The 144,179-nt window shown below is 42.0% G+C and overlaps 1 protein-coding gene across 2 annotated transcripts; it reads right to left on the bottom strand.

Annotated features, from left to right (window-relative positions):
- Positions 1 to 26,952: 26,952 nt before the first annotated feature.
- On the bottom strand, positions 26,953 to 109,942 carry PIK3R1 (phosphoinositide-3-kinase regulatory subunit 1). Of its 2 annotated transcripts, XM_028123842.2 has the most exons (16): positions 109,749 to 109,942; positions 99,131 to 99,853; positions 54,355 to 54,447; positions 53,857 to 53,931; positions 48,442 to 48,573; positions 47,422 to 47,623; positions 47,140 to 47,219; positions 35,774 to 35,876; positions 34,950 to 35,048; positions 34,647 to 34,827; positions 34,340 to 34,465; positions 33,501 to 33,643; positions 33,114 to 33,290; positions 32,953 to 33,021; positions 32,210 to 32,380; positions 26,953 to 31,170 (listed from the first exon to the last, which is right to left on the bottom strand). In XM_028123842.2, the coding sequence occupies exons 2-16, from the start codon at positions 99,465 to 99,467 to the stop codon at positions 30,981 to 30,983; spliced, it is 2,178 nt and encodes a 725-aa protein (XP_027979643.1). In that variant the 5' UTR covers positions 99,468 to 99,853; positions 109,749 to 109,942; the 3' UTR covers positions 26,953 to 30,980. The 2 variants fall into 2 exon arrangements, with proteins under 2 accessions (XP_027979643.1, XP_027979645.1); XM_028123844.2 differs by lacking the exons at positions 47,140 to 47,219; positions 47,422 to 47,623; positions 48,442 to 48,573; ... (2 more) ...; positions 99,131 to 99,853; positions 109,749 to 109,942 and adding an exon at positions 37,261 to 37,752.
- Between the last annotated feature and the right edge of the window lie 34,237 nt (positions 109,943 to 144,179).

Raw genomic sequence — 144,179 nt, 5'->3', positions numbered from 1 at the left:
CCACTTTTAGATGGCTTTTCTCTTGCTTGAAGATTATTCCTAACTGACATGGAAGATGGGTCATTAAGACCAAATAAGAGTATTAGAATGTACATATACTGAAAGATCAGTGAGAAATGAATTCATTGGGAGTGGAGAGGCAAGGGAGGGCTGGTTAGAGTCGGAGTCAATGGGGAGTGCTTGGATAGATGGAAATGTAGCACATGGGTGAAGAGTGGCGTTCTAGAGTGGATGCACCGAGAATCCGTTTATTGTTGCCACCAAATCTGCACCTCTAAAGACAAGGTTGTTGTGGGTCCCTGTTCCCTAAGACGTGACACATGGCTAAAGACATTTTATATAATCAGAGGTCGTATAGGCTTCTGTGTCTGAACAAAGGCTCTGGGTTTAGGTACTAGGTCTATCACAAACCAGCTGCATGGTTTTTGAACATTCCATGTAACCTTATTAAATCTTCAGCTTCCTCATTTGTAAACTCAGGGCAAAAAAAATAATGAAATAAGATAACATATATAAGGCACACAGAACTCAGTAGAAAGCATTCAATAAAGTGGGTGCTAATTATTATCACCATGACTATGATCAGATATTAATTATGTTGTCCCTCTTTACATGCCATCATAGGGATGCTTTCTTAACCCTCTAGAACCCAAATGTTCCATCTATCAAATAGGAATGTCCTCTCTCAAAGGTGTATTAAATATTAATGGAAGTCCCTGTGAAATTGTTTTTCTTTGAAGCAAATTTGCCTATAAAGAACATATGCACTTTTATTATTCTATTTTATTTTGAACCCCTTTAAATAGACTTGTGAGCTAAAAATCACTATGTGATTTTTCTTCCCTAGCAGAAGATATAAGAATTAGGCAAGAAGACAAAGATCAAAACTTTAAACAGTGACCTTTAGTTTCAGTGTAGGTTTCAGGGTTGCTATTGTCTGGAGTAAACTGTCTTAGATTTTAACAGTTTCTAAAGAGCACTGAGGCATGCTCTGGAAAATTCAGGGTCATGAAGCAGTCTCTTGTAGTAAGATTTTCTTGTACCATACATGGTCTTTACCATTAACAAAAGATGAAGGATATATAAGCAGGTTGAGAGTAGACAATGTTAAGAAGAAACTTGGAAGCTGCCATCTGAATACGCTTTTGAATTCTTGAGAACTCTCCTGTGGTTATCCAGACGGTGTTTCTTCAGGTAAGTGATTGAGCCCTCTGGGTATTAACATGAGCAAATGCATGCGCACATACTTTCTCTCACCTCCACACGTTTCTTCCTGCTTCAAACTGCATGCCTTTCAGAACTTTCCTCTCCTTGATTCACAGTATTTCTTATATGCCTTTATGACACTCCCAATTGAAATGTGCTACTTTTGCTCTCCCTTAGGTATTTGCTTTTTAACATTTCAAAATTCCACAGGTATTCCAAGCTCACTGAGGAAATATAGATTAAAAAAGACAAGAGACACAACACCAAAGGCAAGCTCTGTTTTCCTTTAATTATTGGAACTTTCCTTAGACAGGATTTGTTTTTATTTTTAATAACTTCTCCCTTTCCCTCTTCCTTCACTACTTGTTTTGTGTCTATTTTATGTTGGTCTTTTTTTTAAATTTTGTCATACTTATGTTTAATAAAACGTTATACAATATTTTTTTCAGAATAATTATGTTTCAAAATTTCACAGGCATTCCAAGCTTGCTGAGGAAAAATAGATTAAAAAAGACAAGAGACCCAACACCAAAGACAAGATCCCTCAATTTGACTTCATTAAAATTAAAATAAAAAGATAAGCCACAGACTGGGAGAAAATATTTACAAAAGACATATTTGATAAAAGATTATCCAAAATATACAAAGAACTCTTAAAGCCCCACAGTAAGAAAACAACCCAACTAAGAATTAAGCCAGACATCTCACCTTATTGACATCTCACCGAAGGAGATATACAGATGGCAAATAAGCACATGAAAAGATGTTCCACATTATATGTCATCTGGGAAATGCAAATTACAACAACAATGAGATGCGACTACGTATCTATTAGAAAGGCTCTTACCTACTGCAAGGGGTATGCTGGGTCTGACTCAAAAATCAACTGGCTGTATTTTCAGTTATTTTGCAAGCTGGTTGTTATATACAGCTATTCTTAAAAATTAAATGATACCAACTTAAAATCAAATAAATTTTTATCATATGTACCATTAAAAATTAAATTATATGAACTTATAATCAAATAAATAACCCTAACTCATCACTTCCCAAATGTTTTACTGTATATTATTGTATGTGCTCTTGAGGGTGTCTTTCATGTAGTGTATCTGGATGTGTGCTACTGTTCTGTCTTCCCTACTCCACATTTCATTGACATGCGGGAGAGCTGATGGTTGAACTTTCCATCATACTCCTGCTGGCCCTCCCTTACCTCTAGACTCAGTTTCTCTGAACTGGAGGGAGGAGGGGAATCTGTTGTGGAGTTCTACTGAGGTTTGATAGTCACTTATTTCCCAGAGACACCTTTCCGTCTAATGCCTTTAATCATAGGCTGGTCAGAACCTCCTTCCCTCCTATCCTGTCCTCACAAATTTTTGCAGAAATTTCTCAAAAGTTCTGTGTATTGATGGCAATTCTTCCTCCCTCCCCCGCTAGAGGGGCCAGAATCCTTGGCCTTCCAAAGATTCATGAGTGTTACTTAGCTAAAATGCATCATTGACATCTATCTTTGAGAGATGAAGTTAAAAAAAAAAAAGTGACATTAGAAATGAACTGGAACTGGGGGTGCCTGGGTGGCTCAGTCATTAAGCATCTGCCTTCAGCTCGGGTCATGATCCCAGGGTCCTGGGATTGAGCCCTGTATCGGGCTCCCTGCTTGGTGAGCCTGCTTCTCCCTCTCCCTCTCTGCTGCTCCCCCTGCTTGTAGTCTCTCTCTCTCTGTCAAATAAATAAATAAAATTAAAAAAAAAAAAAGAAATGAACTGAAACTAGGAAATCCCACAGAAGAATGATGAACAGAATGTAGTGGCATGTGAAGGTGGGCTCCAAACCAGACCAAGCTGATGTCTAGATAAGAGAATGCAGTGTCTGGTTCCCCGTAGCTTTGAGATTTGGCCCTGCCAGCGAGGTCACAAGGACCTCTTGAAAAGTTGCATTAACTTTTATTACCCACATGCCAAACGTAACGTTAAGTGGCAAAACAGATTTTCCACTAAGATTCTGGTCTGGAACAGTCTAGCATATGAGCTGCAATTTTGTTGGCTTTCTTCTTGAAGAACGTGCAGATCAGCTCTTTCAGGCATGTTGAAGTGATGCTGCTCAAAGAGTGCTAGAAAATGGACAAGTACCATGAGCAGAGTTTTAGAGCCAAGCCACAGAATCTCCTTTCTAGATCAGTACTCGGCTTCTGCCACAGTTTGAATGAGAAAGCACTATATGGAATATTCTCAGACATTTTAAAATCAAGAACACTGTGTAAGAGCTAGTATCGGTTAGAAAGACCCCTTAGGCAGATTCCTCTCAAGTATCTGGACAAAGGAAATGCTTAACTCACAATGAACTACAAGGTCCTCCTATTGCAGCATTAAGACTATGAAACCAACGTGTAGTGCTTTTTTATTTTTTATTTATTTATGTTTTTTCCTGGCTGATAGGAAGCTCTGTTTTCCTTTAATCATTGGAACTTTTCTTTAGACAGGATTTTTTATTTTTAATAACTTCTCCCTTCCCCTCCTCTTTCACTACTTGTTTCAATGTCTATTTTATGTTGGTCTTTTAATTGTTATACTTGTGTTTAATAAAATGTTATACACTATTTTTTTCAGAATAATTGCATAATAGAACAGTCAATAAATCGGTGATTTTGGTGTGTTGGACTGTGAGTAATCCAATGTTATGTACATAAAATCCAATAAAAGTAAAACAAAAACATATTTTTGGAAGTCAGTAAAGGTGTAAATAAATACTTTATAAGTTAAGTAAATGCATTTTGAGTGGTCTACCATATGTCCAGCCCTATGTGATAAGAATGACAGTAAATCAAAAGTTGAAGATACAGTTTATTGAGAACCTAATCTTACTGGATGGGGAAGATTTACCAACAACCATAATTAATAGCTTCCATTTTTTAGACACCAGCTATGTTCCAGGTGCATTTTAAACATTATTTTATTTAATCTCGCCCTGCCCCCCTCAACACTCTAATTCAGTGGGTTGGGTTTCCTATTAAATCGCTAACCAGGTGATTTTAACCTGAAGTCGGGGTTGAGAGTTTCTAATTCAGAATAAGAGAACAGGTGTAACTGCATGCAGCTCACATCCGATCCAAGCAGAGGCATGTGATGCGCTCACACTCTCTCCGTGCATGGGGGACAGCAGCCTGCCTGGAGCGAGGGTATGAGGTCAGATGATGGAACCACAGATGGGGACATTCAATTCTGGAGAAGAATGTGTAATGAAGATAATGCCTATGACAGTACTTAAAGAAAAAACAAAACCACTTCGCTTGAAAAGTGATTGTATTGAGACACAATGGCTTTGCCACAAAAATACTCTCATGAAGGCTGGGGAGGAGTGTTAAGGCCTAAATGTTTGTTTTCCCTCCAATTCATACGCCGAAACCCCAGCCCCCAATGTGATGTTTGGAGATGGGACCCTTGGGAGGTAATTAGGGTCAGATGAAGTAAGGAGACCCTCAGGTGTTCCTCATACAAAGAGACACCCGAGTGTTTGCTCCCTACAACCACGCAGACACAAACTCACCCACCTAAGCACGCATGCGCCCACCTAAGCACGTACCCAGACGCAAACAAGAGGTCACGTGAGCTCATAACAGCAGCTGCCTACAAGCCAAGAAAAGAGGCCTCAGAGGGAATCTGCCTTGCTAACACATTGATCTTGAATTTCCCGGCATCTGGAACGCTAAGAAATACTTATCTTTTTTCTCTTATTTACAAGCTGAGGGTGTTTTGTGTTGGCAGCCAGAACTAAGACGAGGAGCGACCAAGAGTAGAGTAGAGCCCATTTTTCTAAACTGGGTAACATTTTAAGGTATTTCCTCTCTCAACCTTTGCCCATCTCCTCTCACTGGCCTTTTCAAACTTACTTTTCATTCCTCTCGACTATATCTTCACCGCCGACTGAGAACTTTGAAGGCAGCCACTTGTCTTCTTTATGATTGGGCTTCCAGAGGGGAGCACAATGTCCTGCACATAATAGGTACTCCATACAGTTTGTCAAATGAATCCGTAAGCTACTGTTAGACCTCTCAGCCTCACTGGTCCAGGGAAACAGACCATCACAACTGTCAGCAAACCTATTGAAAGCCCCAGACCATGTGTTTTGGGGCCTCTCATAAGATGGCAGTAAATAGGAAGTAAAGTGACCGGCACATTTTCTCCATTGTGATGAAATTATCCATATTTTTTTTGGTTTGGAAAGGTATGGACTATAAATCATTGAACTCTGAAGAAAGCTCATAAATAAATTGATTCCAGTAGGTTAGTCATGGAATGTATGGTATATTTTCCAGTCAAAACCATAATTCTAATTAGCAGTCTTGGTGATGAATGGAACAGTCTTGTAAGTTTGCTCGTAAGGTGATGAGTGAAGGTAGCTGGAGGTTGACTGTCCTGTTCTTGTACTATTGGCCAAACCTTTACATGTGTCAAGCCAGGTATAACTTTAGAATTTTTTATTTAACAACAAGCTAAGCCTGAGGTCATGCTTCAGACAGTTGTAATTGAGTGCTACAGAAAGCAGAGAATTTCTAAATTTCCTTCTGGTAGCAAACGCAGATAAATATATTGGTGGTGACTCATTTCCCCACCACCCCAGCCCCCAAAGCATCTGAGCAGTTTTCATTTGAGCTGATTTAGGACATCAGTATCAAGCTGGACATAACAGAGTGCTGTCACTTTTGATCTTAAGTTTAAATGGTTAACAATCAATGTTAAATTTTAACAATCAACAATCACAACAGAATTCTTTTTTGGTTTTGTTTTATTGAGATATAATTGACATACGGCACTGGATAAGTTTAAGATATATAGCATAATGTTTTGACTTACGTATATTGTGAAATGATTGCCACAGTCAGTTTAGTTAACAAGCAGTATCACAAAAATACAAAAAAAAATTATTTTTCCTTGTGATTTACTCTTAGGATTTATTCTTAGGATTTACTCTTTTAACAACTTTGAAATATACCGTATAGTGTTAACTCTAGCCATCATGTTGTACATTACATTCCTAGTACTCCTTTGTCTTTTAGAAGTTTGTGACTTTTGACCATCTCATCCAATTATCCTTCCCCTTCTGTAATGACCATTCCAACAGGTGTGAGGTAATTTTGTGGTTTTGATTTACATTTCCCTGATGACTAGAAATGTTGAACATATTTGCATGTACCTGTTAGCCATTCGTATATTTTGGAAAAATGTCTATTTGGGTCTTTTGCACATTTTCAATTGGATTATTATTGTTTTGCTGTTGACTTGTGTGAGTTCTTTATATATTTGGATATTAGCTGCTTATCACATACATAGTCTGTGAATATTTTTTCCCATTTTGTACCTTATTTTTTCATTTGTTGACTTTCTTTTGCTCTGCCGAAGCTTTTTAGTTTGATGTAGTTCACTTGTTTACTTTTGATTTTGTTGCTTGTGCTTTAGGTGTCATATGCAAAAATTATGGCCAAGATCACATCAAGGAGTTTCCCCCCCCCCCCATTTTCTTCTAGGATTACGATGGTTTAAATGGATTAAATGGATTTAATAGTGATGGATTTAAATGGATTAAATCTTTAATCCATCTTGAGTTAATTTTTTGAGTGCTGTAAGATAGGGGTCTAGTTTCGTTCTTTCACATGTGAATAGCCAATTTTCCCAACACCATTTATTGAAGAGACTGTCTCTTCACCATTGAGTGTCCTTGGCTCCCTTGGGGTTATAGCTGGGCTTTCAGTTCTGTTCTATTGATCTATGTGTTTTTGTGCCGGTACCATACTATTTTGATTACTATAGCTTTATAGTATAACTTGAAATTAGGAAGTGCAACACCTCCCACTTTGTTCTTCTTTTTCAGGAGTACTTTGGCTATTCAAGGTCTTTTGTGGTTTCATGTAAATTTTAGGATTGTTTTTGTTTTTCCTATTCCTGTGAAAATACCTTTGGAATCTTGATGAGAATTGCATTGAATCTATATATGGCTTTTTGTAGCATTAATTCTTTCAACCCATGAACACTGATACCTTTGCATTTATTTTTGTCTTCTTTGATTCTTTCATCAGTGACTTGTAGTTTTCAGAGATTATTCACCTCCTTGGTTAAGTTTATTCCTAAGTAGTTTGTTGTTTTTTGATACTATTGTAAATAGAATTGGTTTCTTTAATTCTTTTAAAGACCATCTGTTGTCAGTATATGGAAAAGCTACTGACTTTTGTATGTTAATTTTGTTTCCTACTATTTTGTTGAATTCATTGAATAGATACAACAGTTTTTTTTTTTTTTGGTGAAGTCTTTAGGATTTTCTACATATAAAATCATGTCATCTGCAAATATAGACAATTGTACTTCTCTTCCAATTCGGATGGTTTTTATTTTTTACCTGTTTTCTCTGGCAAGAACTTCTAGTACTATATTGACTGGAAGTGGAGAGACTGGGCATCCTTGTTTTGTTCCTGATCTTAAAGGAAAAGCTTTCAACATTTCATCATTGAATATGCTGTTAGCTGTGGGTTTATCATTTATGGTCTTTATTTATGTTGAGGGCTATTCCTTCTATACCTGCTTTGTGAAGAGTTGTTGATCATGAATGGATGTTGAATTTGGTCCATTGCTTTATCTGTGTCTGTTGAGATGATAAGATTTTGTTTTCATTCTATTAATATGTGTTCACATTGATTGATATGTATGTTGAAATATCCTTGCATCCTAGTTATAAATCCCAAATGTTCATGGTGAATGATCCTTTTAATTGCTGCTGAATTTGGTTTACTAGGTGTTTTGTTTTGTTTTGTTTTGTTTGAGAATTTTTGTGTCTATATTTATCTGGGATATTGATCTGTAGTTTTCTTTCTTTGTAGTGCACTTTCTAGCTTTGCTGTAGGCTAATGGTGGCTTTATAAAATGACTTTGGGAGCTTCTGGTTTTTGGGAGAGTTTGAGGATTGGTGTTAATTCTTTAAATATTTGTAATATTCGCTGGTGGAATCATCTGAACCTGGGCTTTTCTTTATTGAGAGATACTGACTCAATCTCCTTATTAGTGATTTGGTTTATGCAGACTTCCTGTTTCTTCCTGATTCAATCTAGGTAGTTTGTATGTTTCTAAGAATGTTTCCATTTCTTCTAAGTTGTCCAGTTTGTTGGCATGTAATTGTTAATAGGAGCCTCTTAGGATCCTTTATATTTCTATGGTATCAGTTGTAATGTCTCCTTTTTTAATTATAATTTTGTTGATTTGAGTCCTCTTTTTTTTTTTTTTTTTCTTGGTTAGTGTAGCTATAGGTTTGTCAATGTGGTTTATCTTTTGAAAGAACCAATTATTAGTTTGGCTAATCTGTTCTATTGTTTTTCCAATCTCTGTTTTATTTATTTCTCCTCTCATCTTTTTAAATTTTTTTCTGTTTCTAACTTTGGGCTCATTTCTTTTTCTTGTTCCTTAGGGCATAGAGTTACTTTGTTTATTGGGCATCTTTCTTGCTTCTAAATATAGGGTTTTATTGCTAGGATTTCATTCTTAAACTGTTTTTGCTGGATCCTGTTAGTTCTAGCATGTTGTGTTTCTATTTTCTTTTTTAATTTTTAAAAATTTTATCCAATATTTTTATTTAAAGTATGGTTGACATACAGTATTATATTAGTTTCAGGTGTACAACATAGTGATCAGACACCCAAAAACATAACAAAATGATCACCATAAGTGTAGTTGTTACCTATTATTATACGAAGTTATTATAATTCCTGTGACTTATTTGTTTTATGAATGGAAGTTTGTACCTTTTAATCGCCTTCTCATATTTTTCCCATCTCTCCAGCTCCCTTCTGTCTGGCAGCCACGAGTTTCTCCTCTGTATTTATGAGCCAGTATCTTTTTTGTTTTGGTGGTTCATTTGTTTTTTAGATTCCACATATAAGTGAAATCATGTGGTATTTGTGTTTATGACTTACCTCAGTTAGCATAAACCCTCTAGGATTATCCATGTTGTTGCTAATGGTAAGATTTCAGTCTTTTTTATGACTGAGGAATATTCCTGTGTGTGTGTGTGTGTGTGTGTGTGTGTGTGTGTGTGTGTGTATCACTTGTTTATCCATTCATCTATTGATGGACACTTAGGTTGCTTCCATATCTTAGCTATTGTAAGTAGTGCTGCAGTGAACACAGGGATGCCCATGTCTTTTTGAATTAATCTTTTTGTTTTCTTCAGATCAGTACCCAGAAGTGGAATGGCTGGATCATATGGTTATTCTATTTTTAATTTTTGGGGAATCTTCATACGGTTTTCCATAGTGGCTGCATCAATTTACACTCCTCCCAACAATGCTTGAGGGTTTACTTCCTCCACATTCTCATCAGCACTTATTTCTTGTGTTTTTGAACTAGCCATTCTGACAAGTGTGAGGTGATATCTCATTGTGGTTTTAATTTGCATTCCCTGATGATAAATGATGTTGAGCATGTTTTCATGTGTCCTGGCCATCTGTATGTCTTCTTCGGAAAAATGTCTGTTGAGGTCCTCTGCACATTTTTTAATTAGTTGTTTGTGTTTTTTTGTGCTGGGTTGTATGAGTTCTTTAGATATTTTAGATACTAAATCCTTATCAATCATTTGCAGATATCTTCTCCCATTCAGTAGGTTGCCTTTCCATTTAGTAGATTATTTACTTTAATGTTCAGAAGCTTTTTAATTTGATGGAGTCCCAGTAGTTTATTTTCACTTTTGTTTCCCTTGCCTGAGCAGGCAGATGCAAAAAAAAAATATTGCTAAGACCAATGACCAAGAGTTTATTGCCTATGTTTTAGGAGTTCTAAGGTTTAAAGTCTTAAATTTTGGTCTTTAATCCATTTTAAACTTTTTTTTAATATATAGTATAAGAAGGTGGTCTAGTTTCATTCTTTGCATGTAGTTGTCCATTTTCCCCAACACCATTGCTTAAAGAGCCTGTCCTTTCCCCCTTGTGTATTCTTACCTCCTTTGTTGTAGATTGACCATATAAGTGTGGGTTTGTATCTCAGCTCTGGTTCCATTCATCTCTGTGTCTGTTTTGGTGCCAGTACCGTCCTATTTTTATGGCTATAGCTTTCTAGTATAGTTTGAAATCTATAAATGTAATGCCTCCAGCTTTGTTCTTTCTCAAGATTGCTTTGTATTTGGGAGTCTTTTGTGGTTCCATACAAATAACAGTATTGTTTGGTCTTGCTGTGTGAAAATACTATTGATATTTGATAAGGATTGTGCTGAATGTGTAGAAAGCATTGGGTAGTATGGAAACTTTAACAATATTAACTCTTCCGATTGATGAGCATGGTGTTTCTTTCCATTTATTTGTGTTCTGTTCAGTTGTTTTCATCAGTGTCTTACAGTTTTCCAAGTACAGGTCTTTTATCTCCTTGGTTAAATTTTTTCCTAAGTATTTTATTCTTTTTAATGTGATAATGGGATTGTTTTCTCAAATTTCTTTTTCTGCTACTTTGTTATCACTCTATAGAAATGGAACAGATTTGTGTGTTTTAGGTTTGTATCCTGCCACTTGACCAAATTCTTCAAATAGTTGTAATTTTTTGGTGGAGTATTTAGGATTTTCTCTTTATAGTATCATCTACATACAGTTATTTATTTGGGTCCTCTCTCTTTTGTTCTTAGTGAGTCTGGCAAAAAGGTTATCAATTTTGTTTATCTTTTCAATGAACCAGCTCTTGGTTTCATTGATTTTATTTTTTTTTTTAGTCTTTTTCATTTATTTCTGCTCTGATCTTTTTTCTCTCTTTGCTTCTATGAACTTTGGACTCTTTTTGTTCTTTTTATGGCTTTTAGAGGTGGTTTTTTGTTTGTTTCTGGTTACCATGAGGTTCATATATAACATCCTAAGTACATAGCGGTGTGTATTAAGTTGATCATTTAAGAAGATCAAATACATTTAAAAAAAACTTCATTTTTACTCAGCCTTTCTCCATGTTTTATATATATGTTGTCATACTTATTTTCTTTATTTTGTGAGTCCTCTTAACTAATTTTTAAGATACAGTTTATTTTACTACTTTGGTCTTTTAATTTTCATACTAGCTTTATAAGTGATTGCTATACTACTTTTCCTGTATGTTTGCTTTTACTCATGAAATTGTTTTCTTTCATAGGTTTCTTCTAATTATGACCTTTTCTTTTCCACTTTAAGTTTCTTTAGTATTTCTTGTAAGGCTGGTTTAGTGGTGATGAACTCCTTTAACTTTTGTTTGTTTGGAAACTCCATCTCATCTTCAAATCCGAGTGATAACCTTGCCAAGTAGAATATTACTGGTTGTCAGATATTTCCTTTCTGCACCTTGACTATATCATGCCACTCCCTTCTGGCCTGCACAGTTTCTGCTAAAAAATTAGCTGATAATCTTATGTGGTTTATAACTTTATGTGGTTTCCCTTGTGCATAACTAGTTGCTTCTCTCCTGCGGGTTTTAAAGTTCTCTATCTTTAAATGTTGACATTGTCGTGGTGTGGACCTCCTTGGGTCGTCGTGTTTGGAATGCTCTGTACTTTCTGAACCCAGATGTCTTTTTCCTTTCCCAACTTGGAGAAGTTTGTAGCTGTTATTTCTTCAAATAAGTTTTCTTTCCTTTTTAGTTCTCTTTTCCTTCTGGGACGCCTGTAATGCAAGTATTTGTTTGCTTGATATTATCCAAGAGATCCTATAAGCTATTCTCATTAACTTTTTTTTCTTTCTATTCAGCTTGGGTGCTTTCCTTTACTATCTTCGAGGTTGTTGATCCATTTTTCTGCATCTTCTAATCTATTGATTCCCTCTAGTGTAGTTTCCATTTCAGTTATTGTGGTCTTCAACTCTGATTCTTTTAAATATTTTCTGTGTCTTTCTTGAAGTTCTCAAAGAGTTCATTCACTCTTCTCTCCATGCCAGTGAGCATCTTTATGACCATTGCTTTGAACTCTTTGTCAGGTAGATTGGTTATCTCCATTTAGTTTAGTTCTTTTTCTGAGGGATGTGTGTGTGTGTGTGTGTGTGTGTGTGTGTGTGTGTGTGTTTCATTTGGAGTGTATTCCCCTTTCTCCTCATTTTGTTTGACTTTCTGTGTTACTTTCAATGAATTGGGTGAAATAGCTACTCCTTTTATACTTGAAGGAATAGTCTTGTGTATGATTATCCCTGTATAGGGTGTGTGTACCTTTTATACTTGAAGGAATAGTCTTGTGTATGATTATCCCTGTATAGACTGTGTGTACCTGTGTGTACCTTTGACTGGATGGCTGGAGCTGTGGTTGGCAGGGACTGGGGGTCCCAGTGCACTTTGTGCTGGTGCTGCCCTAATGATATGCTGGAGCATAAGTTAGCATGGGCCAAAGCAGTCCCAGGGCTCTCTGCTTGGAGGACACCCTGGCAAGACAGCTGAAGCTTACATGGGTACAAACTAGGGGTCCAAGGGCTCTCTGTGCAGAGGGTGCCCTGGCCAGGACAGCTGAAGCTTAAGTGGATGTAAGCTGGAGGGAGATCCTGGGGTTGTCACTGCAGAGGACACCTGGCAGGACAGGTGAAACTTAAGTGGGCACAGATGGGGGGTTCTGGGGCACTCTAGAGGAACCCTGGCAGAGCAGCTGGAGCCAAAGTGGGCACAGGCCAGAGGTTTCCAGGTGCTTTGTGAGGGTGATGCCCTGGTGGATCAGCTGAAGGTGAATTGGGCATGGGCTGTGGGATCCTGGGGTGCTGTATGCTGGGAGTGCCTTGGCAAGTTGGAGCTGAAGTGGTAGAGGCCTGGAGTGTTCCCGTATGCTTTGGGCCTGTGTTACCTTGGCAAGATGGCTGGAGCTGTAGTGAGCGCTGACTGTGGGTGTCCTGATGTGTACCATCCTGGGGCCACCTGGTGGGACAGTTGGGTCTGGTATGGGCTAGGAGCCCAGGACTCCTTGAGAAAGTAGGCTGGCTAGAGTGCCCGAACCTTGCATCTGTCTGTGCTGTTAAGGGGGAAAGTGAGCATAAACCAGCCCCACTGACCCAGAGAGAGTTTCAGCAGCTCCCCCACTGTCTGGCAGGGTTTTAAGGCTGGATCTTTTATATTGCTCTTTTAAACTACAGCTTTCTTCCTGTGTCCCCAGGCTTCTGGGGCTGGTGTAGGCTAGGGGTCCGGTGCTTGCTAGGGGGCGCAGACCCTCTATGACACCCAGATCTTGCTCCCATGAGCACTATTAAGTTGGAGGGGGAATATAAACCATGGAACTCACTAGTTCCTCCAAGCCAGAGGAAGTGCAAGCAGTTACCTCTCCTTTTGGTGCAGTTCTAGGCCTGGTTCCTTTATATTTTAGTTGCCACTTTTAAACAGTGGCTTTTATTCTATACCCTGGGGTAGACAAATCTGCTCACAGTCTCTTAGTACTGTCCCTCACCATTGCAGTTTGCAGTGTCAGGGGTGAAGGTCCCTTCATTACCGTGCCTCTGTCTCTCTTGCCATTCTTTTGATGGTCTTTCAGTGAGCAGACTGTTCAGTCATCCCTCAGTTCTTCAGGAGGAATTGCTCTATATAAATCAGTGTAGGTTTGGTGTGTCTGTGGAGGAGGTGAGTTCACGGTCTTCGTCCCTCACCGTCTTCGACTGGAACTCTCCCTTTACCGTTTCTTGTCAGGCTGGTTTAGGGTGATGAACTCCTTTAACTTTTGTTTGTCTGGAAATCTCTATCTCCCCCTCAATTCCGTATGATAATCTTGCCAAGTAGAGTATTCATGGTTGTAGTTTGTTTTCCTTTTAGCACTTTGTATATATCTTGCCACTCCCTCTGGCCTGCAAAGTTTCTGCTGATGAATCAGCTCATAGCTTTATGGGCATTTCCTTGTAAATAACTAATAGCTTTTCTCTGGCTACTTTTAAGATTCTCTCTTTATCTCTAATTTTTGGCTTGTTTTCATCTTGCTTGGGGCTCTCTGGGCTTCCTTGATCTGGATGTCTTTCTCCTTCCCCAGGTCAGGGATGTTTTCAGCTCTTTCTTCAAATAAGAATATGAGCTGAGAGTGAAGGGATAAAAATATCTATTTCAAGCGACCCTTGCTTTTTGTTGCTTACCATTTGCTTGAAATACCTATTTTTATCCTGTCATTGTCAGTTTATGTGTGTCTTAAGGCTAAAATGTGTCTCCTGTAGGCAGCATATTATTGGATCTTTTTTTTTTAATTTGTTCACCTGTTCCATGTGTTTTTATTGGTCAATTTAATCCTCTTATGTTTAGTTGTTGATAAGTAGGGACTTATTATTGGCATTTTGTTAATTGTTTTATAAATCCAATTTTTCTTGTTTCTTATCCAGCTGTCCTCTTTTGTGTTTTGATGTCATGTGTTACTCAACATAGTCCTTTTTAAAAAAAAATTGTTAATTTTTAAAAATTTTAGTGCCAGTATAGTTAATATACAATGTTATATTATTTCAGGTGTAGGATACAGTGATCCAGCGGTCAGTTCTATACAGTGCTCATCAGGATAAGTGTACTCTTAAACCCCTTCACCTATTTCACCCATCCTCCCTCCCACCTCCTTTCCTTTGGTAAACATCACTTTTTTCTGTGTAGTTAAGAGTCTGTTTTTTGGTTAGTCTTTTTTCCCCTTTGCTTGTTTTGTTTCTTAAATTCCACATATGAGTGAAACCATACAGTATTTATCTTTCTCTGACCAACTCATTCCACTTAGCATTGTGCTGTCTGGATCTATCCATGTTGTCACAAATGGTTAAGATTTCATTCTTTTTTATGGCTAATATTTCATTGTATCTATGTATATATATTATAAATAACACATTTTGTTTGTCCGTCTATCTAGCTATGGACACTTGGGCTACTCCCATAATTTGGCTGTTGTAAATAATGTGGCAATAAACAGAGGGTGCATATATGTTTTTGAATTAGTGTTTTTGCCTTCTTTGAGTACGTATCAGTTACTGGAATTGCTGAACATATAGTAATTCTATTTTTAATTTTTTGAGTAACCTCCATACCGTGTTCCACAGTGGTTGCACCAATTTGCATTCCCACCAACAGTGTAAGAGATGGTGCCTTTTTCTCCACATCCTTGCCAACACTTCTTGTTCTTGTATTTTTATTTTAGCCATTCTGACAGGTGTGAGGTAATATCTCATTATAGTTTTGATTTGCACTTCCCTGATGATGAGTGAGTTGAACATCTTTTCATGTATCTGTTGGCCATCTGTATGTGTTCTTTAGAGACATGGTCTTCTGATTTTTAATTGGATTATTTGTTTTTTTGGTGTTGTGTTGAATAAGTTCTTTATATATTTTGGATGCTAATCCCTTATTTAAATATTTCATTTGCAAATACCTTCCTTCCTTTCGGTAGGTTTTGTTGATTGTTTCCTTTGCTGTGCAGAAGGTTTTAATTTGATGTAGTCCCAATAGTTTATTTTTGCTTTTGTTTCCCTTGCCTCAGGAGACATACCTAGAAAAATGTTATGACCTATGCCAGAGAAATTACTGCCTGTGCTCTCTTCTAGGATTTTTATGGTTTCAGATCTCATATTTAGGTCTTTAATCCATTTTGAAATTGTATTTGTGTATGGTATTAGAAAGTAGTCCAGTTTCATTCTTTTGCATGTAGCTATCCCGTTCTCCCAACTCCATAGTTGAAGAAGCTGTCTTGTTCCTATTGCATATTCTTGACTTCTTTGTCAAAGATTAATTGATCTTATTATCGTGGGTTTATAGCTGGGCTCTCTATTCTGTTCGATTGATAGCTGTGTCTCTTTTTGGGCCAGTACCATACTGTTTTGACTACCACAGGTTTGTAGTATATCTTGAAATCTGAGATCGTGATATCTCCAGTTTGGTTCTTGTTTTTCAAGGTTGCTTTGTTATGTGGGGTCCTTTATGGTTCCGTAACAATGTTAGGATTGTTTGTTCTAGTTCTGTGGTAAACGCTGTTGGTATTTTGGTAGGGATTGCATTTAATCTGTAGAGTGCTTTGGTATGGACATTTTAACAATATTCAGTTTGTGTGCATGTAACATGTTTCTGTTTATGTTATCTTCAGTTCCTTTCATCGGTGTTTTACAGTTGTCATGTCTTTTACCCCCTCGGTTAAGCTAATTTATTGGTGTTTTATTCTTTCTTGTGCAGTTGTAAATGGGATGTCTTAATTTCTTTATCTGCTTTATTATTAGTTTATAGGAATGCAATGGATTTCCGTTATTGATTTTGTATCCTGTGATCTTACTGAATTCATTTATCAGTCCTAATAGTTTTTGGTGGAGTCTTTAGGGTTTTCTATGTATAAAGTATCATGTTAGCTGCAAAGAGTGAAAGTTGTACTTCTTCTTTGCCAATTTGGATGCCTTTTCTTTTTTTTGTCTGATTGCTGTGGCTAGCCCTTCCAGGACTATGTTGAATAAAAGTGATGAGAGTGGACATCCTTATCTTGTTCCTGACCTTGGGGGAAAAGCTTTTGGTTTTTCCACCATTGAGTATGATGTTAGCTGTGGGTTTTTCATATATGGCCTTTATTATGTTGAGATATGTTCCTTCTAAGCCTCTTTTGTTGAGGATTTTTATCATGAATGGATGTTGTACCTTGTCAAATGCTTTCTCTGCATCTATTGAAATGATTATATGGTTTTTATCCTTTCTCTTCTTGATGTGATGTATCACGTTGATTAATTTGTGAATATCCAACCACCCTTGAATCCTGGGAATAAATCCCACTTGATCATGGTGAATGATTTTTTTAATGTATTGTTGGATTTGGTTTGCTAATATTTTGTTGAGGATTTTTGCATCTATGTTCATCAGAGATATTGGCCTCTAATACTCTTTTTCTATGGTGTCTTTATCTCGTTTTGGTATCAGGGTAATACTGGCCTCATGGAATGAATTTGGAAACTTTCCTTCCTCTTCTCTATTTTTTAGAATAGTTTGAGAAGAATAGGTATTTACTCTTCTCTAAATATTTGGTAGAATTTACTTGTGAAGACTTTTGGTCCTGGACTTGTGTCTATTGGGAGTTTTTTGATGACTAATTCAATTTTGTTGCTGGTAAATCAGTCTGTTCAAATTTTCTCTTTCTTCCTGCTTCAGTTTTGGTAGGTTGTATGTTTCTAGGAATTTATCCATTTCTTCTAGGTTGTTGGCATATAATTTTTCTTAATCTCTTAGAATCCTTTGTATTTCTGTGGTGTCAGTTGTATTTCTCTTTCATTTCTGACTTTGAGTACTCTTTTCTTTTAATGAGTCTGGATAAAGGTTTATCAATTTTGTTTATCTTTTCAGAGAACCATTCCTGGTTTCATTCATCTATTTTTTTTTCCTTAGTTTCCATTTTGTTATCTCTTTCTTTTTTTTTCTTTTTAAAGATTTTATTTATTTATTTGACAGAGAGAGACACAGAGGGAACACTAGCAGGGGGAGTGGGAGAGGAGGGAGAAGCAGGCTTCCCGCGGAGCAGGGAGCCCAATGTGGGGCTCGATCCCGGGACCCTGGGATCGCGACCTGAGCCGGAGGCAGACGCTTAATGACTGAGCCACCCAGGTGCCCTACTATTTTGTTTATTTCAGCTCTAATTTTATTATTTCCTTCTACTGGTTTTGAGTTTTATTTGTTGTTCTCTTCTAGCTCTTTAGGTGTAAGGTTAGGTTGAGATTTTTCTTTTTGAGATAGGCCTGTATTGCTATAAATTGCCATCTTAGAACAGTTTTCAGTGCATCCCCAAAATTGTGAACCATTGTGTTTTCAGTTTCATTTGTCTCCATCTATTTTTTGAGGTCTTCTATGATTTCTTGATTGACCGATTTAGGGTTTGGTAGCATGTTATTTAAACCTCTATGTATTTGTGTTCTTTCCAGATTTCTTTTGGTGGTTGATTTCTAAATTCATGGCTTTGTAGTCAGAACAGATGCATGGTCTGACTTTCTTCTTCTTCTTCCTTCTTTTTTTTTTTTTTTTTTAAGTTTCAGAGGTAGAATTTAGTGATTTATCAGTTTCATATAACACCTAGAACTCATTACATCAAGTACCCTCCTTAAAGCCCATCACCCAGTTATCCTTTTGTCTCACCCCCCCCTCCTCCAGCAACCCTCAGTTTGTTTCCTATTTCAGAATCTCTTATGGTTTGACTCCTTCTCAATTTTCATCTTCTTTTATTTTACTTTTCCTTCCCTTCCCCTTTGTTCATCTGTTTTGTTTCTTAAATTCCAGCTATGACTTCATCCTTTTCGATTTTGTTGAGGTTTGAAATTTGTAATCTATTCTGGAGAATGTTCTGTGTGTACTTGAAAAGACTGTGTATTCTGTTTTAGGATGGAATGTTTTGAATATCTGTTAGGTCCATCTGGTCCAATGTGTCATTCAAAGTCACCGTTTCCTTGCTGATTTTCTGATTGGATAATCTATCCGTTGATATAAGTGAAGTGTTAATATCCCCTACTATTACTGTGTCACTGTCAATTACTTCCTTTATGTTTATTATTAGCTGCTTTATGTATTTGGATCCTCCCATGTTGGTTGCATAAATATTTATAATTGTTAAATCTTCTTGCTGACCTATTCCCTTTATGATACATAGTGTCCTCCTTTGTCTCTTCTGACCTGCAGAGTTTCTGCTGAAAAATCCATTGGCTAGCCTTATGGAATTTCCCTTCTATGTAACTGTTTTCTTTTCCCTTGCTCTTTAAAAATTCTCTTTTTGCCATTTTAATTACTATGCATTTTGGTGTGGACCTCTCTGGGTTGATTTTGGTATGGGTTCTCTAAGCTCCTAGATCCATATTTCTGTTTCCCTCTCCAAATTTGGAAAGTTTTCAGCTATTATTTCTTCAGATAATTTTTCTGCTCCCTTTTGTCTCTCTTCTTTGGGGATCACTATAATGAGAATGTTATTACACTTGATGGTGTTGCTGAGTTCCCTTAGTCTATTTTCATTTTTTATTGTTTTTTTTTTCTGCCCTGTTCAGGTTGATTGCTCTCCATTACTGTGTCCTCCAGGTCACTGATCCATTCTTCTGCTTTCTCTGGTCTACTACTTATTCCGCCTTGTGGATTTTTAATTCCAGTTGTTGCATTCTTCATCTCTGATTGGTTCTTTATGTTTTCTATGTCTTTGTTGAGGGTCTCACTGAGGTTCTCCATTCTATATTCTCAAGTCCAGTGAGTATCCTTATGACCACTATTATAAATTCTCCATCAGGCATATTACTTATATCTCTTTCATTTAGCTCTTTTGCTGTGATTTTGTCCTGTTCTTTCATGTGGGAGATACTCCTCTGTCTCCTCATTTTGTCTAACCTACTTTTGAAAGTAGTGGTCTTATTAAGAAGAGTTCCTATAGTGCCCGACAGTGCAGTGTCTCTGTTCACCAGAACCTGGTGCTTCAGGGATGTCTCCTGTGTGTGTTGCATGTGCCCTATCATTGTGGCCAAACCACTCTTTCCTTCATCTGCAGTGGCTCACTTTGTCTGTTGTGGGCAGGGTTTGGTTCCTGTGTTATTAGTGGGCTAGTCTGGGGCCACACTAGACTTGAGTTGTGTCAGATCAGACATTTTGCCAGAGATGGAATAGCATGGAACTGCAGGGCATTTTCCCTGTGTTCGCCCTTGAGATGCTTTCATTGGTGGGCAGGCCCTGTGATTAGATCAGATGCCTGCCGCCAGTCCAGTCTTGGGGCTGCATTTGGACTGGTGTGTGTGTGTGGATATCTTCCCCTCTCCCCAGGATAGGAGTCACTTTGTAGTGGTGCTCGCCCCTGTTGGGGCTGCTTGTGCTGCCAGGCTTATGGTATTGGTTTGAATGGGCTCCTGCTAAGGGCGCATTGGAGGGGGCAAGTTTGCAGGAAAACTCAGGAGCAGGGTGGCAGTGTTACCAAGGTATTCACAGGTCTGCTGTGGGAGGGGACCTGGACCAAAGGCCTGGCTGCAGGAGAATGCAGGGACAGGGCACTGTTACAGCAAGCTAGGTGGAAAGTGTTGGTGCTGCACTCGTCCCTCTAGGTGTCCATGTATCTAGTCTAGGAAGTGTGGGAGAAAAAGCTCTATTGTTCTTAGAGAAGTGTCCAAACAATCCCTGCCCCCCAACCCCAGCACACGCTCTGAGAGCTGTTGCTTCTATGTTGTATTTCGGCAGGGCTATTTGTTGTGCTGTCTCTTGAAGGGCAGGAACTCAGTTTCCTCTCACCCTTTGGGTCTCCAGGAGCCCAGACTGCAGATTTTTAAAGTTCTAGGTGTTAAGCTTGCTGATTGTAAGAACTCCTGAATTTTGGCCCCTCTAGTTTTCAAAGCTTCAAATGTCTCTGAGATTTGTCTTCCCTATGCACGTTCCCCGTGCCTAGGATGCCTGGTGTGAGGGTTGTTTCTTTCACCTTCCTGTGCCTGTCATGTCCTTCCCTCCTGTGGACAGTCCTGTAAGTCTCTTTAGCTCCTGATGGTGTCTCTGCCCTTCCTACCCACTTCAATGTGGCCTCTTCTCTACATTTAGCTGTGGAGAATCCGTTCTGCTAGTCTTTGCTGTTTTTTCTAGGTTATTTACAATGATATGGATGTTATCTAACTGAATCCTTGGGAAAAGGTGAGCATAGGATCTTCCTACTCCGCCATCTTCCCTGGGAGTTTCTTGTGAAATTACTTCAGGTTTTTCCCAAGTTACCATGAGTTTTACATAAAACATCTTAAAACTACAGTGCCTAATTTTAAACTAATAACTTCAACAGCATTCCTAAGCTTTACACTATTACTTCTTCTCCTCAGGTTTTAGATTACTGGTGTTACAGTTTATATATTTTTTTATTCTGTGTAACTAATAACAGATAGCTGTACTTGGATTATTTTATTGTATTTGCTTTTTAACTTTTTTAAACTAGATTTGTAAGTGAATTACAACCATTGCCATCTTATGGAATCCAACTTTGTGGTTGGTGGTACTAGTGTGGTGTGGTGGTACTAGTGAGTTTTACAGTGCCTTCTTAGCTTTTTATGATGTTAAATAGTGTCCTTTTGTTTTCACTCAAAAAACTCCCTTCAGCATTTCTTGTAAGGAAAATCTAGGGGTGATGAATTCCCCCAGACTTTGTTTGTTTAGGAAAGTCTTTATCCCTCCTCCATTTCTGAAGGGCAGCTTTGCTAGGTATAGTGTTCTTGGTTGACAGGTTTTTTTCTCTCAATATTTTGGATATATCATCATGTTATCTCCTGGCCTGGAAACTTTCTGTTTAGAAAACTGCTGATAAACTTACGGGGGTTCACTTGTAGTTAATTTCTTTTCTCTTGCTGCTTTTAAAATTCTTTGTCTTTGACTTTTATAATTTGATTATAATGTATCTTAATGTAGCCCTATTTGGCTTCAGCCTTTTTGTGGTCCTTTTGCCTCTTGGATCTGACTGTTTATTTCTCTCCCCATTTTGAGGAAGTTTTCAGCCATTATTCCTTTAAATATCCCTTTTGTCCTTTCCCTTGTCTTGTCCCTTTGGGATACCCATAAAGAGAGTAATGTTTCTTTGTGTTTTATAAATTTTGTAGGCTTTCTTCACTCGTCTTGGTTCTTCTTTCTCTTTGCTTCTCTGACTGAGCAATTTGAAATGTAAGACATTTGAAATTAATTATTCTTTCTTCATGGTTTAGTCTGCTTTTGAAACTCCTTATTGAATACTTCACTTAAGTTATTATATTTTTCTGCTGTAGGATTTCTGTTTGGGGTTTTTTTTTTTTTTTGATCGTTTCTCTTTCTTTGTTGAATTTCTCATTTTGTTCATGTGTTATTTTCCTAATTTCATTTAGTTGTGCATTCTTGTAATTCATTAAAATTCTTTAAGAGGATTATTTTGAATTTTTTTGTCTGACACTACATAGATCTCCATTTCTTTTTTTTTTTAGATTTTGTTTATTTATTTGATAGAAGGGGAGAGAGCACAAGCAGGGGAAGCAGCAGGCAGAGGGAGAAGCAGGCTCCCTGCTGAGCAAGGAGCCAGACATGGGGCTCGAACCCAGGACCCTGAGATCATGACCTGAGCCAAAGGCAGATGCTTAACTGACTGAGCCACCCAGGTGCCTCAAGGTTAAGTGTCAAGATCTCCAATTTTTTTAGGGTCAGTTAGTAGAGTTTTATTAGTTCCCTCTGGTGGGGTCATATTTACCTGATCTTTCATGATCTTTGATTTCTTACACTGGTATCTGCACGTTTGAGTGATTGGTTTCCTCTTCCAGACTTCAATGGTTAGCTTTGGCAGAGACCGGTTTTCATTAGTCAGTTCAGCTCGGGTTTTAGGACATGTCTGCTGGTAATGTTCTTGGGCAGATGGGGCCTGGTATTAGCGTCTATTTTGGGTTGAGGCAACTGTTCAAGCTCCGAGGTCATCAGGAGGAGTGGGAGGGATGGTATGACACTGACTGAGAACAGCTGGATAGGACTGCTGTTGTGGTTCCCTGGCCAAGTGAGGCTGTAGGATGGGCTCCTCAGTTGCCTGGATTTTCTGGTCAGGCTTACTAGACAGCTGGACTGGGTCCTATACTCAGCAGTACGTGGGGCTGTGAATTAGTTTCCCTGATCTGGCAGGGCAACTGGATGGGTCCCAGGGCCTGCTTGACTCATTGTTTGGGGACCCAAATTAGGCAAGGGTGTACACTGACTATCCTGGTCAGGCAAGGCCACTGGTTTTATTCTGCAGACAGGGAAAGCCATGACCTGTGCTCTTCTATGCAAGTCCATCTGTTAGCAAGGCTAGTGGATGGGCTCTGCCACTTCCTGTGTGTTTTGGTAAGGTTCCCTGGTCAGGCGCGCTGAAGATTGTATTCAGCAGTAAGATGGTATATGAATTAGTTTCTCTGCCTAGTGCAGTGAGGGAAGTAGCTCCAAGGCCACTAAGGCTTTTTGTGGTCTTGACTTAAGCAGACCTGTGTCCCGGGTTCCCTGGCCAGACAGGGCCACTGGCTTTGCTCTGAGGGTGATCATCTTGGCCTGCCTGTCCTCTGGCTTGAATGATGCAGTTTACACAGCCTCTAGGTGTTCGCAGCCCTTCCTGTCAGATGGGTTTGCAGCCCATGCTCTGCAGTGAATGGGACTATGACTCGGCCTTTCTGCATGGGCAGGGGCAGACCAGACTTCAGGGCTGGCGAAGCCTTTTGTTTGAGGGCCCTAATAATCAGGTATCCCTGCACCCTGCCAAGTACCCTGGTCAGACAACACCCCTGACATGGTACTGCAGATGAGCAAAACTGCTGGTTGGGAGCAACTGCTTGGGCTCTACAGGTAGGAGTTTGGTCTGCCAACATCCAAGTGTTGGTTGCCGGAAACCCCTCCTCCTTTCTGTGTTACAATTCCATTGCCAGTGGTTGAGTGCTATGGAATCCCCGGTGATCTCTGTTGAGACAAAACCAGAAGAGAGGCTCTCAGGAACGGACCCCCCCCCCCCCCCCCCGCCCTAGCCGCCTCCGTGCTGTGAGGGCTGGGTGTTACCCCTGGCCTCTCTTTTTCTGCTGGAGGAACTGTAGGCTCAGGGCAGATCTCCTGGCGTGGTGTTGCCCTGGCCTGGAGGAGGGGCAACGCGATCAGCCTGTAGCTGTTCCTCTCACCCCTGCAGGGCAGTCTGTCCTGTTCCTGTGGTGCACTGGGTACTTCAACCCCACTGCCTGTTCTAGGATTCTTTCAGTGGTGTTTTGCTCATGAATGGTTGTTAGGTCCTTCCTTCCCCTCACAAGAACAACCATGTCCCAGTCTTGGTTATGCCACTTGCTATTAATAACCATTCTAACAGGTGTGAAGTGCTATCTCATTGTGGTTTTGACTTGTGTTTCCCTAGTGATTATTAACATAGGCCACCTTTTCATGTACCTTCAGCCATTCGTTTGTTTTCCCAGGAACAATTTCTGTTCAGGTCCTCTGCCTATTTTTAACCTGGATTCTTTGGGTTCTTTTTGCCCTTGAGTGTAATGAGTTTTCTATGTATTTTGGACATTAACCCCTTATCTGATATATAGTCTGCAAATATTTTCTCCCATTCGTAGATTGCCTTTTCATTTTGTTGATAGCTTCCTTTGCTGTGAAGAAGGGCTCTTCAGTTTGATATAGTCTCACGTTTATTATTTACTTTGTTGCTTGTGCTTTAGGGGTCATAGCCAAAAAATGATCGCCAAGACCCATGTCCGAGAGCTTTTTTCCTATGTTTTCTTCTAGGAGTTTCATGGTTTCTAGTCTTACATTTAAGTCTTTACAAAATTCTTATTTTTAGTCAGACTTTTTAAGGGGAAAGTTGAGGAAAAAAGTTTTTAATGGGTTGATATAGTACCTGTTCTTAACATACCATACTTGCTTGCCCCTGACATGCCCCACAGGATTTTGTAGCCCGTGTCCTCTGACTCAGTGCCTCATGCTTTAGATAGATAGACAAAATGTCATTTCCAAGTATACTCTTCTTCACATTATCAAGAACTTGACTTCCCACTTTGATGCACCTCAAGTGTAGCCTTAAGACGTCAGCTAGCGGGCACCTGGGTGGCTCAGTTGGTTAAGCGACTGCCTTTGGCTCAGGTCATGATCCTGGAGTCCCAGGATCGAGTCCCACGTCGGACTCCCTGCTCAGCGGGGAGTCTGCTTCTCCCTCTGACCCTCTTCCCTCTTGTGCTATCTCTCTCTCTCAAATAAAAAAAAAAAAAAAAAAAGACGTCAGCTAGCGAAATGGGCCCTAATTCTGCTAAAGCATTCTTGGCCATGGTCGCTGACGACACAAGGGGCCAGTTCTTAATCAGTTGCAGTGATCTGCAGTCACCAGTTATGTTGTGGGTTATAACTGTGGCCAAATTGTAAACGGAAAACCAGGGGATTGAGTAGTCTCATTCATTCCACTAAATCATATCACAGTGTCTGCGACTATTTAGACTCACAACTGTATTTTTACAGATAGGCAGTTAGAGGCCTAGATAGGTGAATTGAGTTGGCCAGGTTCCCATAGTGGGTTAAAAACAGAGCTAAGACCAGCCTAGGCCTCCTAACCTGAAAATCAGTCTATTTTCTATATAGACTCAGTGCTGTGAATATAAATTGTATCATAAAGTAAAAGGTATTTCTATCACTCATTAATGGTGGTGGCTTTTAATTGAAATACTGGCAGGACTATTTCAATAATCAGGTGATCTTAAGTGTAGTGATCCTCAAACTATAGTATGCATTAAAATCAGAGAGCTTGCTGAAAGAGATTGCTGGGTCCTGCTGTCAGTGAGAGGACCTTGGATTTGCACTTCTGACAGGTTTCCAAATAAATAGTGCTGGTGCTAATGCTGTTAGTCAGGAACCCACTGGTCTAAAGCCAACCTATGCCATTTCCTGCCATTCGTTATTGGCCTCTTGTGTGGGGCCCGCCAGTGGGGAACCACTTAGTCAGATCCCCGTCAGGAAGTGTAACCCGTGAACTTTCCTCCGAACCTCCTAGCATTTCCCACTGGAAGGCTGTTACAGTGACAGGGTGAAGAGCTTTGGCTTGAGTCAGACCACTTAGGTGTTGGACTCTGTGCTCTAATTGTTCCATGATCTGAGGAAATCACTTAACGTCCAATGAGGATATTGTCTTTAAACTCAAAACTGTGTAAGGATTAAATGAGGTAAGGCACGGGAAATGTTGAATGGATACTTACATGGCTTATTGATCAGAGATCAACCAGGAAAAAAATTCTTGTTCATCCAGAAGGGATTGAATAAATCAAGAGAATTGGTTACTCGTGTGATGGAAGGGCTCAGAAACCAAACAGGTGCTGGTGAGGGAATGCAGAGGATTAGTAGCAGCAGAAAGCTGCTCCCACCCCTTGGGCTGGACTAAAAATGGGAGCAGGCACTGATGGTATAGCTCAGAAACCAGAGGCTTCTGCTGAGCGGCAGAGCATCAGAGGGCCGCTGAAACCTTGGAGAGAGGGTTTGTCTGGCAAGAGTTGGTGCCACAGCAAGACTCAGGACCTAGAAACCAGAGGGCAAAAGACCCTGGGGATAAGTATAGTTCTCTGCGATACAGAACTGAGCGGGGAGGGGCGGGAGGGAGCAGGAAGTGCATTTGTTATTGCCACACTCGGTATGTTAGTCCTTGCTGCCATGACTGTATTTCTGCACCCCTCTCATTTCCATTACCGGACCACGCCTTCCTGTCTGGGACCCTTGCTGTGCCTCCATGTTAAATGAGTGCCGTGTCCATGCAAAATAGCATCAATGTAAGTAAGTTTGCTCAGCAATAAAAACAAATGGCAAGTTATTTCACATTAAGAATGGTTTGTACATATTAACTAGATGCTACAATGAGAAACCTCGATGTGGAGTGTAATTTAGCTCCCTCTCTGAGCCGCATGTCACACCCGTGTCACACTTCGCCCTGTTGAACACTGCCTTATGCTGTCCACAGGGACAGCCGTGGGCGTTCAGTACGTGCCGACTAGAGACAAAAACCGCTCCTTAACAGAACATAGTTTGTCGAGAACAATTCTGAACATTTGGGGATGGATGGTGGACAAGGGAAAGTGGCCATATAGCAAGAACATGCTTTGAAATGACATCACCTAGAGGTATTTGTTTTCGTCATTAAGGATGTAGTGGAATTTTGCCAACAACACTAACCTGTCATTCTTGTGACTACTTAGTGTCTTTCTCACTTCACAAAAATGAGCTAATGTGATGACAGGATGAAAACAGGTAGGTGGGAGACTGCCGGGAAGAGCAGCAGCATTTGTTAACTGGAAGAGGAAGAGAGCAGGTTCAGGTTCAGTGTTTCTTATGTGATAATGGAAATTTCAAACGGTAACACTTAAGTTTCAAAACAACCTTTATTCTGTTTGAGGACCCAATACAATGCATCGAAGCAACTTAAATCAACAAGACATAGCTCCACTGAATCTATAGCTTGAACAAAATGTCAAGGAGGCACACTCCCCCCACCCCCCACCCCAGTTGCCTTGTAAAGGCAGAATTACAACTGACCATGACATCCTCCCTCTCGTCAAAAGACCAACTTTATTTTAACAATGTCATATAAACAGATTTGTAAAAACATTGAACAGATCGTAGCTTTAAAAAATACACACATATAAATGAGTTTTTTTGTTTTGCCTTTTTTTTTTTTTAAATAGCAGCATCCTGGGCAGCTAATGCTATCTCATGGTGACAAGTTTAATGTTAAGTTGGATAGTGTTTCCAATGAACCCAATTCTGTTCCCTTGCTACTCATAGTACTAGTATTTTATACAACTGGATTTTGTAAAAAATAAGAATTTGGCATTTTCGAACTTTGTCCCATGTGAGGCATTGTGCTTTAAACTGCCCCTTTCTTAAAAGAGCCTGAACTCATTTCAGGGTCTGCTTTCCAACTACTTGGATACCATGCATAGCAAAAGCACAGGTGTTAAAACCAGCAGAATTTTTCTCCCATTAAGGAACATCAGTAGGACTCCCAAACACGTTACTAGTTCATAACCAGCTATATGACAAAGCACTTGGTTCCCCACAGTGACAGCTCACACAAACACATTTTGACTTGACACACTGAAAATGAGGATTTCCAAGTTAAGCGAGTCATCCAGACCAGCTCACTGAAAGGAGAAACTTTACAAAGCAGAGAAAAGCCAAAGAATTATGAACTTCTCACTTCACTTGCCAACAATTTTCACCTTTAGAAGACAAAACAAAGCAACTTCAAAGGAAAAAAAAAACAACCCATACACATACACAAGAGTTGTACTAGACATGTGCTTGTTATGTACTTGAACTCAACGACTGTGGATCTGTTTTGGCTGAAAGGTGTACTGGAAACAGTCCATGCACATATACATATATACATCTATCAAGGGCCGTGAACTTGTCAGATGTTGCAAACACATGCTTTTTGCCTTCTCACAGGGTTAGGATTTTTCTCTTGCGGGTGGCATCGGGTCCCCGCGCTCCCAGTGCCCAGCCCCCTCACAGCCTCGCTGCAGCTAGCTTAGCCTCTGGATGCTGCAGCGCGTGGGGAGAAATCACTGCGTGCATGAAAGCATGTTCTCAGGAGTGCCTCTGCTGTATCCATTCGTACTCACGAGCCACTCAGTGTTATGAGATGACCAATCAAAGCCCAAGAGCTCTTCTGGTCAAGCATGTAGAAGGACGAATGTGGTGGGCTTGTGGTGGGCATGCTATGCGCAATCCAAAAGGCATTTGGCAGAGGCGTGACCTCATTGCTACAGTGTAACTCACTATAAACGGAATGAGGAAGCCTGCCTTGGCCGTTCAGAGAGAACCCTACTGCACTATGTCTGTGAGATGCAAAACTAAGGCAGGTGCCTAGAGACCAAGCCATCTTGGGAGAGTGGTGAACCAAAAACGTTAACAAAACTGTCTTTTAATGAAACATTCCATCTCAGATCTTGTATTTTAAATGTGAAATGAAAATTATACTTAACAGCATCCATGGTTGTGCTACCAAAAAGACCCCACCAGGACGCTAGCTTATAAACCACTCTTAAAGAAGCGGCGGGCTTGCGTGGGAAGTGGAAGGACAGTTTTCAAGGTGACACTTACAAGCAGGGCAGTCCTCAGTCGTGTGGCGATGGGAGGGAGACGGTCTGGTCAGTGCAGTCAGGTCTCAGGGCTGACAGTCGGGCCGTAAGACCGACATTCTACAGTTGATGAAGTCAGCTGCTGGACCGGTTACTTCAAAAGAGTTTTTAAAAGGAATTACATTGCAAACCACAACAAAAAGCCCTCCCCGGAGTAGCTAGCTGAAATAATAAAGCCGTGGCCGCTGAAGAGATCCTGGCAAAGGAAAAACTGCACTTGTGCGACTCCACTGGAAACTGCCAGGGTCAGGACTGTCACACTGATCCTTTGGCCCTCCCCACACACGGACGCTTGCTGCCACACAGAACGGACTGGGCATGTGTAAATCCGGGACAGACTCCCTCTGGCCCCAAGTTGGAAAGGATGCTCTAAGACCCCTGCCTTTCCCCCACGCTGAAGTGGAAACTGTACACTGACTTGGATGAACCAGAAGGACTGTTGGGAATCCCTGCAGTGGCCGTGACTTTACTGAGCTCTCCACAGCCTGGCGCAGGAGCGGCTCGGAGCATGGGTATTGGCCTTGTGGTCTCAGTTGAATGGGAAGGTGGGAAAATAACAAATGTGCAGATAAAAACCTTTCTTCAGGTCATGGCTTTTTCTGAAATGAATGTTTATTGGTTGTAACGGGTAATCATGTTAAAAAGAGACACATGTTCTAAATGCAGCGATTATACCGTGCAGTCTGGTGTTCCAAATAAAGGTGAACGCCGCCCCAGGAGGCTGACTTTCTTCCTACGAACTACATTATCTTACCCGCCGCCACACTGCCTTAGAGTCCCAGTCGGTCTGTACTTGTCATTAAGGTATAGTAAGTAAAGTAGCAAATTAGAGTGGGAAAAGACTGAAGTATAAGTTACTCACTTCTCCATAATCATGAGAAAGTGCATACCATCTTGCCACCCCTCCCACCACCCCACCTGTACATCCCTTTGCTACATCGCCCCGCTCCCAGATTCAAGAAGTTCACAATTCTTTACGAAACAAACATTACCAGGTACCGTATTTTAAGAGTCTCGAAACATTGTTGAACTCAGCGATACTTTGTCATATTTATATATCATCTTTCTTTTTTTTATTGAATAAAGCAGCTTTGAAGCTTATCAGGCACTGCCCAACAAAACATTTAGTCCAAAAAATCTGTTATGAACTTTTTAACCTTGGGCTAATAGCCAAGTACTCTGTACAAGAAAAACTGTAAAATATTTCATAGTTCTGAAGCCTTTTTTTTTTTTTACTGGCATCCTGTACATTTCTTTTTTTAAAAAAAGGAAAAGAATCACAAACGAATATTAACAAAAAAAAATCAGGGACAATATTTTCAAGCAACAGAAAATGGGGCGGGGGAAGCTTATTCTGAAGGTACATTTAAAACTGAGATAACAATGACAATTAAGAATTGCATAGCACTTTGTATTTAGCCTTCAGCAAAACAAAACAGAAGCTATTTGGTATTGATACAAATCTATTTGATAGTTAGTCATCCACTGTTATGTACATATTTTATATAATGAATGTCATTTAAAGTCCTGTTTTCCAAGCTCCGTTTTTTCCGTTGGTGGGGTCGTTTTTTTTGTTTTTCAAAGTCTAAACAAAACACTTTCTGGCACTCTGCTACAACGGAATTTCCTCCGAACATACGTGAGCCGATGTTCTCCCAGAGTGTCTCTTGTGAGCCGAAGTGCCTTTCTGCTACATATCGTTCATCTGTTAGAAAAGGAACTAATCCACAGTGCCACGTGTCTGGGTCCACCGTGCACAGCAAGGCCCAGGCCCAGCCAGCCTGGCGCGAGTGCTCGCAGGCCAGGGCTCTGGAGCCTGTCCACCCTCTGGTCTCCAAGGTCCCCACTTTGAGCTGGTAAAGCTTCAGAAAGCATGAACAAGCACCATGGTTAAAGGCCTCTTTGTCCCTGCACGCAGAGATTTTTGCATGTCTTTTTCTCCTTGTGTTGTGTGTTGTTGTGGCTTAAATTAAACCAAAAAAAAAAAAAAAAAAAACCCCAAAAATAAAACCAACAAACAAAAAAACCCCCCCAAAACAAAAGGAAGGACAAGCGCTCCAGACTAGAGACGTAGGGTCACCGCACGGTGCTAGGCTGCGTGTCTTCCCCTCTACTCGTTTGTCCCATCTGAAGGCAGATGGCTTCGTTTCCGCAGCTCAATGACAGGTCAGGCCGGAGAGGAGCCCTGTGCTTTGCAGAGGCCTCAGGGTGGCTGAAGGTCAGGAGCAGGATCCGAGGCCAAGCTTCATCGTCTCTGCTGTGCGTACACCGGGTAGGCCAGGGTGACGTTGAGCGAGTCATTGTGCTGCACGAGGGACGTGTGCTGGTAGTGGAGCACCAGTTCCTTCAGGGAACTGTACAGGTTATAGGGCTCGGCGAAGCCATAGCCAGTGGCCGTTTTGTTGATGACACAGTGCTTGACTTCGCCGTCCACCCTGCAGAGGAGAGAGAGAACACAGGCCTTTTGAGCCAGTCCTAGACAAGTCCCGACTCCACGAGGTGTTGCTCATAAAGTCGTCGTTGTCATGCAAAAGTGCACTCTGCGGGCCATTCTCCAGGAGGGGACGCCTCCCGGGCCAGCCGTCGACTCGTGGCTCTGTCACTCACAGGGAGAGTGCTGTGGGCTGGTAACAGCCTCACCGAGCCACTGTATTTGCAACTTTAAAGTGGTATATATTTAACATGGTGGCTTTGAGAAGTGAGATCACGCATACGATGGACTTGACAGAAGGGCCGGGGCGCGGGAAGTGCAGCAGCTTCCCGCCATTCCGAGCGGTGCTGGTGTGACGACAGGGGCTATCCCACTACCAGTATTCGTCGGAGTCTTGCAGGCTAGCCTTTCACTCCGCTTTCGCCCCGTATTCTCCTATTCTCCTGGCCTTAGCTCAAAGTTCTTCCTTCCTCTTTCTTGTAGGATTTTTTTCTCTGCTTAAATGGAAGGAGATCACGAATACGGTGTATTTTTAGAACTTTCCTTCCTAGAGGACACTCCCTTTTCTGAAATGATAGGAGGGGGGAATAGTATGAAAAGTAAAAGGAAAAGATGCCCTATGACGGAAATGTCTTCTCTTGGGTGCCCTTGCTCTCAAGGGCAGTGACATTTCTCTTGCTATTCTGACCCATTCCTGCTGTGGACCTGACCTGTGGGTGGAGCTCTCGCGGGAATTACCTCACATTCTAATGCTATTAGCCTTGGGAGGTTAAAGGGGGGGCGGGCAGGTACTGCTAGTTCCATCGTAAAGATGAAAAGATTTGGACTTGTGATTAAGTAGTTGGTGAAACAGGACCCAAACCGTCTTTGACCTCCACAGCAGGTTTCCACACTTCTGCCTAGACTTGAAAAATAGCCTGTCTTCTTTCCTGTTCTACACCATTGCACTGTGAGGTTCTTCCAGACGGGAACTTTTTCAAATCCCTGCCCCAAGCTCGGTGGCTGAAGGAACAGAAGCAAGCGACACGGCCGGGGCTACGTACACTACGGAGCAGGCATAGCAGCCCTGTTTGCTGCTCTCCCGGACCAGGAAGGTGCCGTCTCGTTTCCCTCGGAGTAGGTTCTCAGCTTTGTTTCTGTTGCTGCTGCCCACATTCCAGGTCTTCTCGTCGTGGTGTGGCAAATCCTCATCGTCTTCCACCAGCGAATATTGGCTAGAGAGGGAGGAGAGAAAGGCTGTCCGTGAAGCAGCGGGGACGGCCCAGCCGGCCTTTTCTCAGGCAGCCTAGCCTTCAGTGTGACCTCCCTGGACCAAGAGCACCGGTAAGGTAAACTCTGGCTCTTTTCGAGTCAGGCACTACATTGAGGTACCTGGGCAGAGAGGAAGGTATCAACCAATCCTGTTTGTCCAGTTCAGATCAGGAAATGTATTGACTAGGAGGACTGCCAGTTTTCAAATAATTCAAACAAAACATCTACTTAAGCTTTGTGTCTGTTTTTTTTCACCCTCCCGATTGTTTGAGAAACACATGGGGAGTTTTCAGGGGTCCAGGGCCTTCGCTCTGGACACAGGGTCATTTTACAGCAGGCGTCGGAGAAAAACTAGATCGCCATCCCCCACTCCCTGAACTTTCCTTTTTTAACATTCTGGATAAAGAGACACAGCTTATAGAGGATGTTCCAAATGCGGTAAAATTGCTCACTTTTCCGCAAACAAAGCAAGTCATGCGTTTCCCTAAAATGAAAAAACCTCCTTTGCTGCCTCCCACCTGCAGGCAGTACTTACTCTTCCGTATTTTCATTGCCCAACCACTCATTCAGCTTCTTCTGCCGAACACCTTTCTGAGTCAACCACCTGGAAAACAGAAAAGGAAAACGCATTAATAATGTATCCTTAATTTTTGCAACTATCAGTTGTTGGCTTTCAGGGTTCGGCTTTCTACTTACATCAAGTATTGGTCTCTTGTCTTTCTCAGCTGAATGAGGTCTGGTTTAATGCTGTTCATGCGTTTGTCAATCTCCCGGTACTCAGCTGCCTGCTTCTTCAAGTCTTCCTCCAGTCTTCTTCGACTGTCCACAATTTCACTGATTCGGGACTTTAACTTCTCATAATTATGCATAATCCTAGAGGCAGGAGAAAGGCATGGGTCACTACCTGCTTCATCATGACGGTTTCCCAGGACTTTTCCTCAGGTAAAGAATGCTTTCTAGGGCTGTCGTGGTGGTTCTTTTTTTTTTTTTTTTAATTATTCAAAGCACAGAAAGCAAGATCATCTTTCAGCAGTTCTGGAGGATTTTGGTTACCTTTAAGGACAACCCTCATGATTCACCCACCTTTGTATCTCTTTCTCATTGCCTTCACGTTTAAATTTTTCTATGTATTCTTTGCTGTACCGTTCCTGACTTTGGCACTGTTCTTCAAATATCTTTATGGTTTCATTAAAGGCTTCAATAGCTGTTCTTTTCATTTGGATTTCCTACAACACAATGTTTAATAAGACAATGTCATACCTTTCATAGAACAGGTAATGTGTTACTGTGAGACACTGTCAGGGCATTTGACGCTATTACTTACCGAGCATGTAAGTACTCGGTTAGCAAGCAAGGCCTCTCATTCATAAAACCCATTAAAATAATATCACAGAAGCACACATTTCCCTTGGGAATTTTCCCAGTCTGTGAAAGAATACTGTCTGACAACTGCCTATAGTTTTCATCGTTTTAAAAGTCCTTCCCCTTTATCAGCAATTTAAGGAATCCACGTTGCCTTCTACTCCCTCTGGTGGTCCTAGATACATCACGGCCTAGAGAAGATTAAGCCTCTAGGAAAATACTGCAGTAAATGGAGCCTCTACTTTCTTATGACAGGGTATGTAATAGTTAAATCCCCATTTTGGAGGTTACACCAGTTTGTGGGGGAGGGGGGACTTGTTCAATCAGGACTTATGTCAAATCCACTTAAAACTCACAGCAACCTCTTCAATTATCATGATTACTTATTATTCCAAAATCTGTAAGAGCTTCATTGAAAAGCTTATAGAGATACCATGGTCTAGAGATAACTATGAATAATAAAGAGTGTTTCCCCCTACCTGAGTAGAAGGTCTACACATCTTAGATTCTAGTAACTAAAAAGTTCTGAGACTATAATGTGACTTTCGCAGAAAACTCACCTGGGAAGTACGGGTATAATCTTCATATAATCTATCATATTCCCGACTTTTTTCTTGAAATTGAGCGTTATATTCATGTAACTTCTTTCCTACAGCTTCAATATTATCTTCTTTGACAACTTGATCCTGGAAGAATTAGAACTTCAGTTGATGGGGTATTTATAGTCAATGTTTTGGCCATTATCACACTGTACTAAAAAGTTGTTAAAACCTCACTACGTGCACTTCATCTGCTTCACCATGCTTTCTAAACATTTGTAAGTATCTTGTCTCAATACTGTAACGTGAGTATTTCAGTTTGGATTACCTGTTGGTATTTGGATACTGGATAAAGTAACTTCACGTCCAGTTTGGGATTATACTGAGCTAGGGACTCGTTCCGGTAGTGGTTTATTAGTTCAACCACGGAGTTGAAGGTCAGTGGGTCAGAGAAGCCATATTTCCCATCTCTGTGAAATATTTTGATTAATTTGTTATTTCCTCCTTTCCTGTAGATACAATAAAATAAATGGCATTATAATAAAAGTAATGGCATTCCAGTCTCCTCTAAGGAAATACGTTTTAATGTCTGCTTCCACCCCTCAATCTCGGCTATGTCCCTGGGGCTCACCTTAGTGTAAGAGTATAATCACCGTGCATTTTCGTAGATGCGTCTCGTACCAAGAAGGTCCCGTCAGCTGTGTCTCGAAGTTTTTCATTCACTTCTTCCCTGAAATGAAAACGACACCAGACAAAGCTCACTTTGAGGATTCAGTGTTTTCATTTCTAAAACCGCCTTTGTTTTTTAGAGTTTTAACTTCACAGCAACACTAAGTGCAAGGTAGGTAGAGAGTGCCTCTTCACCCCTCCCCCGCCCCCTATAGATTACATGTACTGTTTATGTAGAAATGTTATAAATCTCATCTCATTACAGACTGGGAGCTAAACAAAACAAATATACCCACTTTCAGTACTGGTATATCTGTGGTACAAAGTTTTAATTTGTTCTTTCACCAGACACACTGACAAACGAGCACAAAAAGACACGATCCCCCCAAAGGGACTCCTTACTCCCCCTTCAAAAAAAAAAAAAAGCGATGAATGAAGATGCCTTTGTAAAGTAGGTGTCCGATAGTAACACGAACCCTGACAGTTTTCCCTAATGGAAAGTGACTTTGAATCCTGCCTTTAAGCAGTGAACCTCCACCCTGGTGCTTTCCTGACATTTCTGTCCATAATGAAACTTGTTGAGTATTTAATTTCCCGTGGCATCCAGCACCCCCAATCCCCCGGCGCTCAGGGACTTCTTTGGTCTTCTTTGGAAGACAACCAACTATGCTTCATGCTTATGTTGGAGGATATCCTAAAAATGGAACTTAGCACGGTGGTGCGTTTCTTTCTCTAAAACTAGGACTCTCTTCTCTAGTGAAAACTCAAGAGTGCTTATCGCCTTACCTTGAGATATCTCCCCAGTACCATTCAGCATCTTGTAAGGACATATTGTTATTCATACCGTTGTTGGCTACAGTAGTGGGTTTTGGTGGTTTAGGAGGCAATGCTGCAGATGAAAGAGAAAGAGAAAGTTGCTGGCAGTGCCAACTACAGCTGAATGCTTAGGTCTAATTTAAGTCTCTTTAGAATACTGTGAAATACAGCAATAATTCACAATTCTATGAAACAGCATCATTTTGTTAAAAAGAAAAGAAAGTGGAAAAGAGAGAACAGCTTACAGGTTAACAAATAAACCGGGCTGGCCCTGTGAATGAATTTCAGAGTGAATCCAGAGTCCCGGCTTTTTCTACTTCTAGGCTCTAGTTATATGAAAGTTTCAGGCCTGATCAAATCCATCTAAAATAGGAAACCGTGAACATATGAGCAGGAAGAATCACATGGGTTGGCTTTAATTTCCTCTTCTTATTTAATTATAAAAGACAAATTTGGTTTCTGTCCTCCACAAATGCTGTTGCTGTAATAAAACTCATCCACAGCAATATGTTTTAAGAGGAGGAACTGGGTTTCTCTAATCTTAGTATTTCAGGCACTATTCTGCCAAAAACCACTTTAAGAAACTCATCTGTGACCTAAATCTCTTTAGTATTCACGTTAATATTCTTTTGGATAAATTGTGCTCTATATGCCAAGACTGAGGAAAAACCATACCCCTCCTCCTCAATGTCAAATCAGTATTCATATACCAATTGGTGACAAATAAAAGACTGCAGTGCTTCTGAATTTCTTAACTGGGAGCAGGGCTAATATTGGAATAGAATTTAGGAAGCAAAATAAGGCTAGCGTTTGTAACTGAATTCTAAGTCACAAGTTTTAAATTAAAGGACGATTAGTATTTTATGCAAAAATTTCAGGAGTCTATCAAGAATATTTTATAAAGGCTAGGACTAAATAAATATTCAGAAGCCAACTCCTTTTCTCAGTACAGTATCTTAATATAAGAACAGGCAAAGTCTCAGCGTTTGATGTAGAAGAGTTTCAGGTCACCTAGGACTGAGTTGCAATCACTGCTAGGTTTTACATGCTTTCTACAAGTACCAAGTGTTATCACTGCAAAGTACCACACTGTCCTCACCCACTGTCAAAAGAGAAAAGCAGCACAAAGGACGCATCCTTTTAATTAAAGGAACAGTATGAACGATATACAACAGTATAACCCAAATAGCAAAAGACCTCAATTAACAAAAGACACCAGTGAAAAACTGGAATTCAATTCCTATCTGTTCAAGTAAGAAAAAGCATTTACCACATACAGCCTGATCTGCTTGCTTCCACAGGCATACAATTTCATGTCCAAGCTATGATCAAGCAAATTTTTATTAAATTACAAGTTAATAAATAGAAATCTAAAGAGGATCAGTTACAGTAGTTGTCAAAAAAAAAAAAAAAGCCACAAAATTAACTAGCTTTCTAAAAGAATACTGCAGTATTACCTGGTGGATCCATTTCTATATAAAACATCAAGTCTGTGCCACAATTTCTATCTGTCTTAGCATATTCTAAATCCAGGTCTTCCATATTCCAAACAGTGTTGTACATTTGTGCGAGAGTTTCCCTTGGCTGAGCTCAGTTATAAGAAAAGAGTCCGGCTTTCTTTGTAATGGTGTCTTGGAATTCATTTTAAAACCTATAAGGGGCTGCACTGTAACCTATTACATCACACGCCCCAGCCAATCAAGTCAGAAAAATGTCACCAGACCACTCCTGCTTCATCATTTCTCTTCGACATCCAGCCCTAACACAATCCCAACCTCGCTGAGAACCTACACTTACTAGAGCGGCAACGTATACATGCTCATCGTTTCAAAAAGGTGTTTAATTTGACTGTTCTCCTCCACCAGTGAGTTTTCTAATTCCTTTTTTATTACTCCTTGCAGCATGGTACGCTCCGCTGTTGGCAGGTTGACAAAAGCTGATATGCTGCAGCACGTAGCTCCCCCCCCCCCCCCCCCCCGCGCATCTGGGTTTATGGAGAGCCTGATCATGCCTTGGTTTAAAAATCTTACAAATGCATCAAAATGGTATATTTAAGGTATATTTTACAGCCCTTAAATACCTCCTGTATATGTTAAAACCAGAAGGGATTAAGAACTGTGGATATTTCATTTCATTCCTACAGAATTCACTGACAACTCAGAACTTAAACACTGTTACAAATGTACCACATGAGAAAGCACAATTAAAAGAAAAATCTCCTTCTACCAAACATAGTAAAGTTAAAACTAGACCTTAGGGATTAACAATGAAAAATCTTGATAGGAATGAAGACGTGTGTATTACTAGCAGAAATTTAATGTTACTAACAAGACTAGTCAAGGTAAGTTTTATCTTCCAAAAAGAAAGAGGCCATATATCAGAATGCAGAGTAGAGGTAGCATGATGTTTGCAAACTATTTCTCACCAGTAGCACCAGAAGTCTGAAGGTGGGCTTAATACTGCTTGAGGGGGGAGAGTGATGTAATCACTTTGGGGATTTTTTTTCCCCTCTATCTCAAATGCCTCATACTCTGGGGACCATTAATCCTGGTTAGCAATATTTAATGTAAGGAAATCAATTCCCCTACAGATCTATTAATTTTAGTTCTTTAAAGCCATTCTGCATATAATCTGGCCACCCTTACTAGAGCCTAATGTACATTCCCACTGTAAACCATCTCTCTACGTTTACAATATAAATCATAGGAAATAGTGGAGCAAAGGCAAGGCGTTCTCTGAGGACTGTTCACTTGTACCTTGTCTACCTGAATTCATTTCCCCATTAATGAGGAAGGCAGACTCAACCCATACCCTGCAGCGGGCTCCCAGGGACATTTTTCTATTCCTCAACTCAAAATCACACACACACACACACACACACACACACACACACACACACACACACAAACACACACACACACATACACACGGTCAAAGTGGGGGTGGGATATGTCCTCAGATAAGGTTCAGAAAAAAATTTTTTTGTTTAATACAAATGTGTTTCCTCCCCCAAAAGGAGTCCCGCCAGCAGCTGTGGACAGGCTAACAGCCCAGAGGGCCACCCCATGCCATTGGGAGCACTTGGTGCAAACCAGTCCTGCTGCTGGATCCCCTGTGCCAAACCGACCCAGGGAGGAGGGGTGGGAGACAGGTGATTTTCCACCTCTCTCCAAGGCCCGGCACCAACTTCGAGCCAAGCACTTTGTAATTACCTCCTTCCCCATTTCTAACCTAAACCCCATCTTTTCCTCCCACTGTGTCCCTCGAGGAAAGGAAAGGGGGGAGTGTCTCCCTAATCTCTTATCTGCCCTCCCCAGACAGCACTTAATCAGTCTCACTCACACACTCACACACACACACACACACACACACACCCGCAAAGACAAACTACAGAAGGGAACCTTTCACAGAAGTACAAAAAGCAGAGCAGGGAAGCAGCGAGGGGGGGCACAAGTGAAAGGCAACTTACTTTGCAGGTTACGCATGTCTGCAGTTTCCCGCGGCAAGGCCAGGATCCGACAGTGCAAACAATGCCCCCGGCTAGTCCTGCGGCCCCTGCGGTCCCCGCTCCGTGGCGGTGCTCGCGCGGGCAGAGCGCAGGGACAGGGGCGGCGGTGGCGGTGGCGGCGTGAGACCCTTGGGCTCGCGCGGCGCGACACGGACGCCGGGTCGGGACCGCCGCAGCCGCGCCGCTCACCGCCCGCTCCCCATGGAGAGAGCCACTGGATGCTGGTGCTGTCCGCGGGAGGGAAAAAGCCCCGGTGCTCGCACGGCTCGCAGATAAAGATCACGGCTTCATGATTAACTTGGGCAGGTTCAAATATTTGCTGAGCTAGGGATTTCGGGTGGGGGAGGGGAGCCCAAGTCAAAGTCAAAGTTGTCATCGGCTAACAAGTGGCCACTGCCAGCCCGACTCGCTCATTTTCGCCGAGGAAATGAGAAGGCCATTGTGAAGGGACCTAAAATAGTCTTTCTAACTGGCTGCGGCAGCGCGCGGGGCTCAAGTGGCCACAGTGAAGCAAGGCACTATGCGCGGCCCAACACAGGAAGTGGCTGAGCTAGTTCAGCAAAAATAGAATCAAAGCCTTGCTTGTAAAGGCCTGAGCCTCTCGGAACGGCCCAGAACACCGTGCCTTGCTCGAGTCCACCTCGCCCTGCAGGTGTACCAGGAGAGCCCCACGGAGGGACTCGGCAGGGTACAGGTTTGAAAAAGGTCTGCTCCTGGGAGGAAGATCCCAGGGAAGACTACTGTAATTCTGCATGGATACTACACTCCACAACCATGTGAAGACTGGCAGAAAAAACCCACTATGCAGCTACTTTTATGGAGCCGACTTCAACCCAGGTTTAATTGGCCATATGGTTGCCTAATAATTAAAAGGTGTGTCTGCATGAAGTTCACGTGACTGCTAAATGGCGCAAAGGACAGGGCCTGGAGAATGGTATGCCTTCCCAGAGGATTTCTGTCCTCTGAGAAAGTTGCAATGAAACAGACTAAAATTTGACCTAAGAAAAATTTCACTGGCGTCCTTGTAAGATGGACGGCTTTACTGATATCCCCAGAATGGTAACAAGGTAAAGTCACAGAATCACTAACTCTAAAACCAGAAAGTAATTTTCAAGAGCACTTCAAGAAATCCCTCAGGCTACACACACATAACCCCGATCCAGAGGGCAGAGGGGTGAAGCGGTTTGCCATGGGATCAAGGCACGAGCACCACAACCTAGCCTTCAGACTTTTGGTCCTAAATTCCTTTTTCTCCACCCACTGGTCCTGGTCTTCACTTCCTTCTGCCAGAGAAAGTTAAAATTAACAAGTGAAACTGAAGTTAATTTCTTTTAGGCCACGTGTGAAAAATTTCACATGTATAACAAAACTGACTTTTCCTGTTTTCTATTTTTAGCTTATTTATTTAAAAAGACCTTCTAATTATCTGTGAAGAAGCACCATTCTGTCTATAGTATTTACCCTCAGACTCTGCATAGGAAGACGACCCCATGGTCCTGTGCAGAGCTAAAGGAAGATCTAGGTGCTGACATACAGTGCACGCAGGCAGGCCCCAGCTTGAGGATCACCGGTAATATCTGGGAAGTGTGCTAACCTCATGATACAAGTGACTTCACAAACTTTCCTTTGGTGCAACTGAGAGAGCACGAAAAACCCACTTTCCAATGGAAAGAAAAAAGTCTTTAAGAGAATCTTCCAGCTCCTGCCTGCTGATCACAGGGACATATGGTGAGTTCTGCGAACACCCTTGCATCCTCAGCTGCAGAATCTTGCCCTACTTTTAAAAATAGTCTTTCTAAAGCTAGAGAGCTTGGAAACATCAGTCTCCTCAGCATACCTGTCTGATTTTACATGATGTTCCATGTCAAAACCTTCCAAGATGATGATGTTTTCTAGTCCAACAGTATTATTTTCCATCTCAGAAGAAAACTGTCCACTGTCCAAGAAAGCAGTACACCCCCAACTTAGAGCAAGTCTTAGATTTGAGAACTTTGCATCAAGTTTCTCACAACATGTACAACCCTCTACCATAGAGGTTCTATTACATTACTGGAAGTGTGAGCTTAGTCTTTTCTCATTCAGTTTTCGGCTTTGGGAAAAGTGATGGGCAAGACGCTCGCTGCTCTTCATTAGCTTAAAAAGGGAGCCCTCTGCTGGTAGAACAGAATCAGTAACTTCTCCTTGGGAGAAGATGTTCAACTTTCTGCGTTGTTTCATTCATCTCCCACTATGTCCAAAATTTCACACGAATTAAACAGAGGATTCATTTGCAAATAACTCATAAATCAAATGTACAGATATCATATCAACTTAGGAAGTGTTGCTCATGTGGCTGCTAAGCTCTTTAAAAAAAAAAATTTTTGTATTTTAATTTCAGCATGTGTCCGAGACCCCAAAAGACCCAGCCAGACTAGAGAACTTACACACATATTTGAAAACTAACTTTACCTTCTGGATTCCTCAAAACAGTATGTCTTACTACTTTTCCTTTCCTCAAAGTTTTGTAAAACTCATTTCAGAGGCAAAAAAAAAAAAAAGGCCACATTTCCTTTCTCAGCAGGCATGATATAGTCAGTAAAATATCGTGAAAATAAGCTTGAAAGGTACAGACGGAACACTATCTCACACGTGCAAATCACCATCAGATAGCATTCCCCAACCAGCTTCCATCCTGCACAGCTTCTTTAAAAAAAAAAAAAAAAAGAAAGAAATGCAGTGAGAAGAAAAAAATAAGTGAACCAAAATTTTCAAGGGTTAAATGAATGCCTCCCTTCATAATTTTAACTTAAGACAAATGAGGACAGAAGGGGCCTTTCAGGATGTTGCAAATTCTTTACCCCACATCCAGTGCTCTTACTGACACTGCACTAAGGAGAATGTCCATTTGAATTTATAAATAAGCCCAGATTTACATAGGATACATTCTACAAAATATGTGAAAAGGTGTGACCATTGCTTGGCAGAATGAAGCACTCCTTCCCTCTTGAATGCTGTCCCGAGAGAGAAGGAGTCTGCGAGATGAAAACAAAAGTTGCCCGATACCCCACCGATACATGCACCGCTGAAATACGCTTCTTTTTCAGAGCACAAATAAAACTTCCTATTTTTCATTATAACCTAGTATGGCTTGCCTCTCTGTTTATTCCGACCCATCTAAATATATGCCTTTTTTTCAAGGTTTCATTTCTCACCTTTGAAACAACCCTCTAATGTCAGACCACATTTTAAACCCAATAAAAAATAAATCAGAGAAAAGTAAAACTCTTTGAAAGTCATTTCCCTCTACCTTAGTGCTTGCTTTAGTCTTGGTTGAAAACCAAGCCCAGAGCATTTAAAACAAGATTTATGAATCAGGCTCTTCAGGATGAATGTTTTGCAATGCGCCAGTGGTTAAACATTAACTCTGACAGGTGTAGAAGGGCAGGAGGGAGAAAGAGTCATTTATTTTCCACTCTGGGCTTGAGGGTGCAATATTAGACTTCAATTATGCTGCATTAATATTTCTGAATATATCCATGAAATCTGAAATATGTAAATACACTTATAATAGGTTTCATTCAGAGCTGCCCTGTGTTAAATGGTCCTGTTTGTACCTTAGTTGCCCTATAGAAATCTGCTTTAGCTATACCTAAGTATCAAGAGTAAACATAGCACCATAATGATTCAAGAAAACCTGCTGTTCAGCTTTAGGTACTCTGAAGACTTTTAGGAACAAAGGGAACAGCAGACTACCCAAGTTCTGAGAACTCAGTGACTCTGTGTTTAACCTTTCAAACCTTAGTTTCCCTCCAAAGAGGGGAGATGCTTGCTTCACAGGTTTGCTGGATGCACTAAATGAGTGGGTATGCCAAAGTTCTTTGAAAGTTGGTTAGTCTAAGAATTTTTAAAATTTATGCAGATTTTTATCCTTTGCTTAGCTCTATGCTAGGAGGAGCTCAACAGGAGAAGAAGGCTTTGTCCTTGAGGAATGTAACTGAGCAGAGGAAAGTAACAGGAAGAACTACGGAATAGTTAAGTTGAAGAGGACAAGGTCTTAAAGGCATAAGCCTATGGAATGGGTTGATCACTGCACATCCAAGAGGGAGAAGACCTTCCTGTGAAATGAAGTAGATGGCACTGTTTGGGGCTGCCATGTACAGGTGTGCATTTTGTACACCACACAGAGGCACGTGGCAGGGGGAGGTGCTACTGAAATCCAGGCCCCCTCCACTCACCAAGCTGCACACACGGGAAGGGGCATGATACTAAGTAAGGTACCTTCCTCCCTCCAAGCAATGCACCCATGGAGCAGGACCTGACCAGTGAATGTGTCGTCTGCAGATTAGCAGTGAAGCCCGAGCAGGCATCTAGAGGCCTGGCTCCGCAGGCTGGCAATGTGGGCTCGGGGGGGGCGGGGGAAGGGCCTGACAGGAATGAGGAGCTGGAGCTGCAGAAGAGGGCCCCCTCCAGTAGGTCCTTAAAAACCAGAGTTGAGCAATGGTAGAGACAGGCTATAGGGTCATGACTTTCAGTACTTGTCACCTCATTTATATCTCACAACAACCCCAGGAGAGAGGCATTGTTCCCATTTCGCAGACTAGAAAACAGTTTGGAAAGGTTGAATTACTTGATATGAACTCGGCAAATAAGCAGCCAAGAGCTGATTTAAACCCAGATCTATTTGAGACTCACTGTTCTTACCAGCGCACGATGGATGGAGTGACTGAGTTTTATCCCCCACAGCTATAAAAATTGCACTGGGGCTCTTTACTATAGGTGATCCATACTGGAAACTTCAGAGGACTTAAAAGCAGCCCTGTTCCTCATGAAGGTTCCCCAAACCCAGGAAGCAAGTGCAGTGCTGAGCCCCAGGCTGGAGTCCGGGACTGGGTCTCTCCCGCAGGTGACCTCCTCCACCAGGTGACCTGGTTCTGGCACACACAGTTTGGTTAGCACCACGTGACCTCTCAACCTCTGGGGGGCGCTTCAGTCTCCTTATGAGCAGAGAAGAGCTGGGCAATGCTTTCAACTCTACAATGATGCTTTTTATGATACTGTCATTTAAAACATTTACTACTTCTTAAAGTCTACTGTATCAAGCCATTCTTTTTGTATTTTGCAATTTATTTTGACTAAACCTTTGAAACTCGAATTCCTCTTCCCCTTTCCAAACTGTACCAATTCTTCAAAGCCCATTTCAGTCCCATTTTTTTTCTCTAAGCCTTTTCTGTCTTCTCAATCACCCTACAAAGTCACCCATCACCATCTCTAAAATTCTTTTCATATTTACAGTAAGCACCCTCCCACCTAGTACTCAGATACTGTGTGCTAATGGTCTTATTTGAATTGACACATTGCCTCTAACATCAGTTTTGCCTATCATTTCAAGCACTACCAGGTAAAAACTATGAAAGATACCTATCCCATAATAGCCTTGCTTCTCTGTCTCCCCCCCAAAGCATTCAAGTACTCATTTCTATTCACAACAATAAAGTCATTGCAAATGAATGATTTATGACTTCACCGGAGATGCACCGGTGTTGTGCTTCCAGAGCCCTCTGGTAATAGCACATGATGCGGCAATGATGAAGGAGTCTAGGAAGATGTCGGATCCCAACCAGGCCTAAGAAATCATTTCTCTAACCAAGAGTGCCCTGCCAATCATTTCACGAAGCCATTCCTGAATACAAAGGTGTTCAGGATGAGGACCTTCTTCCTGAGGTACTTAGTACGTTTCCACAAGTCAGACACACTAAAGCATTTATTTTATTCCAAAGGGCCTATACATTCTTCAGAGTAGCTAAGAGATACCACACAAAGGGAAAAATGGCTCAAACTAGCATTTAGAGATGACTCAGATTCAATGTTCTTGAGGAGGCTGCATGAATCTTGGGATGGTCTAGGAAACGGTCAATGCACTGTTTACCATTCAACATGGCTGACAGGACTAACCCACCTTTGAAACTGGCACACCAGTTTCTCAGAAGAATGCAGCAGGGTCTATGACCTAGCAGGCGGTCTTAAGTGCGCATAGTGAAAATGGATGAACGTCAGTTTTTTTTTTTTTTTGGATGGAATTAGGTTGAAACTGATAAGGACATTTAACCAGTTTATACCAGTCAGACAAATTAAACTCCAACACAGATTCTCCCTGGTGTGTAGCAGAAATTCTCAAAAACTCCATGATAAATTCGTTGGTTATCTATCAAACCCTGTCTGGTTTTTAAGCTTCCATGTCTCCCTGTCTCCAGAAGGGTGGGCACTGAGAAGACAGGGACCACCCTCAGCCCTTTACTGCAAGCAGGGCTCAGCTGTCCCTAGTCTCTGAGACAGACCTCCACACCACACACGCCACAAGGAAGTGGGAGGCAGGGCTCCGCCCTTTAGATCAGGGGCCTATTTTGTTGTTACTAGTCTTCCTTCCCCACCCGCGTGTTTAGTCTAGGGTGGGGGACAGTCAACAAAGGGCTCAAGTGTCATGTTTCACACCTGCCCCTGTCCCCTCATCACAGGGTACTTTTAACCTACCATTGGATCTTTTCTACTGAGCCCAAAGGCAGCCTCTGAACACCAACACAGAGTTCCCAAATCCATTAACAAATGCACCGAGCAGTCACATGAGATGAAACCTTTTGGCCGCCCCCTGGACTAAAGTCCTAGGCCACTGTTGACAGATTTCTCTGATGCCATTCTCCTACAATTCAGACTGTCCCCACTGAACATCCTGCCTACCGTGATTTGGAACATTTGGAACATACCCCTCTTGCTTTATGTACTTGTTTCTGCTGCCTCTCTTACCTTTGGATACCATATTCTGGGCCTGTCCATGTGAGCCCTTCCAAATACCTGCACCGTGAGTGGTTGGTTACCTATCCCATCCTGCAACCCACACAGGTAGGTTTTAAGCCTAAGCCCTGCCTCTCTCAGTCTGCCCCATCCAGCTGTACACCACCACGCCTGGCTGTGTAACACCTACAAAAGCATGACGTAATTCCCCATTGCTGAACACAGGGGGTCCCCATTATCTTATACAGAGATAAACAGGGTAGTCTGCATGAGTTACCGATAATAAAAAGTAAATTCATCCTGTTTTATTTTAATTCTAGACGAAATTAAGACTACAAGCAACATCTCTACTGGTCCTGAAACTTCACTGACTGGACCCTAATCTTTATTCTCAATGACCAGCTTCTATTAGCTAACTTTTAACAAGCATACAGGCAAAGTAGGGTTGTTTAGACTTTCCACAGTAGAAGAAAAATACATCAGTTTAAATTAAATCCACTACTAACATGGTTGACATTTCCTGCTTTGTTATTAAATGGCTAAGTGAATGCCAGCCTGCTTTCAAAGAAGTGTCTGGCTTGCTCTAACTTGCTGCAATGAACACCCTAGTTTCATACTGCTTGCATTCTTGAAAATGTTTATTTGGACAGACATTTCTCAGCAGACCTGCTTCCAAAACACACATTCCAAAATACTTCAAATTATATAGTGATTATAAATCCCCTACTTTATAAGTATTAGAAAGAAAAACAAGAATGCCAACTAAAATGAGCTCCATAATTTATGCAACAACCGGAAGCATCAAAGTTGAGAGGAAGGGAGAGCTCCCACAACCCTCATCTAAAACCAAGATCATCCAGAGATACTGAAAAATCCACATATACTGAAATCCAGATAATATTTACCATATACACTACCACTCAGCCATTCTTTCTGTAAGTCGCAAGGTAACACTTTATGGATCGCGATTCTACCAGAAACTGATGTTCCTTCAGAGAAGGTCTAAAGCCACCATTCTAAAAAATGAACCAGGAGAGAATTCTAAAAGTTCAAAAAGCATTACCTGGTGCAGGCTGTCGTTCATTCCACTCAGTTGAGATTAAAATTTCTATAACTTTTATGAGGTGTTCAGTATTCTCAGAGCTACAAAAAAAGAGAGTTTTATTAGAGATTTTTTTTTCAAAACAACAAACTCATGTTCACTTATACACATTCAAGCCAATGTGTCTGGTATAAAGGTACACATGCATCTGTGAGCGAGGATCTTCAGAAGAAGTTGAATGATCCATCAGCTTAGGACCACCAACATCACCCAAAAACACATGCTTCTCTCCTTTCACCTTACCTGGCTGCTGGGAATCTGAAAAGCAGAGGGCTGAAAAGTTCAGAGAGTACTCTTGCACTCAGAAGATTCTTGCTGGAGGTTTGAGAGAGCTTGAAGAAATGTTTTAGCAAATACTGAAGCGTAAGCCAATACTGATGAGGTATGTTAGGTGCCCTAATGAGCTTCTTCAACAGCTGGATATATTCTTCAGAGCTCTGTACTTCTACAGAGTTAAAAAAAAAAAAAAAAAGAAAGAAAGAAAGAAGAGTTGTTTCTAGATATCAGTGACTAAACACCTAGAACACTTCTGTTCTTCCAGCTGCAGAAGAACGAGTCCTTTTAAATGAAGTCATCAGAAGCAGCGACAGGACATTTGTTCTCCTCGTTAGAAAATACATTGTGAGAAAGTAGAAATCTCAAGTCAAATGGAAATGCAAGAAACTCTTGGTGTAAAAAACCACAAGAGGATCAGGGTGTGCTGGCAGAGATCTGCCCTCTACTGAGCAGCTTCGAGTGTGATTGGCTAATTTGGAGGAGCATCAGATAAGTATCACACGTTTTAACTTCGAAGGTTACGAACCACAATTTCCTGTCCCCAAAGCACTTTGAGCATTAGCTCCTAAGCCTGACTCAAGTCCTCTTCCCTCAACACATTTTGTAATGGCCACTCGAGGAAAATGATAAGAACATCCCCAGTCGGTGGGTCCTGGTCCCAGGTTCCCTGAATCCAAAGACGGCACTTGGAACACTGTGGCCTTCAGTGACATAGTGAACTTTGTTAATGCTGATAAAAGGTTAACAATTAGCCATTTCAGCATGTGGACAGTCTTCCTAAGCAAACGAGAATCTGGGTCTTCTATTGGATGCCCCGGTAAGGGAGGGAATTGGTGCTAATGGGGAGGGAGGGTGTTGGGGAGGGCGCAGATTCCGACTAATATTTTCTAAAACACCGCTCTTTATATGCAGCATTTAATAGAGTTTACATGCACCTGCACATCTCAATATATGTGGTCACTGAGGTTTTCAGAACAGAAAACAAACCTTGGGCTAAATAAATCATTTCATTGTAAACGGCTACTGGAATGACAGGATTCGGTAAGTCCACAAGATAGCGTTTGAAAGCGTCTCCTAAAACTTGCACTTCGATCATTTCCAAGTCCATGGAGGCGGCATCTGTGACAGAAACATTTTAAAAAGTATTTCAGACATTGTATATATTGGTTGGGCCCATTTTTCTGAATATTTGACTTAAATGTGACACAAGAAGGGAGGCAACAGGAGGGCAAATATAAAATTCTTGAGTATTTCTTAGCGGTGCTTCTCAAAGGGGTTGCCCCGGGCATTGCAGATAGAACACTTTTTCTTTGTGGAAGTCTGTCCCCTAAGTTCTAAGCATTTCCCATGATGGCTTCTGCCCATGATGCCAGGGGCACGTTCCCAGATGGTGGGGCAACAATAAAAAATCACACCCCCGTTATAAGCTGAATTGCATCCCCCACAAGTCATAGGTTGAAGCCCTAACTCCCACTGTCTCAGAAGGTGAACGTATTTCGAGAGAGGGCCTTTAAGGAGGTGGTTTAGCTAAAATGAGGCCATTAGGGTCGGGCCCTGATCCAACTTGGCTGGTATCCTTCTAAGAAGAGGAAATGTGGACACATAAAGAGACACCAGGAGCACAAGCATGGAGGGAATGCCTCGTGAGGACTCAGTGGGACGGTGGCCATCTGTAAGCCAAGGAGAGAGGCCTCACAGGAAACCAAACCTGCCTTGACCTGGGACTTCTAGTCTCAAGAACGGTGAGAAAATAGATTTGTGTTTGAAGCCACCCAGTCTGTGGAATTTTGTTATGTCAGCCCTAGCACACTAAAGTAGCCCCCTGAACATACCTTCTGGAGGGTGGTTCTGCTCTGAGAAAGGCTCTGTCTAGGGATGGCTAATCATTTAGTAAATGCTTCCTAAAACCTCAACAGGAAAACACGAAATGCAAATCCAGATATTGCCTAAATTTTGAGTTGCTGAATACTGCATCTCAGAATTCATACAAATTTAGCTCAAGAGAGTGAACAAACAGTAAGATATACAGAATTTTAACAGTCGGTCTCAAAAATAGCCATAAAAATATTTTTAACATTTTTAGAATGTTTCCCCCTGATTCTGACAGGGTATTCTAATTAGGATACAACTAGTCTAACCTGTGGGCACCGAACCAGCTCCCAAGAAAGAGGAGCACATCTGTCTAGTAAACCCTTCAGCCAGAAAAGAGGTCAGGCAATTCAATAACGGGGTGATACTAATCCAAACCACGCTCTGAGGACTCAGGGTAGAAAAAGGCACAGTGTCTGGCAAAAAGAGGGGCTGCTGGGGCAGGAAGGGCCACAGGCATCTACATACAGGAGCGGCATCTGGCCGCTGCTGAAGGACGTGCACCACTGACGTGAAGGCCAACCTGAAGATTATCTGGAGCCTTGTGTACTCAGGGCAGATGAGGTGAGCTGATGGATGAAACGCTCTAGTTTTCAACAGCTTTATTCTTTTTAGTGTTAACGATTAGCTGGAAAAGAGCGCTGCTGGCAATGAGGGGAACACTTCTGGTGGTTTGAACTGCAGTGGTAGAGACGTGTGAGGCATTATCAAGAGCTGACATAACGTGGTGACTGACTGGATCAGGCGGTGGCCTGGGAGAGGAGGAACCTGTGTCCCCCAAGGTGTGGGAGTCGGAGGAGGAAAAGGTGGCGTCCTCGATGGCCACAGAGCGAGTGTGATACTATCAATCACTCCGGGTTCAACGTGAAGTTACAGAAGTTCCTGGGACACATCGTTATCATAAACCAAACCTGCCCCGCTAACGAGGCAGACCTTTGAAAGAATCACACAACACCAATAAGCTCAGGAAAGTTCATCTGGTAGAGAATGTGCCTAGGTGAGCTGGAGGAGAAGAATTACTAAACTCAGTCAATGGAGGGGCACACGGCTGCGCCCCAGAGAGTGAACGGCACATGCCACACCTCCAACAGGGCTGGGAGAGGCAGTGCCCGGTCCGTGCACAAAGGACCCACGTGAGAAGTAAGGCAACTACCAGTGTGCCTGTCAATGAAACCTGTGTGTGCACCACGCGAGCAACATGCCACAGCCACTGACCGCCTGATAAGCTGCTCCTCCCCTCCCCTGCCCCCGGACCCTTCCTGCCCTGTATGCTTCATTTACTAGGTCTCTTTGCCCGGGGAATTAATATTACCTAATTTGTTCATCGTAAAGAAATTGATAAACCATTTGGTGATTGGTAAAAAAAAAAAAATTAAGATGCTCAATATTCCACAGGCCCCTCCCTCGGGCAGGGTTTCTACTGCCTTCCCTGTGCGAGAGCAGTGCTGATGGGCCACATCTCTACCACGACACTTCCCAGACAGTATGGTAATTAGTTGTCTCTCTACTAGACTGAGAGTACTTCAAGGGCACGGACTGTGGCTCTTCCCTGCTCTTCCTGCTTCCCTCAGTGCCCAGCATATAGGAAGTGCTTGCGAAATGTTTGTGGACTGAGCCATAGCATGTCCTCAGAGTAATGTCAATTCACCCAGGCCCTTCTCTTAACACATGAGGTGTGTTCCCAAGAGCCTTAAGCCTTTGAACAAAATCATCTTACTTCAAAGCCTTGGGATTAACCTTTGGATAAGCTCACTTTATGTCAAATCCATTAGTGCTGATGACATAGTATATTGTTTTTTTTAAAGTAGCTTCTAAAGCTCCTTGGAGCTCCTGACTTTTGTTCTCTAAGTCTCCTTTTCTGCATTCAAACTATCCTAATGAACTCTTCCAAGAGCTAAGGACATCTGTCGTGTGATGACTTCTGAGGTTAGCTAGGCAAGAACTCCACAATCTTTAGGTCTAGGATAGAGGAGTTTATACCCTCTATACCCCAACTTTTCACTGAGTCTTCTCAAGACAGGTAAACTAGTAAGCTCTCCAGCATGTCACCTTTCCTCCCAAAGGGATGGAGTCTCCTCCCCAGCTCATCTCTACCTAAGTTAATAGTTCTCAGTCAGGGTTTTCCATTTTACTGCCTCACTCCTACCCCAACCCCCACTCTCAGAAGACATCTGGCAATGTCTGGGGACTTTTTTTTTTTTTTTACAATTCGGGGACCATGCTACTGGCATCTACTGAGTAAAGAACAGGTGTGCTGAGGCTGCTAAAGCCTCAGTTTTTAAAGTGAGGTATAACTGACATATAACCCTATCTATCATTGTAACAACAGGATTTGATATCTGTTTATGTTACAAACGATCACCACCATCAGTCCAGTTAATCTATCACCAGAGTTACAGAATTTCTCTTTCTTGTAATGAGAACTTTTAAAGAAAAGGCCTGCTTTGGGTTAAGAGAAACCAAAAAAAATCAGGAGAAAATTCAAATGAGAACAACAAAGATTAATTCACTTTACGTCAATACAGCAGCAAAAAAAGGAGTAAGACAAATTTGGGTGTAAGTCCCAGCTTTGCCTTCAGCAGTGACGGATACTCCTATCCCAGGGGTACTATGGAGATGAAACAAACTAACTTAGGAGGGTGCTAATAAAAGTGTGATGCTGTCTTCCACATCCATCCTTCTCAGACATTGGTAATTCACAGGGTTGGTTAAAAGTTATGAATTCTTTTCTCTTTTTTTATTTTTTTAAGTGTAAGTGACTTTTCTCTGCGCTTCCTCCAAGGTATTACAATATTTTTATGGACTGAGAAATCCTCAAGCTATGAAAAGTCCTGGAGGACCCACTCCTAAATTTAGATGTTTACTTTTTTTCTTCTCACAAAATTCACTTTTATCACACAGAATCCACAAGAAACCAGTCTTCTACGTGTGTGTTTTGATAGCAAGTGGCGAAGAAAAGCTGTCTATCAAAATACATTGCTGACGTTATTTCTGGTTAGTTATTCCATCTCAGAGGTGATGTGAAGATTTTTTTTCTAAAGCTAAAGTGCATCATTTGTATTCAGTCACATTTAAAAGCTTAACCACTATTTCTCAAATAACTCTCATCTCATCAGTCTCTGATGTCTAAACATTTCCTGTGACTGTTGTTCAGTTTGACCAATTTTCTGACCAAAACATGTATCTGAATTTCAACTGGCCAAGGACAAAACTCAGTTTCCTTACCACTCTGGTCAGGCTGTGAGAAATAAAGGACAAGTGTTTCACTGTGAGTTTTCTGCCAGTCAGCTCCTACTGACCTACTCTGGGGGTAAGGCAGGAGACCCAGCTGCCAGGGCACATGCCCTGCACATGTGGGAGGCTGGCTTCCATGCACAAAATAAAAATGAAAGTTTGAAAAAAATTTTTTTTCAAACTTCAAACATTTGGGTGGTGCATTTCAGATGAAACTATTTACTGATATAGAATCTTTTTTTCCCAGAAACATCTTTTCTAGAAATTGTCATGGGCTGCCTCAACTTCACATTTTCATTTACTACCTTCTTTGCACAAGTAACCTGTCTAGAAGAGCTTCTTCCCAAACTAGGTTTCATTCTTTTGGTTTCAGATGTCCAAATTCAATTACAAGACTGTGAGGCAGAGAATTATTTTTCTAAAAGAAAAATTCTGAGAGGGAATGAAGAATCTGAGAGATTCTACAAGGGGCTACGGAAGATGACTTGCTGGAATGACGGCCGGTACATTTATTCACATTTGTAGTTTTATTCCATTTGGCAAACTAAGTTGAATTGATGTCATCTAACCAATGGTGTGCTGCAGCTGGTCTGCTCCAAAGGGCCACCTGTGCTCAATTCTTTCCAAGTTGGGAGTTTAGTGATAACACGTTGGCAGCCTGAAATTGACCACAGCGGGCATACTGACACCATGGAAATGGGCAAATGCTAAAAACCAGGCTTCCTCCGCCTCTGAGAGTTGGGTTTACCAGCACACCACTGAATATAACAGTATCATGATGTTACTTAATATAAACATGGCATGAAAAAGCACATAAGCATAAAAGGAAGGAAGGAAGACCAAGAAAAATAAAAAAAGGAAAGGAAAATGGAAAAGGTCAGAAGAGACATTTGTTAAATGACATAGACTTATAAATATTTTTTAAGCTGATCCAGATGAATCAGAGGTAGCCAACTGCACGGTCAGAGAAAGATGGTCGATAGGCAGAGCCAGAAAAATCCCGAGGGGGTGTTTCTCTCCTCTGCAACTCGTGCAGGACCCAGAGGCTCTTGGGTATGAGGACAGACCATATGCCTGCAGGCAGGCATGCACACACACCCCAACTCAGGAGACAAACATCAAAGGTCAGCGCGGGTTTGCACTGTTACCATAATAGGGCAGAGGGAACTGTGTGTGATTTCTGAGCTTCCTTCAAACTTAGAACACTGCACGGTTAAGTTCCAGTTTTTGGTGTTTTACCTGAGACCGAAAGGTACGAACCATGTTTCCCATTTGTCTTTCTAGCTCTATGACACTCACCACAATCAAGAAGCTGTCGTAATTCTGCTGGGTTGCTGGAGCTCTGTGTTCTGTATAGAGTTGAACATTCCAGACCTAAGACACAAAACAGACTGAGCATGCAAAACACAGCTCTCTGGAGAACCTGTGAGCTTGCTGCCAGAAAGACATTCCAGTTTCCATCCCGTATCTATTCTAGATGTGTACCAAATATTCTTGGAAGTGAACTCCTACTATTAATCTTAGCTGGCATGTCAGTAATTTTGGCAAAGTCATCTGGCCACTAAAGAGCAAGTTAATTATATTTATTAAATTATGGAGAATTTAATAGTTTCCATACAGTAAGTACATGTTAATAGAGTTAGAAATCAAACCAAGGTTATTTCCCCACTACACAGCAACAAAGAGCTTATGTGTCTAGCACAAGTAGCAAGAAACGTATTTAATGAATGCCCAACAGACAACACCCATGAAATAAGAATATAACAAGGTAACGGAGCCCCTCTACCAGTTGATTACCTTTCTTTTCAATGGCTTCCACTAGCTTCATGAGAAGAGGCGGAGCAATGTCGGGAGGGGCAAACTGCTCGGCGAGATCTGGAAGGGCCAAAGCTGCAAATAAACAAAATCCCACGATTATGCTTAATTGGGGTAATCAAATGCATGAGACAAGAGAATTTAAATATAAAACAATGTAGTTCTACTGGACACCAGCAAACTCGGGCCTGAGCAAGACCGAGCCGTGTGCGGGGCCCTGCCCTTCAGAAGACTGCTCTCTGGCCCTCTTACAGCTGTGCCCCCTCCTGCGCCTGAAGGTTTGGGAGCCCAGCGGACAGGCCTACTTCTCCCCTGGGACACATTCCAAGTACTTCACTAGAATCCAGGAATTCCCTGCCCAACCGGCCTCTCGGGGCCTCTCACCCAGGTCCACCCTTCCCAGAGCAGACATCCCTTGGGGGGTGCCCCTGGGCCTGGGGCTGGGTGGGCAGGGCTCGGGGGAGGAGGACAGGGCAGAGCCCCTGCAGGGCAAAGCCAGGATGGGTGAATGGTCCACCCCCACCCCGCCCCCACATCACCACACTCTGGGCCAGAACCTGGAACCCAAGAAACCTAAATTCAATTCATTACAAAGGAAAAACTGTCCAGGTAGGAGGATGGGACAGATTTTACTCAACAGTTCATTAACATGATTTATAACTTTAAAATATTTAGGCACAGGGCGCTTGCAAATGATCACTGGCCCCGTGACATTCACTTTAAGCCCCTGTGTACCTGCCACGCAAGTCTTCGTTTGCCGACATGCATTTTGGTCACTTAATATCTTAAGAAATGTGATGCTTTCGCCAACGTACTTTCGCCATGCTTTCTCTCCGTGTTTTACCAATTGCAGTGATACAAGAAGAGACTAACTGGCTGACACACAAATAATGGCCTTCCGTGGTACATTTATAACTGTTGTCTCACTCCAAAAATACACGAAACCATTTTAAGTAAAAATATCCATCTCATAATACACCAGAAGAGGGAGCTAAATATATTCACCTCACTTTTCTCAAACTGCAAAATACACCTAAAGGAGAGTCTATATGAAAATATCTACAGGTGCAACCTTTTCATTAGCCACCAACACGTAACTTTTTCCCATTTAAGGTTCATTACTGTGCACTCTTACCTAGGAATAGACAGTTTATAGAATTTAAGAAAGATTCAATATTTATACTTTAGTTTCAGTGAGATTTTAGTGGTATGATTCAAGGCATTTTATTATGTTAAGCAGATTTCTAATGAAGCCCACCTTCCTAATACTAAGAGTCATCACAAAAGAAGAAATTCATGATATAAAAGTCAACCTCAGAGAATGAAGTATGATTTATGTCACTTTACAAACCTTAAACCCCATGGTCTAAGAGCCTTTTAGACTGCAGTATGCCCTGGGAGAGACGGACACATGTGATCTTGCCACCTAACCCAACTGGCCATTTAGGTCCCCAGGATAAGAGAAGAGCTAGATGAGTAAAGAAAATCGCACAGCAGCACTGTCCACTAGAACTTTCTGTGATGATGGAAATGCTCTATCAGCTGTGCTATCCAAGAAAAGCAGTGACTGGCCAACTAGCCACATGTGGCTACGGAGCAGGAGAAAGGCAGCCACTGCAGCTGAGCAAAGGAATTGGTTTATTGATTTAAACTGAAATAGTGGTATGTGCTAGTGGCCACGGTACTGGAGCACACAGTCCCACAGCCTGGGTGAGGATGGATTTTGTCAAGAGCAAACGGAAGATTCCTGAGTTGGCTGTGTGCTACTAAGACCCCACCATAAAGCCATCCCTGGGGACAGACCTTCTGGACATCGGGTTCATCGACATTTGAGCTCAGGGCATGAAAAGTCTGTCACAGCTTCCCAGGTGACTCTGTCCAACTGCAACATCACTGGAACACGCTATGGACTTCATAAAGGAAGCACAGACATGCCACTGACTTTCTAGACAGTCACGATGCAGAGAGCTGAGTGGGAACTCCATCTCCCCTGTGTTCCCCGTACCTGCCTGAGCCTATGGAGCACCTGCACAACTTGCTAGGAAGACAGATCCCCAGGTACGACCACAAATCCCCGGAATCAGAAAATCCAGGAATGAAGCTGATCATCTATTTTGGGTTAGTACTAAGTTTTAGGACATGCTATGATGATAAGCAAAATCAGGTGGGTAACCCCCTGAAAAAAAAAAGAACACCAGCAACGACATCCCCCAATTCTCTAAATGTCAAAACATGAGTATATCTGAAAAGCACTGACAATAAAAATGTCTTGCAAGTTTCATGTAGTCTTTTTCATTAAAAGCATTGTAAAATAAAAAAGGATAAAGTGTAAAATGAAAGGGCATACCGTTTCATTTCCTCTGATAAACTATAAACTACTTCCTTTTGCCTCAGAAGATTATCAGCTCAGAAAAAATGTCCTCCCCTATAAATGCCTTCTACACTGAACAAGCTGATATGTATCATCCTATCAGCATATGTAACAGAGGAAAACAAGGGTAGAGAAACGGTGTAGAGAAATATTAATTAGAATTCACTGCAGTGTTTCTCCTTAGCCTTCTCAAACTTACAGGTCTTACTTGGCACATGCCAAGATACAAAAAGCTAAAGATTAACTAGTAAATACACAATCCCACATGGCAATGCTCATCCAACTAACATGCCCTGCTCCTCTGTGCCCGCCCTCAGAAATTACTCGGCCTTTTTTTTTTTTTTTTAAATTAAAATAATCTTTAAAGTTGGCAACTGAAAATGGAATTAGTTAATAAAGGTTTATCTCTTTCCAGAATCTGATCAACACCATCATTTCTGCAGGCAAATGTGAAAGTTAAATTAACTGATAATGAAAGATTTCACCTAATTGCAATTGAAATATGCACCCAGCAGTTGTTTTATGACTGGGTTGGCAAATACTACGTAGAAAGGGTTTCCATCTCTCCATTTGTTCGCTTTGGCTTGAAGAATAAAAAAGAAAAAAAGTAAAACCTTTCTTTAGTCCTTTCAATGTTTCTGTGGCAAAAAATGGTAGTTTACCTTCAGTATCCTGAGCTACAAAATATCATGTGTTTCACTAAAAAAACGGTTACGTCAAGGGGTACCTGGGTGGCTCAGTTGGTTAAGTGTCCAACTCTTGATCTCAGGGCTGTGAGATCGAGCCCCACCTCAGGCTCTGCACTGGGCATGGAGCCTACTTGGTCTCTCTCTCTCTCCCCCTCTGTGCACCTCCACTCTGTTCTAAAATAAACAAACAAACAAACAAACAAACAGTTACGCTGAGTGTTGGAAAAGCATTGTGATAGCCATCAGGTACCTAGAGCAACGCTGGAAATTTTCTCAGAGCACGCCACAATACAAAGAAGAAAGCTAGATGTACATCGGGAGGGTAAAGGTACTCTTCCTGTAACAGGTCTAGTGAATTTCCCACTGAGTTTTTAATACTGATAAAAGCTGTATTACTCAAATGTCTGAATCATGACAGCTGATTAAGGTTTTGCAATGGGAATTTTTTAAAAGAGAAATTTTATAAGGAGAAACCTTATTTTTTAAATAACAATTCAGTGAGTTCCTATTCTCTAGTACAAAATCTGTGATCCAATCCATTTCCCCTTTCAAATATTTAAACATAGGGAATATGAAGCCCTACCCAAGAAGTTTTTTTTTTTTTAAGATTTTATTTATTCATTTGACAGAGAGACAGCGAGAGAGGGAACACAAGCAGAGGGAGTGGGAGAGGGAGAAGCAGGCTTCTCGCGGAGCGGGGAGCCCGATGCGGGGCTCGATCCCAGGACCCTAGGATCATGACCTGAGCAGAAGGCAGAAGCTTAATGACTGAGCCCCCCAGGCGCCCTGCAAGAAGTCTTTAAAATTCACATTTTCTACTTCAGGCAACAGATCAGTCGACATCAAAAATCTAAAAAGTATTCTAAAGCAAAATATTAATTATTTCAACAATCCTAAAATCAACTATTCCTCTAATTTTATTAAGTACACAGGCCAATATTTCCTTTTCCACTACATCCCATTTCATGAAATTCCAACAGGAAATTGTGATTGCTAGGCGCTACCAAATTTGGCAAGTTGTTCTTTGAAAGGTCCATGATAAAGCACCCATCTCATATAATTCAATAAACTAGAACAGTGGAAGTAAAAAAAAAAATACAGGATATACAGATCATACATGATGGTTATCAAACAAAACACAAAATGATACAGCATGTTCCTCATGAAGTTTATATATAAATTCTTACTGGGGTTTCATCTTCCAGACAGATTTTTATACCTGAACGAGGAATCCTTTTTGGCTTTGAAACCTGCTGTAGCCAGTGTGTACGTCTGGAGAGCCAAGTCCACTCTTAAGAACTTGGATGAATACACAGATCTGCTGACTATAGTCCAACACCAGTTTTGTTATTTTTTAAAAAATTTATTTATTTTAAAGAGAGAGGGAGAGAGAGGAGGGACAGAGGGAGAGGGAGAAGGAGAGAAGCAGACTCCCCACTAAGCCCAGAGCTCCACCCAAGGCCTGGTCCCACGACCCTGAGATCGTGACCTGAGCTGAAATCAAGAGTTGGACACTTAACCGACTGAGCCACCCAGGTGCCCCTGTCCAACACCTGTTTCTGACTTAATGGGATCAGTTTTCCTCAAAAGAAATCAGTATTACTTAGGGAGAAAGAAGACAAGAAGGGTCTAGAAGTGGTGAAGCCAAGACATACATTGCTTCAGAAGAGGAACGAGTCTTCAACATTGATAGGAACATCAATGAATTCGGTGTCGCTGGTGGCAGAATTTCCGATGACACAACAGATGCTGCATTTTCCATGAGTTCTACTTTTCTACCTTAACCCTGGTGACCAGCAATCACAGGGAACGGGAGAGAGCCTTCTCTCCAAACTGAGACCCTTCCCAAACCACGAACACGGATAGGCCTGAACAGTCTTTGGGCACCAGTGGTGTGTGGGAGACGGTGGGATTGCTCACAGTAAACGGTGCCAACACCGCTACAAGGTGCAACATGAAACCAGCACACAGCTGCACCTTCTGGAGGCGGTCTCCATAAAAAAGGGTATTTCAGAGTCAGTGCCTGGCAGGGACGAGTGGAAAGTCTAAGCCGAAATTCTGGGGCTCCAGAGACGGCCCAAGCCAAGTATTTCATTACAGATGGAAGTAGCTTGGAAGTACATGAAAAACTGCCACTTACCTTTTAAAATGTCATACAAATACACAGAAAAGCAAGTGTATATGCCAGGTGTGGGGCAATATTAAATCAAGATGTTTGTTGATTAGCTGTTGCTGAATCAAAACTTTGATTTCTGTCTGAAACAACCTCTCTCATTATTTCAAATGAAAAGTGTACATTCTGGTGGGCAGAAGGCTAACAAATCCCAGTAACTGTCTGACATAAACTGTATAAGCAGATTCTTACCTCTGTCCATAATGGTTAATTATCCTGACATTTAAACATCTCGAGCTCTCCTGGCAAAACCCCAACAAATGCTGGCTGAGACGGTACAGCTAACAACTAAAACAGCCGAACACCAGGATGGCTTCCTTCACACTTTGGAACACACCTGTTCCATCAGCAGTAGTGCAATTACTAAAAGCACACATTTAAAGCCAAAGAGACCTGGGATTTAATCTTGGTTTTGCTACTTACTGAGTGTATTCTTGGACATGTTAATTAACTTGAGCCTCAGTTTCTTCATCTGTAAAATGGGAATAATTATGAATGCAATAAGGATTAAATGAATACTACAGATAAACATGGTAGGCATGGTGCCCAGTATGGAGAATGCACAAACTAATGGGTAGCTGTTATGAATTTACAATTATTTATGTAATCTTTTTCACTATTATAGATTTTTAATTGTAACGGCAAATTTTAAGACCAGAAAGTATTATAATGCAGACAGAAAGAATTCTCAGTACTTTTTTTTAGACATTATTTATTTATTTGAGAGAGAGCATGAGCCGGTGGGGGGGGGGTGGGGAGAAACAGAGGGAGAGGGAGAAGCAGACTCCCCGCTGAGCAGAGAACCCAATGCCGGGCTGTATCCCAGGACGCTGGGATCATGACCTGAGCCAAAGGCAGATGCTTAACCGACTGAGCCACCCAGGCGCCCCTCAATACATTTTTTAAGGTGGTACGCTAGAAGCATTTTGAGAGGGCACATATTTCCATCTTGCCTTTCATTGTAACATATAAACACAATTATCTTTTCAGAAGTCATACCTAAAATATAAAGGTATATTTATAAAGACTAATCTATTTGAGTTATACTTCAGTTTTCTGAACATGAAAGAAAAATGAAATTGGAATGATACTGAACTTGGTGGAAACGAGGACTTTTTTTTTGAGAGAGGAGGAGAAAAAAGTATGGGCAAAAAAAAAAAGAGTAGAGGCCATGTGGAAAAAAATCTTCAGCTGTAACTACATGATTTTCAGAGATAACTAGTCAGAGGGAATTAAAAGACCTGTCAACAGACGTGGCTAGGAAGTTTGCAAATCTCTTCAGACACCCTAAACTAATCAGTCTTTAATATCTTTGTCTTCCCCCACTGATCCCTTCTGCTCCACAGCTTAAAAACAACTGAAAGGGATCTGAGATCTCTGCCCATTTACTTTTATTTCTAGACCACAGCCTAGTATAGGAAACAAACAGCAGGCAAAGATCTTATTAAACATAAGCAGACATTACAGCTTTGCTTCGGATGGCCTTAGCTAGAACCTCAGAGTGGAAAGATAGCTGACGTGCGAGACTATACTTAATCTTTGACAGGCTAGCCTAATTAATTGTGATTGTTACCATCCAAACTGGAGTCTGATCTAAAGATTACAATTTACAGTGTACAGCAAAAAAATTTAAAATGCTGGGCAGGAGGTAAGTGAATAAGAAAGAGAGTCCCCTTCTGCACCCCCAGGAAATAATGTATAGGTGAGTCCCTGGGACCTCGGGGGGCTAACAATTTTTAAGGGAAGTGGGTCTTTGGCTCTGTTGGCTTAGAAAGATTTCATACGAAGTATGACCGAAAAGCCCCAAAAGGGAAGGAAAGAAGAGAAAAATCACGGGACACACCACAGTGTGTGCCTGACCATTTGTTGAATGAATACTGCTGAACATCCACTAGGAGCCACACCCCCACACGAAGACCTGCTTTCATTTTTTATTCCTAGCAGTCCAAAGACTTACCATCCTTATTATCCTGACTCAAAAGGCGAGAAAGTCGAGCCTTACAGAAATTAACTCATTTGGTCAAGGTCGCAAGGCTTATAAACAGTGCCCTGAAGTTGGGCTTGTACCTGTTTTTCTCCCCCTGAGCCGACAAGTTAAGTCCCAGTAAGGAAAGAAACCTGTGAGAAGTTTGCCAGAATTTCCTGCCACATCTCCCTAATTTAAAGGGGAATGATGACAATGGTGTTGCATAACACAGATATTTGAGGCTTGATCCCACCAGTGAACAGCCACAGTACTTTCTGGCGTGCTCACGTAAAGTTACCTTGATAACACTTGTTTCTGCATTTCCCCCAAATAAGCAAGGCAGCACCAAGTTCCTCATGATCAAACCTTTTCTCATGCAGATCATTAACACCATAAAGAGAAAGCAAGGGGAGCCCCTCCGTAGAAGAGGGAGGCAAGGGCTTCAGGTGAACCCCTGCAGAGGCACTCACTCTCTCCCATTGCTCTCTGGTAATAGATTTCACAAACATAAAAATATAACACATTAAAAATGTTTCAGAGTAATAAAGCAGGGCCTTCCCATGTAACCCGAGAAACCCCTGTCACTCAAGAATTAAAGATCCACTGATCAGGAGGGCAGAGAAGTGAGAGAGAAACTGGAAAGACATTACTGGTGCAACGAGAGAGACCTGCAAGAAACATCTTGATCTTGGCTGGACCCTCACTACCTGCGCGACAGCAGGATGCTGGAGGACCCAGAGCAAGTGCCAGAAGTGGGAGGAACTGCCAAAGAGGCAGATTCGCCCAGCTGGGCGGGCCCAGCTTCTTCACAAAGCCTGGATGGAAATCAGAGAACAGAACCCCCAGATTCCATTCTAATAAGTACAGAGAGAGCAGGGCTGTTTCGCTGACATTTTAACATACCCACAAGTTGAAGGAGTTGTACAGTGAATGCCCAAACATTCTCATCCTAGATTCTACAAGCAACGTTTATCTGTTTCTTTACCTATGGATCCATCAATCCATCTTACTTTTGGTGATGCATTTCAAAGTAGGCTGCAGAAATCGGCTGCTGCAGACCCAACTGCTTTGCACACCCTCTCCCCCCATCCCTATGATGAAGCTTAAACTACACCATTTTGACAGTATTTGGAGACAGGATTTTTGAGAGGTAACTAAGTTTAACTGAGGTCATGTGGGTGGGGCCATCACGATGGGATGAGTGTCCTTCTCAGACTCTAGAAACCTTCCCCTTTCTCTCTCTGCCACACGAGCGCAGGAAGAGAGGGTACCCTGTGTGTACGGCAGGAAAGAACCCTCACTAGAACCCAACCACACTGGCTCCCAGACCCCGGACGTCCAGCCACCTGAACTGAGATGAACAAATAAATGTCTGCTGTTTAAGCCACTCAGCCTATGGTATTGTGTCATAGCAGCCCAAGGTGACCAAAACATCATATACTCCACTCAAAGAAAGCAAAGGAACTGCAAGTCTAGAACAAAAATCAATATCAAATACAACTCTACAGGGATTTAGTAAACACCTCTGTGTGTCAGAATATTCACAAGGGCAGTGCTTTCTAAACTTTAATGTGCATATTAATAACCCGATTGGGATCTGGGGGTGGCTACAGGATTCTGCATTTCCAACAAGCTCCCAGGGGAAGCCCGTGCTGTTGGTCCTCAGAACACACTCTGAGTAGCACGGGCTGAGGACGAGCCCACCGGTCCCCGAAAGAAAATCTGGATCACTGTGGGGAAGAGAGAATCCCAATGGTTAACCAGCATGCTTCGTACTTGTTGCCGAAATGCCCTGAGCTCCAGGGGCTCGTCTTACGCCAGATCCCAGGAGCCCAGCAGCTAAACATGTGTCCTGCAGATGACAGGACTGACTTGGAGGGTCAGGCTATCAAACCTAATCAGCTCTGATATCATGCCTAGCTAGAAATCGAAAGACAGAGCTCAGGGGTAGAGGCTCTGCAGCCCCGTGCACCTGTGTACTGCTGCGTGTGGGGAGAGGGGTCCCCTGGGTCACAGCTCATTAACGTCCCACAGTTAAGTTGAGGCTGACGACTAGCACCCAGTCCCCCTGACATCCACAACAAAACTTTTCCCAACTGGCCACATTCAAGAGGACACAGCTGTTGACATTGTGCTAGGAGGAGAGGAACAGAAAATATTACTACTACCCTACTGCGAGGACCACCACCACTCCCACTGGCATGAAGACGCTACTTCTGCTGCAGTCCTCACATGTTAAACACTTAGCACTGGGAACCGTGCTCAGTGCTTCGTGTGCCTGATCTCCATTCATCTGGGCAGCCTTGTGACATATCCCAATTGTCCCCATTTTACAGATAAGGAAACTGAGGCTAAGAAGAGTTAAGCACATTAGCCAAAGTTGTGCCAGCAGTAAGTGGGAAAGGAATGATTTTATAGAACAGACCAACTTCAAAGCCAGCAGTAACTGCACTCCATGAACCTCGGGTGCCTCCTCAGACAGATGCACCGCAGGACTCCACACCGGGGCCGGGGGGGGGGGGCGGGGGCTTACAAAAGCCATGAGACAGGATAAAGATCGAAAAGCATTTGGCAAGAAGAGACCCCCCCTCCCAGTGACAACCCTTAGTGACAAGAGGTGCATTTGTTCAACGTGAGCTCGGGCTGGCGGGCCAGCTTCTCGCCATCACCTCTGCTTTATCAGGACTGAACCCCTTGCCAGTACGCTCAGCCAGGCTAAATATTTTGAGGACAGCATTTATTAAATATTTTCTCATAAGGCTAAACTAAGCACATTCTTCCCCAAGGATGTAATGGGTTTTATTCAGCTAAATATAGTTGGCTAGCTTATCACTTTCAGCAAGGTACAGATGGACTCGTCTAGTTAATCATCAGGTGGGGAAAGAGCCCAGCCAATAATTGACAAATGCATATATGTTGTGACTTCTATTACAAAGGATTCCAGAATGAAATCTTAATAAGATACACTTAATAGGTTTATGAAAGCAGTTAAAGCGCTCATGATCGGGGGGGGGGGAGAAAGGAAAAGGGTGACCTCTCCATGGGATTGGGAAGAAAAAGAAAAGAAAGCAAAAAAAGACAAGGGGCCAGAAAATAATGAACAGAAAATCCCCCATCAGCAACTGCAGAAAAATTACATTAAAAAATGGGTAGTCAGATTTTTTTCAAAAAACATTTTTTAAAAAAAATTACTGATATATGAAACTAAACTATCCATTTACAATAAAGCAATTGTTAGCAATTGCCAGCAATTTTAAGATAAAAGTACATACAACCCTTAGTAATTCTGTGAGGAATCAGAATTAAAAAAATAAAAATGAAGCAATATGCTTTCACTGCCTCAGACAGATGTGATTAATTCTGGGGGACTATTAAGTTTCCCTATCTCACAATATACTATGATCACTGGTGAAATGAGCAGGAGATTATTCACCTCTCAGCTACAGAAATTCATAGACTTAACACCGGTTGCAATTTTCCTTTTAAGGATACCAATTTTAGAAGGGTCAATTTGGGCAGCAGTTGGACCCTGTCATTAAATTCTCAAAAAAGCCAGGGTCATACATAGTACTATGCCATAGACACTTACTTTTGCCAGACCCATCTACCTTGTTTTAAATATACAGGAGGCCCTACAGATAGAAAAAGCAAAATATAAAACACGTATCAGTTACAGAAAGAAGCCTGACCGTGTTCCCACAAAGATTCTCAGAAATAAGCTTAAAAAAAAAAAAGCAACAAAAAAAACCATACAGTTGGGTGATATCTGAGGAGTGGGTGTATTTTCTAATTGCTTAAAAGTCAGCAGGGGAAATGTGGCTACATCAAATAAGCTAGAGCAAACTGGTCAAAGAAGAGGAGTGAAGTCAAAAATTAAGCTGGACCCAGAAAAAGAACTATTCAATCAGTAATTGCAACCAACATTTGGGATTCTTGATAGACAATACTCTACCAGTTTGCAGATTTCACACCGCTAAAACTTCCCCGGCGTAAGTGGGGATGGTCAGGACAGTGTGGGTTGCCTATCATGGAACTGACTGTGATGCTGTTCATGAGAAAGTGTCCCTGGGGGATGCCTCAGAGGGGGGAAGCCATTGCTGACGACTGCATGTGTGCCTCCCCGCATTCTGGTCTCAGAGCCACCTCGGTCCTAGCAACCGGGACAGCCTGTGCTCTGTCTCCCTCCTGCACTGCTTCGGCCTTAGGGTGAAAGGGAAGTGATAGGGCCTGAACCACGGGAGGGAGTTTTGTACATTTTGTTCTATCAGATTAGGCCTCAGTAACTTCATGAATTATGAGCTGTCAACTTCTTTTTCATCTGCTATAGAATATACTTCTTAGAAATTGGGGCTATAAATAAAACAACAGATGTTTTTTGCTGGCTTCAACAGGAGCTTGGGTCATTTTTTTTTAAAAGGGGCTTAGAAGTTAAGTGAATTAATCCAAGAAGATGTACCAGGTTTCCCCCTGTTGGTCACTTTTTGCATTATTCCACTGAAGTCACAGATTCGTTTTACTCCCTAAAATACCTTTTGAGGCAACTGTATGTAACCTACTGAAGAAACTAGAAAGGACTTTATAAACACACTGCATCCTTTCTGTGACTTCTCTTAAAAAAAAACAACAACAACAAAAAACTATTAAATGCCTTACATATGCTTGTTACTGGATGACACCAAAAACAATTGAAAAGCCACTGTAAGGGCGCCTGGGTGGCTCAGTCGTTAAGTGTCTGCCTTCGGCTCGGGTCATGGTCCCAGGGTCCTAGGATCGAGCCCCGCGTCGGGCTCCCTGGTCAGTGGGAAGCCTGCTTCTCCCTCTCTCCCTGCTTGTGCACATGCTCTCTCTTTCTCTGTCAAATAAATAAATAAAATCTTAAAAGAAAGAAAGAAAGGAAGAAAGAAAAGCCACTGTAGAGTGGCAGACAAGAGGTGAGGACATGAGTTCTAGATGGCTCTGTCAGTGACAGGTCGGGAGCTTTGAGGAAAATAATACCTCTGGGCCTTCACCTATCAGTGATATGATAAGGTTTAGCTAAGTAATTCTAAAATAACTTTTAGTTCCTAAAATCTGCAATTGGAAGATAAAAGTCAAGGAAATCACAGGGCCAACATAAAACCACTGAATTACATTTCAACATGAATTACTTTAAAAATAATTCTATTCTCTTTAGCCATTATTGGCTAAAGAGTCAGTAAGTACCAATGTTGTGGCACTGCATAGCTGACAAAAATGACAGGAAGGCACCCAGGAGAGGGCTGGCAAAAAAACTTACTTCAAATAAGAGAGGGGTGGGTGGGAAAAAAATCAATTAAATGAATCAAAAGAAAGCAAAAATGGCAAAATTTAATTATATTTCATTGGGCTTACCTTAACCTATAATTTCTGATGAGGGGTGGAGAAGCTTTTTTGAGGTCAGCTTTTCAAGTGAGGTATGAACTTTCACTTTGTCGGCAGGTGCACATTCAAAAGAACTAAAACATTTCTCCAATTTCTGTCTGTATGCGGATCTAACAGAAGACAACTTACTGTATGTTCTTAAATGTATTCCGAAGTCATGACTGCTACAAATCAGAGAATGTAATTTCTACTCAGTTTCTATAGATCACGATTTGGAGGAATGGGGGTGGAGACCAAGAAACTGAGAGCAACATAAAAGTCAGGCCAAGGGAAGGAAGGAGGGAGAGCGAAGGGTGAGCAGTCCCTGGCCTAGATACTGCTCGAGTCACTTGGCTTACTTCCATGAGTCACGCTAAGAGCCTTGTAAAGGACATCAGTCTTATTTTGTGTGTGGGAAAGACTGAGAGGTTAGGTGACTACAACAAGATCACTTGATCAGTGTCTGGCACAGCAGACACCAACAACCCACGTCCATCTGAGTCTAAGGGCCTGCTCTTTCCACTTCACCTTTGATCTCTCCTAGTAGTTATTTCTCCTGCTCTCCTCCTGAGTTTCCGAATTAAGTTGCTTGTAAATGCAGCCCCTTTTAACATTGATGTTTCTGACCAACACATGCTGGGCTCTAAGAGATAGGAGGGAGGGTCTGTGCAAAAGTGGCTCACGATCCACACAGTCAGTGAGTACAAATGTCTGTGATTAAACAGGTAAAGGGGTAAGAAGTAATGATACTCAGAGGAAAGGGCTCTGTTCCCCGCAAACCCAGATCTTTGTAAGTTTATCCATTTCTTTCTGAGGGGACTTGGCCTTCTGTCATTCGGAAGATGATACCATCTCAAACACAGAGTATGAAACAAGATCGAAAGTGATACACCAAGGGCTGCCCTTCACCTCTGAGGCTCTCGTTACCAAGATGCTAATAATAATGGCTAACACTCATGATGCATTTACTATGTGCCAGGTACTGTGCTAAGTTGCTTTACTGAAATTATCCCATTATGGGGCAGGTTCTATCATCATCTCCATTTTATGGAAGGGAACTGAGGGTCAGAGATGGTAAGTGATTTGTCCAGGCTCACACAGCTGTACCAGTCAGAGCCAGGACTTAATTGACAGAGGTGATCTAGTTTAGACATAAAGGCTGCTCCCCTCCAAGGGATCCTTATTTACTAATGGAGTGTTATCTCACTGAGTTCCTTTAGGGCACATAGTTTCCTTAAAGACTTCATCTGTTTTTGATACAGCCCAGTCCACTACCCTGGCAGTACCACCTAGAGCCAGACAACAAAATTAGAAAAAGAAGAGTTCTCTAGGGCAAGAACAGATGTGGAAAGTAGAGAGCTCAAGAATAGCCACTCTGCTCCTTGACTGGCCCATTTCTCTAGTTAATGTCTTTTTCCAATTCTATGACATTCTACAAGATGTTGAGCATATCTGATCTCTGCCTGCTAAGTGAGGGCAGAACTTGCCAGTCAGGGTGACAACCCACCCTCTCAAATCTTTGAAAACCACAGTGTGATACCAACCATTTCCACAGTCCTGTGTTCTACCAGATGATCATTCATTTTGGAAGAAATGACACAGATACACATGAATAAGAAACCCACCAGAATTGATGGAAACAGTCGCCAAGTAGAACGTCCAGAATTTCAGAGATAGAATGACTTTTAATACTCTGTAATGATGGGGTCCGAATATAAGCCATACATGTAATTTAAAATTTTCTAGTAGCCACATTATGGGTAAAAATAAACAGGAGAAAATTTAATCTTTCATTTAACTCTATTTATCCAAAATATGACCATTTCAACATATAATCAATACAAAAGTTATCAATGGGATAGTTTACATTCTTTATTTCCTCTTTTACCCTCCCAGCACATCTCCATTTGGACAAGCCACATTTCAACGGCGCAGTGTGACCGTGACATGTGACTGGGGGATCTGTACTGGGCAGCGCAGACCCAGGAGACACGGCCTTCAGCTCTGCTCAGCGTGCGCAGTCTGCTGACCACAGCTGACAAAGCGCCATTATCAGGGAAAGGCTGCTACAGTCCAGCTACTGAGTGAGACAATCTACGGTCTGCTTAGGTTCACATCTTGACAGTATGAGCCTCAATGTCATTTATACAATTAGTGATCATTAACATGTCCAATATTGGCTACAAGACAAATGACCATAAAAGGGGTGGAGGGGTAGTGATGTCTACTGAGTTTTCTAGAGACAGAAGGAGCTTGGAGCCTGAGGATGCTTTCTTTCTGCTAAGATGGTCCAAGGCTGTGTATTTTTAAAGCCCCACACCTTCAAATTCAAGGTCTTGAATATGCCCCTCTTTCCAACACATGCCATTAATGAATCCATTCTTATGAAAACTTGGACACTCTTTTTGCTCAACTGTGTTGGTAACAATATTAAGTGCATTTTGGGCTTCAAACTCCTGCTACAAAGGCAGCATGACAAAGGGCTGCAGACAAGGTTGGAGCAATGTCAGTGACATCTCGTTTGTTAAATACCATCTCTCTCCTAACAGGTGCCCGTGCTCCTGCTCCCAGTACTAAAACTTGACTCTTTCCAAGTACATGAAATGTGAAGCTTAAACCCAGCTCCTAACTGATGTTTCTATGGGGGGGGGGGAAAAAAAAAGTTTCACAGCTCAAATTTCTGCTTCCATTTTGGACCCAGAAGAAAAACTCTTTCCTTTAATAAGTCAAAGCTGATACCCCATTTTCCCCAAATGTAAAATGTTTTACAAGTGGTAGAAACTGGAAGTGGGAAGCAGTTCCCAGCTCAGATCATAGGATAGCATTATAAAAAGCTAAAAGGTACTGAATCAAATATTATTACTTCGGCAAGGCACCAAGAATGTAGACTTACAGCATGCTCCTCACATCTCTGGGCCCTTTCTGGGAGAAGGCCTGAGTCTGAAGGCAGTGGGGGTCACCGTGCCTGAATTTCAAAGGAGAGGTTTAAAAGAGCCCGCACTTATCAGACACTTGGCATCTTGAGAGAGTTTATCAAGTTAACACGGCTTTCAACGTATCGATTTTAATGGTTTTAGCACTTGACTATGCAGGTCAAACCCTGGTGTAAGGTGCTACTTGATGATGATACCCAGGAAATTGGCTCTAAGGAGGAACTGTATGGTCTGTAGAGTGTGTCCACACTGTCTGCACTGAACAGCTAAAGAAAGACTAATTTCAGACGTAAACCAGCGTTTCCAGAAGGGGGCTCAAAATCACCAAGAGAACGTAAGCTCTGGAAGGTCCCTCACAGAATGTGTCCCAAACCCATCTTACCAGGATGCAGAGGATGTGATCAATGAATATATGTTGACTGAATGCCCTGATAAAAGAGTCCATTTCTCCCAAATTGTTCAAGAATTCTTGGTCTAGGAGAACAACTTGAAGATGAGATTTATGACAGACTATGACCCATGTGAGATTCTTATTTAAGAAATCTTAATTAAGTTTAATGTAAATGAAAGAACAATCACTTTAGAAGTACTGTGACCTGGGTTCAAATGATACTTCCATTTCTTTTCCCCTCAGTGGTGAAGTGTCTCCAGAGCAGGCCTCTAGAGCAGGGATGTTCAAGCAACATTAATTGGGGATGTTCATTACTGCACCTTGTGCTTTGTGCAGGGAAGTTTTTTCATGAACAGTGATGGGATCTTTGTTTTCTTGGACATAAGCTACATGGACTGGGTTATCATTTCTAAGATCTCTTCAAGTGCTCTACGAATATTATGAATTGAACTTGCTGTCTGAAAATAATTGAGTAAAGGGGCACCTGGGTGGTTCATTCGGTTAGGCATTGGACTCTTGACTTGGCTGAGATCATAATCTCAGGGTCGTGAGTCAGGCTGAGTCAGGCTCTGCACCAGAGCCGTCAAAGGATTCTCTCTCTCTCCCTCTGTCCCTCCCCCTGCACCCCCCTCTGTCGCGCCTGTGCACTCTGAAATTCTGGTATATATTCTACTTGGCGACTGTTTCCATCAATTCTGGTGGGTTTCTTATTCATGTATATTTGTGTCATCTGTGTCAAATTAAAAAAAAAGAAACAAAACAAAATAATTGCACAACTGTGTTATGTATTTCTGCTAATAATACTGAATTATAAGCCCTGAGAAAATGTATCATCGAGATTTTAACACCCAAAAGGAGTAGCCCTTCCCTTGCCCAGCACTTGAATATATGAATACTTCAGAGATTACTGATCAACAAAAAAATAAAAAACCAAAACAGACAAAAACCCAAATAACAGACCATATACAGTCAATGTTTGGAAAGGTTAATTAATCTGTCCCACAAAGGAAGAAGAACGCTGTTTTGCAGGACCCACGAAAAAGCATCAGCAGAACAGAGTAACTTCAAATGTAGTAGGCACCTTTTTCCCCACCCTCACTGACTGTCATGACTATATTACTCCCTCCGGAGACGTTCAACAGACAATAAGTCGCAAGCACACAGGGACCCCTGTAGCATTGCTGAAGGTTTTAGCCCTGCATTGGCCTTTCACCAGGCTCTTCGGTAGACAGGAGGAGGTGAAATTTGTGGGTAGAGGGAACTTTGTGGCTCCTCTTAATGAAGAGGCAGCTTCTATCATCCATCTGTCTATATTTCATTGAGTTAGGAAATCTCTTTACCTGTTCATATAATTCAAAATGCTGAAGCAGTAAAGTAACAGGAAGTGGAGGTAAGCTAGGCCTGGCCGGGCAATGTAGCTTTAGTTCTTCTGGTTCTCCCTCCTCAGACTGTGGCCCATGTAGCACCCTACATCCATGGTGGTATGTCTCACATTAGTGGCCAAAGAGGCCCCCATCAAGCACGCTGCCACTCCCTCGTATGCCCAGGCCCTGAGGAGGAGGCTCTCAACCACAGGACACGTAGGAGGGGCACTGCTACCCTGGCTGGTGGGTCACCAACCTACAGCTGGCTGGGTGAATGCAATGACCTTCAAAAGAGCCAGGCCTAGGCTGAAGTGAGAAACACAACGCTTATCTTGAGCATCTCTATCTTCCTTTCCCAAACCTTTCCCTCAATTTGGCGATATTCTTCTTTCTCTTTCATCTCACTCTCTTGCTAATCCTCCTCCCTGATCCATGAGATAGTTCAGTGCCTCATGGTCTCTCTGGTCTCCCACAGGCTCAAAAACCAGCCTCTCACAGAAGGGTCTGATCAATGATCACAGTGAAATGGGAATGACTGGCGAAGTTGCATGTGTTATCATAGAGAAGTATAGGGTTGATTTTAAAAGGATCTCCAGCCACATTCTTCTAATTATAGAATTCCAGGCATAATCTTCTCTGAAGCACCCACATAGGTATGGCTCTTTAGTACTTTGCTATGAGTGAGTCATTACAATGCGTCTCATTAAGATCATTAAAATGCTCTGGTCAATAGTAGATTTTGCAAAGCCAAGACCAAATGACCGCTTAGGACACCAACCATGCTCCCTGTTTGTACTTCAACAACAATCAACTTCATACCACAACAGTAAAATTAACAAATATTACAATAAGACTTTAAATTTCTGTAGCACCTAGAAGATGACAAATGCTTTTATACTTTTTTTGAGCCGCAAACTAGAAAGAGAGAGAGAGAAAACTAAAGAGAAATGCAAGAAAAGGAGGTGGTCAAGGCAGAGAAAGACACAGGTTAATAAAAAAATTCAGGCTGTTTACATTAAAGAACAGGAAAACGTGGTTGGGGTCATCAACGTTGCTTTGAACGATGTGCTATTTTGAATAAACAGATACTTGGTTTTAAAGATTTCTGTGAATACGCCCTTATAAATTCTATGTCCCTCCCACTTGCAAGCAGGTGCTTCAGAAACAAAAGAATAAAACCACACCAGAAAGGCACTTGGTTATCAAGCCTGCAAAGCCCATGTCTTTGTGGTTTTTAAAGATGTTATCAGCAATTTTAAATGTGAAATGTCTTGCAGACTAAAGTTCCAAACAATCACCACTTTTTGGGAATTGTGCAAAGCATAAATAATGTTCCACATGACAAAGGAACATTTATGAATGTGCATATTATAATCTATTACAAGAGCAATTAAAGACAAGAGATACCAATTCTAGAGAGTGTCGCTGTTTCACACTGACAGCCAGTGGGTTTACTTCTACCCTCTGATTCCCTCCCAAGAAGAGCAGTGAGAGCTGGGATCTTAAAATGACACTATGAAAGCAGTGAAGCCGCCAATCAACATAAAGATGCAGCTCACTTCCAAGCAAGCTTAGGCGCTTTCCCCAAACCCTCCCCTCCCCCGTTCTTCATAAAATTACTAACACATTTCCCCCAAGGACTTTTCACAGAGCATGGCTTCAAACGAATGCTTGGTCCATGAGGCTCCTGAAGAAGTAGCTAACAAGTGACATTTGTTTACCACCCTCCTTGCTGAAGTAGATGATGTGGCGGAATCAGAGGCTAACCAGATAAAGATGCTATTCGCATATAGCTTGGTCAAGAATGAGTATTGGCCAAAGACCCCGGAGAAGCCCTGAATTCACCATTTGTTCCTGCACAACATAACTTTCCTTTATCAGCAAAAGTGGGTTATTTCTTCCACATCCGTAGCATGGAAACATCTTTATCTGACAAAAATCCCACAAGGACTGAAGAATGAGTTTTTTGCATATTAGGGGATGAACGATTCTCCTTAGGTTTTAAGAATGTCAGATGCTGCTAAATTTTATCACTCACTTAAAAATCTCAGAAGTTAAAGCTCTAAGAAGTTTCTGGAACAACCCAGTGACTAACGTTGCAGGTCATTCCAGAGTTATTTCCCTTGAAGGATTTCTCTCCCCAGCAAGTTTAGCCACAGAGTAGCATCAGATCCATTTGTGGCACGAACCGTGGCCTGATACATGTCAATTAGGGACAAAGGCAAGAGAAGGATTTCTAGGTTACCCAGTGGAAAATTTAGGAATAAGATTCCGGAACCTCAGGAAACCTTGATTTAATTTAAGACACTACTTAATTTGCCTCGTTGAAAAACAACAACAACAACAAAAAGCAAGACTTTGTTCATGCAATCTACTCCCCTGTATTATGTAAAGTTTTAAGACCTACAAGAAACATAATTATGGATACAAACCATAGCTAAGTACTTCCAAGGATGGCTTCTCTTAAATCACATTAAAGTTGTAAAAAATAAGTTACAATTGGCGACTAGCAAAAACACTTGGTCCATTCAGGCCAGCTCTAAGAGAAGGGACTTGACTGTATAAACCAATGAAACATCTACACAGTTCACTTTTAGATCTAGGATGCAGAATCGTTCTTTTTGCCAGCAACAACTCTCTCCTGGTCTAGCTTTCAATTTGCTGACAGCACCAGAAGAACAGGGAGCTCACAGAGCTATCTTCAGAAGTTTGCTCAAACACAGACTGGTCAACTGATTCGTATGATACTCAAGTGTGCAGGCTCACATTTACTTCCCACATTTATGACCAAAATGGCAAACATTTAAAAATCACTCAAGACTCTGGAAAGGTTGTAAAAATACAAAAACCAAAAAAAAGGGGGGGGGATTCATGGGAAGATACAATGTAGATATTTAATAGCGCCTGGAATGGATATCGATGGGTTTACAGTTCACTGTTTTCAGCAATCCCTCTGACTAAATCAACTTTCCACCTGCTTAGTCAAGTGCTGAGAGAACAGGACAACACTGAAGTATGTACGAAGCATGCATGTCATTTACCATAAAGAACTCTAATAAGGCAAATGCATGCAGCTGGAACTAACTTGTACCACATTTCGCCAATCTCCCATCTCATGGTAGATATTTGCAAACACCTCGCTAAGTCCCAGCTGTTTTCAGTTAATAGCTGATGTGGAGAGCATCTTGCCTAACTTTCCGGACTATCATTTTATTAAAAAGAGGATTCTGAATCCTTTTTTTTTTTTTTTTGATAAGGACTAGATCCATTTATTTTCAAGTCAAATATATGACCCCAAGATAAATTTAAGTTTAGCTCTTTTAAAAACAGTAATATTTCACATTGAATGTGCTCCTGAGGCCAGAGGAAATGTTCTTTCCTTTCCTAAAATTTCCAGCCAAGTCCTAACAAATCCAGTTTCTTCCCAAGAATGTTTGTTTTCTATTTCTCCGAGTCTAGTTTAAAAGGGCTGGAACCTTTCACAAGACAGAATTATTCCATTTGCTGGCTGGCTCTTTCTCTGAGTCCAGCTCCAAGCCTATGGGACACATAAATCCTCATCTGAAATGTAGGGTAAGTGTCAAGAAACACACTTGGAAACTGGGAAACCACAGTTCAAAGCATAAACACGAAGACAGAAGTGAAGACCCACTTTAAATTAAAGCTCTAACAAGCAGAAATACCACTAACCATGAATTCTTTAATCAAAAAAATAAAAAACATTCAAGGAAAAACCATACATATTATTACTAATTTAGGGAGAAACACAGTCCTGAAGATAATAATTCGTACTGCCAGGAAGGAGGGACAGGTCAATAAATTCACATTTACTCTGAATGACTTAAGCCAGACATATAGTTCATTTCTCTCATGAAACGCTGTGTCACAGCAGTATCTGGGAAAAAAACACCACCAGGAGCAGCAAAAAGGTGAAAGCTCAGGCACAGAAAGCAGGAGGCAGGTTTCAGAGGCACTGTGCTGCATAGACAACTGCCACTGGATGGCAGCCTGGTGTCATGCAGGTAAGCTGCTCAGTGCAAGGATGCTCACACCGCACTCACTGGGTATCCTGCCCCACCAACTCGGTGCTTGGTGGAAATAAAAAGTAGCTTCTCTCCACAAAAAAGGCCAGGCACCTCTGGCCTAGGAATGTGCAAACCCGCATTCTGATCATCACCCAGCGCCTTTATCAGAGGATGGAAATGGGGATTGAAACAAATTAAAACTTCTAGGATTCTGAAATTCAGAGAACACACACACACACACACACACACACACACACACACACACATACACACACTCCCTCCCTCCCTCCCTCCCCTTTACTATTGAAACATTATCATCCCAAGCCCAGTACAGCAAATTGAAACCACATTTTATTCTACTTTTTCTTGTTAACTTGATGGCTTCACCACACTTAAATGCTATACACTCTCCTCCCTCTCCCTTGGCATTTGATTTTTTTTTTTTTTTTTTGGTGAAATCAGTAATCTCACCAGTGACAAGCTTTTTTTCAGTAAGTGTATCTGCCAACTTAAACAGCATCTCCTCAGGCAACGGAATAATGAAAGACACATGTAGGTACTTGCCCATCATTAGACACAAACTCCTCAAGTCGGCCTGAAATTGGGCCCGTAATTCTGCTGATCCCTGGGTTTGAGACAATGGTCCAGAGTGGTCTAGGATGGTCTAGGTCTTAGTCTCAAGAGCAGATGAGAGACGCCAGCGCCCGACCTTTCTCATCCGCGCTGCACTCACCGTGAGACGAGACATAGCTCTTCAGTTCAATGGGGGAGATGTGAAGGATTGCTCAATACTTGGCAAATGGTAAGGTCTCAAGACATCAAATCGTGAATTCTGCCTCATTCCTGCTAGTGAACCTGAGGCAGTGCTTTCCAAGCCCAAATTCATGATCCAACCAGAACATCTCCAAGGTCAGCCATTCCTTCTGCACACAGCCAAAGCTCCACCAACTCCCAACCAAGGTGGGGCCTACAGAACTGACCTGAGTCCTTCCGTGGATGACACACAGTTCACTCCTTTCTCCCTCTCTCTCCACACTGTCAACCGGGTACTTTCTTCTGTGGACACAGACAGATTCTAAAACCTATAAAGTCTGAAGAATGGACTAATAAAAAGTCTGGAAGATTTGAAAGAAAGACAGGAGCTGTGGTTCCAGCTCACAAGAAAAGTTTCCTCCTTTCTTCAGCTGGGTCTACCAGCAGAAATCAGTGCCTGATTAATCCAGCCCTACAGGAACTCCCCCTTTCTGCACAACCCAACGCCAACTTGGAGACGGACTTCAACACGTTTTTTATGCACTTCCTGTGAGTGTGAGTCAGTGGCTCACAAAGGTCCAGCCCCCTTACTTCTGCCCAACAAGTGAAAACCTGGAGGACCATTAGGCCTCGTAAAGACTGCTCATTATTAAAATTATTACTTTTTTTTTAATATAACAGAGTAGATTGAAAAACCAACCCAGAAACAGTTGACACCTTTCATCTTCTGAACCAAGAATCTGAGTCATCTTATGCACACCATGGAATCAGATGTGTTGCAAAGGTTTTATCAAGAATACATTTCCACTGTACATTAAATAGCTATTTTAAAATCAAATCTAGAATCCAGGAATTCTAACTTCCTTAATGACAAAGGCAATGTTAGCCAACAGAACCACTGTCATTACCTACCACCTTAAAGAAGCACCCTGATGCTCCCCCCTCCAAAAAAAAATCCTGGGGTAGTTTAAATGGAATCCTTATCTGAAAGCAATAGCAGTAACCCATTGTATGCTGATAGGTTTTGAAGGTAAATCTTTAATAGCTAAGAGTTGATTATTGTGTCAGGAAATGAATCATTTCCCCGCACTTCCCTTCTCCCTTGGGGAGTCACAAGGCAACAAGCTGTTGGAGCACCAGGTTAATTTTAGTAATATGCATATAAGGCAAACACACACTCTTGATTTTAAAAAAGATGTTTTAGGATATGAATTAGGTTTCCTTTAGCTCAGTGGCTCTGGTAAGAAAATGAATGAGTAAACTTCAAGAACTCCAGGAGAGTCCATTCAAAATTCCCAAGCAGCACAAAAGTTTGGGGACATCTAAGAGCTAACAAAGCTTTCCTAGCAAGGCTACATATCAATGCAAGAAGTCTCAAACTTACATAGGGATGATGTTTTCAAAGCTCATTTCTAAGTTGGTTGTGCAAAACTCGGAACACATCTTCCCCCAGAGATGTTATAAAGGGTGGTCAGGTACCCAGATTTGATCACCAAAGTCTCTTTCACCCGAGTTATTTTGAATAACTACACAGGTGATGGCCGCACGTGGGCATATTTCAGTGACATTATGGATAATAAAAATTTTAGTATATAACTATGGAAACCTTACGCATTTGACGATAATTTCTATATCTAAGTATGTCAAGACCAATGGGAATAATCCAATCCACTTCCCTTTGCAAATGACGTCAGAGGCAAGGGTGCGGACAGAGCAGCAGGAATTACAAGGGGTGGGAGGAAGGAGACAGAGGAGGTCTGGCAATGCAGAGAGCAACACTGGCGGGGTAGGGTGGGGGGCCTGTCACGGAGATCTCAGACCCTGTTCCTGCTCTGACAATCTGAGGAGGGGGCAATGCAGCCCCAGCCACCCGAGAAAGGGCAGTGACACAAAAGTGAAGGAAGGTACCTCCCCTGTCTCCAGGTACACTATTGATCACACAGCTCATACACCCTGCTTCCCTCCACCAGGTTTTGAGCTTCACAGGAAGCAGTGAAGATACCTTATTGATGATGGTGACCCCAGCATCCAGTCCAGTGCTCGGCATACAGTAAGCACGTATTAAATGACTGTGAACAGGGGTGCCCAAGGAATCACCTCCGGATCTCCAGGGAAATAACTTAAGGTCACTGGCATGACATGGATATGCACCCATTTATTCACTTACTCAGCAGATAGTCCATCATCTGCCTTCTGTGTGGAATGCTCAAATAGTGGCCCGACTGAGAAAGTATCCGTGTTAACCCTTTTTCCCAGCAGTTCCCATTCAGAGAGGACTTGAAATGCCTGGTAAGTGCTGCCTATAAACACCTACTGAAATGCAGCTCTATGGGAGGTTCAGTCATGACGGTGGAGCGCAACCACAGAAGCGGTCTGGGCTGGCAGTGCCCTGCAGTGGCCTGCTGAGCTAACCAATGTCAACTGGAGAAAGAACCATGTCGTTACGAAGTCCAACTGCCCAACACAATATTCTAGAACATCACATTTGAACTTAAATCGTTGGATCACATGTGTTTAAGTACAGGATTTTGCGGCAAGACCACTTAAGTGCTAGAGTAGATAATCTGCGCAGCAGTGAAAAAGCCCAGTGTATCTGCGTTTATGGAAACACACTATAAAAAGACCAAGGAGAGATACCACTATACACACGTGAAGGTTGAAAGAGGAGAACTTAAAAGGGGATACAAGACGGATGGTTGAAAAAAAAAAAGCAGAACCTGGAAAGAGATCCAAGTTTCACATGTACCTAATTCTACTCTTCATTAATGTTAAGAATAAAACCAACCAGAACAGGAAAATGACTCTGGATTTTAAATAGTGAGTAAGCATATATTCCTTTTCCTAAAGGAAGGGACAAAAATAGCGGAGAAAGAAGGTATCATTACTGGTAAATGGGCAGGTCTTTACAGAAGGAAATTACACAGACTGATTATAACAATGCACTCTGACTTTCCTACATAAAATGCTCATGTCTTAAGTTCCCTGACAGTGTTCACAAAGCTATCTTTTCCCCTCTCCCTCAACTTTTCAAATTATGCAGCAACACCAGGTATGAGCCTACTGCTGACAGCCACAGGAAGCTGCTGAAAAATATAAATACATTTTACTTTCTTCAGGAAACATTTCTTGATTTATTATGGACTTCCTCCAACCACTCTTCAGTTTGGTTTTTGCTTTTATTGGGCCTACTCATTTAAATTCACCAATATGTTGCTTTATGACAGTTTAGATATATATTTTCACACACATATAGGTGTACTATATAAAAATTAAAGCAAATAACATATGGTTCTCCCAATCTCCCAGGACTAAGTTCCCAATGCAAAGTGGAGTGAGGGTTGGTGGGTAAATAAACTTTGCCAAAAAAATTTACTGAATATGCAATGCCACCAAAGGGTATCAAATTATTATTTGGGAAGTATCTAACATCAAAAGGCTTAAAATTACAAATATGAACAGACATGTGAGCAAAAAATAAGGACACAATATCGGAAGAGTGGTGGCTTTATTCCTAAGTTTCTTAGTATCTATACCAACACATAAATATACATACACATACCATCGCATATAAAACGGTAATTTATGTAGGTTTTAATTTTCTCAAGATTTCAAAGGTATTTAGATATTGGGGACATGGAGGAGAGGTGGATTTAAATGATCAGCATTAATAATAAAAAAATGGCTACACCACTGTTTTATATTTAAATCCAAGTATTCTTAATAATTGAATTTATGTAACCATCCTAACGTTGTGGAAAGAACATTTTCCAAGTTTGCAGCCACTTGAGACTTTTCGACAAAAACAATGCACTTTTTTTTTTGGATTATCAACGTACCTTGATGTTCAATGACTATGGGGAGATAATATCACTCAGGCCAGTGCTCTCTGTATGGTGCTCATGATCTGGAAAAACAGATTCTGGAACCAAGAGGCATGGAAGGCTAATGTGACCAAGCCCATCTCATTTTGGTTGGACAGGAAATGCTGGATTTCAAAGCTTGGAGTGAGGGAAAGCCCAAACTAACAATAAAGTTAGAAAAATGTTTTCAAAATCAAGCCTCCAACATTTGCCTAATTAAAAGTGCATGTATGCAACTTAATATTCCATTAAAACGGAATTCTGACAGTCTCAAAAATATGCTTTTAAAAGGAACGATGAGAGCAGCACACCTCCTCTCCTTCAATATTTACTATGAGTTCATGAGACTGGCTATGAAAACGGGAAAGCACAGAATGAGGGTTCCTCATCAAATCACACATTTTCAAATACCGCGGCTAAGAGCACCACCTAAATAATTCTGTTTTGATCACACCCACTACCTGTTTGGCAAACATCTTTCAGTTTTATTTCTTTTTTTAACCAATAGGTGGCAATCTTTATTGCTAAGACTGTTTAAGCCAAACAGTTTAGAAAGATTATTTTTCCTCCCTCCTGTCAAGACTCAGAATCTCTTTTACTAATGAGCTACTGGATAAATGATTATTAATCATAAAATCAAAATAGTTGTGATTACGCTACTGTAATTTTGGCTTTGTAAGAAAAAAAGACCTGACAATCTCAGTAAGAAACACACCCAAGGGACAAAGCAAAAGGTGTCTTTTTCCGCCCCGCCCCCAGCATGGCTTTGATGGTGTTCTTACTACAAAGGAAGGCAGAGAATAAATAAAGAATATACCCAAATGGCATATTAAAGACCGTAGAATGGCTCCCCACCAAATGGTATAGGGAATGAAGACATACAATGTAAAAAAAGAATACAGGAGTTGATGAGACTACCTCTTCCAGGGCACAGGACTTTTAAGTGCAAATGAAGACACTATCTTAAGCAACAAAGCACAATGCCAGTGGTCTTTTGTTGGAGAGCAACTCGCACACAGGTGTTTTGTGAGTTCACTGCCCCTTTGATCGGTAAAGACAAGATTCAAGATTGTGCCTCAGAAAACAGATCAATGTCACTGCCAGGGCTAACTTCAGTAATTTAATTAACCTCATTTCTTCTTGGGAGAGCCGCAAAGAAAATATAAAAGAATTCATTATTATTCTCCATAAAACACCACTGCATACAATTTTCAGATGTTTACATCGGCTCTAGGTCTTTATTTCCTGTGGCTAAACAATTTCAATCCCTTTCATTTCCTTCAGATCAAGAACTTCTTTGGTGTTTTTAAAACTTGTGTTTTTAAACGTGTTTTTAAAACTTTTGAATGGTATCAACGAGTTGTTGGTTTTCTCCAAACACCTGGTTTTTAGTACTCTAAGTATCTTTTTAGGGGCTTATGACCATGATGCCTCACCAAAATCCTTGGCTTGGGAGAGTTTCATTAAATTCTATTTTACAGATGAGAAAACCAAAGTGAAGTATGTTACCGTCTTTTAGGACACATGGCAAATTAGTCACAGTAATTAGGACTAACGGTTGGACAAGGGCATTGTTCAAAGCCCAGCCTGTTCATAAGTGTTCCAACATAAGTGAGAACAATGAAAAAGGACGTTGAACCAAAGTGCAATGGTTGCTTTGGTGACCCTATATCAGTAACAAACCCCATCTCCTATATAGCTTCCAAATGCCCTCAAACGCCCAAACTTAGCATATTCAAAACACAACCAGCTTGAAACCAACGAAGAAAGAAAGCGTATTTATCAGAATTCCTCAACTTTCCCACAGGTGCAATGATTGTTAAATAAATCCATTTACAGTGCAGTAAATAATTATGAAATATAGTAAGAATTTGCTCATGTCCGAAAGTATTTCAAGTCTTCCTCAAACCAGGAGGCTCTTTTGAAGAGGAAAAAAAAAAGAGAGTAAGACCCATCACATATTGTGCGCTACGTTCTTTTAGGATGCTGAAATGTATTTCTTTCTTTTGAAGACAGCCACTGAGTCTCAGAGAACCCACCCGAAGCAGAGTGACTTGGATGCCTGATTTAATCCGGCAATTAACTGTGAGTCACTTCACCCCTGGTTTGTCCCTTCAATAACAAAAATAATTCCTTGGGCCAAAGGGATGCAGGGAGGTTGATCAAACTGCACACTCCTTTGGACTTCTGTAGAAACTGTCTATTAAACCCATGGGATGTGTTATTCAATAAAATATTACAGAAGTTTAGGTGATGTTCAGTTGAAGCTATTATTTCTTACCTCTACTCCCACTGACTGCCACATGAGATCTGAGGTCAAAGAAGTGCATTTTTCGAAAGCCTACACTGTCTTACAATGATTATATGAAAACAAAAGAAGAAAACTTACAATTACCATGGATCTGAGCAGTCAACTATTCAGTCAACGGCAGCATTAATACATTCAGCATGAGCTACAATTATGGTTACAGCAAATACTCTTCATCGTACCATGAAATTTAACTTCTTGATATAAAATATGCAGTCAGAAGACAAGTTTTCACAAGGACCACTGAGTGAGCTTAATAATCTAATTAAAAGCAGTACATCCTAAAGTCTTTAATTAAGACCCATTTAGGTAAGAAACTTTGAACACATGCTGCTAAATCCCACTGAGTAAAAGAACAGAATTTTCCACCACTCAGTCCTGCACCCATGCAAATACACTTCTCACAACTGTGTTTCATGTTCAGATTCTTTTGTTTTTCTTGTACATAACTAGAAGAAAAAAAAAATCAAGTCAAATTATTTCAGTTTTAAAGGGTTTTTAAGTATAAATAAAAAATCACCACGGATCAGTGATTCACGGGACTTTGGCTTGCTCCTGATAAGCCATACTGTGGCTTATATGCCTCTGTCAAATCCACGGGCATGTAATCTTAGTCAAGATATAATTAATGCAGCCACAGAACACTCCAAATTAATGCTTTAATTTAAACTACAGCTGTTTAATTTTCTCATTGTAAGAGACCAGAATACCTAATGCTTGATTCTAGAAGAGCAGGAAGTAAACAAGAGGAAGAGAGGAAACCAAAGTTACTCAATTGTCCATGAAGCCTAAGGAACCATTTTATGTAGTCTCAATTAGATAGTCCCTTGTCACTCTGGTCCACGTGATTGTTTAATGGAAGATTATTCAGAATCCGAATCCCGAAGCTAACTCCCATTTCTGCCCCGAGCCACCAAAGTTAACTGAGCACTTGCTTTATGCTTCAAGCATTGGGCTGAGAGCCAGTCCCCATGCAGCTTCTTTCTAACAAATTGAACCACCTCTACAGCCAGAGAAAGGCTGCCACTGGATGCATGTGTCTGTCACAGTCGGTTTATACGGGTTTTCTTCAGTGAACATTCTGAGGAGGAAAGAAAGGTAGGAATGTTGATACAAACTCCCAGTGGGGTCCAGGTTACCCCTCTCCTCCACTGTGAAGGGACATGAGTGACTTCTGCAGAAAAGTCTGTGACCAACTACGGAACTGCCCAGGATCCAGGCTGAAATGGGTTTTTTCAGAGATAGCTGTGGTAGAACAGAACTCTGAGCTCCCTAACTCTGCCCTCTTTTAATTCACTGAAACTTCCCTTCAAAAATGTTCTAGGTTATGACCTTCACATAGATGGTTCTTCCCAGAGATGAATTTTCTCTGAGGAAAATCCTCTCATCTAGTCAGAGTTCGTAAGAGAGGACACTTTTTTTTAAAACAGGAAACTCAACATCAAAACCTTTCAAAGTTTTATGTGTCTCATCATAGCGGCCAACAAATCTTCTTAATCAAAATTATACTTTAACAGTTAGAGAGCCCAGGTCTTACATGCCTATGAGAGGTTCAAAAATAACAATTCTGCTGATAACCAAGAACAGAAACACAAGCATGTTTCACATAACACAGAGTTTGCAAAGGCCTCAAAATGGGCCTTCTTTCATCACGGCCTTTTGTAAAAATTGTGACAGTGGACCAGTGGGAATTCTGGCAGGAAAAAAGTCCCATCAGAGACTGGCTTTTTGTTTAAAAAAAAAAAAAAAAAAGCCATGCTTATGCGGAAAATTCTTGCTTTTTCCATCATGTGGCGTCTGGGGGAGGCTGGGAAGGGGACGGCTTCTTTCCCTCTCTGTAGAGCACTGTACTGTAAAATGAGTCATGTAAAACATAAATGAAAATGTTAACCTCTGAGATGGGGGTCAGCAAATTTTATTAGTGCTTAGATGCATTTTTCTCTGGCAAGCTTGACTAATCCCAAACCCGGGGCTTTCCCTATAGACACACTCCAACTTACCCAGAAACTGAGGGTTAAGTCTGAAAAATGGCCAGCTTGAGGAGGAGGCCTCAAGGCTTCAAGGGTTGAAAAATCCTTGGCCACAGCTCAGCCGCAGGCTAACCCTAGGCTATCCCATCGGCCCAGCAGACCTCCCATTTCACAGCAGTGAATTTTCCCAAACTCGAATACAGAGGACACCCCGACTCCAAAGAGGGGTGAAATTATTTGTCTTCGGGTCAACTACTGCAATATGGTTGACCTCCATCTCCCGGGTCAGGCCTGGGAAAGCATCTGCATGCTTGTCTACCCATGGAAGACCTCTCTTTCTGGGTGCCCCCTGCTGCCTTAAATCCACCTTGATGGTTTAACGGAATCTCCTAGCATCAAGGACTTTTCTTCTGCCTTCATCCGTCATGAGTGTGACAGGAACCGAAGTGTGACTGCTGTGCTCTCTGAGCAAGACTCACAACATGGGGTCACACGGAGACGTTCTGATGTCTGATCCATATCCAGCCTCACCGGCTCTCCATCGGGGCTCATCTCTAAGATTAAAGTCTTACTAAACCAAGACATTCTTCTAGATTGCTACAAACGGGTCCAACTCTAGGTTCAAACACTGATAATGTTCTAATACTTTCACCTGGATGGAATCAGGTCATTGCTTTAACTTAGATTATTTCATATAGTCTTCCCTCTTTATTTTTAAGAAAACTTTTAAAGACATTGATGATTTTCTACCAATTGTCTCATCTAAGTCTCTGGTTTGATGTATGGTTCAAGTACATGATCTTGACAGAAACAAGATACTGGCCAATCGAGCATTTTTAATACCTAGATCTTTAAGATTTTTATATTAGTACGAGGGTAACTGAATAAGGCCAAAGATTATAGAGATGTGAGACTCTATTTAAAACTCTATGACGTACAGGCCACTTCTTCCTAATATTTACTGAATATTTGCCTCCAGCACCAGTGATTGGTCTAACATGACATGACCTCTGAGGAAGTTCATACTGCTAGAGGTTCCTTTTCTTCTCCGTTTCATTTTGAGGGTGAGACACAGTGTGATGCTGGAAAGCACACACCCTGAAGTCAGAGTCTGTATGCAAATCCCAGGTCTCTACCCTTTATTAGTATTTGCTTCTGGGCAGGTTTCTCGCTGTGCCTCAACCTGAAAACTGCAATGTGTGAAATGATGCAAGCAGTGCACACAGCACAGTGCCTGGTACAAAGCAAATGCTCAATGCGTGCCAAGCAAACCTTAAGAATCATGAGGAAAACATTTCAAACTTTTCATCCCAGACGTAAAACACTTCATCGTACAGGTATTTAAGAAAAAGGTAGCAACCAGATGCAATGAACTAAAAAGGGTAATACAACCTTTTTAGCAAATAAAAAATTTATGTAATCATTCAGTGACATGCCTATAAGTGAAAGGTCCAGAGTAAGGTGACAAAATTAATCAGAGCCTACACCGCCTTTGCCTAAAACATCAAATATCAACTCTGCGAGATGGATTTCAGAGAAAAGGCTAAACCCATCAGTCATGGTCTCTTCTTTTCAACTCCTATAAGCAAAGTATTTTTGGCTTCATTTTAAGCTGTGATTACCAGAACTATTAATTCCCGGGCCTTCTTCATTTCCTTCTCTCGGCATATCATACACGAAATGTGAGATACCATAATTTGGAGATTACTAACTGCATTTGCTAGGATAGAGAATTTTAAACATTTCAGAATGTGAACTCCACATAGCACCTGATGCTGGCAAAAAATGGTCCTTTAGTGATTCACTGAATTAAGAGGTTCTTAGGCAAAAGCCTCAGTTGTATTTCAAATGTGTTTTAGAAAACGGATTGCGTGGGGGTTGACTGAGAGGTGGCAGGGACCGTGGGTTTGTATTCTGGGTAAAAAGATCACTGTAAAACTGTCCCCATTGTTCCCTTTCAGACTATACAAAAGGCAACTAGCCTCACAGCCAAACTATAACACTCCCCGCCCCCACCAAAAAAATTTTTTTTTCCACCCTTATAGCTAAATAATACTCAAAATACTAAATACTAAAAGGATGTAACAGCTAGGCTGGAATTCACCAACAGCAGTTAAGGGAATAAAATAGTTACGTGATTAGACAAATTCCCTTATTTGACCGCACTGCCATCAGGCAGGCAGAGGGCTCAGGGTCCACTGCACAGACTCCGGAAGCAGGCAAAGACAAGAGTAAACACTGGGTGCATCTTGTGAAACTTGTCCTGAGTGCAGGCCATAGCTAGACGATTCCAATCACATAGGCGCTGGATAGATGTGGTCTGACAGGAAACGGAGTTTCAACCTAAACAACTGTGAATTTTATGCGCCAATGTTTAAACTTCCTCTAAATGTTAAAAGCTGACCGGGTTTCTCAAGTTTCCCTTATGGGGAAGATTAGACCACAAATGACAGTTACAATATAACCGTACAAGTAACTACAAGCATCTGATGCCTAGTGGAGTAGCAAGTCACAACTGGCTTTCAATCGTTTAGAGCTGATTTTAGTGAACTTATTAGCAAACTCAATTACAAAGGTACATTTGCATCACTAAATCAACAAGGACTTGTCTATATTGCTTTATATACTGTGCTATCACACATGTTTATATACAACATATGTATGAATGCTATTTTATATATTCAGATGTTATGTCATCTTATAAAGATATAATGTCGCATCTATATGTACATAACATTTTGAGAAGCGGTAGTCCTGTGAGTGCTAACTTGAAGGTTGATATTTTCATCACTTATGCCCCAAAGATTCCAACATGACTTTAAATCACCTCTTCTCAGCCTATTCTGATGAGGTCCTTCTGCTGCAAAGGAGAGTAACTCACACAACTGCTTCATTCTCTTTAGTTTTTCTTGGGTCTACTTCCTGAAAGTGGAAAAGCCTTGTTGTTGAACTCACTGACTAGTATCAGGCCACGTCAGAGGTCACTGACAAGCCAGGGGATCAACTGCCTTTGGCTCAGGGCTGCCTTCCTGGCCCATGGGCTGTGTCCGGGAATATCGCATTGTCATAGGGCGAGGACACTCCCGCCCAAGGCCCATTCGCTGTACGGCACAGACGCTTAACCACACTGGGGGGACAGGCGGTCTGGGGTCAATCCCAACTCCTCCACTAGCTGTGTGAGCCTGGGCTATCATTTAACTAACAGGTTGACAACAGGTATAATAATAAGGCCAATGTCACAGAATTCTTACGAAAAGTAACAAGTTCATGTAGTACAATGTCAGCATAGCACCTGACAGAGAACTAGCATTTGTTGAACACACAAATATAGGCAGGTATAAAGCCACATGTCTGTATTTGTGTACAAAGACACACATACACGTGGATGTTTATATATGTATTTGCGTAAAATTTTCATACAAGGCAAGGATTTTCCTCATGTCCATAATACCGTCACGTTTCTCTAGTTTGTGTTTTGGAAGACGCATTGTATTTTTAGGTGTTTGGAAAATACACACCTTAGAGTTTTAGTCTTCAAGGTAATCAACCTCTGCCTTTCTCATTGCAAAGTTTCAATGGAAAGCAATGTTTAAAAGTTTTCCCATGTGACGTGGGAAGTTTAGTGTATCTTTCTGAGCTCCTGCTGATAGTATCAGAGTGTCTCTCGACTGCCTTTCCATGTGAAATATAAGGAAACCGGACCCTAAGTTCTCAAGTCACCATCTTTTCTCAAAACTCTACTACTATCGTTTGGCATTTACAGCTACAAAGGAGAAGGAAGTCTGAATTCTGTTCCTTGGTACTTACGTAGGTATGGTGACTAGATGCTTTAATGATATTTTTATACTTAAAACTTTTTTTTTTTGCCAACACGCATCTAGAGGTGGCTTTCCATTGATTTCCTATGAACGAGGTGGTGGAGGGCACATTCAAATGTGCACACATGCATGCAAGGTTATTTTTATTATGTTGCTCTCTTTCACTTGATATGATTTCCTGTTTATCAGCACTTCAAATTCTCATGTTAGATCTTCAGTCCATGTATCTATCATCTTTCTCCCTCACTTTTTTTTTTTTGCATTCTGGAAGAGCTTTATCTACATTTCTTGTTCACAACACTAATTTAATTTTCAGCTGCATCAATTCTACTCCTTACTGTCTCTCACATGGATTTTAAGGTGCTATTGCAATTTTAATTTCTTTACAATTTTATGGTTTCACTCCCATTTCATCCCATCCTATCATTTTTTTTCAACTCATAAACATTTAACTGCTTTCTGCCCCTCTTTCATTAGGGCCATGTTATTTTGAAGTAATAAATCATTGGTGGAAGTCTGTTCTTTCTTCAAATCTTCTATTTGATCTCCCCTTTCCCTTTATGGAGCAACACTGTTCAGCAGGCTCAGCTATACTTTTCCTGATCAGTGACCACTAAGCAAGGAGAAATCTACCCAAACCTGGCATTTGCTCTGAGCTACCCCTGATCCATTGGGTGCTGGCTTCAGACCTAGAGTTGGCTGGCCAGTTAGGATGCATAGTTCCCAGCCCAATTCTCACTGTGGTTTTCATTTCAATGTAGTTTCGCTAGCCTGAAAGAAAACCTTCTTCTGCCTTCACTGGCTGGTTTTCTGAGGCTCTGAATGATGGAGAACTCAATCAGTACCCAAACCCTCAGTCAACGGAGGTCTTTCTAATCCTTCCTCACCTCCAACACTTTCCTTTTATGGAGGAAGATTCTCAGGACGTAACAGTAATACCCCCAGTCCCTCCACCCCAGCCCTGCTTGGTTATTTTCTGAGTTATAATCTTCCATGGAATAAAAAAGCACCACTGGGGAAGATTAGAGGAAGGGAAGGGCATTTTGGGGACAGCTGCCTAGGCTCTTTCTGAATTACGGGCAGAGAGTCGGGGAGGACACGGCTCTGCCTCCCTATTTATAGGTAGTCAGAACTTACCCTGCCTATGTTTTTAAACCTGGCTCCGTTTAGTTTACAGTAGACATTTTCCCTGCTAGTTCTTGCTTTTGTAACTCTTGAGAATGCAAGTGTTTTTCTCCACGTTCTTAGGGACTCTAGTGAGTAGTCTCAAGAGGCTGTGTCAGGACCACCAGGCAGAGACCTTTTTAAATGAGGAAACTTTCAGATGTTTCAAGGGAAAAAAAATAAGCAAAAATAAAAGCATCCAAGAGGTTTTGCTGGCACTCAACGCCTTTGAGAGACTATCTCTGTGCAATGTCACATTGTCCTTTTAAACACCCAGAAATAAAATTCACCTGTGCCTTTCACGTGCCCTCATCCACCCTCCTGTCCTTGGAATTCTGGAAACAGAAACACAATGTTTATGTTATAAACTTGGCAGTGACTGACTTTCCTGAGAAATAAAGTTTGACATTCAAAGGAATTTAGCCATTTAGCCAGTCTTTAAAATGGCATTTACTGCTAACTCTGACAGAACTCAGGCTTAGGTTTAAGACTTCAGATTCATCTGAGTCAGCTTGGGATTTCTTGTATTTATGGATTTCAAGCAGCCACTATCTAACACGCCAAAACACATAATTCTTATGCTGGACATACTCAGCTTTCTGGCTTTTAAACAGGTAATAACCAGCCTGTGCTCCATTTCAATCAAAATGATATAATTATAAGACAGAAAGAAGAAAATTTGAAATTCAGGGAAACATTTGAAACAGACAGTAACGTCTTCCAAAATAACAGACATGGAGGGAAAATCACTTATCAATGGTACGTAACTTCTGAGCATCTGATCAAGGTTTATTTCTTCTCAAGAAAAACCACATACACACACATACCCAAAACTTTGTCTTAGTTTCATGGCCTCGTCAGTTTCTTTGTAACTCAAACCTTTAATATATTTAACAGACATGAGAAAATGCTGTGAGTCGTATGTAAAACAAAGGTAATTTGTTGTGTGGTTGTATGAATGTAACAGCCAATGAAACCTAAAAGATAAAACAAACATAATTAAAGACCACCCAAAAAGCTGAAACTATCTGGTTTCTTCAGTTACCGATAACTTCACAAAGGACTGCTTAACAAGATCCACACAGCTGCATGCTGAATGTCCCTTCTATGAAGTCCCTTCTTTTTAAATATTTACAAAATCATTTGAGCTTTAGCTTCTTAATCTGGAAAATGATTTAACAATGCAATATTTGCAGGGTGGACAGAACAATCGAATGAAAAATGTCTATGAAATGCCTATCAGAATGCTTGGCAAACAGTAAGTCTGCCAATTTTATGGTCTTTTTTTTTTTAATTTTAAAGCCTTGGTGACATTTATTTTGTTAGTTTAAGGTACATTTTGAAAAAGGCATTTTCAACATTTAAATAAATCCATGGGCAAGTGTGGTATAGTGACTACACTATATACTTCTGATGTATCTTAGCCAAATTCATTAAATCTCATTCCTTGGTACTCAGTAGATGATCAATATTATTTAGCAATTAAGTCATCTTGGTCTAACCTTTCTGAATCAATCTTTCTCCTTCAACAATGGGAAATTTACTTTTTCGCCACCTAAAAAAGCAAATTTGCAATGTTGTGAAATACTTCCAAATTATAAAGTCATGATACAAACATTCAACTATGTTTCTACAATTAGGACATGGATAGAAAGATATATTTCAAACCAACCACTCACTGATAAAGAAGCAACATTCTTAAAGATTAAGAATTATTTTTTAAAATGGGATAAAAATAAACCCAGCAGTGTTTAATGCGGGTTCACAGATTATCTTATTTACAACCTGAAGTAATTCTGAAAACTGAATTTTTCAAGACCCAGCAACAAGCTGGAGCCGACTTTCTCTAACAGTGTCAATGATAGTATGTGCCAAGTCTGAGGGCCCTGCGGCAGGTTCCTTCCTCGGGGTAAAGCTTGGAGGATGAGGATGACCACCCCAACTATCTCGCTGACTTTACTACAAAGCAGCCTTGCCCAATGCCTATGCTAACACTTTACTTCTTGGGCACAATACTCTAATACCTCTATCACATAAATTTGAAGAGCTCTGAATAAGTAAATCTTTATAACCTGAATAGACAAATGTTATAACCATCACCCTGTCTACCTGCCTTGGAGAATTTAACAAAAAACCCACACCACCAATCCTCAGGCACTCTGAGCTCCTATCGCGTCAACAAATTTAGTTACACCACAGAGACACAGTATAAGGAAGGCATTCCATGAATACCTAATACACTCATGAACTGCAATGTGTCAAACTGTAAGTCACAAACCCATTTAAACGTCAGCAATTCTTGAGAGTCCACCAACACAGGGAGAGCGTAAGTTCTCATAACTTAAGATCATACAGTATGCAGTTTTGCAAAACTTGCTACCACTGTGGCACCTTCATTAGCAACAATCCCATCTGATCTCACAGCCCAAGCTCCACATCAGATCTGGCAATGAGGTCATGCAAGCACATCTGCCCAACCATCCTAGCTTGTTTTTCTATCTAAGTCCCTTCACCTTCTGGGCTTACCCTTCTTCTGCCTTCTGGGCTGAAGGACTGGGGAAACACTACTAGTGACAACTTCAAGTTTTCTGGATTATGTTTCTCAACAATTCTTTGAGTAGGAATAGATTAATGTTTACTGGCCAAGTGTCAGCAAGGTTAAAACAAAAATACAGTCAAAGGTCAGAAAAGACAGTATCTATTTCTAATTTTACAACTGGAGAACACTGGGATTAGAAGGATTAAGGAATTTAAAAAAAGGGGGGGTTAAGGAATTTAGAGGAAGCAAAGCAGAGTGGAATTTCTGACTCAAATGATGTATCACAGAGATTTACATTTCACTTATACCAACATCTTTACCATCTTGAATATCAAATTTGATCACCAAATTACAGTCTCCTACGATACAGTGTAATAAATTCACAGTCAGAACCTCAATATGCATCAAACTGTGACAGGACGGAAGAATCTATAGGCACCGCATAATACATGCTACCAAATGGAAACAGATGAGATGAATGCCAACACATCCAAGCAAGACAGTGTCCAGGAAAGGTATTCCTGAAAATGACAGCCATACGTTAGATGGCATGAAGCCACTGGGACAAAGTTCTGCATACATAATTATACAGAAAGATCTGCTGCTTGTTTTTATTTTCAACTGCAAAGTTCTACTTTATCAGATCATTTTAACAATGCATAGTGCATGGGATTATCATAGTAAAAACAAAATACTGTGGTCGCTTATAGAAATTAGTAAGAATAACACACTTACAAACTATTCTGACAGTTTTGACATTTTAGGGAAATTATACCCAAGGAATTAAAATAAAGCCAACTTCCAGTACACTCTGACCTCCTCTATTTAGATTAGTTTCAGTGAAAGCCTAAGAACTGTTTTGGTACTGAATGCAATAAAATCAACCAAGACCTCAAAACATTAGATATAATCCATCATGCAACTATGCTTCTCATTTCTAGCTATCACACCAAGTTATTTTCTCCCACTTCAGCCTTCAAACCAATTTTATATCATTCCTCGTGGAAATCTGTTCGCAACAAAGACACACGTATATGCAACAGCCGGCTCTACTGCTAACATCTGTTTTCTTTTACTAAGAAAAACATGGATATGTAAATGGCATCACATATTTGGTATTCTGTTCTGCCAGAGGTACAAAATTCTCCCCTTTTTGGATGCTACTTAGCAGATGTAAGGCACCATTTGTTGTTGAATTTAAGAATTTGAATTATTTTCTCAAACCCTGACTTACTGGAGAAGCGCTTATTAATCAGAATTTCTCCTGTTTTAGACAAAGATGCATTCACCTAGGAACCAGGGAAGACGGACGTCAAAGTTATCACAGAATCTACTGACAACTAAACTAAAAAAGAAATATTTTTGAATATAGAGTTCTACTTTTATGACAAGGAAAATTTCATTAGAACATCATCATTAGCTTGGTTGCTAGGAGACAAAATAGGCTCACTCCACTTAACAGAGATCCTGTTCAAATCAGAGGTGTGAAGGCTTTATTTAGGTAGTACAGATATGGACTTTGGAGCCTTTAGCCATTTTGGGGAAAAAAAAAAAAAGAGCAGAGTGAAATGTCTAAAGCCAGAAGCCTTAATGAAATCATCTGAACATATAGCTCACCTAAGAAAATACAACCAGCATACCATAGCTCTGTGTTTCTAAATGACAAGCATCATGGTAACATGGCAGAAATCTTCTCCTCAAGGAATGTCTTATCTGTAAGCTTGAACTTAACTGTCACCACAGCTCCAGGAAAGAAAAAATCAAGTCCTTCTGGTCAAATAACAGACTGGAGGAAGGAAGGAGGAATGTCTCCCTCTCTGTTTGGGAGTACCAAGAGGAACTCTCTACTCATCCCCCCTTAGGCTTTGCTTTTAATTCCTAATATGGCCAGCCAGGTCGGGGTAGAGCTTTTCTGCTAAAAAGCAGAAAAGATGTGAAAATCTTTTCTCTGTTTGTCACTTTCCTTCTCAACTAACCATGGATATGCAAATTATTAATTAGGGTTACTTGCCTTTCTCTTCACATTTCTGGGTAGACAAAATAATTAAATTTAAAATTTACAGGAAAAACATCTTAAAAATCAAGCCTTTAGTAAAAAGATTCAAAATGGAAAAAAAAAGAATAGAAATGCTGGCACTCGAGCAGGAGAACTTATTATAACATGTCACTTAATACATGAGTAATTCCTTCTGGGATCTTAAGAGAAGTGATTAAGCTCATCTGATTTTAGCAAAAATAATTATCACATTTGTTTTCTCCAGACCTACTCTTTAATCAGTTATATTGATGATATCTTTTGGAAATGTACTTCATTTCGTATTTAAACACAGAGGTCAAAATCTCTAGTGTTCTGATTAGTTTTTCCAGTGGGTCATTAGAGGCAGGGTTCTAAGGCCTTTATCTTCTTCAAATACCCTCTAACCAGCCCTGCTTTCTCACAATAGCAGCATGGTCAATGCAGAATGGGCAGTCAGCACCACAAGTCCGATGTCTCACCCCACCATTCAGAGGAGCTCAACAGGACGACCCTCTAACTTCACAAGCAAAGTCTCACCTAAGTAGGAGAAAAGGTGAAGTTATGACAAGGCATCATCTCTACTGAAACAGAACTCATAAAGGCAGGAATTTGTGAAGCAAAGCAAATTACTTTCACAGGTACTCTTTGGGTGAGCAACAGCAGTATGTTATGACCATGAGGCTCAGCAAAGGTGTATGATTTGGGATCAGGCCACTATCTTCTGTGACCTCTGTACAGTGTAGTCAATTTGTGTGATTTATTACAGCCTTGCCTTCTAGATGATGAATGACAACCATGGAGGGGCACTCAAATGCTGAGTGTGAGAAATGTAAAAGTAACTTGGCCGGGGAAACCTTGAAAGCAAAGACAAGTTATAAGCTTTTTCCTTTTTCTGCTTAGAAAGAATTTTGATCAAAATTTAAAATAGGCCTTGCCAAATGTGTGCTTTGTGTTCTATATGTGGAACCAGCTGGGACCTGGGACTCACTGTCAGGGTCCAAAGTGGGAGCCGGTAAGGGGTGTGGATGGGGGACGGAGGTGGGTATGAACTCAGATCCGGAAGTGGTCTCTCAAGTTACCAGATTCCAATGTTTGATACAAACTAACGTGGTCACTAGGTCTATACAATAAACTAGATTCTAGTTTGTCACTAACTAGAATCTCACTAGTCTAAATATTGTGCATTAGCATGACTTTAAAGAATCGCAAAACACTGTCTCAAGAAATAGCCCCACGGGACAGCTATTTATGAAAGAAAGGAAAACATTTTCATTCCCCTATCCCTACATCTCCACCTCCATCATTTCTCTGTGTACAGAGGAAGTAGGGACTGTGGTTGAATGGGGTTGTATGTTTGGGAATGGAATGCCAGTGTCTGAAGAGCCTAATGCAGAAAGAGCTGGAGTACTGTCTTTCAACAGCATGGCCCCCCTCAGGACCACGTGACACCCATTTTCCACACCCTTCACCTGTGCGAAACACTGAAGAGGTTCTCTCCAAAGTAGGTCACAGAGGGCTTCACTAAATGGTGGGAAAGTGCAATGTGACACTCCTCTTGGCAATTTTAGCCCCCAAGCAAAGGGAAGGAGATGAAAGGAGGGGAGAGGAAATAAAACCTGAGGATCCTTGCTGATCTTGACACACATTCTAATCACTTTGCTTAAGTGGCTGACAGAACCCTCTATCAGCTGAACACACTTTCCCGCTACCAGAACTACCTCTGCTAAGCACTGGAGTAGAAAATAACAGTTTTGGAGAACAAAGTATGCAATGGTCAAGGCCAAGGCTGCAAGATTCCTCAGATGTGAATGATATGAAAGCAAGTAAGCTGTGATTTCTAACCACAGAATGGGCTGTTGCAGCCTCCTGTGCCTGCCTGTGACATACAGAGTGCAGGGCTCTCAAGCCGCCTGGGATGTGAAATATTTAGATGAAGAACCTCAAAAGCAAGCCTTTATCCACTGAGAACCTATTGCACTGCTCTAGGTACTTGGGATCATGGAGGAACAACCAAGATTCCTGCCGTCATGGAGCCTACAATCTGGCAGAGGGAAGAGATGATAAACATCCACATGGGAAGTAAATTCTATAGCAGGTTAGATAATAAAGGGTTTGCAAAAGCAGAGGGGCAGGTCACCATGTGAAACAGGGTGAGCAGAGCCAGCCTCCATGAGAAGATGTGAGCAGAGGGGAGAGTAGGTCGCCCAAGGGATGTGCGAGGAAGAGCCGGCCAAGCGGAGGAAAGGAAGCAGAGCCCTGAGGTGGGAGGGGAAAGGACACGGTATCCGAAGGCATGCTATTTCTCTCTCTCGAATCTTGACTTCATTTGTCATCGCTACTTCTCAGCACAAAATAGGGATGCAGTTCACGTTTACTGAATGACTCTGAAGCCAGTAAATACAACAATGGACCAATGAACAAATTCAATTCCATCGACAGACTGGGCTTCCTAAGAGACTACATGCAAAATGTAGCAGTGGAAGGTTTAGCAGATTTTCAAATGAGTTTCAAGAGCTCAACTTTACAGCTTTATTTCCAGGAACATTCCAGGAAAAGTGGAAAAGTGGGTTCTATTATGTAAGGAGGAATCCCTCACACAGTGTACTTCTGGCCAGGGTCCAATCACAACTTTCTTTTAAGGAGAGAGAAGGTTGCAAGAGCAGGAGACAAGAACCACACAATTAGCAGGCAGGCAGGCATGAGCATTCTCTGTCTAACCCCTGCCCATTACAGGGGGAGTGCCAACTCTCCTTATGACACTATCTCAACAGGAGACCTACATGTGATCTCAGGCCTCGAGGGTAACCTTCTAAGTAAAACAAAGAAAGTCAAACACAAAAACAGGCTAAATCAAGTGGCAGGGGGAGTAAAAAGAAAAAAGTGCTAAGGAATTCAATTACAGTAAGAAAAGAACTATCCTCTCTTGCTGCCCTACAATTTGTCACTGCAAAGTCTTCCAAACCAGAATCCCGTAGTTCCAACATATATGTTTGTCCTTACAACTACTTTCCTTTTCAATGTGACAGGCAACTAGTAGGAGCCACTGAATTCTCATTTCAGACAAATCCTATTTAAGTGAGAACAGAAGACTAACATTTCTGGAAAATCTAATGTTTAGTACTACATTCCCCTCACAACCTCCCCATACTGCCTCTTCAACCTTTCAGTAACTCTTAATTTCTCATTGTATTTGGGCCCACTCTTTCTAATACCCGAATGCACATTATCATGGGTTTCTTTCCTAAATTCTGCTAAAAATTTTCCATTACTCTACCTTTTCATGTGTTACAAAGAAAAAAGAAAAGGCTGTGAAAAATCTCCATTGTCACATCACATGAGAAAGAAAGCACTGCAAAATAGTTTAGGACCTAAAAAAGAGAAAATCATTTTGCTTATAATGAAAGTTACACCTAATAGCAGTTATCAAATGCAATTTTGCTTAGAAATTATTTTTACAAAATCTGGGTCACTAATTTGACAAGATGCCCCTTTTCCCACCTTTCAATCTTCTCTAATCCAACACAGATACTTGGAGGATTCTGTCATCTTTTATATTCTGGGACAAATTAAATAGGTTTTCCTTTTGAATCAGGCTACTTTAAGTGTTTTGTTTTTTTTTTAACTTAAAAAATTAACAGCCAAATTAAAAATATGTAGTTGGGTGGGGGGAAAAAAGAAACCACAATAATGTATATATACACTTTCTATCTGCTCAATGAAATGCAATGGTTGACAAAACTGTATCTACGTATGCAGTCAAGGTTTTCTGACTTACCTGCAAAGAAAAATTAACTTTTGCTTTTCAACTGTATAGTAAAAGACATTATTTGGACATTATTTATAAAGTACGGTATCATGTTCATCAAACATGTATCTCTTTTGGGTCAGGCAGGGGAGGAGAAGGCACATCCCTTCAGGTATCTCTAGGCAGGAGTGCTTGACTTCTACAAAATATTCCCTGTCATATTATGACTCAGTGCTAAAAGGCAGCACTTAAATTCTGCTCATTTATTCCCGTGTTACCTCATTCCTATGTGCCAGAATAAGCCAACATTAAAGAAGGCACAAGAGACTAAGAATCCCTCCCAGAAATACACAGTAATGCCACACGCCATTGGACTTAACATGCAACCGCTGCGGGAGGGTCCACCTGTTTTAAACCTACCTTTCCAAACCTTTCTCAGTCTGAGAAAAAAAGAAACAATTATGGGAAGAAAAAAAAAAGCTTGAAATTTACTAACGAGGAAATGAGTGTTTAACAAAGGTCATAACGGCAAAGCTGAGCAAAGGGCTTGTCTCTGTGTGACACTGAACAGCAGAAAAACCTTAAATGACCAGCTGTGCACAAAGCTCAAGTGTGGACCATCTCCAATAATAAACAAGGAGCGGGTTTTGAATCAAGGTGGTTTCCATTTAAGAAAAGCATTCAGTAATTTTTTTTTTTCTTGTGACAGCCTAGCACTCTAGAAGCAATAATGCTACGAATGACCCTGCCCGTGAAGGAAGAGAACTCCCTCTCCATCTATAGTGAGTACAGGATTAGGCGTCAGCTTCAGCCACAGTGTTTCTGGAGAGGAAACCAAGAGGGAGACAACCAGGTTATAAAAACAATGCTTTCTTCTCTGCTTTCTGTGGTCACTTTATTGCTCTCGACATTTTTCCATATACATCAAATTAATGTTAAATATACTGACTTACCCTCTACTTTCCCCAAATGATTAAATATATTAATACCAATTACAAGAGGAAGAATGAAGTAGTGTTTAATTCCATGGTAACTATAATAACAGGGTTTAAAGATGCTCACGAAACAGGTTCTCATACGCCATCTCCTTCTTTTTCCAACTCTCTACCCCACACACACAAATTTCTAGTCTTGCAATGACTGACCAAGCTTTTATATACCATACAGAAATTCAGATAAAGTTGCCAAAATGAGTTATTCTCCGAGGGTGATAGCCCAACACAACTCTCAGGCTTCTCCTAAAAAAAAAAAAAAAAAAAAAAAGCCACGAGGCAATCATTCATGAATACTGACCTTGCTGTTGCTCACCGTCTGCTTCAGCTTTCGAAGAACCTGGTGCAACAGGAAGGGGTCGAGGTGGTCGGGGCTTTGGTGTGGGAGGCGAGATTTTTTTCCTTCCAATATATTCAACGTAAGTTCCCGGAAAGTCCCCTCTTTCCCCCGTGGTTTCATTATAACCATTTAACCAGCCAATTTCTTCAGGCCTGGCTTCCTGTCCGTCACTGAATCCAAGAGCTACTAAGGACCCTTTATTCACAGTCAAGACATCACCCAAGTGCAAGTCAATATCTTCGTCTCGTTCCTTTTTGTAATCATACAGCGCTCGGTACTGATAGCCCTCGGCGCTCATGTTGGTGAGTCTGTGACCATGCAACAGAGGAGTCTGGTGACACGCTGCAGTCTGATCTTACGTTTCTATGGAAAGTGAATTCAGAGAGTGTGTTAAGATTCCTAATATGTGTCCAGCAGAGGACAGGGGACAACTCTCCAAAGGTTTAAAAGGAGAGGTGACCGGATGTCCGGCTATCCATCTGTCCTCCATCAATGGTGCGACTGAAGACAGGGTCCCACTTCCTCTGCGGCCCGCAGTGCTCCCACTGGCTTCCTTTTCAGCAGCTCGTCAACACTTGGCCTCCAGGCTGATTCTCGCAGCGCGGCCCAATCCTTTCTGACACTCTTGTCACACTGTCCATCTGGCGTCTGATTACACTGTGTCACTCCACACGCGAGCTTCACCTAGCAAAGGAAAAACAAGACTTATGAATGAACATCACACTTTGCCATCTGTGTGAATTTGAATTTCTATTTCCATTCAACAAGTATTTAATCAATTTGGCACACACACACGGGCCAGCGTGCTACCGCTCCACGTGATATATACAACAAAGATGAGTAAGACAGTCCGCCTTCCAAGAACACTAGGCAGGGGTGCAAGGTGTGCCGGCATGTGGCAACGTCTCTCAGATAAGAACGGTACACGAGGAACCGTAACACTAGGTAAACAGCGGAAGACAGGCAGAGGCTAAAGGCTTTTGGGTTCCAATGAGGGAGAGACCACGTCTCACTGCAGGGATCTGAAGACAGAAAGGGATGTGTGGCATGATCTCACGTACAGATGTGACTAAGACATGTCGTATTCTGGGAGGAGCTAGAACAGGCAGTCCAAAGCGTCGGAAGCCTAAGAGGGAGCACTGGAACTGGATTAGAAAGACAGGGAGGGGTTATAGGACACGATGCACTCCTGCACTGAGCTTGGGAGTACTATGGTCTAATTTCGGGAGCCACCAAAAACGCATGGAGGAAGGGGAGCGACAACATGGGAGCTGCACTTGAAGAATCTCGGTCTAACTGCGGTGAACGGGACGGACGGGCACAGGGATGGATGGGTGAGGATGAAAGCTGTACTACAGTGGTGTGGCTGAAAGGCCCTGAGGACGGGAACCAAGGCGGCAGCAGAAGGTACGGAGGGGAGGGATGAAGCAACAGACGCTGCAGAGAGAGCATGAGTGGATGTGGTGATGCCCGAGTGAGAGTGAACACGGAACAGGAGCAGAAGGCCTACCCGGAGGATGTGGTGATGCCTGAGTGAGAGTGAACACGGAACAGGAGCAGAAGGCCTACCCGGGGTTGACGCCGGTGGGCTTTAGGGGATGCTGGGCATACAACTGCTAGTGTAGGGGGCAGGGGCAAACCTAGCCTGTGATTCAAGAGAGGGAACCCGCTACAGACTTGATCAGCTGCAAATAAGGCAAGGCTGAACTCAATGGAATGGAGGAACTCCCAAAGAAAAACTATCGAAGGTTAAAAAATGATCCAAGAACCAAACACTGGGGTTCACTGAATGCAACCTTAAAAGCAAAGTCCAAGTTTGGAGACACACTGTATCTGGGAAACAATGGATAAGACGCTTTGGGTGAGAAAAGGTGATCCCTAAGACCGAATCCTGCAGGGGCCTCCAGCAAGGGGAAAGTGAGGCAAGGCTAGGAAACCCGGGGCTCTGCCCACCACCGTATCATCATTGACTTCTGAGAAAGCAGACTCCAGTCTAGAGACACTGAGGACAGTTGCTAGAATTGAAGGAGTTAAGGAACTGAAGAGGGAGTAGAAATGGTGGCTGGAAATTACCCTGGACAGATAGCCCTGGTGTAGGGGGAAACGAGTAGGGCAAGTTTTTGCTTTTTTTTTTTCTTGTAACACAGTGGAGGCAGAGGAATTAAAGACTCTCTGGAGAGAAAGTCAGCACGTGGCCTGCCAACAGCACAGGGCGTTCATGTACACACTTTGCACTCTGGTCATTTCTCAGCACTATCTTCATTATAAAGAGTAAAAGCAACTTAAAAGGTTTCAGTTAAGCTGGCTGAGTAGCAAAGCAATAAACGAGAGCCACACAACATCAGCGTGCTATATCAAACGAAGCTCCGTGTGTTTTGATGAGGGGGCCACGTGAGAAGCTTGGTATTATAGGAACTCGTCCGTATATGCATCTTAACATGCAGAATCTAATCAACAGCCAGTGATGTTGGCATGCAGAAGCGTCAAGTATCCAACTTTACGTGGTTAGATCCTCTTAGTGGTAGTACAGTAACACTCTTAGGAGAGTTAATGTTAAAAGGAGCAAAAACAAACACTGGAAACCTTTGAATAGTTAGAATATTAATTTGAGATAGAATTCTAACTTTGTATTTCAGTCATCAGATAAAAAAGAAAACTAAAGCAACCAGCAGGGTGTATTAGAAAAATAAACTATGTTTGAAGACAACCTCTCCTTTTGATGGCTCCAGAATCAAATTAAATATTCACTGCAGAAATTCACACAAAAATGTAGGACTGGCAAATCTCATTTTTAGTACTAATGTACTCTGTACAAATGAGACACAGAACTCTAAGGAACATGAAAATTTACATATCCCTAAATGCCTGGAAACCAGGCAACATGCCTAAGAATAATTTAATTCCTCCAAATCTGCCTTGAAATTTCTGTTAGCTTTTCCTGGCAATGTAGGTCTTTTTGGGAAAAAAAAAAAAATCCTCAACTAGTACGTTGGATAGATCTTTCCACCAGCTGCTGCCTATGGCTTGTTCTATTTCAACAACCCAGTGGGCCAGTTTGGTGAGATTCTTAACAGAATGGGGAATATTGTATCTACCCACTCGTCTCCCCCTCTACCCCTCCCTCCCTCCCTGTCTGTCTCTCCTCATCACTCTCCCCTACACAGCCCTCAGCCACCACCGGGCCGCTGATCACAGCACACCCATGCAGATATGCATGTTCCTAAACAGGGGACACCATACTAAGAGGCCCCATGTCTGGTCAGGGTTTTACCAAGCTGAAAACTGTGCTTATGTTACCTGAGGCTAAACCTGTGCAAAGAGAAAAAGAACCCTGAGGAACCTGATGACTGAGAGTAGCAATCCCCAACCCAGACGCCAAAGACTTAGATGTCTCTACTAATTCCTGTCCCTCGCTGTTTTTAAAAGGAGAACCTTAACTTTCTGTGTGAGAAAAATCCTGTGTAGAATTCTGGGCCTTCATCTGATTTAAAAAAACAAAATAAAAAAACCCCAAATCAACAAAAACCCTCATCTTCTACGATGCTAGGATTATGAGAACACACCATTCCTGTCTTCTGGGACTCCACAACATCAAGGCCAGGAAGATCAATCCAAACAATTCAAGGTTGGCCAGAAGTCAGTGCCAACTGAGAGGTTGGAGAGCAAACCTGTAAGAGAAGAGGGAGCGCTGACTAGTCAGCTGGGTGGCAACTGCACAGCGGCCCTGGCCAGGGAGAAGGGGCAGGCGCCTCAACCACACTGCATGCTTTCTCCTAACAGCCACACCCATTTCGAGGACTGTCACCGTCATCTTGGTCATCATGGGTATCATCTAACACCTACTGGGAGCTGGATGTGTATTAACTCACTCAACCATTGCCATCTACTGTTCATTAGGAACTATATGTGTATCAACATGTTCACTCCTCAGCATAATCCCGAGGCAGCACTTATCAATATTCTCACTTTGCAGAGGAGGAAACCGAGGTACAGAGAATTGAGTACCTTGGCCATGATAACACTCAGCAACTGGGAGATGGAATCACAGTTCCCATTCAAGCAGTCTGGCTCCAGGGCCACAACTTTTGACACCACTAGAACCTACTGCCCAAGTTCAACATGCTTTGATGACCGAGGACAGCCGAGGTATGTCCATAGGGTCAGTGATGCAGATTCTTTGCCGGCACATTCTGACCCCTCAGATTTAACCCTGAACGTCTGCTTTTTATTTACTCTTTGTGACAGTGGCCTCACTGATAGTGTTTGTGGCTTTTTTACAAACACACCTGCCCAAAAAAGCCACTACAACTTGGCAGCCGTTCCATCAAGTTCGGGACCCAGTATCTTGGACAAGGCAAATTTTCTTTCAAAGAGACTTCAGTAAAATGCATCCTTGCCAAAGAAGTCTATAAGCTAGTGAATGAGAGAATACTGGGCACATCATGTCTGGAAGGCTGCCCACTTCTAGAATCCTGCCCACTTATGCTCTACAAGCTGAAGCTTCTGCCATCTGTATCCCTCTCAGCCTCTACGCCCCCTACCAATATCCCAGGCACCTGAGTACACAGTTTCTAACAACTCAGGTCCTCCCTAGGGGAGTATGTGGGGTATTAATCCATAGTCACAAGAATTATCATACCTAGATAACTGGCAAGTTCTTTTTTCTCTTACCCTCACATTCTCCCCAGGACTGCAGAAGACTCAGCGGCCTGAGACACTGGCAGCACCTATGTAATGTAACCCTTCTAGGATCAATTTGGAGCCCGAGCTACCCACATCGACAGGATATATGTTGCCCAGATTCACAAGATTATGTCTCCAATCTCTTTGGCTACATTCACCGGTCCAGTGAACTATTTCCACCTAGCTCCGAAATAATTGTTAACACAGTAAAGGCTTTATAGGTGGGTTATACCTACCCATCCATAATTCAGTGTTTTCAAATAAGCAAAGCAATTTTATAATCTAGGCTCCAGGCTAGTGCATACATAAGTTATAGGAACAAAAGATATAAAGAAATTTTATAAACAAATAACTTATTCTTACATAATATTGCATGCAACAGTTTGAAATTTTTTTTAATGGTAATTACTGTGTTCCAGTCTTTCAATCCTTTTAAAGACTGCCTGCCTGCAACACCATTAATCAATGTGTATTTTCTCTCTTTGCTATGATTTTGTTCCTCAAAATAAAATTGTGTCTGATGCCTGACAGTCAGGAACCCATGACTTCTTAATGTAGAAAGGCCTGAATGTAAACTTTCAGTTTAACCCTCTAACCCGCAGGCATTCTGGCAAAGAACCAAACAAAATTCTCTGAAAAGTCCTCTGACTTTGCTGACTTATTCCCCTTTTACAAAGGACAAGGATTTAGCAAACTTGGTGGGGAGACAGGAGTATAGGATATTTTTAAATCACTTGAAGTAAAGCAGGAATACGCTCCAATCCTAGGATTCTGTCCTGTGATTCAGTGAGCAGTTTGGCACTGGGTCCCAGCACACAGTGGGTCTTCACTTTGGCTGCAAAGGCGATGGAGGGTTCCTGGGCCCACAGCCTGTACTTCCCTACATCCCATCTCTCCATCCTCCCTGGGCTAGCTGTGAGTCTAGGGCAAGCTCCACAACCTAAATTCACTGTCTTTTAAAAAGACAAATCATCATTTAAAAATCTCTTCACCTGTCCGATACAATGGCCTGGAAATCATAAAAATCAAAGTTAGAGCGAAGTTAGATTAAGCCTAAAGTAACAGTCACCAGATATCCTCACTCATTTTCCAAACCGACCAGAATGTGTCGCCGGCTGCGATGCTCAAGGCTGAGTCCACACTGTGGGCAAGCAGGGTGTCTAGAGCAAGACTCCTGCCTGCAGCCCTTCTGGGGCTGGAGGAGCAGTGGGGCTGGGCGGGGTACAAGACAGGCCCAGGTGAAACAACAAGGAGGCAGGACTCTCCTGAAGGCAAAGTGATGACACAGAACTGGAACGCTTTAGGAGGGGCAGTGAAGAGAGGCCCAGGTCCAGCTGGAGTGCTCACAAGGAGGCTGGCGGAAAGATGCTGGTGCTCCTGCTGTGGGTCCTGAGGGGCCTGAGAAACATATCCCACCACACAGGCAAGGCCACGGGGTTGACCGTTCTGGTCCCTGCACCATCACGGGGAAGAGACCTGAGGAAACGGCCGTGGAACGAGAGGACTGGAGATGATCTGAATCCCCTCCTCTCGTGATAATACAATGGTATTTTGCAAAAGTCTTAACGAGAAGATTAGTATAAGCACCGAGCTTCAGACACAGGCAGCTGTCCCCATCACTGTCTGGATTTTTAACCTTGGGCAAGTTACTCAGATCTCTCTGTGGCACAATTTTATCATCTGTGAGACAGATACAATAAGCAAACTTAGACCTCCCAGGGTTACTAGGAGGATTAAATGAAATTACATGTATAAAGTACTTAGCTCCACGCTTGATAATTAGAACTTAATATAATTAACACCAACATAGAGTTTACTACTTAATATAATTTAACACCAACATAGAGTTTACTACGGGCCAGGCACAGCATTTAGAGTTTTGCATAGATCAACTCACTGAACCCTTACAACCATCCTAGATACAATTACTATCCCCATTTTACAGATGAGAAAACAAGCACAGAAAAGCTAAATGATTTGCTTGACGTTACGTAGCTAGTAAACTGCGGCTATGTTATCACTGGTACCATTACCACTACTATTACTACTTGCATTCAACACCCCTTACTGCCATTTACACAATTCTTATTTGAAACAGGAATATTTGCTAGGAGTTTTTGTTTGCACTGCCTCTAAAGGCTTGGGAACTCTTGTAAACGAATCCTCAAGTTCGTCCAAAATAAAACTCTCTGCTGTCCCTTTAACTCCTTTTCAGAGTAAGTAGACACAAAAAGGCTACATGTGGACTTTGCCCACCTAGTTCTCTCCCTGCCTGAGGGAGAGGGGTGGCTTTGGAGGTCTGGGCAAAGGAGACCTGGGAGGGGCCAAGACTCCTCTCCAACAGGGTTTGGTGGTGGCTGCCTAGCTGCTCGCAAAGAGAGAAGAGTCCTCCAGGGACTAAAGGTAGCTGCGTCCGGAGGTTTCAGCCCTAGCTCCTCTGGGGGACGAGTCCAGGGTCTGGACCACTGGGGTCCAGCCAGGAAGGGGAGGGGCAAGGCACGCCTGACCAGGCACCTTGCTTTATTAACTCACTCTTGCGCACCGGTGGAGTCTCTTCACACTTTGGCACTCTCTGGGGTGATCCTTCACCTGAAAACTATTTTGACTACAGGTGCCTGTGGGTATGTATTCGATTTACTTTAAGGAAAACAATGCTGGGAAGATACAATCTCCAAAGATATTTTTACAGCACGATTTTTTTTTTTTTTCCAGCAGAAACTATGCTATGCTCATTATACACTTGGGGGGGGGGGGGGAACAACCAACATAAGCCAAACAGACAAGTTTATGAGTAATTACGTAGTCTACTTCTCAGCTCATTTGGCATAATGCACGTGAAATGGCCTTTAATCGCCATTCTTTTAGGCAAATAATTCCAATAAGAGAGTTGGCAGAAGCGCAGCAAGAAATCACATTAGGATTGAGAAAAAAGGCAATAAATAACATGAATATTTTAAAAATTACTTACAACCAAAGTTTCTGATTAAAAACGATTACAGCATTTATATTGTGCCTTCTAAGGTAAAAAACTAAATTGATAAGCCGTTTCTTCCACTGGTCAGTAACCTCATTTTCTGAGAGCTTCACTAAGAGACTCCATTCTCTTGAGTTCATTGGCAAATCCCTGTGCCCTCCAAAACAGATCTGCGGGGAGCCTGTCTAAAATGGATAACATGCAGAAAGAAGCACTTCCCATTTTCTTCTGCGTGGTGTATCCCGCACAGGTGAGAGAATTAAAAGCCAAATCCCAAATGCAGCCATTATCTCAGCTTTTTATCATCTACCTGACCATAAAATCATTTTCTTTAAATCTGCTCATTCACCATCATCTCCTTAGTCAATAAAACACAGTTTGGAAATCACAAAACGCAAACACAACAAAAGATGAACTGAAATTGTCCCTGTTTTCGTGAGCAAGTGGACAATCTTTCAGAGTGGATGCCTTTTTAGAACTACCTAAGAAAAAAAGGAAATTCTGACCAACACCCTACCTTAAAAATTACAAGGCACTCATGGAAAAAATTAATACGTATGGTCACTTTTAACAACACAAGGTTCGGGTAGGTGGTATATGTTTGCATTTAAGATACAAAACCCTTCAAAAATCGGCTGAGGTACAAGTGGCAATTCCAGAAGATATATGCATGCGACCAGCACTACTACCACCAACCAAAACATGTTATTATTATAATTAATTATAACTTATTGTACCACTTCTGTTCCCCAAAACTAACTTTTTATGCTGTGGGGATTTTCTGATCTTAATAAATATAAATTTCTAAAAATAGCTAAGAAAAGACAATATAATTAATTGATGGGAAGTGAAATGCTTTTTCACACCCTCAGCATCACACATGTGAATGGACACAGTGATAACATCATTTTAGAAAAGCAGATAAAACAGCAGATAGACATGTGTACACTAGAGTTCTGTTATGCAACTGACAAGAACAGGTCCCATTATCAAGATGGAAGTTAAAAAGCAAAAGCACATCACACTTTGAAAGTCAATATGAGATACACAGATCTTCCAATCACAAAAACCTATATACTGTTATGAAAAAAAGTATGACTACTACCTACCTATCTACAACACGCATAAAAAAAGCTGAAGAGGCCAGCAATGACATAACCCAACAATTCTGCACGGCAGATAAGGTAGTCTCCACTGACCTTTCCAGTTTAAAGCTTGATTCTGAACCAAACACACCTTCTCAAACTTTAGAGGGACACTGCCCCCCCCCCAAACTACTTTTAGGGTATTTTCTTTGTAACAACCCAAACACCTGCTTCCCAAAATTTAAGCAACTTCTGTTTGGAAGAAATTACCTTCTATTGATTTGAACTGTTTATTTCAAGGACAATGTGATCTATCAAAAACCTGTATGGGGGGGTTCTTTTTTAAAGATAAAAGCTATTTGTGGCCTTCTCCGCAGAACTCGCCAAATGCCCAATGATTTGCACCTTGAAGATCCATTACCCTAAGAGCGTGTCTCAGAAATGAACCTGTCTTCTCCGATCTTTTCTAGCTAATCACTACCAGCATCTTTAAAGTTGCGAAACGCAACCCAAGCTAATGAAACATTAAAATACAATTCAACATAAATGCCTGGGTCAGTAAGCTCTGTGAATGTCCCGCCTAACAACTAAAACTTGAACCTCACTACACTGAAATGACAATCTTATGCTGCACTCAAAACCCGGAACTGCTTTATCCAGCCGTACTTCGCACTGAATGACAAAGAGAAAAAGAAGAGAACAGAAAAAGAAAAAAAAAAAAAAGTGTAGCTTCCAAAGTCATAAAAGCCCCAAATACAAAGTAAACTCATACTCGGATACCACAGTGCTGCAGCTCCACCAGGGATTAACGGTGGAAGTGAGCCCTCTTCGATATTAATAGCACTCAGGGAAGCATAAGAAATTCCCCAAATCCAGTTCCCAGGCGCTCTGCATTCAACATGTAACAGCCACTCCACTCACACCCTTCTATTTCATGCTCGAATTCTGGTTATCGAAGTATGTATTTGTACAGGAGTGGCTGGCCTGAGCTCTTCAGTTCTCTTTGTCTTGTGATCTGCGGGGCAGTTTCTGCTCTTGGGAAGTGAGTGTTAGAGCTGTGGCTGCCAGACAATTACCCACGATATTTTAGCTGGGGCTTGCCACACTCCCGCGCTCCCTAGCCGGCTCCATATTGCTGGGCAGGTCCCTCCAGTCTCGCCCCGCGATACGAAAAGCTGGATTTCCGGACTGTTCGAGGACCCCATTAAATATGCCTCCAACAACCTGTCCAGGCCCAGCCGGCACTAGACGCCTTTAGGGCCCCAGCGACCAGCCGCCCCGAGGCGCACTTCCCCCACCCCGGAAGAGGAGGAAGGCAAACTTCGGAGGGCGGGGGCTCGTGGCGAGCTCCGGGGACCACCGCCGCCCCACCCGCTCGGGGGAACGGCTCGAGCAGCGACCCTGGTTGAAGCTAGAGGACGCGGGGGGAGGCTCCGCTCCTTCCCGCTAACTCAAAGGCAACGGTCTGGGCGCTCTCCTCCGGTGAAGGACCCCGGAAAACTGCAGCAGGGCGACAGTAAGGACCCTCAAAAGTGTGCGGTAACGAAGGGGTGGGGACAAGCCCGAGATCGCCTGCAACTCGGGAAACGAATGAGTCCGGCGGCGTGCAGAGCCAGCTCGTTAGAGGACCGGGGAAACGGGAGCTCGGAAGCTGCCGTAGCACGCAGAACGCTGGCCGAGAACCGGCGATGCCGGCGGCCGGCCCGCTTTCCCCCGGCTCGGCTCTGCAGAAGCGGCTGCTGGTGACAGGAAGAGAACGGCGGCAGCCGCGCGCGCACGCACAGCTTCCCCCTCCCGGGCACACACACACACACCCGGACCCGCTGCCGCCGCTTACCTCCCCCGCCGGCCGGCTTCCTTCCTCTGCGGGGCCCAGGCTGCAGCGGCGGCCTCCGACGCGCCTCTGACCCGGCCCCGACTCGCCCACCGTTCCCGATCCGAGCTCGGCGGCTCCAACCCGCTAGCCCGCTGCCCTCGTCGCCGCCGCCGCTCCCTCCAACTCCGCTCCAGCTGCTCGCGACTCCTCTCCGTCAGCCCGCAGCGCCAGTGCCCGGCCTCGGCCCCGCCTTCGGCCCGGCCCAGCGCGCCCCGCCCCCGAGCCCGCGCCAACCAGCGGGCGCGTCTCCGCCCCTCTCCGCTGGCGCCGCGCCCTCCGCCGCTGCCACTCACTGTGCCGGCCTGCGAGCCGGGCGGCCGGAGGGGCGGAGCTCCGGCTCTGCGGACCCTTCCTGCAGCCGGGCTGGCCTTCCGCCCCCGGCCGCGGGGATGCCCCGGGCGGCCGGGCAGCGCGCTACCTCCGCGGTGGAGCGCTCTGGGTCTGCGCCGGCCCGCGGCGCAGCCAGCTGCCGGGGTCTCCGAGACCGGAGGCGGTGGGGCTGGGAGAGGTGGAGGACGAGTTCAGACTTAGAGGCTGCGGCTCTAATCAGAGTATCTGGAGACGAACCCCAGCCTCCTTCGAGCCCCCGGCGCCCTAGCGGAGTGCCAGGGCCGGGGAAGACTCAGATTCCAGGGCTCGCCAAGGCGGGGAGGCCCTGCAATTCCGGGCTTCGCCAGCACCGCCTCGGGAGTGGGCGGAAAAACCACGCCACCCGCGTGGAGCCCGGGGGTGAACGGAGGGTGAAAGGGTGAGGCGGAGGGGCTAGTGCCCGCAGGCTGCCGCGAGCTCCAACAGCCTGGCACCGCCGCCATCGGGAGCCAGGCGGGCCCGAGAAAAGGGAAGAGAGTTTGATGAGGAGGGCGCACGCTGACTGATCCTTACCAGTTTTTGCCTCGCGTAGCAAATGTAGGTCGCTCAGGCGGACCACGGCCCCTCTTCTTGCTCCGGGTGTCGGGAGTGGAAGCTCACGTGAATTACACTGTCCCGTAAATTCGCTTTCAAATGCAGATTCTCCCACTAAGAATCATTACTAAGTTGCTCAAAAAAAAAAAAAAAAATCTGATGTTGGTCCAGACCTTCCAATGACGGGTAACATAGAATGCGAGCAACCTGTGTTCTGTCTGCCCTTTACCCTTAAGCCCTTTAAGAGTCTGCTTTTTTAAACCTCTATTGCCAGATTCCTCTTTCAGGAGTTTTGAGATCTGCACCTGCCCAGCCTGCTTACCTTAGAGCACTTTCTACAGCTCTTTCCCCGTTTCCTTGCAAGGATATTCCTTTAAAAACAAACAAACAAAAACAAGCATTTAAACTTCTGTCAAACTTTGAATTTGGTGCTTTATTCCCGTGGGTGTTGGAGGTAAAGAACATCCTGAAATGTCTTGAGTATCCTCGGACAATAAAATCATTTTTAAAGGTGACTCACACTCTTAACAGAAAAGTAAGTTCCACTTCAGGTATCAGGTACTGGCCTTTCTATTATTCCAACACGTCTCTTGAAGTGGAGAAAGAGAAAGAGAGAGAGCTACCTACATGTTTAAGAATCCACTTAATCTAAAAGTTTACCCAAGCAACGTCTTTTTCCACCTACTCTATGAAATGAAGGGCCTCATCTATTGTTTGCCTGAGCTTTGTAACTGAAATGAGGTGTCTCACCCTGTAGTAGAATTACTTTGACCCAAACCAATAAGCTGAGCTGTTAAGTGGTGGGATGTTTACGGTATTTCCTTTAGGCTTGGGTCTGAAGAAACCTTACCAGCCGTCTCTTCCTTTTGTACATGAGTTCCTGGAAAGGGACTTATGTATTGTTATGATGGGGTTCTATTCCCCCCAAACTTAAAACGCATGAAATCTTTAATGAAGCTTTCTTTTTTTAGATGGTCTTCAGCAATTTATGTTGTATCTTCTTTCATCTTTTCCATCATACTGGACCACAAAGCGTTAAGTCCAAAGAGTATCCCATGGGAGGACAATAGGGCTCTTTTTTGATAAACTAATTTCAGTCTCTGGTTCATCTGTATTGATACCTGCCCCCCCCCCCCATATCACTAACATTAGCTTTTTTAAATTTCCATTTTCCATTGATTTCTATGAAATAATAAAAAGCAACAGAAGAGCAGTACTCAGACTTTAAACCTTTTTCTTAAATAAAATCTTATCTGGACTCGTAAAAAGTAACTGTTATAAGAAGCCACCTGGTGAGGCCAAGGGGAACCTCTAGGTCTTTGGGCAAGCCTCGTTATTCTCTCCTGCGGATGTGTTAGAAATGTAAATTCTCTGTCCTTGCTGAATCAGAAATGCTGGGGCTGGAGGCCTGCAATCTTTTTAAATAAGCCTTCCAAGTAGTCTCACGCAAGAGAAGGTTTGAGAGCCTTTGCTCTAGGTCTAGGGCATCTGGGAACACAGACTGAAAACCACTGCAAGGAAATGCTCAAATGGGCACAGAAACACCACTGTCCCATCAGTAGCAGCCAAACTGCTGGCTGGCAGGTGGTGCCAGCTCCACCAAGGAGCTCAAAATGTCAGAGAGTGTACAGTTTCCCAAAGGAAGATAGGGATGTTCATGTACAGCTGGTGACAGTGAAGGTGGTTTGGAAGTCAGACCTAACAGAGACAAGGACCCCCAGCACCCTGAAAGGCTTTCAGCCGCCACAGCAAGCTAAGTGTCCTCCCCAAAGACCACTGGCAGGATACTCTCATTTGCCACCATTACTCCAGCTACTGTAATAATGTGAGTGCTAGAATACAATTCCTTTAGACTCAAAACCCAAGTATGTAGTTTAGGGTTCAAAAACCTAAAACAAATACAACAAATGCCTTAGAGCTTTACTTCTCAAAGAGAGGTCCACACACCAGCAGCGTTGGCACCATCTAGGAGTTAGAGATGCAGCATCCCAGGCACTATCCCAGATCTACTGAATCACAATCTGCATTTTAACAAAATCCCCAGGTGACTAATGTGCAATTTAAAGTTTGCAATGCTCTGTCTCAGCAGGGGTCCTCAATTCTGGCTGCAGCGCTTATAATTGCCTGGGGAGCTTATACAAATCCCAATGCCTGGTCTGCACCCCAGAGAGACTATATCAAAACCTCTGTGGGCAGAACATGGGCATCTGTGACCGTTATAGATCCTCACGTGATTCCATTGTGAAGCCAGGACTAAGAACCACTGCCCTGGAGGACCCAGGTAGGAAAGGTGCCATCAGGAAAGCCAGCTGGAAGAGATGGAGCCCAAATGGCTGGTCTTACAGGAAGCAGCTGGTACTAGCGTTCAACTGATTGTTACCACACAGGGACTGTGAGCCCAGATTTGCCAGACCTTCCAATTTTCACAGAGAAGCTGGAAACCCAGATTTTTATGGGCAATTTCTCAATTACTAAATGCTGGCAATTAATTCAACATTTTTTGAAACCTAGGTTAGGCCACATAAGGGCGATGACCACCAGTTGAGGGTTTTACGATGCCTTATGTTATAAAATTAAGTGGACCTCAACAAAAAAAGGACACCCAAGAGGACAACTAGCTTGTTGGAACGTCAAACTGCTGGTGTACAGACCCATGTATTTTCAGTCTTCTGTTCTCTATGGCACCAAACATTGCAGGCACTCAACAGCTGAGAGAAGGTAGCAGTGAGATCCCTGCCCGAGCCATGCTGGGGCCCAACACTAAGGAATTTGCCCTAATATTTTTATTTTTCCTCTCTCCTGCCTTGATAGCTGAAATGCTTGGCGGGGGGTGGGGAGTCAATCCTTGTATTACTTAGCTTAAGATCTTACACTATTGTGAGTTAACTAGGTTAAATACATATTAAGAGAAAGATGAAAAAAAATGGCTGGAATGCTTCCGAGCAGATTGAGAACTCAAAAGGCCACTACCCGTTCTGTTGTTTCTGAGCTTGAACGAGCTGTTAACCATGGTGAAGTACTAGAAAGAGTTGCAACTTCCTGACTGGACCCCAGAGAACATGTCAGGTCATAATCACCTGAACTCCAAGTTCTCTGACCACCAACTGTTCTCTGGGCATCCCTGTCTAATATTTTAGTGTCCGAATCCTTATAAACTGTTGGGGAGAAGACTCAACAAATCAAGCAGTATGAGATGCAGCTGAAAGAGCCACCTTCGGGTAGTTTCAGTTACATTTTACTCCATATCTGCTCTCAAAATCCCTTGAAATAAGAAGCTGGCCTTAAAAAAAAAAAGTTACAATACAGTAATCTCAGTAGAGTTGATAAAATGTGAAACATAGAAACAAATTTCTGCACAGTTATTTTCTTGAATGCAAGGGCCACTTTTTACTTTTGTGTAACTCCAGCAGCTCAGACTTCTTGGTACATAGCAGGCAGTCAGCAAGGGAGAAAGGCCTGGAAAGCTCAAGGAAACGCAATGCCAATTCCTATATTTGTGACTGTTAAGATACTAGTACACAAGTGTGATTCAGAAAGAACCAATAAGTCAGAGCCAGATTTGGGGACAGAGCAGCAGGGTCCCCCAGCTATCAGTATACAAGTGGTACTAAAACATCAGGAGGCATGGAGCAACTAGAAAACCATATACAAGGAAAAATGAACTTCAGTATTGATGTCTCACCAAATAAAAAACTGACTGGAAATGGATCATAGACCTAAAAATTTCAGAGACTACAAAACTCCTAAAAGAAAGTATACATTTAGAAAGGATTTCCTAAAAATTAGGACACAAAAAGCATCAACTATGAAAGAAAAAAATCAATAAACTGAGCTTCATCAAAATTGAAGTGTTTTGGGGTGCCTCAATCAGTTGGGTGTCTGACTCTTGGTTTCAGCTCAGGTCATGATCTCAGGGTTGTAAGATGGAGCCCCGTGTTGGGCTCAACGCTCGGTGTGGAGTCTGATTGAGATTCTTTCTCTCCCTCTGCCCCTCCCCCCACTTGTGTTCGCTCTCTCTCAAATAAATAAAATCTTAAAAAAAACTGAAATGTTGTGCTCTTCAAATGACATTGTTATGAAAAGAAAAAGTCACATCTTCGGAGAAAATATTTGTAAAATGTGTATCCAACAAAGGACTTGTATTGAGTACATTAGGAAATCTCACAGCACAATAATGAGAAAGCAAACACGTTTTTTCAAAATGGACAAAAGATTTAAACACTTTACGAAAGAAGATATATGGATGGCAAATAAACTCATGTATAGAAGCTACACATCTTTAGTTATTAGAGAAATGCAAGTTAAAACTGCAAGGAGAAGAGACTCAAAAAAAAAAAAACTTGTATGCCAATGTTCATAACAGCATTATTCACGATTGCCAAAAACTGGAAACAACCGAAGTGTCCATCAACTGATTAATGGATGAACAAATGTGGTATATCCACACAATAAACTAGTATTTGGCCATAAAAAAAGGAACGGAGCTCTGATCCACATCACAATGTAGATGAGCCTTGGAAGCATTCAGTGTAAACCGAGAGATATTTCCTCCTGGCTTTGGAAAGCCTTCTTGAAATGTCCCAGGCACCCAGTGGAGTATACCTCCCTAGTAAAGAGCATGTTTGTATCTCCCACCTCAGGAACATTCTCCTTGGTGCTGTCTCCCTCTTACTTTCTGACATTCCTTTGTATGGGCTCTGTGAAGCTACCTCACTTTGTTTAAAAATCTTTTACAAAGCTTACAGGACACTTAGTTTTCAGCTTTCTGAACTAACATCACACTCCAGGCTTGCCTCTTAAAAACTAAAACAGACTTGGTGGATACAAGATTTTCTTCATCACTATTTACAGACTCTCTCTCTCTCTCTCTCTCTGTCACACACACAAGACACACACACACACACACACACACACACACACAATGCTACATCATGTGTTGTTAACAGAGACTTCTTTCTCAGACTGCCACTTTTTCCCAACCTTCTGGAGCCACCTTACTCCAACACAAGCAACCCACTTAGATCCATAAGCATGTGTCAGTTGAGCTAAGAAAGCAATTCTGAAACATTCTACTATTTTTCTTATTTGAAAATGAGCTTGCATTTGAAAAGTGACAAGTGTAAATACAATGAGAACCAAGCAAATAAATTGTATTTTTTGGTGATTCAAATGACTGGAAATTTAACCCATAGTTGATTATATTCCACACCCAAGCTTTGAGTGTTGGCACAAATTATTAGGGTGCTGTTACAGCTGTCTGGGTAAAAGGATTTGCTTAAATATGCTCATGTTGGCCCTGCCAGCATAAAAATTAAGGGCAAAGTCATACCGATAGATAATGAGCCCTTTATCAAGGAAACTGTGTTGGACAATCTCAGTGCTCAGAAAGAATTTTTCAAAAGAAACTCTAGCCTTTGTTCCCTCCGCTGGAGGAGATCCAGAACTGTCAGTGCTTCTGACAGAACCTAGCCCGAGTATTCAGACAGCCTCGCAGAATAAAGGAAACACATTACCATCAGCCTCCCCAATCCAGCTCCAAGCACACAGCCTTTTCTCTGGGTCCTGCCAAGCTGTGTATGCAAAGAAAACACTTTAGATCAGGTAAGGCTGTATTATGACAGTAGCAATTTTTCTAAAATTGGTTAGAGTCTTTTATTTTAACACTCAAAATCCTTGCCATATCATAATGTTAACAAGGATTTCCTTTCTTCAGTTATGAACATGATGCATCTTGAAGGAATGACTGACTACTCATAATTTAGGATGTTTTGTAGGTTATCAGTTTCTTTAGCCACTAATGTCTTCTGTTTTCTGTTTTAAGAAGGGAGTTGTGCTTATGATGGCTTTTGTGCTGGATTTCAATGTTTAAAGAGGACTTTCACATGAATTGTTTTATGTGATGCACCCTGGCCCTGGGTTGTAGGCAGAGCATGCATCGTGATTTCCATTTTACAGATGAAGAAACAGACTCAGAAAGGCTGTGTGATTTGACCCAGGTGCCACTGATGGTAAGCAGCAGAAGCAAATCTCCACTTGGGCCCTCTGCCTTGAGGACTGTGGTCCCTGCTGCCTCACTGTTCAGTGATACCTCCCCCTTTCTGGTTAATGTGCTCCTTATCCTGAATTTGTGATAGGCAGCTTTCCCCCTAACCATTGCGATTATCAACTCATCTATCATCACCACCAATCAAGGAGAAACTCTGAAAGGGATCCCAAAGGATTTGGGCCCATCATCATAGAATTTCAGACCTCTGGGACCCCCTGGTCTCTCTCCTTGGTAATCCGCAATTATGGAGCTGCCAAGTGCCTTCAGCCTCTAGCTTACCTCTTTCATTTTCAGATAAGGAAACAGAGTACTGGAGAAGTTAGGTAACTATCTCTGTGCTATAAATTTAGTTGATGCTCCAAGCCACCAGCTCCTGAGTGACAACATAATGACAAGTACCTGAGTTTCCTTGACTCGGGCATTTGCCTCACTGGTGCAGCTTGTGGCTTCACTGATACCATTCCGGTTTAGCTAGTGCCTGGTAAATAGTGGCCAAATAGAAAAGGCACTGTTGAGTTATTAAAGAAAAGATTTATGATTCTTATGCATGCTTGCAGGCCTGTCAACAATGCCCTTGTAAAGATTACTAATCTTGTGCATAACTTAGGCACTGTGCCACTTGAAAAACAGAAGAAACTATGCAGGCTGATGATGCAATCTAAGGCAGAACTTCTTTAAACCTGAAATGCTATAAAATATTTGACCACACAGTTCTCTGGCAAAGGAGCTGGCAATTCCTGCTATTTTTTAAATCACTGAATTCGAAGAGGAAGAAAAGAATACACGTCTGTTCCCAAGCCATTTACCTGACCGTGAATGATGGCACACACACATCCCCATGCCCACCAATACCCCCTTGCCACAGTCCATGGTGGAGCCCATTAAAACTGTATCCCAGGATCCCCCTCATTCAGGGAATGTTCCCTCACCCATCTCTGTGCAGTACTAAAAACCTAGTGTTACTAAGTCTGAAAAGCTCACCCTTCTCCCTAACATGAGGCTCAGTACTTGGACAGAGGGTTTTGCCCCCCTTTTCCTATTTGTTCTTTCTCGGAAGGGCGCTCTGAAGCTGGCTCACCAGCAGGCTACCACGCAAAAGGCTGCAAGACCATTTGTCTAGATTCAAAGCAGTATCACACAAGTGAGCGCTAGAGCTGCTAGTGTGCGGAGGGCTGAGTTCATGCGCTTTTGCTCTGGTAAGAAGCTTTAAATCTACCTATGACTTTCCCCCGGTAGAAAGTTCACGAATAGAGAAGTTTCCTTACAAGGATAGGTCTTTCTTCACCTGACAGGTGAGCGGCTCTTGCCCTCTTACCACCTCCCTCCCTGCAGAAGAGGTTGTTGGGCCAGGCTCAGCAAGAGAAAAACACTCTACAGAAACACAAAATGAAGCTGAAAAGAGGAAGAACAGTAAGAGTTAACAGCACTTATTATAAATTGAGCACGGGTCCAAGCGCTCTACACACATGAATTCATGGACTCCCCACAGCCGCCCTAGGAGGGACGTCTACACCATCTCTCTCACTGTTTACGGATCAGGCACCTGGGCATGGAAAGGATAGGCAGCTGGAGCGCTGAGCTGTGAACACAAGCAACTTGGTTCCAGACACCAAATTCTAAACTAGGGGTCTGAAAACTATACCTTGCAGGCCAACGCCAGCCACACCTAGTTTCATAAACAGGTCCTGCTGTCTATAGCTGCTTTCACATCTACCACAGCAGAATTCCTAGTTGCAACAGGGACCACATGGCCCACAAAGCCTAAAATATGTACTCTCCGGCTCTTTACAGAAAAGTGTGCTGACCCTGCCTCTGAATTACATTGGGGGAAGAAGGAGGACTGTCCATGTCACACCTTTTTAAAGATACAAACACATCTGAAAGCTGTTGTTATATAGACTAACAAAACAATAGCTGGAAGACAGCTTAGCATTGATCTAGTTCTCCCCTGTCTGATTTAAAGATGAGAAAACGGAGGTCTGGGACAGACAAAAAAATTAGCCCTAGATGACAATGCATGATAACAGTAGAGCCAGGTCCAGAATCTGAATCCCCACCCCACAGTTCTGCTGCATTTGAGATAACACCTCAATTACCAATTAACACTTTAAGAATAGCAGTGATTGGTTGAAAATGAGTTGAGAACAAGACTGGAGGAAATTATGGGTACCACCCAGTAGATGGAAGTTAAAGGTAAGTATGGAGAGTCCAAAAGCGAGCAAACAGAGTCCTTGCGGATAAAGGGAGCAAGGGCACCCGAGGCAAACTGCACCTGCTTCACAGCCTGGTCAAAGGCAGTCCTGGCAGGGCCACTCAAGCCTGCCTGTGCTCCCAGCCCCTAGCTTCTTGCTCAGCTAACGGAGATGGTCTATGGGACACTGAAGAATAGATGAGTTTATAAATGTTATTAACCGTATTATTTGTTTAGTCCTAACTATTTCTTGAGGGAAATTCTAAAGGTCATGAACACATGAAGTGGAGAGTCTGCAAAAAGGGCCATACCCTAGGAAGTCCGAATGGACACACTGGCCTGGTTATTTCCTAGTGGTTTGCCATACCCATTCATAAGCAAGCTCATGGAAGATCTTTACTTATGATCATTTTCATCACTAGTAATTGGCACAGCCCTCATTTCATCTGGGAGCTTCAAAAGAATACACTGTCCAAACCAACTTCTTCATGACTTTTCATCTAGCATGTTCTGCTTTGTTTCTTAGGGAACAAAGTACATACTTTTCCCCAATGCAACTGAAATCTCCACTTCTGTTTAGGCTTTGGGGAGTCTCAGTGTTAAGCAGATACTAATGAGAATCAAAAGAGCTAGGATTTGTTACATAATTTCCCATCTACAGAAATGCAAATGATAGTTTAAAATCAGTATCATTTCAGAGCTAGCACACTGCTTTGTTGAATCAGCTCAAAACTTCATAATCCAAATACTATACAAATGCAAGTCTCCTGACATTAATCACTACCTAATATAAAGTTTTAGAAAGCTTGGAAACTTCAGATGTCATAATAACAGCAGTCTAGAGAGATGAAATATTTTGTAAAATTATCAACCTGCTTGAAATTGTTTTCAGTTAGATCTTGCAGTTTGCTTCTGTTAATTTCCTTGTTTGGGATATGATGGCAAACCTGTACTATTCCCCGAGCCCCTGCATTTCCAGGATTTGCCACCCTAGTCCTACCATAGCTTTCGAGGACTATCACAGGAGCATCCATTTCAGGCACAGTTCAGCGGGGTCAATGAACCAATGTGGGCTGAGCCCAACCTTTCCCTCAGGTCACACCTCCTTCCCAGCCACAGGTGATTGGTCCACAGGAGGACACCTGACTCAACTGAGCCAGTGAGTTCCTTCCTCAGGACTCTGGAGTTTGTGATCGGAGTCAGGTTTGCTTCCCTGAAGTCTGAGCTCTAAAACTTAAGCCTCAGAAGCTATCAGTTGCCAGTTCTATTATATTTGACAAAACAAATGATGGAATCTGGTTTGTGAGGAGAGAGAAAGAAGGACAATGCAGATGTGCAGGTTGGAAGAACTGACGGGAGATACCATCAAGTCATGAGTTTGTGACTTAAGTTTTTCTTGGAACCTAGCTGCAGATTCATCTTTGTCTTCTGTGAGAGACTTCTATAGCCTTACAATAAGGTGTTCCTTTTATTTAAGCTTATTAGAGTGAGGTTTCTGTCATTTGGCACTAAACATCTGAAGGAGTACACAACATGAAAAACTTTAAGAAGAGGAAACCACAACAACTTTTACTAGGAAAAGATGTGTATTTACTAGGAAGGCTCATTTACTCGTCAGTAAGCTGCTTTAAGTTACAATCCAAGGCAGATCAATCAAACCAATGACTTGAATTTAGTATTTAGTAGTTTCCTGGTGTTGTTGCTATTGTTTGTTTTAATGCATAATAAATAGCAAGGATTGGTGAGTGCCACGTTGAAGGCCTAGAGAAAAAGAGAAGGCACAAGATGAAGTGAAAACAGACTCCACCTGCCAAAACTGAAGCCCCGCCATCCCTCTGACCACGTCTGGTTCTAGTTCTTGCTGCTATCCCAACAAATAGCCCAGTTATCCAGCCCGCTGTGTATGCAAAACCCAGCTAAGCCTCCTCTCTCTTTTCCCCTACACCGAGTCCATAACGTCATCATTCCACCGGTCCCAGAGGTGTGAACAGAAATCTCTCCGATTTACCCATCTCTTTTCATCTCCATTGCTGCTACCCCAACCCAAAGCTGCACCATTCAGCAGCCACTGAATCGGTCTCGTCACCTTTCTGAGGGCAGATCTAGTTTTCCTAACTCCCGGGTCCTAGCCATGGGATGCTTTCCGAAATGTAAATCTGATGATGACATTCATCTCCCCCCTCAACACACTTGGTACACCCATTCCCTTTTAAACATTGTGTGGTTGCCCCCAGCTGGAGGGTCATGATTTCCAATAAAATCACCTGGAAGCTTTAAAAACAAACAAACAAACAAACAAACTAGGCTCGGGTCTCACTTCCAGGAGTTCAGATTTAATTTTCTGGAATGAGATTCTCTTATCAGTATTTCTAAAATGCTCCCCCGGTGATTCTGAAGAGCAGCTGGAGTTGCACAATTTACTTTATGCGTAGAGGCCAGCATCCTTAACACGGGCTGTGCAGTCTCGCCCCTGCTTGCTTCTCTTCGCTCTTCCTCTACCACATCCCCATCCTTTGTTCTCCAGCCACGCCGGCCTTCTTTCAGTTCCTCAAAATCACCACACTCTTTCCTGCCTGCGTATAGGGCCTCTGAGCAGGTTCATCCTGTGACACAGTCTCCCTTTTCCCCAGATCTGCACTTGGTACCACCACCTTAGGGAAGGCTTCCTTGGCCTCCCTGATGAGGTCAACTCCCCACTCTGGGCTCAGCAAACTCTTCCTTTACAGCACTAGTCAAAGGGCAGCTTTCTAGGATGTGTGACTGATCTGTGAATAATGTCTGTCTTCCCCAATAGACTATAAACTCTGTGTGGCAGGGACCGTGTCTGCTTTGCTCACTACCCCATCACCAGTCCCTGGCCTATACCTATAAGAGAAGGCCCTCTTGATATGTGGATGGGGACCAAGTAAGAGAAGGGTGATGTTTACTGGGGACAGGCCAGCTGGCTGTGGAAATTAAAATTCTACACAAAGATTTTTTTGTGACCAAAGTAGCAAGAACTTCAAAGGGTAACCCAAGTCTGGAGTGCAATGCACAGTAAAATATTCCAAGGGGCATGTGGTTGATGGCGGGTTGCATGATGGAGGGGATGGGGTATAAAAAAAAAATCTCAGAGCAGGTGAAAGTCTGGAAGAGGAGCCTCTGACCCTTCCAAGTCTGCTCTCTCATTTTATCCCCCGAGACCTCTGCCTCTGGCTTAAGCAGCACGGCCCGAAAGCAGAGAAGGAGAACACTTGCCCAGCAGCCCTGTGGGGTCACCGGTGGGGACTGAGGGTTTGTTTGGGTGGTAAAGGGAGAAATCAACTGGACACCTACTTTGGTAGTCAGACTTGAAGCCAGACTCCACAGTTTCAAATGCCTGCAGGTAGCTGTGTGACCTTAGAACGAGTTACTTATGTTCTCCAGGCTTGTGTTTCTGGGCTGCAGCAGAGGGACGATAACAAAACCTACCTCACAGCAGGTATGTAAGATATCATCTCTATCCTGGCAACGGCAGATACAATGCATTCTAGCTAATACAAGCGCAAATGCTAACGAACACAAGCCTTCTTCAGCCATTGTTTTTATAATTTTATGCCTGCTCTAAGAACTCTGCAAGGTTCCCCATTTTTGCTTCTGTGTTGGTAGACCTGCAGTTGGAGCCCTGGTAGTTCCAAGTTCTTAACCATGGCAGCACGCAGCCTCCATGCCGCAAGCCAAACTGTCTACCATCAAATGAGAATAAGCTACTGGTTTCTGAATGAGATCAAAGTGCAGCACACTGACAATTTCTGAATTTTAGATAAATCACAATTGTGCAGATGATCTCCTTCCCAACTGTGTGCACTGAAATGTCACCGCTGAGAACAACCATGAAACTGTGCTAACATCCCCATGACCTGTAATACCCCTAAAGGCGCGTCTGTCACCTTCTGGAGTGAAGACAGAAAGCTTTCACCAACATCCCTTCCTCAGAGTGTCACAGAGACCACCATGCAACACAGAATATCCTCCTCCTCCTGACCCATTATCACTGCAAATGTGTTCCCAGGGACACGGAGAAGGGGGTTTCCCTTTTATTCACATGCCCTGGAATGATAAGTTCTAAGCACACAGTAACACCTGAAGGCTCAGTGAATTGGATATATTACACATTTTGGTAAGACATCCTTTTTAACCAGAAAATCATTTTTGTTACAACCATGAAAATTTTACCTACGATTTCAATTTGACTAGCACTTGTTGGAGGACTGACGGTTCATTTTGTGTGTCAAGTAGACTGGGACATGGGGTACCCAGACATTTAGTCAAACACCATTCTGCCTGTGTCTGTGAGAGTGTTCTGGATTGGTAGACTGAGTAAAACAGATTGTCTCTCTCTAACGTGCATGGGTCCCATCTAATCAGTTGAAGAACTGACTACAACAAAAAGGCTGACTCTCCCACCAGGAAAAGGGAATTTCCCCCTGCCTGACCACCTTGAGCTGGGATGCTATTTTTTTTGCTTAGGATTCAAACTAAAACACTGGCCCTTCCTGAGTCTTAAGCCTGCGGGCTTTTGGACTGGAACTATACTCCTGTTCTCAGGCTTTTGCACTCATACTGGAACTAAATCACTGGCTCTCCTGGGGTCTCCAGCTTGTTGATGGCAGATCTTGGGACTTGTCAGCCTCCACAATCACATGAGCCAATTCCTCATAATAAATGTCTTTCCATATGTGTGTGTGTATACATATGAGTGTACATTTTTTTTGCACACATATATATTCTATATTCTATTTGTTCTCTGGAGATCCCTGACCAAGACAAGGAGCTTAGGAGAAAGCCCCAGTAAAGCTTTCTCTGGCTTAGTGAATTTGGGAGGCTAAATGTATGACTTTTTTTCTTGCTAACCAAGATTCAGAGTATTTTAGCGAAATACTCCACCTTGTGAACATGAGTCACTCACTATACAATGCTGTGGGAAACAAAAGGGGAATTAACGTGTATGGAACACTCACGATAAGCCAGTTACTTCGACGAACAGTGGTATTTTTTTCCACAAGCAGTGATGTAATGAATTAAAATAGTATCTTCGGACCTAGGAAATGAGCTTAAGGATACGTCCGAGGACTAGTTCCATCATTCGTCTTTCCCCGTAAATACGAAGTTTACTAAATTGGAAAAGCCTTGAATAAGGCCCTGACACAGGCCAACGCAACAGCCTTCTCTTGCTTAGGGAAGTTACAGAAGCTTCAAAGAAGGTGTGATTTCTTTCACTGTTAAGTTACTGAGCGGTGATGTTAAAAATGCTGTTCTTCCTGACAAAACTGCATCTTTGTGATGCAAAATACTGTGGCTTGATATTCTGCCTTCCTGACCCACAACAGCCCGGATGATGTCTTACCGTATCACGGGACCACATGGGGTCACCCCCTGGAAACACAACAGGTCCCTGTCACAGATTTAGGCAGACTCAGGGACATCTCAGTTTCCTCACAGGCATTTTGTAAATCACAGGAAGCCTTCCAGACTCAGCAACACCCCAGTGTAGAAACTACAAGATTTTATTGGAAGACATGAAGAAAGGGTCAGAAAGTTGGCTTTTCTGACCTGTATCTGAAGAGAGCAACTTGGAGTCTTATGGCTCCCTGGTGCGCTCTTTCTGAGACTTTTCGCTGTCTGCCCAATGGAATGGAATAAAAAGGCCGAGGAGGAAAAGGTCTCTCGCTCCCCTCTCTCAGCCTATAAAAAGATCTAAACCTCAGTGACCCTGCCAAAGTCATAAGCCTCAACAGTGACTGACAAAATGTTTTATAATGGAAAAGATGCAATGGCTAGAATTTACAAATAGAGACTCTACCTCTGTCATTTAGTTAAGCCACCTCTCTGGACCTCAGCCAAACAGCTGGAGCGGAGTGAGGAGGGCTGGGGGTGGGGTGGGGTGGGGAAGGGCTGAGAGGGAGGAAGTGGGTGGGGTAAGGTGGGCTGAGAGGGGCGAGGAGGGTGGGGTGAGGGCTGAGAGGGGGACCACAGGATTTTGGAGACTCCTTGACCTTTAAAAACCGTGCTTTTCTGTTATCTCTATATTAGAGTGGTTTTATCAGCATGATAAGCCTTTCAACTTATCTAAGGTAAAAATTTGGTAGCCCACAAGTCGCTTCTTCATTTGGACGGCAGGGTTCTGAGCTTGTCAGCCCTCTGTTAAGCTTAACACATATTCTGGAGCATTTGCTAGAACACAGACCCATGCTAGACATATAAAATGAACTCACAAACTTGTGAGGTCTTGAGGAGGATCCAGGTTACTAGTTTAAGATAATATATACTAAGTTGTTATTCTTAGGGAAAAACACAAAAACACATGTAGCGTTGCCATTTAAAAATGGCTTTGATATTCCTTGCAATGAGAGGGGGTCAGTCTTAGCAACTCGTTTGTAACCAAATGAGTCTTGCAGCGGCAATGCTGAGTTATGTCGGAGGGTAGGCTGGACAAGGCTTCTGCCTGGTTCGTCTGGGACAATCGCTGTGGCGGAAGCCATCCACCGCGTAGGAAGTCTGACTACCCTGAGGCGGCCATGCTGCTGGAAGTGCTCTGTTAACTACCCCTGGAGAGCTCTCCGGGGACTAAACCGTGGGTCTGTGAGAGCGCACAGGGCAGCCTTTGAGGACAGCCATTGCCAAAGCACTGCCACCTGCCCACGCGGAGCGCTTCCTGAATTCCCAGCCCACAAGATTAGGAGCAGAACTAAGTGGTGGTTGTAGCTACTGGTTTGGGGGTTATGCAGCAATAGCACCCAGAACAGTATCCGCGCCAAAATTACTCTTGGGATAATTAATCCAGAATCACAGTTACCACAGAAACATTTTTATTACCCTCTTCCAGTGGGTATACAGTCCATGCTTCAGGAGAGAAACAACAAGGTACCGGTGACCCAAAACTTTCACGAATGGAATCATGCAATGCTCTAGAATACCTTTATTTCTCCCCCCCTTTTTTTAAAGTATAGCCTTAAAAAGCAGTCTTTGTTCAAACTAGAAACATATCCATGGAACATAATATTTAAAAAAACAAAAATTTAAGAAAATTGAAACCGAGAGGACCCTTTATTTTTATTTATTTTTATTTCTTTGTGAAAACAAGATGACCCTTTAAATAACAACTACAGTTGTACTATTTCACATTATCAGTGCTCCTCAGGACAACTGAATTTTTCAGTTTTGTTTGGGGAAAAAAAAAAAAGTCATCCTGAGTCTTTATTTACTCTAACCACAGCGAAACCCATTCTGGCCTGGTGATCAGAGGAAAAATACAGGAAGATAAGAATAGACTCCCTGCCTCCCACCCTTTCAGCTAGATTTCATGACATGAAATCCTCCCATCATAAATGCATGGATATTTTCAACACCATCAAGATTCAGGTGCTTCAAATGAAGTGGCAAGCAGAGCATGAGCCATCTCCCAAAAATGACAGCTTCATGACTCGGTGGACCTAAAGCTTCCTGAGGATGCAGCTTCCAGTCACTGCAAAAAACAGCTCCATTTCAACAGGTAACAATTTAAGAGTTCACCTGGCAGAGCAGCTACCAGCTGACTTCATCTCTTCGTTTTGGATTCTCTATTTGCAAAGTTGTAATTATATTCCTGACCTACCTTAACAGTCACTGTTGGGGGAGGCTGCAACCAAGCTAAAAAAAAAATTCTGAAAATTAAGAACACTGAATCAGCTTTGCAAATATGATCGTTTTCAAAATAAACTAGACTTTATTTTTAAGCTCATGTATAAAATTTTGCATTCACCCTGGCCATGTTTGCTGGTGCTACTGCCTCCCTTTTGTCATCTGATTTTTAATATTCAACATACGGGTACGGTAAGTGCATGTGTGTGGATGGGCGGAAGGTGTCAGCAAATAAACCCAAAATTCAAGGTCCTTTTGTGCTCGGAACTAATGAATGGAACAAGTAGGGAGACATCTGTTTACATGGTTGCACTAACCATAGATGGTATGTAAAGTCCTATATGAAAAAAAAAACAACAGAAAATAAGAGGTTATCTAAACAAATACACAGCAAAGCTCCTTTAAATAGCAAGTGCCATTATTTATTTGAAATATACTTAGAAATATCAAAGTCTGTCCTGTGTAAAACTTTTCAGGAATACTTCTTTTCCAAAAAAAAAAAAAAAAAAGGAGAAGCCTGTATCAAATAATTTTGGGTCCTAAGCCCATGAGGAAAAAGATTTTAAAATACTGTTGCTTTTCTTTGCTAACCCAACTGTGCAAAGTTCCCCAGTTATTTCTCCTTATCTCCTATGTTTGTGAGGTCTCATTCTTCTCAACTTGGTTCCAAAGTTGCTTTCTCTCTGAGACCTTCTGATCTTCTTCTGTGAAACTTCTCTCTTTTTTCTGGGCTCCCACTGGACTTCATTCATTTCTCTTGATATGCAATTCCAAAGCTGAGCTAAAATGACTTGCTTACAACCCGTGTCCTATATGCAGTGTATGGCTTGGTGTGCAGCAGGTGCTCAGTCGATGCTGACGGACCTGTCCGTGCGTCTGTCTGCCATCACTTTGTTTCCTCTGCATCTGTAGTACCTAATCTTGCTTTTCCTCTTAATATTTGTGATTTTCACTGAATTCTTTTGAGTTTTGATTCTACAGTTCTTAATTAAAAGACAAGATCACATCTGCTGGTGCAAGGCCTGCAGAACTTGGGTGTGTGTGAGAGCTGAGTCACTACCTCCCATTTCTGCCTTTACTCTTCACATCCACACCCCACCACCCTATTTTCATTCCTTCTTCTCATTTCCCTTTTGGAGCACATTTGAAGGTGAAAAAAACGGCATCTTACTATTCTGTTTGTACTTGCCAAATACTATGCTGAATCCGGCCACAATTCTTCAATTATTCTGAAGAAGGGGGTCTATCTCCTGCAAAATAAGTTTCCTCGTAATCTTGGGTTGTAACAATCCTGTTCTATTTTGTTCAAGTATGGCAGGGTATATGTAAAACTGTTCTGTACTTTTTCACCAAGAAACATAGGGTGAAAATATTCCAAAGTCATCACAAGTCATTTTTGGAAGAACATCCAGTGGCGTGGGGAATGGTCCACCAGAGAGGAAAAAAGCATGGTATAAAGGAGAATTGGATTCCCTTTAAGTATATTGAAAACTTCTCTTTATCTGTGTATGTGTGCATATATAAAGATAGAAAGGAAATCCATAAAAAATCAATGCTAATTCAAGGACATGGGACTTACACTTTCTTGATTATACGTCTTTTCTGCATTTCTCGATTTAGCACAGTTATAATATACTTTTTCTCTATAACCAGAAAAAAACCCAAATTCTGACATGTTAAAGAAAGGTAACTGAAAAAAATCAGAATAAAGTGGAAATTTAAAAGAAAACCCGTGTTTTGCATTGTAGCCTGAGAGAAGGGGAGACTGAAAGGGGCTTTTTATTGAAACATTTTTTTTAATGCACTCAGTTTTTAAATTCTCAAGAGTGGACAACAACATACACAGTTAGGTCCTGGGTACCCATCACTCACTCGGCTTAACCCACTAACCACACTGCTACAGTTCCTTCCTCTACTTTCCCATCCCCGCTTTTTCTTCAAAGCAGTTTTTTTTTTTTTTTTTTTTTAGGGATTCCAGTTGTCTTTTCACTTGTTTGGATCTGTTTCGTTTTGTATAAGCCTGGGTTTTCTTTTTTGGGATCGCGTACAAAGCCACAAAGCTTCTGGAGGCCCACTCATGTGAGACAGCATCTCGATTCTCCAAGTTTGCGCCCTTCAACCCCACCCTGAGACGAATCCTATGGAGGGCCCTGTGAGCAAACAATCTAGCAAAAGCAAAGCGATATGGTGTTTACTCAACTTTACTTCTGTCCGGTGGGTCAGAGAACAGACTCCAGGGTCCAGGATAAAGCCAGGACTTGCCGGGCCTTGGCAGCTCAAGCCACTCCATTGTGATTCCAGATTCGGGGTGTAAACACATGCAGTGTTTAACCATCGCCAGTTTGCTTTGAATGTTTGATAGCCGTGACTGGGGCTCAGGAAGAACACAGTAGTGACTTCTTCGCTGGAACTGAAGCTGAGGCTTTATTTAGTATTTGGGCAAGCGGCACTGGCAGCTGCAAACCCTCAATGGGCGCTTTCTAGTCGCAGAGCGGGCGGTGTTGCCGGGAGCTGAGGGTCGGGGCGGCCAGGGAGCCCTCTGGGGGGAGGAGGAAGCAGGATGGCCCAGCCTGGGCCATCCCAGACCCCGACAGGTGCTGAGGATGGAGGAGGAGGAGGAGCCCCTCCCCAACCACTCCCAAGCCTGGGCTTGGTGTCTGACACTAACTGCCGGTTTTATTGCGTTTTTGTTTCAGGAATACAGGCCCTTGGCAGACAGAGATGTCCCCCCCCCCCCCCCCCCCGCCCCTTGGCTTGGGCTTTCTCTGCACAGCCAGTGGGGATGAAAACGGTAACAAAGACCCTGACTTTGCTTAATGACCAAGACTCACTCAGATAACAAACCAACACAGGGGCTGGCAGAAGAGAGCCTTCCAGATCCTTGATTAGAGTGGGCAGGGGGGATGCATGGAAAGAGCTCGAGGTTGTATTTCGGTGCAACCAAAGGAGATTATCTTCTCCTGATCTGGACCCATGACCACGTGTATTAGTAACTATCATTTACTGAGAACTTTTATGTGTTAGGTACTGAATTAGGTACTTTGTGTTCATTATCTTACTCACTACAACCCTGCAAGGGTTTGTTGTTTTTCTTTTTTTTAACGAAAGGGAAAACTGTGTGTCAGAAAGGTTAGGTAATTTGTTCAATATTATTACACAGTTTATAAATGGTACAGCCAGAAATCCAATCTTGGTATGACTACAAAATAACCTTTCTTCTTTCTTGGGGAAACACATAGCTTATGCCTTGCAAATTTTCAATTCAAGGTGCCAGGGGACTGTGGCCTAGAATAGGTGAGTTGGCCATGGGAGTACAGAGTAAGTCAATTACTTATATATACAACACTATGTACTCTTCATTACAGGGAATTACAGAAAAATTCAGATGAGGTAGAATCATTTTCCAAAAAAACCACAAAGGGCAACTGATTCCACGATGATGATAAAGAGGAAGACAAAGATGATGAAGGAGGAAAGAAGTTTGATATGGAGTATCATTTCTTCATTGCCCATTACATCTCTACACTGTACATACACATTTCCTTGGATGTCTACAGTATTTATAAAATAAAAATAAATAACCTCAGGTGAAAGCACAACTATTATCTAACAAAACCCTTTAAATTTTAATCACCTCTGTCTCTGGACTAATGAAGACACTTCTTCTTTGGTTACTTCTATCTTGTTTAAGTATCTTATAGTATATTTTTGTAAATTAAAAAAATTGCAACAACTTTGTTACTATGTTAGAAATGTCACTAAAAATTGTCTGATAACTTACTTTAGTGGGAAAAAAATGAACAAAGTCAGAAGTGTGCCTTTGACCTTGAACTGTGATTTAACTAGCAATCTGAAGATCAAGCTTTTTAACATCTTATCAAGGTCCTAGATTAGTGTCTCTTTCCTGTAGGTCACATTTGCCTTTTTTTTTTTTTTTTAAGTGGGGAAGATTCAGACTGCAGAGTTCAGTTTGACCCAAAAGAATCTGCCTCTGAATCTATACAAGGAGAAAGATGGATTAGGTGAATTCATCCCAGGGAGAAACAGACAGGATTCTCCTCAATGGAAATACACTGAAGGATATTTTAAAAGAAGTTTTTAACAGACATATTTATTTTAGCCAATGTTCCAAACAGGACACCAACCCGATACTCTCTGATGGTGGAGGTGGTAAGCAAAGGGATCGTACTCATAAACCTATGTATGACTGAAGCCCATGGCGGTGGTCATAAAAAGGCAATGATATAGCCCAATGTTTTGAATCTTTTCAAGAACAAGAATCTCTTTTGAAAGTCAAAAAATTTCATGGCTCCCCATATGATAGTAGCTGTATTCACTGACAAAGTAAAGAATTATAAATTAGGGATGATCTTAATCACTTGACCCCATTATAGCTTCCATATACTTTTGGAAAAGCAGTGGCATATATGTGTGAAACATCTATCTATTAAGTCTGTGGATAGTGCATAAAGCCTTATAATAACTTCTGGGCCCCTCAACAGGAAGACATGAACTACTTCTGCTCCCTCACCCTTCCTTCCTTCCATGCCATCGCTAGGTTCCTGACCTAGGTCTTCTAGCAGAGAAGAGAAGCTATTACACCTAAACTTCCAGTTTCTATGGATCCACTTCCTCCTCCTAACTCCAGAGAACTGTGTGAGAAGGAAGTACAGAGGGAACTCCCTGTGAGCTGTTGTGTTGACCTGGCTGTGGTTCTGGTGTTCTTCCAGAGTCCAAGCAACTCTTGGTCACACTGGCCAACACATTTCCCAACTCCCACCCCCAACTCTTTGGAAGGTGTACCAACTCCAAAAGTACCAGGAGTGTGGAATAAAGAGTGTTTGTGTCTTGGTGTCTTGGATTTGTGCCCCATAGCGCAGACCAAGCTCAAGTAAAAGAAGGGCGTGAGCTCTGGGTTCAGACTCTCTCCTAAGGTCACTCATGGGTCACTCTGTCCTACTGTGGCATCTCAGATATGAAGCATGCTTTTTTGTTCTCAGTAAAGTCTTCGCTTCTTGGTAGATCTGCCTTCCACCTCAACCTCTTGGTTCCCCGGAAGGCAATTCTGATTTTCCACCCCAGCTGGGCTGCCTCAGGAAGTCTTAGGGAAAATCCAACACTTCTTTCCCACCTGCTCACCTAGTTAGCTCCTTCCCCACCTGGGTGTGGAACCCGGATTCTTAAGAAAGACGTGGGCTTCCTCCCTTTCTGAGTCCCTTATCTCACACTAGCAAAACAAAACGAAAATGCAAACCTGTCCCACTCTTGACTGATACTAAAACCATAACATTACAGATCTTTTGGGTTAGGCTTTAACTTTTGGTAAAAGTACAAAATGCAACTAAGAGCAGAGGTCACTGGTTAAGCCTTATCAGCAAGTTGCCACCTAATGAGCTTATCAGATCCTTTTCCTGGTGGCAAATCTCAACAGTGAGAGGGTAGAGAGAGGAGAGCACTGAACCTTGCTCCTTCAACATCTACCAACAGTCAGGAAAATAAAAAAGAGAAAACTAAAGGTAAGATAAATTAAGAGGAAAATTAGGGTCTCTCTTGTCTAATATCAGTCAGCAGAAATCCTTCTCTAGGGCAGATATAGAGAGATGGTTGAAAGACTGTGATTTATTTCACGCTGGACATAACCAGAGTGTAAAGACTCCTGAGAGGTGCTCAAGACTGGGCCAGGATGGGAAAAGAATCAATGCCACTGGAGCAGTGAGTTGTGAGCTGGTCACGGTAGGAAGGACCTAGCCCTCAAGACATTTCTGATGCTGTTTTATGTGATTTATATCCAAGAGATAGATGCTATTATTATGCCCCCATTTAACAGATGGGGAAATCAAGGCCCAGAAAGATTAACTTGCCCTACCCACTTAGTAAGTGGCAGGCCAAGCACTGAACCCAAGCCGTGTGGTTCCCAAAATCAGAACTCTCCAACAACACTATGCTGTGGATCAGAGAAGTGGAGGCAAAAGCACACTCTGGTTCTAGTTTAAGCACTGCCTCTAGCTATAGGACTACAGGGAAAGTCATTTCAGCTCCCTGGCCTCAGTTCTATCAATAATAATAAAAAAAAAAAATAGTAGATGACACATGGTTCTCCCACTGCTCCAACATTCAGTGATTCTACGTGGAACACAGGGCCAGAAGATCAGACAGCCTATGCAACTAATAAATGTACGCCGAGGGTATGTATTATTCCCCAACTCCCGTGCCCAGAGGTGCTTTTATGCCTTCCTTTCCTTACCCTCACTAATAATGGTGGATAATGGCAATGATAACAGAACGCTTATGAGAGGGTGCTTCTGCAATCGGTCAAAGGAGAAGAGGGGAGAAGCATCGGTGGCAGATGGAAAACCTGCTTTGTGCTAACATGATCTTGCCCAAGTTAATTATCTTCTCTGAGACTCAGCTTCCACACCTGCTGTGGTAAAAGTAGCTACACAAAGGGTTTTTGTGGCGATTCAGTAAAACATGTAAAGAACCAAGGTCAGCACCTAGCACATAGTAGGTGGTCAGTTAAGCTTTAGTTCCAGTTACTTTTGCTATCATTCTCCCTGCCCAACAAGTAACACACAGAATCCAGAGTGCAGTGGCAACGGGGATGCCATGTAACTTCATGTCCCCTTCTATCATCCCAAACTTTTATGTTCCAAGACAGCTCTGGATCTAGGTGAAAGGCAGTTACATCCCTTTTTGTGGACATCTTGGGGTATCTGCCTAGCTCAGGGGGAATTCAGTGAAGGTGCTTAACAGGTACAGGATAAATAGAAGTTAGGAATATAATGTACGGCAGAGTGAGTGTATTTAATAATACTGTATTGTGTATTTGAAAGTTGCTGAGATAATAGACCTTAAAAGTTCTCACGACAAGGAAAAAAGCTGTAACTATCGGAGGTGATGGACTTTAATCTTATTGTGATAATCATTTTGCAAGTTTTACATATATCAAATCAGTATTTTATAAGCCTTAAACTTATACAACGTTGTATGTCAACTATATCTCAATAACTGGAAAAACAAGTAACAAAAAAGGGTCATAGGGACAGTCGAGATTCAATGTGGGCCTACATAAGGTCACAAATACTAGGAGACATGGTTCATTGTGGGCCATCTTTGGACACTAGTTACTGCAACTGGACAATGAATATTCTTCTAGTAATTTCCATTTTTATTCCTTTGAAAAAAACAGAGTCAGATTCTGCTGCTTAAAACAAAAATCTCCTTAATTAATAGATCCCTAATCAACCCTAAATATAAAAGGGTTGAATTAGCAAAAGAGAAAAATATGAGCGAGGTTAACAGAAGTCAGTTATGAAAAAATCAACTGTCTGTTTCTGTGTGTGCATGCATGCATACAAGTGCACATGCTCATCTTCAAACACCAACATTTTTGACAAAATCAAATTTTATTATTTAAGTTTTTTAAAAGACAGATCACTCCATTTACCAACATGTCTATATGTATTGCTAGGATATAATCTTTTTAAAAATCCATCATATCACTAACACCCTTAAAAATTAATAATTCCTTAATATCAGATCAACATTCAGGTTTCCCTGTCTGATAAAGGACTTTAATTTTACATTTTTAAAACCTCTGATAGCTAAGAATAAGGTGGGTGAGAGGTTCCAGACTATATAATATACTCATAAATTAGACAATCAAAATATTTTTTAGCAGAGTAGGTACCCAAAGGGGGCATAGTCCATGAACTCAAGGAATAAAACAAAACAGATGCATGTAAGCCTAAGAGCCTGGCCTTTCTCTACCTGTCGCACTCCTAGTCATTCTTCCTGGTCAGCTCAAACTTGACCTCTTCTCTTACCCTAACTCTATCCATTCCACTAGGCAGACTTACTTGCCTCTGGCTTCTCATAGCTCATTGCCAGGATCTTCCAGATATCATTTACTCTGGCAGATGGAACTTTTTGTTGCATGGGGCAGACAGAATTCTACAATGTCCCCTAATGAGCCCCTTATATGATTCCCTCCCATTGTGTGTGAGCAGGACCTGTGAGTGTGAGGAGATATTACTCCCATGACTATGTAACACAATATGGCAAAAGAGATTTTATAGATGTCCAAATGGTTTAACCTTAAAATGGTATGATTACCCTTTCTTTGGCTGGACTGACTTATCTGATCAGGTCAACTTTGCAAAGAGAGGAGGCTCTTCAAAAGACACAAAGTGTGAGAGGGATTTGAGGCAAGGGAGATTGCTAGCCTGGTGACGGAGGGGGCCACGTGACAAGGAATGCAAGCAGTCTTTAGGATCTGAGACCAGCCCCTGGCTGAAGGCCTATAAGGAACTTCAGTCGTGTAACCTCAAGGAAATGAATTCTGTCACAAGCACACGAGCTTGGAGTAAGATCCCAGCTCCAGATGAGAATGCAACCCACATGAGCCCATGATTTTAGCCCAGAGAACCCATCTGTGCTGTACTGAGACTTCTGACCAGCAGTACTGTAGGCTAATAAGAGGGTACTGTTCCAAGCTGCTAAATCTGTGATCTGTTATATAGCAATTGAAACTGATACATTATACATCTGTCCTCTCCACTGAACTGTGATCTCTTGGAAGGCAGGGCCCATGTCTTAATTATTAATATAGGCCCCTCTGAGCAAAGTGTCTGACTTGGAGCAGTGGTATAATAAATGTTTACAGAACAAAATTATAAATTAATCATAAGTGTTGCATTCTGCAGCACTGTAGAGGCAATTAGAAACAAGGATGCATTGCACTGAATTTATTTCATTAAGTGTCTTTCAAATGCCCACTAGGTGCTTAGCACCATACCAAAGTCAAGTTCCTCTCAGGTATCATCCCTGATTCCTTTGGTCTTCCAAGGAGCCTTATTATATAATACTGGGTTTTGAAACATTACTGATGCAGACATAATTAATCATGGTTATCATAATAGTAGAGGTAAGAACTGATGGGGAGATGAAACTAAGAGGTAGGAAAAGTTTCAAGACTTATTTTGAGGAATAGCTTTATTACGCTGCCCTGAAAGAACATCTGATTAATGCCATTCTTGATTATAACTCAGGGCACTGCATTTATCTCTGAGTTTCAGTTTTCCTAATAAAGAAGTAGATTATACCATGTCCATTCCCAGCCACGAGATTCTATGTAATCTATGAATTTTGTGTGTTCTTTCCATCCATGCTCACTCTCTGTGTATCGAGACATCCACATTGTGACTTGTAGGCTCAAGAAATGGCCAGGCCACAACCATCTACAGATTAACTGCATTATTTTCTGCCCATGGGTCAAAAGGTGCATCTCAGAAGCCTCAAGAAACAAGAAGAAAATGGGCTCGTCTTCTTAAAAATCTCCCAACATCTTAGCCGAAATGTTAAAAAACAAAACAAAACAAAACAAAAAAACCCAGCAAATAGCTTTTTTACTCTGAAAAAGTTGAGGCATTATAGTGTAACTGGAAGAATTCCAGTCTGAAAGTCTTGACATTTGACTATCTGGGCAGCAACAGAGCATGCACTCAAAATGAGAAGACAATGACATGATGCTTCAGCTATGCTTTAAAGTCCCCCCTGCCACCCACTGCGGCGGGGTGGGGACAGGGGAGCTTGCATGATGTTAAGAAAGAGCATCTCAAGTGTGGATGAAGATGCTAAAAGTGAGCAATATCCAGAAGCTTCCCGTTGGCCAGCCTCTTTTAACCCAGAAAGATAAATAAAATACATTGGTAATTTTGGTCCCCTCTGCAAATGGAAAAATCCTCAGAGGAAGGGACTTTTTATTCATTTAGCAACCAATTATATGTTAGGTACTGCTCTATATGATAAGAATACAGCTGTGAACCTGCCTATGGAGCCCACAACTTTAAGTATATTAATAGTGGTCCCCGTGGCCAGGGAATTCAGTTCTACAAATGTCCACTATGTGCCAAGCATGGAGTGTAGAGGTGGCTGCTGCTGTTTTTTTTTGTTGTTGTTGTTTTGTTTTTTTTTTAAAGATTTTATTTATTTATTCATGAGAGACAGAGAGAGAGAGAGAGGCAGAGGGAGAAGCAGGCTCCCAAGGAACAGGGACCCCGATGTGGGACTCGATCCCAGAACCCTGGGATCATGACCTGAGCTGAAGGCAGACGCTCAACCATCTGAGCCACCCAGGCGCCCTGTTTTTTTTTTTTTTTAAGATTTATATATGCATGAAAGAGGGAGCTCGAGTGTGCGCATGCTCATGTGGGGGGAGGGGCAGAGGGAGAAACTCTCCAGCAGATTCCCCTCTGAGCATGGAGCCCAATGTGGGACTTGATTCCATGACCCTGAGATCATGACCTGAGCCGAAACCAAGGGACACCAAACCGAGGGAGCCACCCAGTAGCCCCTAGAGGTGGATGCTTAGTAAAACTGATGAACTTTGAGCTTCATAGTTGCTTACTTTCATGGGCCCCTTCTCAAGTATAGGTGTCTTCCTCAGAAATCTGGGGCTCACTTGTATGCTCGGCATGCTGCCCCAGATAGGGGTTGCCCTCTGTATCCTGGGTCTCTAGGTGAAGTCAATAGGCTGCCAGAAACCTGACCATTTTTGCTGGTCCCCCCGTGTTGACATCCTGTACTATGTGGGGCCTCCGCAAGTATCTGGAACCCAGCCTTGGCACCAAGGAGAAGGTTCTGATTAAGATGCCTCTCCACTCTCCGTGAAGCACTCTCCGGACTCAGGCTGCACCAGGAGCACCTTGTACTCTGCAATCTCCCTTCCCCTGCCCAGGGCCACTAACACGGTGCTGGACCTGGCTGAGCTGGACCAGCTCCTGAGGCAATGGTCCAGCGACATCAAAGATCTGAAGCCTCTAAGGGTTTTTCCTAGGATGGCAGGCACCTCCAGAGCAAGAAATTGTTTCAGCTGTGGCATGACCAACAAGTTTCGAAGCTGAAAGAGTCTTTTCTAAACCATCAACAATGAAAAACATATTTCTATCTACTATGCCGTAAGACAAAATTGTCTTTCTCTGTACATGAAATGGTATTATAAAACTTTTACCATGTGAAGAAGGATCAAAGAGTATAAAGCCAAAAAAGGTAGGGAAAAGATTTATTATATGGGTGGGGTCAAGCAGTGAAGGTGTAATGGTAACAATCATCATTAACTAATACTAATTATAATAATGCTATTTTCTGGATGCTTCCTAAAATTTGTAATTTGTTATGGTTTCTTTTTTCCATTTGAAATAGATATGTACTTTTGAACCTAATTTCATATTCTCTTTCATAAAAAGGGCTCCATATTTGATAAACTTCAGGACTCATAAGAATCTGGATCTAGCCTGACAGCTCCTTTTCCTGAAGAAGTGAGTAGGAGAAAGGGCATAAAAAAATCACTAATATCATGAGGAATGTGGGAATTGTCCCACAGCTTTTCTTTACTCCATTAAATCCTTGCCTTCTCATACTTGGTCTTGAATCTATCAAAAAAGCCTGGAAGATTCAAAGGTCAGTAAAGATGGTTTAAAATATCTAAATACAAAAGACCTGCCTGAACTGACCTTAGAGAAAACATGCGGCTCCAACTCTGTCTTCCTACTCTGGAAAAAGGCACATTTGGGTACGTGGGTTTGGGGAAAGTGATTGCTTTAGAAATACGGAGTTCCAGAAAATGAAAAGTGTATCATTTCTTGAGTACGTTCCTTTTAAAATTGGTTATTAATACAGAGGCACTCACTCTTGAGTGTCTTTGTAATGACACATCAACTGCTATTTTCCATCAATTCAGGAGGGAATGGCAAGGCTGAGAGCCAAGGAAGGGAGAAGAAATGACAACCCATTTTGTGGCAAAAAACCAAAGGAGTCTTGATTTATCAGTACATTTGGCACGCTCTTTTTGGGGGGTGGAGGGGTGATTGGGAGTGGAAATAGAGGGTTGTACATTTTCTAAAGGCAAGCCCTCTAAAGTAGGCCAATTGGTCAGCTGCGAACTTGGCAGGCGTGATGAAGCATGTGTGCTGGGGCAGATTCAGAACACGATGTTCTGGTTCACTCTGAGAGCAAAGGAAAGTGGAAGAAGGGCTCAGCCCAGGACAGACAGGGCGCAGCACAGACATGCAAGAGGCCAAGAGACAAAGCCAACACCAAGGAATAAATGCAACTTGCTTAGCCTGCTGGCCACAGAATTCAGAGAGAGAGAAAAAGAAAGACAGAGAAGGCAAGAAAAAACTATTAAAGCCCCCAAGAGAGGTGCTGTGGTTCTGGTGTTTACTTGAACTCAATTCTGGAAAATTCGGAGCTGTTGTGTGATTAATGATAAAGAGTAATCACTGAATGTTTTATGTAACAGTCATGATGAAATTCTGCAAAAGTGCTTGGAAATCATGCTGAGCATATAAACTTTGAGACATAAAGATGTGTGACATGAAGAGGAAAAGGATATTAAAAAAAAAAAGAATGGCTTGAAGCATAGACTCTTACATCCAAATTTAATAAGGACCTTCTATGGGCTATTTTTGTTTTTTTAAAGATTTTATTTATTTATTTGACAAAGAGAGACAGCAAGAGAGGGAACACAAGCAGGGGGAGTGGGAGAGGGAAAAGCCGGCTTCCCGCTGAGCGGGGAGCCCGATGTGGGGCTCCATGTGGGGCTCCATCCCAGGACTCTGCGTATCATGACCTGAGCAGAAGGCAGGTGCTTAACACCTGAGCCACCCAGGCGCCCCTAAGGGCTTTTTTTGAACCTGTATTTACTTCCATATGGTTTCAATGATTAGTTAGCTGATAATGAATAAAATAGTCATGTATAATATATATAAAAATAACCTAAAATATTTGCCATCTTTGAGTATGCAGGCTTCTCAGATATTTTCCAAATGATTTAAGAAAGTAAACTTAATAAAGTTCAAATAAGATGAAATGATACTAAAAGCTCAAGAAAAACAAGGAACCAATAGTAAATTATATTTTAATTCACAAAACATTTTGCAGATGGATACTGATTGCCCATAATCTTGAGATTTCTCTTTTTATTCAAACAATTTTGAATTGTGCTAAAGTTTTATTCCATTAGATGGAATCATTTACAACTAGTAACATGCAATGAGTAAGTTCACATATGTTTTTCTTCAAAAATCCAGTACTGTCAGAAGCTTGAAAGGACAGAGATTAAGCTGGTGATAACTGCTTAATTCCAAATGTACACTATCATTTAAAAATTTTAAGTTGAAAATAATTTCTTAAAGAATATCTCTATACTTGACTTATTGCACAAAAGAATTCAAGTATATATGAAAAAATGGTTTTTACTCCTCCTCCACGTAGCAAAAAAAAAAAAAAAAAAGGGCACCTTATTTATCAGTATAAAAAAACGGAGACCAGAGTGGCCAGAAGACTCAGCTGGTCTTTGTAAAGGAGTTTATAGCTTTCAGCTGAAAACTGTAAGTGAGAATTCTCATTCTCAGCTGCTGGCTCCCTGTGAGCTACCCGTGGCCTCTGGCCCCATTTCCATGGAGACAGAGGTGGGCAGGGTAAAATTAAGTTAAGGGGGAAACTTTTCTTTTAAGGAAGTATTTTCCAAATCCCTTCTCCTCCAATACTTATGAGTGTCCAAGTTAAAACTGACCACAGATTAGTTACTGAAATTCACATGCACTTCTTCGACGTTGAATGACTGAAAATAACATATATGATTGTAAAGGTACGTTTGCATGGATAAAGCAATACCTGCCCTATTTGGTACTATGTAAGCCCAAAATTGAAGCTTGGAATGAAGGTAAAATGCCTGCTGCCATTCAACAGCGGGCAGAGAGAATCCTACCATGTTTCCGGGTCTAACTACTATTTAAAAAAATCCTGCCAGCTTTTTATTGGCTGAGAGCTGTGAATGTCATGTGTCAGGACCCTGCAGACCTCTGTTGTATGGGTGGGAGTGTGGGATGGTGTTAACCCAAATATCAAAAAGTTGGGATCTTCACCAGGGGAATTAAAAAAAAAAGTGTTGGTTTTCCTCACATATATCAATTAATCCATTGCCTTGCTGTAGGCTTTTGTTCTTGACCATAGTACTGAGGTTAATAAAAATAAATAGGATGCTCAAACAGCTATTGCTAGAACCGTCAGCTCACTGGCCATTTGAGTCATTACTGCATACCTGCTACCGTCTAATGTATTTGCTCAGTTAATGATTGTCTCTTAGGAAAAACTTTTCATTAGGGAAAACTTCAAACATACACAAAAGAGAAAAGTCTGTGGGCGCCTGGGTGGCTCAGTCATTAAGCGTCTGCCTTCGGCTCAGGTCATGATCCCAAGGTCCTGGGATCGAACCCGGCATCGGGCTCCCTGCTCAGTGGGAAGCCTGCTTCTCCCTCTCCCACTCCCCCTGCTGTGTTCCCTCTGTTGCTGTGTCTCTCTGTCAAATAAATAAATAAAATCTTAAAAAAAGAACAGTCTGATGAGTCCATGTGTTTATCACTCAATTATAGTAGTCATCAACTCAAGGCCACTCTGGTTTTCAACATACTGCCACACAGTCCTCTACTACTTTGAAGCAAATCTCAGATATTTTTATTTATGAATATTTTACTATGTATTTATAAAATATAAGGACTCCCTAAAAATAAACAATACCACTATCACACCCAACACTAACAATATCACACCTAAAAAATTAATTTCCTAATAACAAATATTAAGTCACAGAACTTTTTGAGTTAATTATTACTATCATACTATCATTATTCATATTTTACAATTACAGAAAGTGAGGGCGAGAGGAGTTTAAAGTCCTGCACAGTACCACACAGAAAGTATGTAGGAGAACTTACTTAGAGGTTCAGGTAGGAGACCACCACAGAGCCCATGTTTAAGGTCACAAGGCTTACAGTAAATATAGTAATGATACTAACAGTTTTTGTGTTAGTTACTGTGAACAAAACTTTGTTCTGTCTGCTTATTGAAACTTATTTAACCCTCCCCACCACCGAGCGGAGGAGGTGCCATTCCCTGCCTTTTACAGATGAAGGCACAGCACTAGTCCAGGGTGCATCCAGTCAGAACACTCACTCATGGCCTTCTTCATTTCCTGTCTTTTACCTTTTTAAAACATTTCATTTCTTGGTTTTTTATTCCAATATAGCGTATATTACGTTCAGGTGTACAACATGCTGATTCTATACAATATTCAATGCTCATCTGGGTAAGTGTACTGTTAATCCCCTTCACCTAATTCACCCAGCCCCCCAACCCACTTCTTCTCTGGTAATTGTCATTTTGTTGTCTAGAGTTAAGAGTCTGTTTCTTGGTTTATCTCTTTTTTTCTTTGTTCATTTGTTTCTCAATTCCATATAGGAGTGAAATTATACGGTATCTGTCTTTCTCTGACTTATTCTGCAGGGCATTATGCTCTCTAGATATATCCATGTTGCTGCAAATGGCAAGGTTTCATTGTTTTTATGGATGAGTACAATTCTAGTGTGAGTGTGTGTGTGTGTGTGTGTGTGTGTGTGTGTATGTGTGTGTTTCACTACTTATCCAGTCATCAATCAATGAACACTTGGGCTGCTTCCATATATATCATGGCTATTGTGAATAATGCTGCTATAAACAGAGGAGTGCATATATCTTTTCATGTTAGTGTTTTAATATTCTTTGGGTAAATACCTAGTAACAGAATTACTGGATTATAGGGTGGTTCTATTTTTAATTTTTTGAGGAACCTCCATACTGTTTTCCACAGGGGCTCCACCACTTTGCATTCCCACCAACAGAGCATGAGGGTTGCTTTTTCTCCACATCCTTGCCCACATTTGCTGTTTCTTGTGTTTTTTACTTTAGCCATTCTGACAAGTAGGGGTCATAGGTCATTGTGGTTTTGATTTGCATTTCCCTGATGATGAGTGATATTGAGCATCTTTTCATGTGTCCATTGGCCATCTGTCTATCTTCTTTGGAGAAATGTCTGTTCATGTCTGCTGTCCGTTCTTAGATTATGTGTTTTGGTAATGAGTTGTATAAGCTCTTTATATATATTGGATACTAACCCTTTATCAGATAACATTATTTACAAATACCTTCTCTCATTCAGTAGGTAGTCCTTTGGTTTTGTTGACTGTTTCCTTTGCTGTGCAATAGCTTTTTATTTTGATGTAGTCCCAACAGTTTATTTTTGCTTTTGTTTCTCTTGCCTCAGGAGATATATCTAGAAAAGTGTAGCTATGGCCGATGACAGAGAAATTACTGCTTGTGTGCTCTTCCAGGATTTTTATAGTTTCAGGTTTCACATTTAGGTCTTTCATCCATTTTGAATTTATTTTTGTGTATGGTCTAAGAAAGTGGTCCAGTTTCCCCAACACCATTTGTTGAAGAGACTGTCTTTCCGATTGCATAATCTTGCCTCCTTTGTCAAAGACTAATTGCCCATACAATCATGGATTTATTTCTGGGCTCTCTATTCTGTTTCATTGATCTATGTGTCTCTTTTTGTGCCAGTACCATACTGTTTTGATTACTATAGCTTTGTAGTATATCTTGAAATCTCAGATTATGATACCTCCAGTTTGTTCTTCTTTTTCAAGATTGCTTTGGCTATTTAGGGTCTTTTTTGGTTCTATACAAATGTTAGGATTGTTTTAGTTCTGTGAAAAATGCTGTTGGTATTTTGAGAGGGATTGCATTGAATCTGTAGATTGCTTCAGGTAGTATGGACATCTTAACAGTATTTGTTCTTCCAATCCATGAGCATGAAGTCTTTTCATTTTTAAGTGTCATCTTCAGTTTCTTTCATCAGTGTTTTATAGTTTTCATAGTACAGGTCTTTCACTTCCTTGGTTAAGTTTAGTCCTAGGTATTTTACTGTTTTTGGTGCAATTGTAAATGGAACTTTCTTAATTTCTCTTTCTGCTACTTCATTATTAGTGTATGTAAATGCAGATTTCTGTATATTGTATCCTGTGATCTCACTAAATTCATTTATCACAGTTCTAGTTTTGGTAGAATCTTTAGGGATTTCTATATACAGTATCATGTCATCTGCAAATAAAATTTTATTTCTTCCTTACCAATTTGGATGCCTTTTATTTCTTGTTGCATTGCTACGGTTAGGACTTCTAGTACTATGTTGAATAAAAGTGATGAGAGTGGACATCTGTGTCTTATTTCTGATCTTATGGGAAAGCTTATAGTTTCTCACCACTGAGTATAATATTAGCTGTGGATTTTCCTACATGGTTTTTCTCATATTGAGGTATGTTCCCTCTAAACCTATTTTGTTGAGGGTTTTTTTTTTTTTAAATCATGAATGGATGCTCTACTTTGTCAAATGCTTTTTCTGCATCTATTGAAATGATCACAAGGTTTTTATCCTTTCTCTTGTAGATACATCACTTTGTTTTTTTACCTATCTTTAGATCTATCAATCCATGTATCTACAGATCCATTTATGTGAATACATAATTTATTTTCATAGCTCAAAACTCAAAAGGTTCAAAATGGTACTTAGGGAAAAATCTCTTTATCACCTTTGTCCAACTCCCATGTCCAGAGGCAACTGATATTTTCGGTTTCCTGACTGTTCTTCCATAGGGATCTTCTGCACACACAAGCAAATGCATATCCTTTCTCTATTTTTACATGGAGGGCAGCATACTATATACACTGTTCTCCA

The sequence above is a fragment of the Eumetopias jubatus genome, unplaced genomic scaffold, assembly GCF_037043125.1.
Source record: "Eumetopias jubatus isolate StellerSeaLion01/CBP00866 unplaced genomic scaffold, mEumJub1_p1.0 scaffold_5, whole genome shotgun sequence".
In the NCBI taxonomy this organism is placed as follows: Eukaryota; Metazoa; Chordata; class Mammalia; order Carnivora; family Otariidae; genus Eumetopias; species Eumetopias jubatus.
Note: the sequence above shows the minus strand (reverse complement) of the source record. Positions and strands in the feature narration are given on the sequence as shown.

Coding starts and splice junctions, on each gene's coding strand:
- PIK3R1 (XM_028123842.2), bottom strand. CDS start 99,467: ATGAGCGCCGAGGGCTATCAGTACCGAGCGCTGTATGATTACAAAAAG. Junction 54,448..99,130: donor AGACGGTGAGCAACAGCAAG/GTCAGTATTCAT, acceptor GTTTATTTGCAG/CTTTGGCCCTTCCAGATCTC. Junction 33,644..34,339: donor ATTATACCCGTACTTCCCAG/GTGAGTTTTCTG, acceptor ATTGTGTTGTAG/GAAATCCAAATGAAAAGAAC.